This window comes from Solanum dulcamara, chromosome 6 (assembly GCF_947179165.1).
Source record: "Solanum dulcamara chromosome 6, daSolDulc1.2, whole genome shotgun sequence".
Taxonomy (NCBI): Eukaryota; Viridiplantae; Streptophyta; class Magnoliopsida; order Solanales; family Solanaceae; genus Solanum; species Solanum dulcamara.
In genome coordinates, this window is record NC_077242.1 from 45,653,208 (window position 1) to 45,797,386 (window position 144,179).

Below are 144,179 nucleotides of genomic sequence, written 5' to 3' on the forward strand. Positions count from 1 at the left end.
AGAGGAAAAGAGAGTGATACGTGGAAGTATGAGAGAGTGCCACATGGCAGCAAGGGAGAGTGACACATGGAAGCAACTGGAGTAGGGGGTGGACCCCACCTGGCACGTGGTAGGCTATGGTAGGAGGAAGGGGTGTATTGGCCCAATGAGGGCTTGACATGTGTCACCACTTAGGGGTTGACATGTGTCATCCCCTAAAGTAGCCTCTCTCTATATATATATGTTATGACTCATTCTTATCTACAAGAAAGTCATTTATCTTCCTAGTTCAAGAGACTTCTAGAGAAAGAAAGAAGAGAAGAAAAATCTAGAACTAGAAAGAGAGTAGGTTCGGCCAAGGAGAAAGAAAGGTAAGCCCCCGATTTCGTTCTGTGAATTAATTATATAGGATATATCATGATGTTATTAAGATGTTAGTAATGTAAATTTATGGTTGTATCAGCACCAAAATGTTAGCAAGCAGCCACAAAGTTTTAGTCGCGCTAAAGGAACTTCCAAGGCAAGTTTTGGCGAGTTTGGCAGGTTTCGGATAAGGTAAGGTTTTACCTTTCAAATTGGAGTTTATGATGATGTTATAAGGTATATTAAATGTATTAAATAATATTAGAAGTGGAAAAATTGCATAAGGATGCTTGACGTTAGAAATAAACTAAATTGAAGTCGTCATAGCTAAATCGAAGTCGCGTAGGGTGTTGTGATTGTGGGCTGCGGTTATAGCTGGTGTGGTTGTGTGTTGTAGGGATGTAAAGGGTTCTAAAGAGTATGTGGGTGCTGCTGTTTGCATCCACATGACCTCCCGTTTAGTATGGTTAAAGGTTTTATAAAATAAAGGTTAAAAACTCTATTTTGGTATCGTAGTTTTGAGCTATTTGTTTGGAGTTGTATTGGGTAATGTTGAAGTAATTTATTTATATATATGCTGCTGGTTGTTGTTGGTATGGTTTTTGACATTTTGGCCGAGTGAAATCTCGGGGATGTTGAAGTTATAGGGGAGATGTTGCCCAATTTTTGATAATTTTGGAACTAGTAACAAACTAGTCGAGGGTATTGGATAAGAAAATGATTCCTATGGGTACTTGGTTGTAGAGTTGAAAATCGGAAAAAGAAAGGTCATTAACCTCAGTATTACTCTCATGTTATTAGGTTAAGGAGGTAACGAGGCGAACTGGATTACAGTTAATCCACAAAAGGTATGTGAAGCTTATCCTTTCTTTTCTTTTGGCATGTCTTAGCCTTAAGTTATATAAATACAAAATTTGGGAGTCATTCCATTCATAAAGCGTTGAGTAGGAGTCAAGACCCTTGTTCACTTTTGGATGTTAGAACTCCTGCAATAAGTGGAGTCCTCGCCTTTCAAGTCTTCCGTAGTATGATAAGTAGTACATATAAGGCTTGCCTATTTCTCTCTTTGAAAGAGGCTTAAGGTAAGGGAAATGATGTCTGATATGAGTTTAGAGATAATTCCATTTAGAGGTTCCGGACGTAATTCGTGACTCGTAGTCACCTATGAATACTAAGGGTCCTAAAGTAGTTAGATTACTACTCCCAAGCCACCTATATGTTGAATAGTAAGTGGAAATATAAGCTCCTATTCTGAAAGGCTCTGAGAGGATAAATGTCTCTAATTGCATAAGCTGTATCTCTGATTGCATAAGCTATGTGTCTGATTGCATAAATTGTGTCTTTGATTGCATAAACTGTGTGGCATTATCTTGGTACACGCCTGTGGTTCTTGAGGCCCTAATTGATGAAATCCCTAATAACATCTAAAGGGTACCTCGGAGAATTACTTCCCTGGTCTTCAAGTGACGGTTCACTTGACTGTTTCCTTGAGTCTCAAGAGATGACCTAGTTGCATGTGGTTTCTCACTACTCTACTCGTGCATACGGTAACCCTTCTTTCATCGAGTCCCACGATGGGCCGGGAATATTATCGTGCACAGCTTTATTACTCATTCACCGAGTCCCGGATTAGCTATATATATGTATGTATGAAGTATACGATAATAAAATACCGTATATGATGAAGTTGAAGCATACGATGACGCCGTATATGATGAAGTTATTCACCGAGTCTCGGGCCGGATATATATATATATATATATATTATATGATGAAAATGTGGATCGAGCCATACGTTCCTCGGCATTATTTTAAATTATGGATCGGACCGAATGTTCCTTGGTATATTTTACTATGTGATAATGGCACCGAGTTCTATAAAGGGTCCGGGTGCGGTACGTTATGTTCACTACTTTTTCACCGAGTCCCTCACTAAAGGGCCAGATACTTACGTAGGCATGCATATGAAAATATAGGGATACACTTGTGACCCCGAGCCCCATAGTGGATCGGATGTACGATGATGATATATACGATAAGATTATGCCGTATACGATGATATGATGTCGTATATGATGACCTGATGAAATAATATACATGATGAGATGGGATGATGATATGGTGATATGGTAATATGATGAAATAGTTATGATACCGAGTTCCTTAGTGAGCCGGGCACAACGTATGATAATGTATATAACTACGTGTCCTAAGGTGCAGGTACATTAATTTGTTAATTGTTACACTTGTGCCCTGCATCCTTGTTTCAGTTATGGTCTCAGCCATGATGTGTTATGTTTTACATACTCAGTACATATATCATCTGCATAATGTATATAGTTGTTTATTCAGGGGTACGGCAGGGGCCCTGTCCCGCCATATGTCACTGTTAATATTCTTAAAGGTTTGTAGACATATGTAGGTTGGTTGTTTATGAGTTTGATTCAATTGTGCCTATATGGCATATTATAGATGTTATTATGTTAAGGCAGCCTTGCCGGCCCTTGCATGACATGGTGCAAATGAAAGAGGCTATATGCAGACGAATTTGCTATCACCCTTTGGATTCTTGTGTATAGTTCATATCATCGTATACGGCATAATCTTATCGTATATGTCATCATAGTACATCCAATCTACTATGGGGCTCGGGGTCACAAGTGTATCCCTATATTTTCATATGCATGCCTATGTAAGTATCCGGTCCTTTAGTGAGGGACTCGGTGAAAGAGTAGTGTACATAACGTACCGCACCCGGCCCCTTTATGGGATTCGGTGCCATTATCACATAGTAAATTATACCGAGGAACATTTGGCCCGATTCATAATTTAAAACAATGTCGAGGAACGTATGGCTATATATATATATATATATATATATATATATATTCAATCCGGGACTCGGTGAATAACTTCATCACATACGGCGTCATCGTATGCTTCAACTTCATCATATACGGTATATTATTATCGTATACTTCATACATACATATATATAGCTAACTCGGGACTCGGTGAATGAGTAATAAAGCTGTTTACGATAATGTTTCCGGCCCATCATGGGACTCAGTGAAAGGGAGCCCTCCTGTCCCCGAAGAAAGGGAGGTCAGTACGATATATGTACTGAGTATGTAAAACATAACACATCATGGCTGAGACCATAACTGAAACAAGGATGCAGGGGATAGGGGGGAGAAGGGGGGTAGGGGGGCTGCATTTCATGCCCGCAGGTACAAGTACTTACTTTGGAGATCTGCCAGCTTAGGACTCCCACTCAGCTATGTCAGAAGTGCTCCACTATTCTGGGACCTCGCTTTTGGTACCGATCGTATAATGTATATAGTTGTTTATTCAGGGGTACGACAGGGGCCCTGTCCCGCCATATGTCACTGTTAATATTCTTAGAGGTCTGTAGACATATGTAGATGGGTTGTTTATGAGTTTGATTCAGTTGTGCCTATATGACATATTATAGATGTTATTATGGTAAGGCAGCCTTGTCGGCCCTTGCATGACATGGTGCAAATGAAAGAGGCTATATGCAGACGAATTTGCTATCACCCTTTGAATTCTTGTGTATAGTTCTTATAGTTGAGATTTATGTATATGGGGGTCCAGGTCGGACCCCAGTCACAACCTACGGAGTTGGGTCATGATAGAACCATGAATTTAATTCCAATTCAAATTGACGAGACTTTTATTAGAAAACAATCAAATCATAAGAAAATTTATATAAATAAGTTTCAACGATAATCTATAGTAATAAAAATAAAATTTATTTTAATTTTGTGATTTTAAACTTATACATGTTAAAGTACAAATTATGTTAGAAAAAGTGATACATAGATAACATATTGAAATTTATATAGAAACAAATAGCAATATGCATGTATTTCTTTATAAGAAATTCAAAGTAATTATAAGTTTATAACTTTTTACGAGAGGTGTAAATGACATGATTCAAATAGGTATTTATAGAATTTATACCATATCGTTTTTTGGTTATTTAATTTAATAAATTATTTAATGTTTGAATATATTTGAAGGGGAGCCTTGGAGTAACTGGTAAAGTTGCTGTCATGTGACCAGGAGGTCACGGTTCAAGCCTTGGAAACAGCCTCTGGCAGAAGTGCTAAGGCTGCGTACAATAGACCCTTGTGGTCGGGCTCTTTCCCGAATCCTGCGCATAGCGGGAGCTTAAGTGCACTGGGATGCCCTTTAATGTTTGAATATATTTACATGGATAAATATATATTGCACTTTCAAAAAAATTATCAATGTTGACAACAAAAGTTTTTATCTTGATAAATCAGTCAAAGCGACGAAAAAGAACATAAACCAATGATTCATTTGTGAAAAAAAGATCAGGTGAAATACCAAACAATACTATTTTGAGATACAATATTTATTTAAATCATTTAACTAGATATTTAACATCAATAGCTACATTTTAAAATAATTTTGTTCATCGTATATATAGTTATATTGATTGTTGTAGACACACGTGCAAATCACATACACTAAACTAGTAATTGAAAAATGTTTAGGGAAACATTTGAAAAGGTCATACTAAAAACACAGTAATTAATAATAGTTTCAGGTCAAAAGAAGTTCAAAAATGTTTTGCAGATAACATTTTCTTTTACTGATTAAAAAATTTCGTTTATAGTAAAGCAAATAATATTCAAACCTAATATATAAAGGAAGGAATGCGGATTAGAGCATGAAATAGGGTTTGTTAATAGGAAGCCGAGAACGGAACCAAAACTTGAGAATGATTTTTTAAATCAAATAATTCTAATCGTGAATTGATTTCATGATTGAAGGAATAGTTTATGGCCTGATATTCAATCAATACGGCCGACGTCATTCAAAAATTGGATCCCAGAGTCGGCGGCATGGGTATGAATCAAAATTGTTAAAAACTTTAATTTCAAAAGCATATATTTTTCATAGAAGTCTATATGTAAATGCATGCTAAATAAATATCATAATTTTTCCTAATCCTTTGATGGGTGTAATATGAAACTATTAGATATGGGGCACAAGTGTTCAACAAAGTTCATCAATTTATAATGGAAATAGGGTTACATCTGTTAAAAATATCAAATACATTAGTTTTCTTCTTCGTTTATTATTAAAAATTATTTAAATTATTAGAAGGATATTTTAGTAATTTGACTTTTAAGTTTTGTAGTTCTTCATACTTTTAAAGTAGGCGGAATGACTTCGGAGACCCATGTAGTTGGCTTCGTTTGTTAGTTGAGCCATCCTACTTAGCAGTTTGCCAACTGAATCCTTAAACTCATTAGAACACAATATTTCAAACCCCTCTGATCATTGACTGACTTATGTGGCGTTGAGTTGGGTAAACGCATGAAAGCACACGTTTAAAAACAACTACATACACAGTTTTACATTAAAATTATTTTTAAAAATCTCCTACTTAGCAGTTTGCCAACTGAACCTTTAAACTCATTAGTACACAATATTTCAAACTCCTTTGACCATTGACTGATTTATGTGGCGCTGAGTTGGGTAAACGCGTGAAAGCAAACGTTTAAAAGTAAGTACATACATAGTTTTACATTAAAATTATTTTTAAAAATAATAATTAATTTTTTTTTAAAAAAAACATCTTCTTCAACCACCTCCATGCCCAACTTTCTTCTCCTCAAACCCAGCCTCCTCTGCACCCTAATCCCCAAAATTCTTCTCCTCCAGCCCTCTTCTTTTTCGAATTCACCCATCACACCCATTCTCCTCCTCAATTTCTTCTTCTTCCTCAACTCTTTTGCTACAAATCAGCATCCCATCCAACAACTCCTTTGTTGGCCACCCCATTACCTCTCAATTTTTTAGATTTCTAGATTTTAAAAATATTGATACCATTGTTTGTGTTAGTTTCAAAGAAGAGGTGTGTGTATGGATTAACATATAGGGTGATTATGGGTATTGAAAATTTTTAAATTCCATGGATGAATTTGAAAAAATTTAAAGAACAATAAATGAGTTCGGTAAATTAGTGAAATTAATTTTAAAATGTAATTGATGCTCATTGAGTTTGTGTTGGTAAACTTGTAGTTGAATTTTCAAGTCAAACGGAAAAAATTTCACCTATTTGGCATGGATTTTGTGTTCAATTTGTGAATAATATGAAGAAGATGGCTATTTGATTTGTATTTTTCAAAAATTGCAAAAGTGGCCTATTTGATTTTTATTTTTAAAAAAATATAATTTCTTATGTGTAATTAAAAAATGACGTTCAATGAGCTCGAGATAGCTGCCTGATGAGAGGAAGGAATTTTCCAATTCCTTGAATGAATTTCTCTGAGCACAAAATAGAGTCATAACGTGTAGTCGAGTGTATTACACGCACAATGATCGAATGAAAAAAAGATTTGAAATGTTGTTTTTTAATGAGTTTAAGTGTTCAGTTGGCAAACTGTTAAGTAGAAAAATTCAACAGATAAACGGAGCCAAGTACAATAATTTTCGAGATCATTCTGCATTTAAAGTAAAGGGCAGCCCGGTGCACTTAAGCTCCCGCTATGCGCAGGATCCGGGGAAGGGCCCGACCACAAGGGTCTGTTGTACGCAGCCTTACCTTGCATTTCTGCCAGAGGCTGTTTCCAAGGCTTGATAAAGTAATATAGATAATAGGAGTTTTGAGTGTGAAACCAACTTTTCGTTTTCTTTTCCCTGCCTAAATATGGTATAAATATGAGAATAGTACTAAATTTTTTACATTCTCCTATTTGACGGAATAATCAAACAATTAAATCTCCTTTTAATTTCTCATCAAGAAATTGTTGCTCTAGTTGATCCATAAAAGATAACGAATCAGCAAAAATGTAAAACACATGTCTTTTCAGTTGGAACAAAATTTGTTCCAAGGGTGGGGGGTGTACTTCATCTGATCTTCAGCTGCAACATTTAGTGCTTGAGCTTCCAATATACTTGCAAGAATATAGAATGAGGTAAAGGTTCCAGTCATATAATCCCCGGTGTACAAGTGTGAGAGCTTATTTGTCGCGTATTTCTCTTTTGGGAAGTAAATCAGCACGTCTGAATCTGAAACTGAATCTAATTCCTATAAACAAGGAACCAACAAAAACACATACATAAATTTCATCAACAAATATTTCTACTGTAATACTAGAATTACAAGCTCAGCCCTCTTATCAATCAGTCTACATTTCTGCTGTTTTTATATGTACCATCACTAAAAGGAAAGGTAAGTATGATGTTCTTGACATCTCTATGATTATTACAGCCAGCCATAAAAAATGTAGGTTGACTTCTAGACTTAAGATAGGTAGGACAGGGTTCTTCTCAAAATCACTTAAAAAGTTGCCAGTGTTGGACCAAAAAACAAAAATAAAAATTGTAAGTGGAGAGTTAAAGAGTAAATTAGGGATTGGAATTGATAATCCACAACGGAAGTTTTTTGATTCTATAATCATTTAGGGGAACAGATATAATTACCTGAATTTCGAGAGAAGAACTTCAGTATTTCATCAATTAATATCACCTAACAAGAAAAAGTAGCAGCAGTCATGAAAGGTGGAAATCAACTTCATGGTAAATGGGAAGAATATTTATAAAGAAGAACAGATGAACAAAAGCTACTGGCAAACACAATCACCTAAAGCATGAACGGGAAAGGTCAAATAAAATGTCAACATAAACAGTCATAGAAAATAATAATGATCAATTCCTTTTGGCCCCGTATCATTAATTTAAGCTCGAGGAACTTGGCCACAATACACGGTTTTTAAGGATATAATTACATAGAATCAGCTACCGAGATAATATATCTCCAGCATATTCTTTCAGATGCCTGACTTCTACTGTATCTATGACTATAATACCTGGAAGTAAACAGAGAGACCTATCTAGGCAGCAACTGGGCATATACTCTTGCTGCATTCAGGATGGACACGAGCTGTAGAGATCAACTAAAGGTCACACCTTTTTGTTTCCTAGAACATACTTGCTACATGCGGCACCAATCTTAACAATACTTATCCTCATCTTTACTAGAACATATCTCCAGTTATCCAAATCACGCTTTCTTCCAAAAATTATGATCAAAAACTTCTCCAGTAGGATACAGAAAAATGATTTTTGCAGCTCACTAACATAAATAAGAAAGGGAGTCCACAGTTAAGGACTTTGATGGTAAAATCTCTTACAGGAAATGAAAAATATAGCACAATTGTCCACTCTGCCAAGCTTAACGGTGTCACCTGCAATTCACACATCAGGATCATTAACTAACATGTCCCAGCTTAAGGAAGCCATCACACAGCTAAAAGAACTTATGCTGTAAGTCAGAAGAACAAGAGACTACTTACAGAGAATAGAGCGGATAATGGTTGCACATAAAGAATGAGAATGTGAAGGATCATGGTGAAGATAATCGAAGCAACGAGCCATAGATTACTCCATGGAGAGATGACACTAAAGAACAAATTGAATATAGTCAGTCCTGAAAGGACTTACAGTTATTTTGATGTGATTTCAATATACTGTCTTGGTAGAGGGCATTCTGTACAGATATTGCAAGACAACAAGATCTTGGAAACATTATAGAGCTTCAACGACAATGTCTCTAGAAGATTATAAAAGTTGTCAATTCTGGATAGCATATGAGTTATGACAAGATGCAGAATGCAATCCACATCTTGAGAAGGAGAATATCTGCACCTTGTACATACATTACTTATTGAGGCCCAAAAAGAGTAGATTACAAGGTAATTGTTTATCTAAAGAACAAAAACTATATTCATCACTCAGAAAAAAAGGCAGAAAAACCTAGACCCACCTTAAACAAAATCCTAATGTAACATTTTTGTAATAAAATTTTTTTAAGAGGGATTTTGGAATTTGGGATGGGCTTTTGAATCTCTAAAGAAAATCTCTTAATAGTTACTGTATTTTCTACAATGGTCAAAAGGACTACAAAGCTGGTGAGGTAGTCAGGACTGAGTGGCATTTACAAGAACTTTCAGACCCAAGTTGTAAGCATTCAACACTACGAATTTCTGATAAAAATATCAATCAAATAATTACTTTAGGCAAAGTAATTTTGACAAAGAACAGAACTGGAAAGTTGGTAAGAACGGCTAAATATTCAGAAGCAGTAGGACAAATGCCAATAGAACTTCCCATGAGAAGGATCACGAATTTCGAGGTTCAGAAGAAGAAAGACATATGTTAAATCTGAGTGGCTGCAATTCAATTTTACTACAATTCTATCTGACAAAGTCCATTGTATATAAGTTTCTCTAAGCAACAGAGTTCACAATAAGTTGAAGGTGGAGGTATTGCCCTTGAAGCAATTCTTTAAAAGAACAGTTTTCCATTTCCTCAAATAAAAGGATAAAAATGTGTGGGGCTATACTTTTTAACAATGCAAAAGTAACAAATCAGATAAACAGTTTCAGTATCATGCTTACAGTAAAGATTGATTTTCACTGAGATTATTCAATGCATTGAACATCTCAACAACAACAAGCACCGTCATTGAAACAGTAGATGGGTGGCGATCACTGAATATAGTGCACGGATAATTTGTTTCCCTTGTTGAACAACTGTCAAAATTCATCTGAAAATAAACACAAACGAGTTAGTTTTAATCTAAGGCAATTCAAGGACACATACTCTCAAGTTTTCAAAATCGCAAGTCCCTGAATCTGAATATTCCCCCCAAACTACATATTAACACTATAAAACCAATTCTTCAATGCATCCCTCTAGATCCACAAATGGGAAGAGAAAGAAGTGTGACTCACCCATAACTCATAATTTTTCCCTTCTATGCTCACGAGGTGTTGGAGATAGATTCTTATTGACAAAGGTTTGAAGCTGAAGGAGCTTTGGGAGGTTCAGAAAGTACAACCTTTTGTGACCACAGAGGTACTTGTCAACACTCCAACCTAGGGATAGCAAATGGGCGAGTCGAAACTAAGTCAGGTGAAAACGGATAAAATGGGTAAACCACCGGATACTATGGATATATATATATATATATATATATTATCCATTGCTTCTTATTATGTAAAGAAATCCAGATTACAAGCATTTTTTCTCCTTCTTTTCTCTTTTTAGGAAGTCAGGTCTCGGGTGGTGTTGGAACTAGGGTCTTGAGTAGGAAGCAAAAGTCGGATCACAGTTTGAGTTGGGTCAAGGTCAGATCCTAGGTTAGGGTAGGGAGTCGAGGTTGAGAGTGAGGGTTGGGATTCAGGATTTGAATCGGGGTTAGGTTGAGAATTGGGGTCGGAGTCAAGGTCGGGAGTCATACTGGGAGAGAGGAGTCAGGAATCAGGTCACGTGTCGAGGCTGTGGGGTGATTGCAGTCGATATTGGAAGTCGTGTCCCAATCGGGTCAAAGTTGGGTCGGGTTGGGGTCGTAATTGGGAGTAGTTTTGGGTTGGGGCTGGAAGTTGGATCTCGGGTCTTGGATTGGGGTCGAATGTCAAAAGTCGGGTCAGGACCCGTTTTGGGGTGATGAGGTCAAGGAAAATTTTTAAAAATATTTTTCTAATTTAAGGGACAATTTGAATTTTTTTTCCTTGCTTTATGTATGGAAGTCATTTTCCTTAAATTTGAAAATATTTTCCAAAACATTTAAGCCAACCAACCGGAAAAATATTTTTCTTCATTCCAAACACACCCTTAATAAGTGTACATTATAGAGGTTCCTACACCCTTACATACTTTAAGGGAGTACAATTGGTGGATACCCATGTATTATCTATATCTTATGATGGATAATATGGGTTGATCCATATGTGACCCACTTTTAAATGACTTCATACCCAATCCTCGAACTAATAACCATTAATTTTACCCATTTTGCCACCCCTACTCCAAACCCATCAATATAAGGAATATTTTTGGAGTAAACTTACCAATTCAGTGTATGGGAGTTTGGGTCCATTATCATAATAAACAAACCACCATATAAATCCTGCAACAGTGGCAAGTCCAACATATGCTGCAAGAAAGAGAATCACAATCAACAAAGTTAAGGAAAAAAAATATAGGACAGATATCATATATAGAACTAACAACTAAAAGCAAATTTTATCTCCAAATGCCACTGTTTACTGTACACTAATAACATTCAAAATACCCACCCTCATTTCAGCGTGAAAGACGTATTTTTGATATAATATTCGACTAAACAGAGGCATTAAACTTCCAAATACTAGGTATGCAACAAAAGTAAATAAGGAATGTGTCTACCTCCAATAACTAGATAACGGAAAAACAGCCACCCACTAACCACTGCTTCATTGACCTGACATAAACAAGTGAAGGAGGTTTCAGATTTGACTATTTTTCAGTATCTTAGCTTTCTAATTTTTGGAAATGGTTAAAATGTTAACGCATTTGCAAGGCAAGAAACAAAGATAATGAACAAACACTTCATGGAAGATTAAAAACAGAAAGATTACAATCAACTTTAATATAGTAAGGGCACTTGACACTTCACTGTCACAGCCAGTAAAGTTGAACAGTACCAAAAAAAAAAAGAATATTCAATAAGTGCAATTCCACCTTCCATGTCGTGCTGACAAGTGACAAGCATGTGTCCCAAGCATTTAGGATGAACTTAATCAAACAATTTGAAGGTCATTGAATATATATGTGAAAGGAAAAGCTACAAAAACTTGTTTCAGAATGATGGACGCTATTAAAGAGAGAGAAAGAGAAGAAACTAGGAAAAAGCAGAGTGATAATTCTATTCAAACTTGGCAAACATGGATGATTCGTCAGTTCAACCAACGACCATGACTCTGTTCTAGCAAAACAAAGTGTAAGAAACAATTTACATAAGTTTGTTAAGGAAGGTGAAGTAAATAAGCTATCTGTACTATACCCAGTGTTGTCAAAGGCACGCTTAAGCCCTGAAGCGAGACTCAAAACGTGTTGAGCGCTTCACCTTGCTTAATGTGCACTTCGGTTATTAAAAAAGAATCAGATAAACCCATCTTAATTTTGTATCCTTTAATCCTATTAGATAGATTCATTATATAATCATGTAACAACACTCTATCTCTCTGAAGGGATTCTCCAATTATTTTATGTTGGATTGCATTTACATATCACAAAGAAATAAGTTCTCTTTTACACTAAAGATAAAGTTGGAGAAACAATGTCGTGACTCAGGCCTAACTGCCAAGGTTTGTCCACATTAGCCTGACCCCTCCGGCCAGCTCAAGACATTTGGACTTCATGGATATGTCTGTTTTGGCTTTCCCAAAAGAGGCCTCAATGGTTGGATCTTGAACTGACCCTTATATGACCCCTAACTTCCCCTCCCATTCCGATGAGAGATTCACCTAAGGCAAGTTTCACGACGACATTCCTTTTGCATTCAATTGCCAGCTGTTCCATAGGCTGCTACACTTAATCCACACACACACACACACACATTTTTAGGGACTCATTGTACTCGTTAAAATTTACTCACCCTCGTACTAGGGGAAGTACGGATTCTGATATCACCTGCCAAGGCCTAGACCCAATGCCAAGGTATTGTTTGTTTTAGACCCCTGTAGGTCACCTGAAAGCTTTGGCCTAAGGTTTTAGTATGAGCTTTAACGTAAAATGTGACTTAACAATTGAATCCTAAACACACCCTTATATAGACCCCAACTTCCCATCCCACTCCAATGTGAGATTTGTCCAAGGCAAGTCCACAATGAACCCCCTTACTAGTTCAACCACTAGAGATTCATTGGTTATTATACTCACCCTCTCTTATGGACTTAGCGTATTCACTGAGGCATGTCTCACCACCGTGTTAGGGGTGGTACCAACTCTGATACGGCCCAGGCCTAACTGCCAAGGTATTGTCTAATTTGGTGTGTACTCTTTGGGACACCCAAGGCTAGTAGGCCTCATGGTTGAATCGTGAACTCGCCTTGTATAGCCCCTAACCTTTCCCTCCCATTCTGACATGGGATTTTCTAAGACAAGTTTCACTGCAAACTCCCTTTCGAGTTCACCCACCATCGGTTGTGGGCAATATGCTCAATCCCTTCAAAAACTTGACATCCTTGTAGAGATATGCCCTACCACCTTATTAGGAGAGGTGACTCCAATACCAGGCCAAACTGCCAAGGTATTGTACGCTTCAGCCCAATCCACCTAGATCGCCTCAAGGAACCTTTTTGGGTTAAAATATAAGGGAACAAAGCCATGAGGCCCAAAAGCCTTGAGGTGGCCCAAAGAGGTTGTGCCAAAGAAGAAAATACCTTGACATTTGAGACTTAGCCATGAAAGGGCAATTTGTTAAATGTGATCAATCACCCTAAAAAAGAACATGTCATGCTTTATCATTTTTAACCAGAAATTTGACCCCAAGTTTTTCACGTAATATCTTTTCCAAATGTTACAAACCATTTATAATCAAATATGAGTTTGTCCCAGGATAGAATATTACATGAATTATGAACATTCATTATATACAATCAAACCTCGTTATAATTATTTCACTATTAACTGCCTGAGTTATTTCAGAATCGATTTTTCATGTTATATTCTACTTCTCTATAACAACATTCTACCTATAACATTAGTATCATTCATTATAGTTGTACACATATTGTAAAAGTACCCCTCCAAACAACCATACTCAAATATTGTGTAATAATATTTTGCAAGAAAAATATTTTGTATAAAAATAAAATATTAAAATATTTATGGTAATCATCATTAATGTCATGCACATAGTAAATGTTAGAATAAGAATATGTATATACAATCCTACTTAGAATAGTAATAAGAATAGAAATAGTAAATAGTATCCTACTTGGTAAAGGATTGCATTATAGTGTCTATAAATGGAGTCTCTGTGTAATAATGTAGATACACAATTCACTAATATCTTTCTCCAATATTTCTCACATGGTATCAGAGCAATTGTGAGAAAAATATCCCTAGAAATTAGGGTTACTGTGCAGATTCGGCGATTGGACATTTATTTTCCAGATTCCGGCAGCCTATTTCCAATTTATTTATATATTTTTTTCTTTTTTGGGGAGAAATTCTGATTTCACAAGATGTCTTTTGGGGTACACTTTTGACATAAAAAATATGGGAATTGGAAGTTCAAGCTCTATGATCACTTTTGAACCATTAATGGTAAGTTCAAATTATCTCGCTTGGGCTTCCTCAATTGAGTTGTGGTGCAAAAGTCAAGGTGTCCAAGATCACTTAACGAACAAATCATGTGTGGTAGATGAAAAAACAAAATATAGTACTGAAGATGCAACAACCAAAACACAATGGGAGAAGTCTGATACACTCAATTATGTAGTCTCTTGTAGCGCTCTATTGATTCCAAGTTGATGCTCTTGTTTCACCCATTTTAGACATGGTATTCAGTCGGGAAAAAGACTCGTGCTTTATACACTAATGACATATCTCGTTTTTATGATGTAATCTCATCTCAAATGATCTGATATATCTGCTTACTTGGGAAAAATACAAGCAGTCATGGAGGAATTTGAAACGTTGATGCCTGTCACTACGAATGTGGAAAAACAACAAGAGCATAGAAAGACGTTGTTTCTAGTTCTTACACTTGCTGGACTGCTCACTGACCCTGATTCAGTGCGTGATCAAAATTTAGCTAGTCCTACGGTTCCTACAATAGATGTATTATTCTCTAGATTGCTTCGCCTTGCCACGCCTCCCAGTCACAAAGGGGTTTCATCATCCACCGTTGACACCTTTGTTCTCGCATTTTAAGTCATAGAAAAACGAACATATTAGTCTATGGAGAATTGGCGAGGAAGAGATCGTTTTGGGAAACCTCGGCCCAAGTGTAGCTATTGCCATAAGCTTGGACACACTCATGACATATGTTATATTTTGCATGGTCCACCACCAAATTTTGATCCCACTGCTTCAAAGGAATATAATGAGTTTCTTCGAAATCGTGTAAGTATACAGACATTTCCACAAGTAGCCTCGATTGCTCCACCTGATCGACCATCCAATACTGCTCATATTGCTCAGACAGAATATTATGAGTTCCTTCAGTAAAGAGCAAGTAAGCAAACGTCTCCACAAGTAGCCTCAGTTGCTCAGCTTGATGGTTCTGTTGATGGTAATTCTTTTGCTTATGTTTCACAGTTTAGTACTCTTGAATCATGGGTCATGGAATCGGGCGCTTCTGATCATATTACTGGTAACAAATCGCTTTTGTCTAATATTGTTTATTTGCAATCTCTTCTTGCTATTACTTTAGCCAATGAAATCCAAACAAAACCAAAAGGGGTTGGACAAGCCAAACCCCTATCTTTGGTCACTCTAGACTCTGTTCTTTATGTTCCTGGTTCTCCTTTTAATCAAGCATTGGTCGTTTGGCGCGTGCCCTACATTGTGTCATAACATTTTTTGATGATTTTTTCTTATGCAAGACCGCAGTTTGGGACAAATGATTGGCACAGGACAAGAATCACAAGGCCTTTACTATCTTCAAATTCCTTCGCAATATGCTCTATTACAAATCCTCCAGACCTAATTCACAAACGTTTGGGACATCTGAGTCTATCCAAGCTACAGAAGAAGGTGCCTAGTTTGTCTAGTTTATCCATATTAGATTGTGAGTCGTGTCAACTTGGGAAACATACTCTTTCTACATTTTCACGTAGTACTGAGGGGCGTTCAGAGTATTTTTATATTAGTTCATTCTGATATTTGGGGTCCTAGTAAAGTCAGTTCAACCTTAGGATTTCGTTATTTCGTTAGTTTTATTGATGATTATTCAAGATGCACGTGGGTTTTCTTAATGAAAGATCATTTTGAGTTATTTTTTATATTCAAAAGTTTCTTTCCTAAAATACAAAATTAGTTTGGTGTTTCTATTCATTCTTTTGGCAGTGATAATGCCTTAGAATACTTATCCTCCCAATTTTAGGAGCTTATGACACACAAAGGAATTATTCACCAAACATCTTGTCCGTACACCCCTCAACAGAACGACATAGCAGAAAGGAAAATTAGGCATCTAATTGAGACTGCCAACACTTTTCTCATTGAATCCCATGTTCTGCTGCATTTTTGGGGCGATGTGGTACTTGCGTCTTGTTATTTAATTAATAGAATGCCTTCATCTTCTATTTAGAATCAGGTTCCCCATTCCATACTGTTTCCTCAATCACTTTTACTCTATCCCTCCTTGTGTCTTTGGGAGCACATGTTTTGTTCATAACTTAGCCTAGGAAAAGATAAATTAGCCCCCCGTGCTCTCAAAAGTGTCTTCCTTGGTAACTCTCGAGTTCAAAAAGGATATCGTCATTATTCACATGATCTTTGTCGATACCTTATGTCTGCCGATGTCACATTCTTTGAATCTCAACCTTACTATACCTCTTCTGATCATCCTAATGTCTCTGCGACTTACCCATACCTCAAATCTTACCTGTACCGACTTTTGAGGAATCTACGGTTACTTCTACATCTACAGTTGTAGTGCCACCACTCTTGACTTATCATCGTCGACACTAGTCCTAGATGATTCATGTCATGCGCCGGATCCTGCTCCTACTGCGGACTTGTCTCCTCCTAGCCAATCGATAACACTTCAAAAAGGTATACGATCTACTCGAAATGCAAACCCACATTATACTTTTTTGAGTTATCATCGTCTATCATCACCCCATTATGCCTTTGTATCATCTTTGTCCTCTATTTCTACTCCTAACACTACAGGGGAAGCACTTTCCCACTCTGGATAGAGGCAGACTATCATTGATGAGCTGTCTAATTTACATTCGAGTGGTACTTGGAAACTTGTCTCTATTCCTGCAGGTAAATCTACTGTTGGTTGTCGTTGGGTTTATGAGAGTCAAAAATTGGTCCAGAAGGTCAAGTTGATCATCTCAAGGCACATCTTGTTGCCAAAGGGTATACTCAGATATTTGGACTAGATTTTAGTGACACTTTTGCTCCCTTGGCTAAAATAGCATCTGTCTGGCTTTTTCTATCTATGGTTACTGTTCGTCATTGACCTCTTCATAAGTTGGACATTAAGAATGCTTTTCTGCATGGTGATCTTGAGGAAGAAGTTTATATAGAGCAACAACCTAGTTTTGTTGCTCAGGGGTAGTCTAGTAGCCTTGCATGTCGATTGCGTAGATCACTCTACGGTCTGAGACAGTCTCCTCAAGTTTAGTTTGGGAAGTTCAGCACATTAATTCAAGAGTTTGGCATGACTCATAGTGGAGCTGAACACTTTGTGTTTTATAGATATTCTGCACCAAATCTAGGTATTTATTTGGTTGTTTACGTAGATGTTATCGTTATCACTGGCAATGATCAAGATGGTACCGCTAATTTGAAGCAACATCTCTTTTAACATTTCCAGACTAAAGACCTTGACAGACTGTAGTATGTTTGAAGTATTGAGGTTGCTCAGTCTAGATTAGGTATTGTTATTTCTCAACGCAAGTATGCCTTAGACATTCTTGAAAAGACAAGAATGATGGGATGTAAACTCATTGACACTCCTATGGATCCAAATGTTAAACTTCTTAAAGGACAGAGGGAGCCACTCAGTAATCTTGAAAGATATAGACGGCTAGTTGGAAAGTTGAATTATCTCACAGTGACTGGACCTGACATCTCTTTTCCTGTGAGTATTGTAAGTCAGTCTATGACCTATCATTGTGATAGTTATTGGGATGCAGTTGTTCGTATTCTGCGATATATAAAGTCAGCTTTCGATAAAGGACTACACTTCGAGGATCAAGCAGTGTTGTCAAAGGCGCGCTTTAAGCATGCTTAAGCCCTTAAGCAAGGCTCAAAACGTGTTTAGCGCTTCGCCTCGCTTTATGTGTGCTTCAGTGTGGTCATCAAGGTTCTAAGGCAAACTTTTCCTTGCCAATGAGCCTCTTTTAAAGAAGTGACACTAAACAATTGATATTTCACTTTATCACACCTTTTTTTCAATTTCTTTGGTCATATATTTGTCATTCATGTTTGTAATTATTGGTATTTGACTAAACATATATATTTGTATCTTTTTCTCCCTTTGCACCTTTTTTCATTAAAGCCCACACATTCTTTGCGTTCTGCGCTTAAAGCCCCAATGGACCTTAGAGCTTTTTTGCGCTTTTCGCCTTTGATAACACTGCGATCAAGGTCATGAGCATATCATCGGGTATATAGACGCTGATTGGGTAGGATCACCCTATGATAGACGTTCTACATCCAAATATAGTGTTTAGTAGGAGGTAATTTGTTGTCGTGGATAAGTAAGAAACAGAGTGTGGTTCCTTGATCTAGCGCAAAAGCAGAATATGGAGCAATGGTGGTAGCAACTTGTGAGCTAGTTTGGATCAAACAATTGCTGAGAGAACTAAAGTTTGGAGGAACCGGTCATATGGAACTGGTGTGTGATAATCAAGCGGTCATTCATATCGCATCAAATCCAGTGTTCCATGAGAGGAATAAGCACATTGAGATTGATTCTCACTTTGTCAGAGAAAAGAAACTCTCACCAAATTTGTGAAGTCAAGTGACCAACTTGCAGATATCTTCACCAAGTTCCTCACTGATCCTCGTATTAATTATTTTTGTAACAAGCTAGGTACATGTGATTTGTATGCACCAGCTTGAGGGGAGTGTTAGAATAGGAATAGGGATATACAATCCTACTTAGAATACGAATAGGAATAAGAATAGAAATAGTAAATAGTATCCTACTTGGTAAAGAATTATTTAATAATATAGATACACAATTCAATAATATTTTTCTTCAATATTTCTCACAGTAAATTTCAAGTGTGAATATCTCAAAGGAAAAAAATGTATTTAAATGGTGCCCATTTGTTATGGTCATAATTTCACGAGGAAAGGCTACTTATGTTAGCCTTTTTTACATTCATCCTCTTTCTATGTTTTTGGTTAAATTGATTCACACTTACATTTCTTCTTCTTGGTACACAAACTCATTCAACTAATCTTTTGTTTGCTTTTGTTTATAACAAATGTCAATTGTCAGTATACATATATAACACCACCTCATTATAGCAACCAAAATTTTCAGACAAACACTGCCACTATAACAAGGTTTGATTGTATCTGGATGCTCTGCTTCCAACATCTTACTGATATATGATCTGGATCATATTTGGACTAAAGAAATGAAAGTTTTGAATAAGAAACTTGTAAAGCAATAGTACCCGAACTTAACTTCCAGAATTAAATTATTCATTCAAATAGCCTCTGTGAAGAACAGAAAGTTCCTCACCACTTCCCAGGCAGTCTGTCTCTGTTCATCACCTTAAAAATGTTTCACGTTTAGGTTAAATAGTAGACAAATAAGATCACATAACTTCACAAGACTATCATGCAGTACCTAATCAGCACAAACTTATATAAATAACAAGCCTGATTCGTCAGCAAGGTAGCATAGACAACGGAATAAACACATGTGAAGTGGAGCTTGTAAGCTCAAAGCTAGTGTACCATCTAAGCCTTATGGTAAATAACTGGAAACAAACAACAAAAGAGCAGCAGTAAATATAAACAAAAGGGTCATATTATCTCAAACTACGACACGAGTCACCTATGACAGGAGAGAAAATAATACCTTCCGAGGTTTGGACTTCATAACATCTGAGTCTTGTTTATTAAACCCAATAGCTGTGGCAGGCAATCCATCAGTGACCAAATTTACCCATAGCAGTTGGACCTGCATATTAACAAAATTACCTAATAAATCTAAAAAAAGTAAATTCAAGAATAATTAGGGTCTGGAAAGAGTATAATTCAAGAACAAATTCACTACTTCTCTTGTAGAATTTATTATACATGCCCCTACTTTTTTTTACAATATAGCCGCAAAAAAAAAATAGTTTTAAGTTAAAATATAGCCGGAAAAAATTAGTTTTAAATTGTTTTTCTTATTTTTTCCTTTTTTTCCTTTCACACTTCTTTCTTTTCATTTCTCTTAATGAAAGAAAAAAAAAATGAAATAAGAATAAGAAACTCAAATAATGATGACCAAAGAAATCAAAAAATAATTCATGCGCGAAAAAGATTAAATATACCCCTGAATTTGGATAGAAAAAAAATCCATGTAAGGGTATATATATTTTTTATTTTTTTACTTCCTCAGAAAAAAATATCCCTACATGGATTTTTTTAAAACTTAAAATCAAAAACACAAATTTAAAATTAATTTTTTCACTTTCGTTAGATGAAAATGGTATATGTGAGCCAATTTTGTAACGGTAGGGATATTTGTGAGCCACTTTTGTAACGGTAGGAATATATGTGAACAACTTTTGTAACGAGAAGTATATCAGCTCTAAATGGAAAAATTGATGGGTATATCATGACCTTTTCCCTTAAAAAAACCATGAAAAATGTTTATATCACACAAAGTTTAAGAACTAGCAAAAACACCCAACTTGACTAACCTCTCTAAAGCAAACAACTAAATCTGCTCTAAAAAAGTAATATCACATAATGGATAGTTACATAGTATCATAGATTGCATTCACAAAATTACAAAATTAAACCAACAGCTATCATTAAGCATTTGGATCCCATATACATGCTACTCCTTCCTGATCACTTCACTTGTAACATATTTAGTTTGCACGTACCTTAAGAAATTATGTTTTTACTATCATACCCTTATTTATTATCTTTAATCATTCAAAATGTTAATCTCTTCAATAAATATTTTTTCTTTAATCTCCATTCAATAAATAAAAAGAGAGTTAATCTAAGCAATCACAATATCGGAGTATGTGTATGTGCTCTTCACTTAGGTTCTCTGTTTATTACTTCCAAGAATATTTATTACTAAGGGCAAAATGGGAAGAATGTACTCAATTATATCTTGGTTTTCTAAAATGACAACTATTTTGGACGAACTATTTTAAGTAAGGACAACAAGTAAAGTGGTCTGGAAAGAGTATTACACTTCATCAATTTTTAATTACTATACAAAGATCCATTTAAAAAATTGGGGGGGGGGGGGAGTTGAAATAAAGATAGGATTGTTTTTATAAAAAGAATAAATAACTTTGAAAATCAAAAATTTAAATGGTAAACAGTGAGTTGGAAAACTGGGTTAGAGCACTTTATCAAATAAAGAAAAATGGACAATTTCACAACCAAAACACTGACTTTGAAAGTTTTTTGATAAATTATTCAAAAAAGTGATTCTACGGACAAACGAGTCCTAAGTACAGATTTGAACTCCTTAGACCATGGGTATTTCGAAGACGTGGTTCACCTGGATTTGACCCAGTTGACCACGAGTTGACTTTAACGGAAGTCTTATTTTATAAGATGGATCCAATAAGGTAAAAATCCAGTAACTCATAACTTTCATAGATTGGAGAGGTTCCAGTGAGTTTTAACATGGTAAGGAAATCTTGGAGCAGTAAGCTGCTTGGACATAGAGGTATGTAGAGACTTTGACCTCTAGAAGTGAGTTTTCCCTAGAAGATAAGCACGGCTAAATAAAGAATATGCTATGATTTTAGAGGTGGTATCAGGTGTGTATGTGAGGCCTGACAAGCTGAACAATATGTCAGGGCCATTTAACGTAGTTAGCCTGCTACAGTTAGAAAGGAAAGTGAACGTAACTTCAGCAACAAATAGAGACCTTGGAGATCAAATATAGGACAATCAGATCTGTGCCAAAGATACAGATGTCAAAAATCTCAGAAGCTGAAACCGATAGAAGTAACCGTGGTGATAGGAAATAGTTTTTCGGAGATGCAAGAGAAATGCTGACAGTAGTTCATTTAGCCCTAGTATAGAAACCAATGATACCATGGCCAGTACTCATATATACAGTGAAGGAGAATGTTGGTGGGAATTTGAAGAAAACATCATGCTACCGTGGCACGCAGGGACATGAAACAAAATCAGACATGTAGACAAACAGTGCTGCAACATGAGTCCAAAATATTAACTTAAAACTCAGCAAGCAGGTGGGAGTCAGCTCAAGGGCACGAAGATTAGATCCTGTCCCTATTCGTAAAGATTGAAAAGGGTTAGATTGCAAGGAGATATTTGACACCAAGAAGTCCAGGAAAGTAAAATTGAGGGCGATGGGAGTACAGGAAGCAAGAGATCAAGGTATATTATGGAAAAGGCAGCTCAAGGGAAAAGAGGTAAGCTGGCAAAAAAAATTCCAATGAAAAACTAAAATATTATGTTGGGATAGAAGAGGAGTCAAAAATGTTGAACAAGAAGAAAGTCATAAGATGATCTGCGAAAAAGGAGATTACAGACATGGGATAAGTCCACTTCCTGTATGCAGAGGATTTAAGGACATAGGAAAAATGGAGTTACAGACATAGGGTAAAGGAACGATGGATGGCCTACAATGTACAAGGTGAACCTGATATTGTTTTTGCCAAGAAACTGAAGCCATGAATGACAGACCTAAAAGGTGAAATAAAGGGACATTTGGCTGGCTAGAGAAAAGGAAGAAACAAATTTTGAGGACAATACTTATTTTAGATCATTTGGCAGATGAAAGAAGCCTAAAACAAAGGAGAAATAGGATTGCAGATAGTGTCATACGATGAAAAAAATTCTAACGTAGTGTCTACTTTTAATAATCAAAAGGCTGGATGGGCCATAATTTATTCAATAAAAACGGCGCCAAAACTGTCCAACCCGGTCTAATGGGACCTGGCCCAAATAAAGAAACAAAAGAACAATAAAAAGGGAAAGGGCAAAAAGGAAACTAAACAAAGGCATCTAATATAGAAACTACGGTCATCTTCTCAAGACCTCCATAGTACACGACCGGCTGTTCATCAGTTGAGCTTCAGACCACAGTTGACGGAGGGTCTTCATCTTCTACCGCCTTGATGAACTCAGCTCAGGTAACAGTAACCCCAGAAAAGGCAAATCAGCTCAACAGAGTTCGAAGGAAAGCTCCATCTCCAAGTAGTACTTGTGTAAATCTGCTTTCCCTAATGATATGGTTAGTAGTGTATCGCGGACTTCAATTTTTTGGAGCTTCGATAACTAAACTTTTGGGTTGATGCCATTTTCAGCAGCCTCAAAGCTCTCACCAAACGCTGTGGTATCAGATCCCAAAGCGAAGAAATTTCTAATTTAGCTTGTGTCGCTCCATCCACTCCATGATACAGGTACTCTCTAGACTGTAAATAGGGCTCAGTAATTATAATGTAGTTTATGCATCTTAATAATATTTCCCCCAGCCATTACTTTTCACACAACGCATACGAAAGATTGGGAAATAAATTGGACATTGATAAACCTGAAGAGACATCTAGATACAGCTGGTAGGGAAATTAGAAACAAAAAAATGCAGCTGGTCAAGTGGAGCACAATGTAAAAACCAAGAAGATGAGAGGTTGAGACTGAAAAAGTTAAAATTTTAGAATAGAAATCTATTAATGAAATCGCTTTGGAGATTCAGTAGTGGACAGGGAGGTGTATGGAGGTAAGTGATTCTGACCAAATATGGAATGGAAGGCCATGGGAAGACCAAGAAAAATATAGGCTCTTTCGGAGTCTTGTTATGGAAACACAACTACATACGTGAAACAATTCCAAGAAGGGAAAAAGCTTGCAGTTGGAGATAGGGGGAGGCTAGGGCGTTTAGCTGGACCCATGGTTGGAACAAAATCCCCTCAAGTTGAGTTTTCCGGAAAATATTCAGGTTGGTACTCACACAATATCAGCATAATTGAAAGTAGAAAAGGTCAATCACGGAATCTAACCCTTAGAAGGAACTTGGACACACCAAAGCTATGAGAAGATTGGAAAATGTGACACAGCAGAGTGACATACCAAAGACACTATAATCTGGAAAGGAGAAAAAAGATAGTACTTTCAAGGTAAGCTACAGTTGCAGTAGCACGACCAAACTGGAGGGAGAGAACAATGTGTATAGCCTTGGAAATCAATATGAAAGACAAAAGATTCCTTGAGCTGCATGTTTTTGGTGGATAGCAATGCATGAATTGTCTTACTAGAGATGAATTACAAAAAAAGAAGACAGAGACTAGGTATTGGATGCTATCTATGGGAAGCCGAAGCTGAATTATTATCTCCCAAACACTTGTTTTTGCAGTAGCCTTTTGCTTGAGACATTTGAATCATGTTCCGGAATGTATTTGGAGTGCATTGGATAGTCCTTACAATGCAATCCACATACATATGAAAGACTATCCTATATGTATATTTGGGTTCTTATGGAAAGAAAGGAACAGCAGATATTCTGATAACACTTCCATTCTTTTGCATTTCGCGTAATCTAGGGCTATTAACCTGCCCTTTCATGGTGTTACTTGAAGCAGAACACTGATGTACTTCTTTTGTATACATTCTGGATCCCCTTCATATTTAACAGAACTTAAGTCCTTTTTTGTGTACATATTCAGCACTTTCTTGGAGCAAATCAATGAAACTTTGAAAAAAGAAAGTTGTCATCATACATAGATAGAGACCTAAAGTTGGCCTCACCTAGCAACTAAAGACCCCAACTTAGAAAATAAACATCTAGACACCTTAACTTGGTTTAAGTTGGCCCCATAAACACCCCAACTTGGAGAATGCACTCCCTTAAAGGTATCTAGAGGTGCATTTTCAAAGTTAAGGTGTTTGCGAGGCGCACATGTGTCAAGTTGAAGTGTCTAGATGGTCACACTGAAGGGTGTTCAACTGCCCGTGGAGACCAAGTTAAAGTGCATGTATGTATTATGCCAAAAAAGTTTTGTTAGAATAGAAATAGGTAATCCTACTTAAAAGAGAAATAGGAATATGAATAGTAATAGGAATAGAAATAGTAAATTGTATCCTACTTGGTAAAGGATAGTACAGGTCCCGGCTATCCCAAAAACGTAGACTGAAGCGGAAGATCACAAAATGCAACACAACAAGGGGGTGTAGTGTCTATAAATAGGGCCTCTGTGTAATAATGTAGATAAAAAAAATTAAATAATAGTCTTCTCCAATATTTCTCACATGGTATCAGAGCAAAGTAAAAAACGGGCGTGCACCTTGACGGGTTTAGTTCTAGCCGCAACTTTTTTGACAGTAATGAAGATATTTGTTGGAAAAACTTTACAGAGAGGTTCTATGTGTCGTGACATAGATTTGATGGAGAAGATTTCAAAGATGAAGATCAACCTATTGAAGATTATGTGAAAAAGGTAAAACAAATTTATTATGTCAGAAATTCAGGCCAAAAGGGGGTATTGTTGGGTGTTTGCCCCGACTTTCCTAGCATAATCGGGTTTTCCTTTTCCTAAAAGAAAACCAAAGTCTCCATAGAGGCTTGGTAGCATTCACAATGTAGTCCTAGAGGCTTTGAAAGTTCTGTGTAGGGGCAGATTTTGTGAGACACAAGTGTTAAGTTAACACTTGTGCGAACCTCTTCTTATCCTGAGTAAATTGTGTGAGGTTATTTCTCTCGATTTTTTGTGCTTCCATATTTATATAGTGAATTACCCATCTCCTCTTATGGATATAGATCAATTGACCGAATCACGTTAAATGTTTGTCTCTTTTGATATATTTCTCGTTTATCTTCTTTTGCTAGCTCCCACATGACACCTAATTATTTCTGTCCTAACAATCCATATATGACATCCGTCTCGCCAATGGTTATGCTAACAAAAGTAGAGCCAATGATATATGTATGAATCTCATATGCTAGGGAAGAAAACTCAGTTAGACAGGTCATTGTGCGTCAATTTCCGGTGACTGCTTTCTTATATCTATGAATCTCAATAGCACCGTGCATCTTTCTGGTGATAACTTTCTCATATCTTATTAGTGTAGCACCGCGCCATTTTTTCGATGACTACTTTCTTGTTTATGTAGGGTCGTTCCATCATTCCGACCCTACACATATAATTTTTCTTTTTCAGTAGGGTCGTGTCATCAACCCGACCCTACCCATATATTTTCTATTTTTTAGTGGAGTCATGCCATTATTCCGACCTTATCCATATAATTCTCTTTTTCAATAAGGTCGTGCCATCATTCCGATCCTACCCATATAATTTTATTTCTCAGATTGTGATCACTTTCAGCCATCAAATCTAATACTCCGACCCATGAGTATGTTCTAACAAGTTTTTCTGTGACTTTCTTGTTTAATGTCGACTCTTCTATTGAGTCCAAGACAATTGATATATTTTATACCAAAATTTTGAGCACATTCTGAAAACCACTGCACAGTGAAAAAGTCTACATGGAGCAATCACCTAGTTTTGTTGCTCAAGGGGAGTCTAGTAGCCTTATATGTCGATTGTGTAAGTTATTCTATGGGCTGAAACAGTGTTTTCAAGCTTGGTTTGGGAAGTTCAACACTACAATTTAGGAATTTATCACTCTATGTTTTATCGACATTACGCATCAACTGCAGTATTTCATGAGAAGACCAAGCATATTGAGATTAACCAGCATTATGCATCAAATCCAGTATTTCATAAAAAGACCGAATACATTGAGATTGACTTTTAATTTTGTGAAGTCGAGTTATCAACTTGTAGATATCTCACCAAGCCCCTCATCGAACCTAATATTAATTACAATTGTAACAAGCTAGGTACATACGACTTGTATGCACTAGCTTGAGGAGTGTTAAAATAGGAATAGGAATAGGTATATAAAATCCTACTTAGAATAGGAATAGGAATATGAATAGTAATAGGAATAGAAATAGTAAATTGTATCCTACTTGGTAAAAGCTTATATTATATTGTCTACAAATAGGGTCTCTGTGTAATAATGTATATACAAAAAGTTCAATAATATTCTTCTCCAATATTTCTCACAAGTTTAAGGGGGACCATTGCATCACTTGCGTTGAACCTCACGTAAGTGAAACAGAGAGTCTTACCCATCAACTACTTCAAGAAGTAAGCAATGTTTTTTAATATTCTTAGTTTCCAGACCAACTTTCATACACCTCAACCAACTCTGTCCACCAAGGCTTAGGACATATGGAAAGAAATCACCTAGTGTTTTCTTGTCTCTACTAAGATTTGAACCCGAGACCTCATGGTTCTCAACCAACTTCATTGACTACTAGGTCACTTCCTTGGGTGCGAAAGTAAGCAAAATATGACTGCTTAATTCAGATTAGAAAGTAAAAATATGTGTACTTGAGATGCTTAAGAATGGAGATGAACATGTTCAAGAAGTTATAGACTACCAACTCACAGGCACAAGAGTATCAGGAATCCCAAGCATAGCTGCCACAAATATACAGACCACTTCACCAATGTTTGAAGATATCATGTATCTAATAAATTGCTTTGTATTGTTATATATAGCCCTTCCCTCTGCAACTGCCTGCACAGCAAACATAATTCAATTAACCAAAGGAATATAATTTTAAGGACAAAAAAACTTGCAGAATTTAATAAAAAAGAATATCAGCTTACTGCAACAACGGTGGCGAAGTTGTCATCAGCTAAAACCATATCTGAAGCACTCTGCAAGTTGAGACCACATGAAAGGGATTCAAATGTCTGATTAGGGAGTCCAATATAAACAATTATAGAAGAACAGAAAAGCGAAAACAAAGTCCACTTTGTGATCAAACAGTGAAATTCTTGTTAAAGTCATCTGGAACTGCAGAGAAAATAACGAAAAGCTTGTTGCACCAATGTACTGTAGGATACAAATGCTCTTTTGCAAATTCACTAATTTGTTTTGAGCAGTGGCAACATTGTTCCAGTTTGGCAAATTTAATTGTGAAAACAAATTATATGAAGAAAAAATATCACTTCACATGTTTCTAGCCATTCATATCATAAATGATACAAGTCCTGAATAAGAATCTATGACGCACTAGAGCATCCTTGTTGAAGATCATTTACTTCAATATTTAGGGTTCCTTGAATTGAAAGATGTCGATAGAAATTCAATATTTTGCAACTAGAACAACGTAAAACACAGAGTCAAATTTTGGATGAATGGCAACCGCTTATTTTTAGGAGGTAATATATATATATATATATATATATATATATATATATATATATATATATATATATATAATTTAAATATTTAGAAATTACGTCAAAAAGTATTATAAATCATAATAATTATAATAACGACTTAAAATATCAAAAAAAATATTAAATTTCTATATTAATTTTATTTTATTGACTCTCGAAATTCCATCCACATAAATTCAAATAAAGGGAATAACATCTACTATGTGAATTATTTAAGGGCTTGTGTAATCAACTTCAAAGGAAATTGGGATGACCATTTGCCATTGATCGAGATTGCCTATAACAACAGTTATCATTTGAGTATCCAAACGGCTCCATTTGAGGCCTTGTATGGTAGGAAGTGTAGGTCTCCTATTGGATGGTTCAAGGTTGGTGAGGTCACATTGATAGGGCCCGAGTTGGTTCGCGAAGCTATGGAGAAGGTCGACTCATTAGGGAGAGGTTGAAGACTTCCCAAAGCCAACAAAAGTACTATTCGAATGTAAGGAGAAGAGAACTTGAATTTGAGGTTGATGATTGGGTTTACTTGAAAATCTCTCCTATGAAGAGTGTGATGCGTGTTGGTAACAAAGGGAAGCTTAGTCCCTGTTATGTAAGCCCATATCAAATTTGGAGGCGTTTTGACAAGGTGACTTATGAGTTGGATTTGCCTTCGGAGTTGTATCGGTGCATCCGGTGTTTCATGTCTCTTTGTTGAAGAAATGCATTGGTGATCCTACCACTGTTGTTCCATTAGACATCGTTGGTGTAAAAGAAAGTCTATCTTACGCTATGTTGGACTGACTCTTTGTTTTTGCCGCCGAACCCGTCTCGACACGACACTGGTGTGGGCGCGGGTGCAGGGTGCGTCTCAAGTTCGATCAATCCCATCTGGATATTTTGACCAGGGTCAAGAACAATTTTTTCTCCGATGAAGCTGATAAAATAATAGCTAATAGAAGTTGTAGAGACCATAGAGGAGTGAGAGGTTTTTGGGAAGAAGAAAGAGAGGACAAATTTCTTGGAAGAAGAAATAAACAAACAAATTACTTTAATTATAAATTGTCTTGGGAAAAGAAGTAGAGACTAGAGAGAAGTGAAAAAAGTTTCTTAGAAGAAGAAAGAGAGGACAAATTTATTGGAAGAAGAAAGAGACAAATAGATTACGTTAATTACAAATTGCACAGTGTTCACTATATATGACCCTTTTGTTTCATGAGTTGTGACACTGACACGTAAATAATAAAATTTTATTCTAATATCTAGGTTATGGTATTTATAACTATTTTTTTAATAAAATGAGTGATAATTTTTAAATTAATTAGTAGCATGTCAACTTTTTTGATAATTTAGAGTATCTTTAAAACTACATTTTTATAATGTTGAATTTTTTTATCCGAATCCCCGCACCCGTATCCATATTCGGATTCGTACCCTCGAATCTTAAAATTTAGATTTTGCCGAATCCGACTCTTGGATTCGCACTCGTCTCGGATACCTGCACCTGACTTCAAGCAACTTAGATCTTATGAAGAGCTTCCGATTGAGATTTTAGATCGTCCAGTCCAAAAGTTGAAAAATAAAGAAGTTGCATCTGTAAATGTTCTTTGGAGAAATTAATTAGTTGAGGGTGCTACATGGTAGGACGAAGCCGATATGATGTCTCGTTATCCTCATCTCTTTCCCTCTATTCCAGCTTGAGGTATTTAGTCTTCTCATGTGTTTCAGTCACTCTCATGTTTTCATGTGCATGCATGTTCATGAAATGGTTTTGAAGTCATTTTTTAGCTTGGGGTTGATTACTCATTGGTTTTATGCATTTTTAATGTGTCATTGCATTCATATTGGGTTGTTAGATCTTTTTCCCTACTCTATTCATGCTAGCTTGAGTCCTATTCGAGGATGAACATTCCCAAGAGGGAGATATTGTAAGACCGCGGAAGTTGGAAAGACGGAATGAGAGAAAAGATGCAAAAAAGGGTCTGGTGCAACTTTCCACGAGCTGACCTACGGATCGTAGGAAGGCCTCGTAGAAAGGCCCTGAGGTATTGAAAAATTTACCAAGTGTCAAACTCATTTGACGACAGGATCCTACGAAGCTTAGGAAAACCTAGGATCCATAGGGAGGACCCATAGAAGGAGGTCAAAGACTTGAGTTTTGGAAGTTGGCAAGATGGGTGGTGTCTACGATCCGTATACCAACCTACAGCCCGTAGAAGACGGTCGTAGGGCAACTTTAGGAACTTGATTTTTATGATTGGTTTCACAAACCACATGGACCATCCGTATCTATTTCTACGATCCACAGACTTGAATCGTAGGGCCAATGTGCAATTCCAGTAGCTACTGTTTTGATACATATTTCCTACGAACAGGTCCTACAATCTGTAGGATGACCTACGACCCGTAGGACAAGGGTCGTAGGAGTTGGGCTAAGGTTTGGGCATGGGTTCTAAGAGGGAGTTTCTTGAGCTGTGGAAGTACCTACTGACTGTAGGTCACTTCGGTAGTTTTAAGTTGGGGGTATTTTAGACTTTTCCCCTTCGTTTAAATCCTATACTACGTCGTTTTGGGCTATTTTTGGACGTCCCATAACTACACAAACCCTTCAAACTAACTCCATTCCCTCTCATTCTTCTAAAATCCATCTCAGGCATCAAGTTCTCTTTCAAGGTTTTTTCTCCAATTCAAGGCTAGGGTTTCCAAGTTCAAGACCTTCAATCTCCATTGCTTTTAGGGCCTTGACATCCTGGTATGTGGGAATTTACCAATGGATTCCATTCATCCATTGTGTCCCAAAAGATCTCAATTCTCCAAAGTTATTTTCACCCAATTCAATGAGGGTGTCATGTCAATTCTTCATGGGTCTCCTCTTTTGATTCAATTGATATTATTCTATATTAATATGCATCTTTACTACGATACATGATTTTCAGTTGATTTCACATGGACCCATGCATTATGCCTACAATTTTCAATGATGAACTATGAATTATGATCATGAACTTTATGAAGAATTTACGAAAGTTCTGAATGATATTTCAAGTATGTTCTCAAGCATAATGAATTGTGAAAGATTTTCACAATATGAATGAAATCATGATTTTAGATGCTTTGAAAGGTAAGTGTCTATACGAACGATGTTATGAAATTATGATTTAAGGAGCTACTCTTATATAACTTTATGAATGTGGATTGGTATATATTTAATGCCTTTCCTAATGTAAATAGTTTTTTATTCCGTTGGGATTGACTTAGCACCAAGAGGGCTTGAGGTGGAAGCTTGGTAAGGGAGCTTTTAGTAGCAACCTCTACTCCCAAACTATGTTGCCTCCATAGGATGTCTTAAATGACTTAGCTAGTGGATCCACATATAGCTCATAATGTCAATGATACGGAATCTACCTTTGCAAGTAGCCTCTCTTTTTTCGGTGTAGAAATTACACTGGACTCCATGTTAAAGCTCACATGGTGTATTGTCGGTTACGGTCCATATCCCACAAAATGACTATGTTTTCTTACAAGCTCTTTTTTTTGAAACTGTGCTTTCTTACAAGCTCTTAAATGATGTTTTATGATGCATCGACCTTATTACATGCTTTTATGGTTTACTTCACGCTTTTCAAGATATCTTGGTCATGTTTATTATGTCCCCTTTATTCACGTCATGCATGTTTCTCATATACTTAGTACATTTCATATACTAACGCATACTTCTGTTATATTGTCTCAGAATATAGATCACGACGATTCCGTCCATCCACGTGGCTAATTGGACATCTTCTCAGAGTTAGCTATTTTGGTGAGTCCTCATGATTCGAGGCGAACTTGTCTTGTTATTTCTTTACTATTAAGACTTATGCACTTCTTATGGTTTGGGTGAGCTAGGGCTTGTCCAATCCCCCCCCCCTTTGTCTAAAGTTTAGTAGAGCCATTGTCAGACTATAGAAGTATGTTTCATTCATTTTGACCATTATGTTTGAATTATCTTTATTTTGAGATTTCTATATTGACAATATCTTCTGCTTTTATGTCTACACTTGATCTCATTTTGTTTTTCATGCTATGTATGTTAAGAGGCTTGGTTGGAGTCCTTTGGGATTCTAATCGTCGTGTCAGGCCTAGGACCTAGCTTGGGTCATGACATTTATGAGTTTGGTGGTCCGGAAAAAAAGCAAGAAATAGGAACGACGGAATGAAGAACGAAACTGTTGGCTGGTGGGTGGCAAAAATTACAACAACATACCCAGTGAAATCCCACAAAGTAAGGTGGTAGCAAAAATTAAAAGAGCAAATTGAAGGTGGTGAAGAAGAAAAAATTGATATTGATAATGGTGGTGGTAATATTTGTGGTGGGTGACGAAGATGAAGAAGAAGAATTAAAAGTGATATAGCGATGGTGAAGAACAAAAAATCGATGGTAAAGGTGGTCAGACATGTTTTTTCCGGTGAGATGAAAGACGAAGTCGATGGAATTTAATGATGAAGAAGATATAATTATTAAAAAAAATTAATAATTAATTAAGAATTAATTAGTGTAAAATATAGTTAACAAAAGAAAAGTTAATTAATAAAGAAATGAAAACAAAAAGGATATAAAAATTATAATTTCTGACGTGGCGTTGATGTGGCAGCAAGTGTAATACACCACATACTGTAAGAGTGGTGTTACATGTCTCAGGCTGGTATTAAATTCACTTTTAAGTAGTAAAGGTGTGTAATAGGTCGTCATGATAGTTTAAGCATATAACTGACTTTTCAGAACAAGTTTGGGGGTGGGGGGGATATGCCTTTTCCCATATATATATATATATATATATAAAATATGTCACACACCGTATTGGGGCAGGATGGATGAAATGGAGGCTCGCCTCCGGTGTGTTATGTGACAAGAAGGTGCCACCACAACTTAAGGGCAAGTTCTACAAAGTGGTCGTTAGACCAGCTATGTTATATGGGGCGGAGTGTTGGCCAGTTAAGGTCTCCCACGTGCAAAAGATGAAGGTTGCCGAGATGAGAATGTTGAGATGGATGTGTGGGCATACCAGGAGTGACAAGATTAGAAATGAGGCTATTTGAGAAAAGGTAGGAGTGGCCTCGGTGGAAGACAAGATGCAGGAAACGCGACTGAGATGGTTTGAACATGTGAAGAGGAGAGTCTCAGATGCACCAGTGCGGAGATGTTAGAGGTTGGCCATGGATGGTTTCAGAAGAGGTAGGGGTAGGCCGAAGAAATATTGGGGAGAGGTGATCAAACAGGACATGGCGCATTTACGACTTACCGAGGACATGACCCTAGATAGAAGGGTGTGGAGGACACACATTAGGGTAGAAGGCTAGTACATAGTGGTTTTATTCTCCCTTATTCGTAGGCGTATTAACGCACTATGATTTCTTGTACTCTGATGTATGTTATTTATGGTATTTATGTTATTATCCTATAATAATATCTACTGTTTTTTTTGTGCTTTGATTATACTATTGTTTGGACCGTTTTCGTCATTTACTTATTTACTCTAATATTCTTGTCTGACCTTTTTCTATGCTTTTATTGAGCCGAGGGTCTTTCGGAAACAGCCGTCCTACATTGATAGGAGTCAGATCTGCGTACACTCTACCCTCCCCAGACCCCACGATGTGGGATTTCACTAGGTTGTTGTTGTTGTATATATAAAATGTGTATATATAGAGGTCGTCATGATAGTTTAAGCGTATAACTAATTTTTCGAGACAAGTTCGGGGGGCGATATGCCTTTTCTCATATATATAGAGATGTATGTGTATGTATATATCAGCCGTACAAAGACTGCACTGGCCACCAAAATATGGAATGTTTACATAAGTGAAGCTGTAGAAAACTTGCATTCTTCCTTGTTCTTCATACAGAGATGTATGTGTATGTATATATCAGCCGTACAAAGACTGCACTGGCCACCAAAATATGGAATGTTTACATAAGTGAAGCTGTAGAAAACTTGCATTCTTCCTTGTTCTTCATACAAGGAGTCTTAACACTTCGAGAATTAATTGAGAACCCTTATCAAAAAAAAAAAAGAATTGACTGAAAATCATCAATATATTCTGATTTACACCAAAAACTAAAGAGAAGAATACAGTTCATCTTAACATTGCCAAAGAAAATTCCTTCTTGAGGCTTCTAATTTTTTCTCTACACTTGCAGGTCAAAGGGAATAAAGACATCATATGAATGGGGAGAAAATCCAAGACAGAACTAAGAAGAATCAATCTTCCTCCCAAAGATAAATATTGTAATTTTAATCTTGCCAGTTTCTTCTTTCTTCTCACACCACCTAAAACTCCAGACCAAATATATTTGGACTTACTTCTAGCTCCCCGAGGCATCCCCAGGTAAATAGATGGGATACTTCAAATTTCTAATCCCAATATGCCAGCCAATTGTTGCATTCTATGCATCTCATTAATCGGGAAAATCTGACATTTCCTCTCGTTAATGTGAAGCACAGAAAGTGTAAAAAAGGAAGGCTGAGCCTTAGGCACTTCAATTGTCTCTCCTCTGCATCATAAAAATTAAGGTGTTATCTGCATACTGTAAGTGAGTTATTTCGAAACTCTCAGCTTGATTATTTTCCACATTGAGGCCTTTAGTCCAGACACTTATGTGTGCAGTCTTCAACATGTTGTTTAAACCTTCCATAGCTAGTTTGAACAGAAAAGGTGACAGGGGACCACCTTGTCTCAATCCTCTCTGAGAAAGGAAAAAATCTTCAGGACTTTCATTTATCAAAATTGAGAGCCCAGCAGTGCTTATACAAAATCTCATCCATTTGATCAATTGTCTTCCAAACAAATTCTCAGTTGACATTATTGTGTGCTTTCTCAATGTCTAAGTTGCACCCAGTGTTATCAAAAAGTGAAAAGTGCAAACAAGCTCTAAGGTTTGTTGGGGCTTTAATTGCAAAGCGCAAATAAAGCGTGAGCTCTATTGAGAAAAGGCGCAAATGGAGAAAAGATACACACACACACACACACATATATATATATGTTTAGTCCAAAATTAATAAATATAAGCATGAATAACAAATATATGAACAAGGAAATTGATTGTTTTCACGATAAAGTGAAATATCATTGATTTAGCGTCGCCCCTTCAGGAAATGCTCATTCACAAGGAAAAGTATATCTTGAGCCTTGATGACGACACTGAAGCACACGTTAAGCGAGGCAAAGCGCTCAACACATTTTGAGCCTCGCATCAGGGCTTAAACACACTCTAAGTGCGTCTTTGATAACACTGGTTGCACCAAATACTGGTGTTTTTCCTTAGTCTGGAATCTATAAATTCATTATCAAGAATCTATCCATTTATGCATCACCTTTTAAAGCCTTTCAGTGATTAGTTTGGAGATCAACTTATAAATGCTCCCTATCAAGCTGATTGGCTGAAAGTATCTCAACTCCTTAGCTCCATTGTTTTTAGGGATTTAAGTCACATAAGTAGGACTAAAGCTTTTTACTAACATCTCATAGGAATGAAAATTCTGGGTAGTTGCCATTATATTTGTCTTGACTATCTCCCAACAGTTGATGAAAAAACACATGGCATACCAATCGAGTCCAGAAGCTTTGTACACTGCAGATAGAGTTAAGCATTCTAAGACTTCCAATTCCTCGGTAGAAATTGAAGGGTAATTATTCATATTATAGCTAGGCTTCCATTCCTCAATTTCAGAATAATGTTTTTAATAAAAGGTGATAATCTTGAAGGGAACTTTGTTTTCCTATCTCCCTGTTTAAGCCATAATGTCCTGGATCTTTTCTACATGTTATTTCTTCCTTTCTGGCATACTCTTTAAACTCTAGACAAAGATTTGCTTTCAAGAAAGTCTCCTCCTGATTCAGAAATTTTTGTTGTTTGTAGTATCCTATTATGAGCTTAGATTTAGAATAAAAAAATCCTCACTTCCACATTACCATATGATTATTTAAGCTCCATTCTTTCAATTTCCGTTTAAGAATTTTGAGCTTACTTGCAAGAATGTTATCTGGCATTCCTTCTATGACAATGGAGGTCCACTAATTCTTAACTCTGTCATTGAATCCTTGGGTCTCCAACCACCAATTTTCAAACTTGAAATAGGACTTGATCTTATTATATTCCCAGGAGTATGGTTTGAACAAACTGTCTAGGATTTCTTGCTTAATCCTCCAAAAGTTGTCATTCCATTCCCTAGAACAAGGAGCCTATCAATTCTGGAAGATATTTCCTCTTTACTTCCTTTGGTCCATGTGTAATTCCCCCTTCCAGCTAAAGATCAACCAGCTCAGCTCAATATCTTCACCGAAATATGAGAACTACCTGATATTTAAATCCTCTTTTCAGAGGGAAATCTAACTATGTTAAAATCTCCCCCCACCACTCAAGGCCCTGTGAATAAACCCCTTGCAGCCCCAATCTCCACCAAACATCATATCTTCCTTTGTTTGCAATTTGGAGCATAAACCCCTGTCATTTACCAACTAAAATTTTGATATTATGAAGAAAAAAGAAGAAAAAATATTTTTTTATACAATGACCGAAAATTTATGTGTAGAGGAAGACTTAATACCCAAATACTGATCCCCTGAAGATGGAAGAAGTTTTAGAAAATGTTTAACTTGTAAATTCACCTGAAAAATGGTCGGGTCGAAGGAGAGATGATGTCACCGAAATAATCATCAAAAGCTGGCATGGTGTCATCAGAAATAAAACTAATGCCACTAGAATGGTAAGTGAAAAAGTCAACTATATTATGGAAAAAGGAAAAACTTGGGCACTTATGCCTTCTGCCAGTAAGTGGAAGCTACTTAAGTTTACTTTAACATTGTACGAGACTCTGATACCATATAGTGAAAGAGAAAAACTCGTGCTGAATTAATTTTAGACAAAATATACATGAGTATCCATAATATAGGAGTTTAGACTACATAAAATAAGAACAGTTTAAGCTAAGAAAACTTTCCTAATAACTGGATTCCTAATCATGGGCATCCATAAGAATAAACCATGTTACTAAGCTAGAAAACATAACAACCTTAAATCTCTTGACTATCTAAAGGGGAAATTTTAGATTGCATCTGGAAACTCTGAAATTCAATTGGCAATGGAAATATTAATATAATTCATTAAAGATTTCTGGCAAGTTTATTAATTCATCACCAAAAATAAGCCACACAGAAAAAGCAAGTACCTTCGCAACAGCAGTTCCAGATCCCATGGCAATTCCAATGTTCGCTTTCTTCAGTGCAGGTGCATCATTTACTCCATCTCCGGTCATTGCAACCTTTGAATGAAAATATTAAAAAAAATATTTATATGAAAAGAAAAGAGAAAGAACTAAGTTTGTCAACACAGGAATAATTTGGCAGAGAGAGATCTCATAAGCATGGAACTAAAAACACAGGTCGCTTCCTGCAATTTTATAGTGCATTTCAACAGGAAGAATTTAAGCAAGCTTTGGTAATCCAAACACTTAAGGACAAGGCAAAGAGACCCCTGTCCATTTAAATAAGGATGGAAGAAGTTTCACATGCAAAGAATTATAAAGAAGTAATAATAGAGGTAACCACTCAACATGGTTATGGTCTATTTCAATGATAACAATTGTTAAGTAAACTCAGGTTGTGAAAGCCTTGGGAACAAGGCTATAAGATCACAACAGATTTACACAGGACCTGAGAATACTTATATAATAGGTTCAGAATCTTACATCATTAAATACTGAAGATGTAAGCTCAGCCAATTGGACATGAAAAGACGCAACATATCAGAGAAAAGCCAAGGAGCATTAGAGATGCCAAACTACCCCACACCATGGAGATAAATAAGCACACAGTTGACGGGCAGAAGGAGAAGTCTCCCAGCATATAGAAAAAGTGGTACTGGTTTAAAAACAAATGATTGGGTGTACAAGTGCCACTTCACCAGCCTTACTACATGTGCCATCACACTACCAGTTCAAAACAGCTTATCATGATGCATACTTTACGATAGTACTCTTGACGAAGTTATGAGCCACATTTTGATGTGGTTCCTTTCTAGTATAAACAAAAGAATTGTGAAAGCACAAACTAACTTGAGGAAAGATCAAAAGCAACAACCAAAAGAGGGGAAAGGTACCACTTCATTTTGATTCTGTAATGCTTCAACCAGCATCCTTTTGTGGGATGGTTCGACCCTAAGAACATGGAAATTAACCATTATAAATGACAAAAGGATATGTTGGAAACCAGGAGTCAATAAGTTTTATAGACATAAACTAAATAATTTAAGAGGGATCCAGTAACAATAAGAAGCAAAGATATTACCTGGATAAAATTGTCATTCGTTGTAATGCCACTGATTTCTGCAATGCCGGGAGTTCTTCAAACTCAGAGGCAGTATAAGAAAACCCAGTAAAATCTCCCAAGTGATCAAAGGCACCAATTTTTTGGCACAAAGATTCTGCGGTTGTCTAAAATTATGTAGAAATTAAATTGGGTCCAGACCAGATAATTGCAGACTGAGATATTCATTATCACAGGACTATTCATTTTACCTTGTTATCCCCAGTAACAACGATTACACGTATGCCCGCATTCATACATGAAAGGATGGCATTCCTTACTTCATCCCTTGGTGGATCAAGCATCCCAACCTTTAATTACGCAAATATAAGAGTAGGTACATAATCATATGGTCAATATTAAAATGAGAACCACTTAAGTGGATAACATTTAAGTTATTCCATGGACAAGTAAACTATGGGAACAACTTATTTTCCATCAAAGAACTGACTTATATCTGGTCGTGGGAGGTTCGGAGCAACCACTTAGATGTATTAAAAATCATATGCATTATGGTAGGGACATGCATGCACAGTATGAAAAGGCTTCTTGGATGTAAATCTACAGCATCAATGTTTCAGCTGCTAAATATCATCCAAAAAGAGTAATAATAGAAGTACCATGTGTCTATTTCGAATGACTAGGGTTCAACTATATGAATCATCTGCATCAATTCTATTATATTAAGGTGAACTTGTTATCTTCAAAAGTTTGGGTGAGAGTGCTTTTGAATGACCAAAAACAAAGTTTGAAGAAGGACAAAATGGAATGTATTAGTAGTGGCAGAGCATCCACAAATAAGACTAAGCTTCCTAATCTCCGAGTATCTGAAAGAGCTAGTCCTTCAATGATGTTTATTTCCCTGTGAGAGTTAATGCAAGAAAACCTATTTCCTACATAATAGAAGAAAGTTTGCTTCCTTGTCAATCACTACTCCTTATTTCAAAGCATACGCATCAAGCAATACCAAAGAAGTAGACTGCCAAATGATCCTTTTCCTTCCCATATCCAGATTTATGAGATTATACTGGGTTTGTTGTTGTTGTTGTTGTTGTTGTTATCCAGATTTATATTGCAACCTTGAACAACCCTACTAATAAATAACCTGGACAAAAACATAAAACCTGACTAGAGATAAAACAACTCCAGGTGCATGCTCTTAAAGATGCCTTTGAGACACACAGACCTTCACACTATATGTAACAAAGCGTAGGCATTTTGCCTCACTTAGGTGGCACTTTGATGTAGGCACCGAAGTACAAAGACATGTGCCTCAAAACTCACTATAATCATCTCACACCTCCTCAGTGAGACATTTGTCCATCTGCTATTCACAAGTCCAAATCATCTCAGTCCCCCTTCTATCATCTTGTCCATCAAGTAGGTCACTCCCACCTTGTCTCGGATATCCTCATTCCTAATCTTATTGCTCCTAATATGTCCACAAATCCATCTCAGCATCCTTATTTTCCCAATATGCACCTTCTGAATATAGGAGTTCTTGACTAGCCAAGAGTCCACCATATACACCATAACCGGTCTAAACACCACTCTCAACTTACCTTTATATTTTGGTGGTACCTTTTTATCACACAAGACTTTGAAAGCGATTCTCAGTTTCATCCGCGTCATACCAATACGATGTGTGACATCATCGTCAATCTCCCATTTCCTTGGATCAAAGATCCAAGATACCCAAAACTCTCTCTTGGGAACAATGTGTGATCAAGTCTCACTTATGCGCTTGCCTCATGCATTACATCATTGAATTTGCAATCCAAATACTATGTTTTGGTTCCGCTCAACTTGAACTCTTTAGAGTCTACAGTTTGCCTCCACACGTCCAACCTAGCGTTAACTCCGTCATAAGTCTCATCAATCAATATTACGTCATTAGCAAATAACATACATCATGGTACCTGTAACAGGGGGTGATTTTTTTTCTCAAAGTCGCCCTCGCTTGGGCAGTCGGCGTTGCACCCAACTTCAGCCTCACAACACTCTCTCACGTTTGACACTTAGTATAATTTCGTGACAAACACAAACAAAACAACACGTAGCGTTATAGGCAATTGCCCAACCTTTATTAATCTCTCATTCAGATTTTACAAAGGACCTCACGTATTTGGAAAGGCTCACAAAATCTTGCTACTTGCCTTAGCCAACTATGCCTATATATATACAAGCTGCCACGGGCAGTTTACAGCACTACAAGGGGAGGGACGTGCATGGTCATGTGCCAGCATTACATGGGATCATGGGAAAACATGCTAGGAGACGTGCCCTTAATTTTCGGACTCATGGGCGAAGTCTTCAGAAAACTATCAACAGTCGCATGTGCCTCGTGCGTGACTCCTCAGCATGTGTAGTGTGCATGCCTCGCTCACATGCCTCGCCTTATGCCTTTGCGCCAATCACCATGCCTACACCATGACAACGCCTTGCTATGTCCATTTGCCTTGGCCTCGCCAATGCCATGCCAACGCTTGTCATGTCCCTCTGCCTTGGCCTCAGCACGCTCATGCCAACACGCATGTCTGCCGATGCCAACCTCATTGCCTGCACGCATGCCCGCCCGGTGCCATGCATCTGTCCACCTGACGCCATGCGCTTGTCTCGCGCATGTCTGCTTGGTGCCATGCGCCTGTCTCGCGCATGCCCACCTGATGCCATGAGCCTATCTCGCGCATACCATTCGCCAAGCTGCCTGCCATCACCCAAGCACCTTGACTTAGCTGCACACCATGCCATCGACATACAACCCCGCACATTGCTTGCCACAGCCGCATAGGCCCATGCCAAAGGGCAATGTACAAGCCCTTGACACTGCCCTCGCCCACCATATGCCTAAGTCCGAACTTGGGGATCTAACAAACCACCACCACCAGTTGAACTCGACGTCCTCGTCGAGGTTGATTTCAGGTAGTCCTCTAATTGCTTGTTGAACTGCCATAATTGCGCCTCTTTCATTAGTGCTTTCTGCAGATCACCACCTTGAGGTATGACGATTCTCCCCCCCTTGAAATGGAGTAGATTGTCCTCGATCCAGTACCTCCGCACTGTCCCTTCTTTGACTTAACTCATTAACTTAACATATAATGAATCATTGGCAGCACATAGTCTAATTTTATCAACAAAATCAGACTCCAATCAAGAAATTGAATGCAAAGCAGCAAATACCTCTTTTCTAATCAAGGCATCGGCAACTTGGTTGTATCTTCCTGGCTTATGCTCCTACATGAAGTCATACTCTGCCAAGAACTCTTGCCAATGGGCCTGCTTGGGACTCAATTTTCGTTGTGTTTTGAAGTATGCATTTGCAACATTGTCCGTCCTCACCACGAACTTTGTTCCCAGCAGATACACACGCCACGTCTACAGGCAATGCACCACAGCGACCATGTCCTTCTCGTGAGTAGAGTATCGTTGTTCTGCTTCATTCAACTTTCTACTTTCAGAGGCCACGGGGGGACCTTCTTGCACCAACACGCCTCCCACAGCCTTGTCCGAAGCGTTTGTATGAACTTCGAACGACAATTCAAAATCTGGCAGCCTTAGTATGGGTTCTGAAGCAATGGCCTCCTTCAACACTTTGAACGCACTATCACATTTTTTAGACCACGCCCATACTACATCCTTCTTCAACAAATCTGTCAAGGAAACACAGCCTTCTTTGAATATCCAACAATGAATTTGCGGTAGTAGTTTGCTAAACCAAGGAAAGACCTTAAGTCCTTCACACTCCTTGGCGCCTGCCAATGCATAATAGCTTGCACCTTCTTTGGGTCCATCCGCACTTGATTCTGACTCACCAAGTGCCCAAGAAATTTGATTTCTTGTTGAGCACACTTCTCCATTTTTACATAGAGTTGGTACTCCCGCAATCGAAACAATACCTTTCTCAAATGGCCAATGTGTTCATCCAGCGAGCAACTATAAATAACAATGTTGTCTAAGTACACTACTACAAACTCATCAAGGTACTCAAATAAGACATTGTTCATTGAATTGCAGAAAGTAGTCGGGGCATTGGTTAGCCCACACGGCATGACAAGAAACTCGTATGAGGCATATCTAGTGACACAAGTTGTCTAAGACTCATACCCCTCCGCTATCCGAACCTGTCAGTAACTAGACCTAAGATCCAGCTTTGTGAACCAGCTCGCCTTGCACAACCTGTCCATAAGATCCTGCACCAACGGAACAAGGTATTTTTTCTTCACTGTTACCTTGTTCAACGCCCGGTAATCCACGCACATCCTCATCGTCCCATCCTGCTTTCTTTGGAATAAAGCAGGAGCACCATAGGGAGCCTTTGATGGCTGAATCAGAGCTGCATCTAACAATTCATTCAATTGTTTTCGCAACTCAGCCAACTCCTTGGGAGCCATCCAATAAGGAGCTTGTGCTGGAGCAACTGAACTCGGCAGCAACTCGATCTTATGGTCAATGTCCCTTCTAGGTGGCAATGTCTTAAAGGGGTTCTGGAGGCATCACATCTTTGAACTCCCCTAAAACATGTGCCACACACTCAGGCACATCGATCTTCAAATCAGGTTTTACTTCCACCAAAGCAGCAAGGAAGGTATCCTCACCTTTCTTCCAGCCTTTCTCTACCGACATAACAGAAATGATAGGGCTCTTATACTTACCCAATTTCTCAGCCTCGCCATAAGGATGAACAGCTTTGATGAAGCCAGCCATCTTCTCTTGCATAACCATCACTCCGTCCAGGTGAGGCATAGGAACAAAACAGTTCCTTCGCAAGAAATCGATTTCGAGGATCATGTCAAAATCCCCCAATGGAATCACCATCAGACTATGTTTCCCCACCCAAGGTCCAGCACTGATCTTCACATCATACGCCATCCCTTCTATCAATTGGGCCACTTGATTCACAGTCTTCATGTAGTTCGGACTCTTCGTCAATCTTAGTCCAAACTTCGCAGCAAATTTCACATTAACAAAAGTGTGCATAGCTCCGATGTCAACCATTGATACCAACACTTTATCATCCACCTTCATTTCTATGTGCAGTAATGGAGAATGAGGGTTGTTAGAAGACTCCCCCACTGCATTTACTAATGAAATGTTATTATTCAAGAGCAAACCCAGTGGGTTCGCCAAGGCAACAACCACTCCACCTTCCTCATTCGTCTTTGCTCCTCCTGCAATCATCGCGTTCACCTGTTCACGATTCGGGCAGTTTCTGGCCAAATGACTTCCTCCACAAGTCCAGCAACCCTTAGCGTTTGCTGAATTTTTGTTTCTCGAACTTCCAGCATCCGCAACAACCTTCCCTTTGTCAACATTCTCTTTCCGCCCTTCCTTCTTTCAATCCCCCTTCTTTTCAGTCTTCTTCTTTGACTCAGAAGAAGTAGGATTTTCATAAGGAACACGAAGTGAGCAAAAATCGACCAACGAATCAGCCATCGCAATAGCACTAGGGAGGTCCTTCACGTTCTGCCTCCGTAGTTCATTTTGGGCCCATGCTTGCATTCCTGAAATGAAGTTGTGTAACTTGTCTTCATCAGACATGTTCTGAATATCCAGCATCAAAGAAGTGAATTCTTTGATATAGTCCCTTATGGAACCCATTTGCCTTAATCTCTTCAACCGATCTCTAGCAATCCATGACGCATTGCTAGGAAAAAATTGGTCCCTCATCTCCTTCAGTTTGGCCCAAGAATCAATCCTTGGCCATCCAGCACTCACGTCGTCCGCATCTCTTGTCCTCCACCAAAGTTTAGCATCACCCGTCAAATACATCATGGTGATGTTTAACTTGTCAGACTCCAAGATACGGGCAGTAGTGAAATACTACTCCATATCCCAAAGGAAATTCTCCAACTCCTTCGCCGATCTTGAACCTATAAAGGCCTTAGGTTCAGGAATTTTTACCTTGGAACGTTCTAATTTGTGGCCTCCGTTAGGACTAGTAGCCATCGCTCTCCTCAGAACCGTCACTTCCAAGTTTAAGGTTTCGTTAGCCTTTTTCAGATCCTCGATCTGAGCCAAAGTTTCACTACAGAATTCATCATACAACGCAGTTTTTATGGACATAATTTCACGAAACCGAGCAAGTTCTGTGTTTAACGCATGAATACGACTCACCATAGACGTCGCCTCATCGTCATTCTCATCCATTCCCATGAGTTTTTTCGGGCATCCACTCTATCCTTCGCGTTGCCTACGCCAGTCATCGAGTAACGTATGCTCTGATACCAGTTGTAACGGGGGTGATTTTTTTTCTCAAAGTCGCCCTCACTAGGCAGTCGGCGTCGCACCCAACTTCAGCCTCACAACACTCTCTCACGTTTGACACTTCGTATAATTTCATGACAAACACATACAAAACAACACGTAGCGTTATAGGAAATTGCCCAACCTTTATTAATCTCTAACTCAGATTTTACAAAGGACCTCACGTATTTGGAAAGGCTCACAAACTCTTGCTACTTGCCTTAGCCAACTATGCCTATATATATACAAGCTGCCACGGGCAGTTTACATAACTATAAGGTGAGGGACGTGCATGGTCATGTGTCAACATTACATGGGATCATGGGAAAACATGTTAGGAGACGTGCCCTTAATTTTCGGACTCATGGGCGAAGTCTTCAGAAAACTGCCAACGGTCGCATGTGCCTCGCGCATGCTTCAGCCTGATCCTCGCCTCATGCCTTTGCGCCAATGCCATACCATCACCGTGTCAACACCATGCCAACGCCTTGCCATGTCCATCTACCTTGGCCTCACCAATGCCATGCCAACGCTTGCCATGTCTTTCTGCCTTGGCCTCAGCACGCATATGCCAACACGCATGTCTGCCGATGCCAACCCCATTGCCTGCACGCATGCCCGCCCGGTGCCATGTGCCTATCACGCGCATGCCCGTCTGGTGCCATGTGCATGCCCACCTGGTGCCATGCGCTTGTCCGCCTGACGCCATGCGCTTGTCCGCCTGACGCCATGCGCCTGTCTCGCACATGTCTGTCTGGTGCAATGCGCCTGTCTCACGCATGCCGATGCCATGCGCCTGTCTCGCGCATACCTGCGCCTGGTGCCATGCCCCAGTCTCGCGCATGCCATTCGCCAAGCTGCCTGCCATCACCCAAGCGCCTTGACTTAGTTGCACACCATGCCATCGGCATGCAACCCCGCACATTGCTTGCCACAGCCGCATAGGCCCGTGTCAAGGGGCAATGTACAAGCCCTTGACACTGCCCTCGCCCACCATACGCCTAAGTCCGAACTTGGGGGTCTAACAGTACCTCACCTTGAATATATCGTCAATATATCCATCATCAAGGTAAATAGAAACGGGCCAAGTGTTGATCCTTGGTGCAAATCTACCTCAACTTAGAAGTGCTCTGAGCCTTCTCACACTGTCTTTACCTGAGTCTTGAATCCATCATACATGTCTTTCATCACCCTAATATAAGCCGCCAAAAAACCTCTTGCTTCAAGGCATCTCCATAGAACTTCCCTCGAGACTTTGTCATAGGCTTTTTCTAGGTCAATAAACATCATATTTAAGTCCATCTTCTTTTCCTTATACTTCTCTGCCAATCTCCTCAAAAGATGAATGACTTCTGTAGGTTATCACCCCGACATGAATCTGAATTGGTTATCGAAAATGGACACACCCTTCCTTACCCGTATCTTCACCACCCTTTCCCAAACTTTAATAGTATTGCTTAGCAGCTTGATACCCTTGTAATTGTTGCAATTTTGGATATCACCTTGTTCTTTTGTAATGGAATCATTGTACTCCACCTTTAATCTTTGGCCATTTTAGCCGTTTTAAACAATCCAGTCAACCACACAATGCCTTCCCTGCCTATACTCTCCCAAAACTCCACTAAAATATCATCTAATAGGTGGTTTTTACCATTTTCATCATATGAATAGTACCCTTAAATTCTCAACCTTAATACACCTACAATATCCAAAATCCTAACGTCTCTCTTAGTGCTCCAAATCACCCTACATAATGTCTCTGTCTTTTTCTTTGTTCAAAAGTTTATGAATGTATGCTTGTCATCTTCATCTAATGAGTGCCTCTTCCACTAGTACTTTACCTTCCTCGTCTTTGATGTACTTCACACTTGATCCTGGTCTAGAGCTTTCCTCTCTCGTGCCTTGGCGAGCCTGTACAACTTTGACCTTTGTCCCCTAGATTGACATACAAGGACTCAAAAGTTGTCGTTCTTGTCGCCATAACCGTCAACTTTGTCTTCTTTTTTCCCCCTTACCTTTCTTAATTCATCCGACTTTCCACCAACTTTGCATAAACACTCTTCTTTACTTCCACTTTGCCTTGAACTTCTCCATTCCACCATCAATCCTGTTGTTGACCACCAAAGTTACCCCTTGAAACCCCTACTACATCTAGTTGCTTCCCTAATGCATCTAGTCGTCCTATCACATGTTGTTCGCATCCCTATTAATCTCCCAAGCCCCCATCGACGTCAACCTCTCCCCTATCTCCCAAGCTTGGGTAGGGGTAAAGCCACCCGATTTGATCCTCGATTGGTCATACAATGTCTTCTTCTTCCCCTCCCTCAAAATATCCAAGTCCCATCACCAAGAGCTTATGTTGGGTAGTAAAATTCTCACTCAAGATAACCGTGCACTCCTTACAAAGGCCTTTATCATCCTTCATAAGGAGTAAGTAATCTATCTGAGTTTTGGCCACCGCATGGAGAAAGGTAACCAAGTGATTCTCCTTTATCAGAAATCACAAATTATCCATCACCAACTCATTCCAATAATAGGCGTTGGACAAAACTTGGTTGTAATTGGAAAAAAGGAAGTATTTGATGTTGAAAAATGAGTATTTGGTTGAAATCAAACACCTAAAATCGATTCTCCAAATTGCAAATTCTTCATTTCAAGTTTATAGTTGAAATAATGGACTAAAGTAATGAACATTTGCTTGAAAAAATCTCCAATTATCATTTTATTTGATTGATTCTTTTAAGTTAGTATTCCATAAATCATGCAAAAAAGTAAATAAACAAATCAAAAGAGTTGTAATACTTTTAACATACAAAAGTAAGGCATATAGAAGCGAGAGCATACCAACCCAATAAACGTAAGGTCATTTTCATGATCAAAGGAGAGCGATTGTTGACCCGTAGGCATTCTTTTCAAGGCTAGAGCTAAGCATCTAAGAGTTTCTTTTCCTGCAAAACTGGAAGGGAAAACAATTATGCATCACCTAAATATCCTTAAATATGAACTAATGCAGCATATTTTCAAATAGGTACAAAAACCCTTTGACACGTCTAAAAAGCTTAAAGGTAGAAATATGTACAACCATGCATCTAGAGGACCTACCAGATGGTAACACAACAAAAGCAACACAACAAGGCTATAAAAAAAAAATCTCAAGTTTCTCTGAAACATCGATATCACCATCTCTAATATGGATTGGCAGATTCCATCTCAACATATAATATCTGCAACAATCATAGCAATGGCAATACCGAAAGTAATAGAACCTATTGAACCTAATTAAGTCACATTTTTTCCTACACAACAATGTGAAGGAAATAGAGAAATCGATGAGGATGTAAAATACCGTAGGGAGGTGGATGAAATGGATGCTCACATCCTGTGTCCTATATGGTAAAAATGTATCAGCAAGACTTAAAGATAAGTTCTATAGAGTGGCTATTAGACCGACTATGTTATACGAGGTGGAGTTTTGGCCGGTCAATAACTTGCATGTAGACTCGCACATTCAGAAAATGAAGATAGCAAAATGAGGATACTTAGAAGGACATGTGCACATACTAGAAGACACAAGACTAGAATGAAGATATACTGGGCAAGTAGGGAAAAACAGTCATGGTGGAAAAACGTGGAAAGAGAGACTAAGATGGTTCTGCCATGTGCTGAGGAAGAGCACAGACGCCCTAGTGAGGACGTGCGAGAGATTGGTAGTGATAGGTTTGATAAGAGGTGGGGGTAAATCAAGGAAGAACTGGGAAATTAGACTAGACATGACACATCTTTAGCTCACCAAGGAATAACCCTAGAGAGGAGACCATGAAAGACGAGGATTAGGATAGACGATTAGTAGATAGTAGAGTGTTTTCTCTCTCCACAGTTGTGGAGCGGGGTTCTAGAGCATTTATAGGTTCCCTTACCAACATTGTCACAATTATGCTAGCATTATCTTATTTTTCAATTTTATTACTATTGTCGTTTCTTGTATTCTGCCTGTCATAAGTTTGTATTGCCAGTGCTTTCTTTTCTCCAACATTTTCATCGTAGCATTGACCCTTGTTTTCCTTTCAAACCATCTTTCGAAAACGATTTCCTTGAGTCAAGGGTCTTTTGGAAACAATCTCCCTTCTATCCCACAAAAGTATGGGTAAGCTAAGTTGTGTCGACTCTTTACTTTTGATGTTGCACTCGTGTCGGATTCTCCAAAAATACATTACTTTTGGAGAATTCGACACGTACCCATTGACATTTTTGAAGAGTCCGAGCAATGTAGGAGATAAGGCCTGCATACACCCACCCTCCCCAAACCCCACTTATGGGACTATACCGGGTATTTTGTTGTAACAATGAGAAGCTTGCAATCTCAGAGAAGCAGAATTCTGTTAGAACTTATACGAAGTAATTGAAGTAAAAAAACTAGAATACCCCTTAATCAAAGAAATACATGTAAAAGGTTGTTCAATGTCTACACTAAGTAATTACATATTATGAAATCTCGAAGCTCTTGTAACATGTTCTAAAAGAAGCTTAACAATTAACAAGGGCCATAAGGCTCAAATGATCTGTTTATTAGTTGGTGTCTTAGTAGAATTCTATTTAGATATCACTGCCATTTTAGCCAACTAATGTCGACATGAATAATCCACCAAACGCCTACTACCTAACACATGTAATAGATAACATAATCCACCAAGACTTAGGTAGTCTAAGTAGTCTAAAAGAATTCACTTAGAATTGCCTCCGTTTGGATTACAACTTTGGTGCGTTAGTATAAAATTCACATAGAAAGGAAAACATTCATTGGAGTAGAGAATATCTAACATTCCCCATCACAAGACAAAGAAAAATCACTACAAAAGATATGTCCTTCCATCTAAGATCTGTGCCTGCTAAAGTTATTAATTTACCCACCCAAGGCACCACACAAAGCAACCTAACATAATATTTAACTCCTAGATACCTCTCATATCCTATCCTCATAATATTTAACACTTGCAGAGAGGTAAACATATTTTTGAGGCGCTGGTGTGACGGCCAACTTGCACACACCTCAACTATTCCCTTAAGTAACCCGTACCTCTCACCTATATAAGTACCAAGTAATTCTATCCACCAAGGTTTAGGCATATGGGAAGAAATCACTTAGATATACCAACTATATGTTTGTGATGTTGATGGGATCAAGCCGGACTATCTTGGACAAGTGTTAACTTGATTCCAAGTGGTTTCAAGGCTTATATCAACCTTAGTAAATGTGAGATCATACTCGTTGGTGAAGTGGATAATATTGACATGCTTTCCCATGTCTTGTAGTGCAGGGTAGGGGCTCTCCCCACTACCTACCTAGGATTTCCTCTGCCGCGTCGAACAAGGATCTCATCATTTGGAATACGGTAATTCAGAGGGTAGAGAAGACATTGTAGGGTGGCAGAAAGATACTTATCTAAAAGAGGCAAGGAAGTGCTTATAAAGAGCACGTTATCGCGTATCCCTACATATTACATGTCCATATTCAACGCACCTTCCCAAGTTATAGGTAAGATGGAGGCTGCAAAGAGATTTTCTTTGTGATGCGGCGAACGGAGCAAAGAAGTTTCACTTAGTTCGATGGTAATATGTGACATCCCCTAAATGGTGGGGAGGACTTGGGGTTAAAAACTTGAAGACTTTCAATAAAGCTCTTTTGGGTAAAAGATTGTAGAGATTTGGGGTTAAGGGAGAAGCTTTATGGAGAGGGATGATAGTGGGAAAACATGTTGAAATGGAAGGGGGATAGAGAACAAAAGTGATCACTAAGCCTTTCGGGTGTGGTGTGTGAAGGAATATAATGAAGGGTGGGATGTTTTCAATGATAACATTACTTTTAGGGTTGAAAGGGGAGCAAAGTTGGGTTTTTTCATGGTAAAAGTGGTAAGTTGGTTTTTTCAGGGTAAAAGTGGTGTGGAATTTTGGTGCTTAAGGATAAATTCCCCGTATTGTATATGATTTCATGCCAAAGGGAATTATCAGTTCAGCAAGTTAGGAGGACACAAGGGGATGGAACTTTTTGAGATTTGAGGTTCAAGAGGAGTTTCCTGGACTAGGAGGTGACCGAGCATCAGAGATTGCTAAATTTACTCCAAAAGCAATGAGAGCAGTTGACAAACCCGAAGATTTGAGTAGACAGGAGTTAGGGAATAACAAAGTGTTTTCATTCAAGTCCTTCTATGAGAAGCTTCTGGTAAGGGTGGAGGATATTTTTCCATATGGTGAGGTATGGATACCTATGGTGTCGATAGAGGTGTGCTTCTTCACGTGGCTAGCTGCTGGAGAGGGTAAGTTTTACATCAAAGAACCTTGGGAAGCAAAAGGTTGTCTAAATGAGTTGGTGTTTCCTATGTAAGGAGACTGGCAAGTCGAACTATGGTTAGAGACCTTATGTGTCTTAAACTTATATTGAATGTGGTTAATATATATTTTGCAACATTTTCTGATTTTCTTTTTATAATCATCAATTAAATGGAGACATTTTCTCAATTTTTGTTATAGCTATTGCAGCCGCTGAACAACCATTGGACTAGCTATTGTTTCATAAATTTACCGTAATGGAATTTCAACTCGTATCAAACAATCAAATTTGTTGAATAATTTATATTAATCATCTAGATTCCAATATTGAGAAATCAATTTTAATTAATATGCTTACTACGTAAGGTATGATCTTGTTTGCAAAACACAAGAAATCAAAGTATTTTGGCCTCTCTCATATCTAATAAACCAATCCAGAAAGGGGTTGATTAGAAAATTATGATAATTCATTGATTCATTTGGTATATAAATATATAATTTGTTTCTAAGTTTACTAGATCGAAAAATTATAACATTCAAAAACATATAGACCCAATGTCACTTTCAGTAAAGATTTATGATATGTGTATAGGATGTACTCAATGTGTCTAAGCCTGCCCCACCAATGTATTAGAAATGATACCTTGGGACGGTTGTAAGGCTAAACAGAGGAGTGTGTTCGTTGTAAGCGATGTGAGGATGCGAATCATATTTTATTATATTGCAAATTAGCCATGAGGTTATGGGAGGGGATATGTTTACGTGGCTTGGCGTCACTCGGTAATGCCAAGATCAGTGAAGGAGTTGATGATTAGTTGGAAGAGTAGAGCTAGGTGAAAAAAGCACAAGGCATGGAATGTTACTCCTCTAGCTCTAATATGGATCATTTGGAAAGAGAGAAATAGGAAAGCTTTTGAAGGGCTGGAGGTGAACTTTGCTCAATTGAGGAGTATTTTTCGATCTCTTATTTTCTTTTGGTGCACCCATGTAGTTCTTGTTTGTATAGAGGATTGGGTGTCGTTTGGAGAGAACCATATTTTGTGGGTCTCCTTTTTGGCATATCTCTTATAGTATATGGACAAGTTGGCCTTGTTATATTATCAATGAAAACCTTACTTGATCAAAAAAAATTGTCCATATATATCAAGCCCCCAAGCTTTGGTCTAAGTGGTAAGAATGTTGTGTGTGATGTGAGATTACGCGCATCACGTGACAAAAGTATGGTATTTAAGTGGAGAAGGGTGAAGAGGTGGGCTCATTATCCACTGAGTTTTGAACAGTGCGCCACTGGACCTTGAAGATTTCTCGATTATCAAAAAGAATACCCTCCACAACTATCATACCTTTTTTAGATGAGTAAAATCCAAAACTTCACAAAGTATATGTAATAATAAAGGTTGTATGTGGCTGTTCACTCATGACGCATGCCTCACTCACTGCAACCTACGGAGAAGGAGAATGATGTTATGCAGCAGGTGCTTTATATGTGATAGCAAGGTGGAAAGCTCAATCACCTCTCTTTGCATTGCGCAATTGCCAACCAGATTTGGTCATTTTACTCCGGCTTATTCAGGATGATATTTCTCATGCCATACACAGTTAAAGAGTTAACTGCTGGGCTTACAAGGACATCAGAAAACCATTGAGGAAGATATGGAACATGGTGCCTGCTTGTGTCTGTACAGTAATATGGAAGGAAAAGAATGCCAGATGTTTCGAAGGGAAGGCAGATACTGTACAAAAACTGAAGGACAGATGTTTATGGCTGTTGGCTTTTTAATGTAATCTACAGGATGTAAAGGATGAAAATAGCATGCTAGCAGGAGTCCATCCTTTTTGTTTTTTGCAATGCGGAACCCATCGGCAACCCCTTAAAGTAGGCATCAACATTCACTTATACACCTCAGTAGGCCTTCATTTTAAACCCTTGTAGTAGGGTCTCATTGTGTCATTTTTGACACTTTTTTGACAATCAACTAAAATTACCCAAGTTTGTGTAATACACTAGCGGATGACATGGCATGATGACTAATTAAAAGAGGACATGTGGCATTTGAGAGTAAAGTAATAATTTAAAAAATAAATTATAAGGAAGAAAAAAAAAAAGAAAAAACTAATTTTCAACAAAAATAACCTATTTTCTACACCCCACCTCAACTTACCTCACCCCACCCCTTTTTTTTCCCGACATTCTCCCTTTGTTCTTCTTCCACTTTTTTTTTTGGTTTCATTAGATTTTATTTCTTTTTTCTTTTTTCTTTTTTCTTTTTCTTTTCCGCTTTAGATTTGGTTTGGAGGACTGTTTTACCGATAGTGATTTTCCAGCGAGGTTCCGACAAAAATGATATCTTTTATTTTTCTTTCAATTTTTTGTATTTTGGTCTTTCATGTTCTTATAAAGTTTTTCATTAGTGTGAGTTTTTTTTGTTTTGTATTTCCATGTTTTGTAAGGTTTTCCATTAAGATTTTTAGGGTGGAAGATGGAGTAAGTAGTAGGGATAAAAAGTGAAGAAGCAGAAGAATGCAAAGAAATTACCGGAAAAAAACACACTTCTCACGTGCTACGAATGGATGCAGCATACACAATTTGCCAAGTCAACAGGAAGTGTATTTTCTCTTCAAAAGCTGCCGTGCATTTCTTTTTTATAGGTATACTTGGGCATTCACTGACCATGTGAGGACTTTTTAGGAAAAAGATGTCCGGCCTACAAAAAGAACTAAAGACTATCTGATGAAAAGCTTTCTCGTGTCAAAACGACACAGTGGAGCACTATTTGAGGTGTTTAAAATGAAAAAGGTCTACTTGAGGTGTCTAAAGTGAAAGTTGGTGCCAACTTTAAGGGGCAGCCAATGGGTTCCGTCTTTTTGTAATGAAGGATCCCTAACAGATGTTATGCCTTGGACCATTTGAGTGTTAGGTTGCTCTATTTTTAATATAATTTTAACTTACCTATTCAAAAAAAGAAGAAGAAAATACAGGTTTCCAATCTGAACTATCTGGATTAAAATATCCCATTCACGCACGTGGAAGACTTGTAGAAAAAATACAACCATCACAAGAAAAGAACAGCCCTAACCTATTATATTTTGCTTCCAACTGAGCTCTAATATGTGCAGAAAGAGGGACCGTAGAACCATCATCATTACACAGTATATTGGTACATCTTGAAAGTATGCTTTCTGGAGCTCCTTTTGAGAACATTATCTCCATCTGCTTCCGGCTACAAAGCACACTCATCATTTTGCGATCACGTGAAAATTCCAATAAAGAAACCTGCAAGTTATGGAATAAGTAAAGATGAATATAATGACATGCATAGCAGTAAATCTGGTGTTTAAATTCTTTTTCTTTTTTTTTTGAGAAGGAAATGTTTTTCATTTGTCAAAGCATATAATCAAACAAATTAATAAAGCAACTTGATTTCCAGGAGAAGGAAATTGAAAAGTATTGATTCTAAACACTCTAAAATTAGCCTTTCATGGTTTCTTCAAGTGCAGATAAACAATGCAATCATCAGGACTGTAGAGCAGCAAGTGTTTGGAGCCAAGAGAAAGGGGAAAAGGGTGAGAAATTCAAGAAAATCTAAAGATAAATAGTTTATAGGACCCTGGCATGCTTCTATAAACAGCAAAGATCGCACAGTAGCCAAGCCCAAAAAGGGACAAGTTCTGTATTCATGTAACAGTTGCAATTCTTGCTTGGCAGAATTATGTTCAATACTGAACGAAGAGGGTGTTTCTTTTTTAAAATAACTAATAAGCTAGTAAAAGCTAAAAGTCATAAGTTGGGAATACCCAACTTTTAGCTTTTAGCTTATTTTTGTACTTTTTTGGCCTAAAAGTAAGTGCTTAAAAGCACGTTTATCTTTCCCAAACACCACAAAAAGTAGAAAAAGATCTTAAAGCCAAAAGCACTTAAAATGAGCCAATCCATACAGCCTCTAACTGATTAAAGGAAACAAACTTACAATCTATACGGAATCAGCTAACAAATCTAAGGGTGGCCCGCGTAGGTTGTTCAAGATCTTTCACGTTTTGGGGCCCTAATATTATGGACTACTTGGAATTTGCAAAAATTGCAATAACTGTTTTACTCTATAGGTCGTCCAGCTTTTCTCCAGACCCGTGCATAGCAGAAGCTTCGTGCACCGTAATGCTCTTTTAGATTGTTTTACTTGTAACAATCTTTACCTAGAATTCCTCTTAGCCTTTTGTTTTCATTAAAAATTCCTAAGGCGTCTAAAACAAGAAAAAACAGTTGATGCATGATGTCTTTAACGAATGTGAGGATCCAAATGGTGAAAATAATTACATTCACCGTATTTTTCACCAAAAAATATTGCAAACATTTGACTGTGTTGTCAGCATTTCATAAAAGGGAGTTACTATCATCTCAATGGGAAGCAACATTTTACTACAAACCAATTGGGGAAATCATCTGGAACACTTGAGTAAGACAAACATGATTCCAAATGTGTTCAGCAACATGAAAAACACTCCTATATTGATAGCTCAAACATGATATTTTTTCATGTTTCAGCAAAAGCAAGTTAGTTTGAAAATCCATAAGAATGTGAAAGCAAGTCTTAGATTTTGATTATCCCCAGCACAAAATAAATAAATTGGAAACATACCTCACCTTTTTAAATTGGCTTTCCCAATAGCGATTACAATAAGAGGCCCGCTCATGCTTGCTTAACATATTTAAAGCAGAGGGCATTGTATCAAAACCAGGAAGACCAATCTGACAATAATAGATAAGAGAATAAGCATAGAGTTACATCGATTATCAGTCACATAATCAACTTACGTGCATGTAATATGTACATATACTAAACAAATGCTTCCTCTGCTGTCCCTTTTTCATAGACCAATCAGAATTTGACGTGTTAATTTGACTTATTATACAAGTAATTGTGAAGCATAGCTAGATTGATAGGAATAATCAAATTATTTTAAGTTTGAAGAATTAGATAAATTATAAAGCTTAAGAATTGTATGGCCTTATGAAATAATGTTATCAGTAGAACAATGTTAAACACTTGGGACTTCTACAAAATAAAAAGAAAAATCATACAAATTGGATAGGAGGAATAAATAAAGAAGCTACACACAATCCAAAGTCCAGACTAACTTTTTCTGCCAGCAAACGGAGGGCAACTTCAGTTGATTCACCAATCTTCTCATAAATCCTCTTATCTGGGTTGTATTGTATAACAGACTCATTGCAAAGAGCTGAGCACATTGCTATATGAAGAAGACAAGGATACTGAGCAGGAATATCTAGCTGCACATAAAACACCAAAATTAAATAAACTACTAAATGAATATACTATGGAGAATAGAAGCAACAACAACAACAACAACAACAACCCAGTGAAATCCCACAACATGGGGTCTGGGGAGGGTAGAATGTACGCAGACCTTACTCCTACCAAGGTAGGACGGCTGTTTCCTGGAGACCCTCGGCTCAGTAAAAGCATAAATGCATAAAAAATGTTAGATAAGAATAGAAAATTAAAAGCTTTATGAGAAAAACAACAAACAAATAACGAATAGATAACAAATAAATACAAATAAATAAAGACTAATAACAAATAACGATTAAATAAATAATGAAAGCGTCACAGGTAAAATTGAGTAATCAAAGCATAGAAAGTAATAAATAATAACAGAAATAACAGAAATCAGAAGTCAAAGCGCATTAATACTATGGAGAATAGAAGCAAGTCAAACAAATAATTCTATCCTATAACGCTAGTTAGAGTATTAATGCTAGTGCCCTACAAGGAAAAGGATTATAATGTACTTTGTATTAATAGGGCTTAGTGTAATAATGTAGTTAACACATCTTAATATTATTTCTCGTGTTTTTATTTTTAACATGGTATTAGAGCGACCGTAAGAAACCTCAGGAATAGGAAAGTCAATCACCATGCATTCCTTCCTGTGACTTTTAAATCTTCCCTGTGCCATATCCTTCTCTGCCAGTAGTCAAGGTCCAGCAAGATCTGGTGACCAAACCCCAGAAAACTGCTCCAGTAGAACCCCCAACGATGTAACCTCATGTGCTTGGCAAAGTTCAGATGCCACTGGCGCGTCTAACACACGCTTCAGCACGGGAGGCAGTTTCCAGCAACTTTTTGGAGAAGTTCTATTTTTGGTTGGGATTGTCCCATGATTTCGAGCCCAGCATACCATTTTCTTCAAGTTTCAATCACTATTCATTTTTCCGGAAAATTTTCTGATCTGTTTGTGCAGTGTTCCAGCCTTTCAATAATTTTTTTAGCGAAGTATGTTATTCTCTGCATGGGTAGATTGTCCAAGAATGCTCATGTTGCTTATACTGACACCGGATGTAATTCGGGGTTTTGTTTAGAGAAAATTACAGCCCAATACCTTAGGGCCATCCAGTTTACAAAATATGTACACAGTGTATAATTAGTGTATACTTTATACTTATATACATATAATTACGTACATATGCATATAATATACATACCTATACATATAATATATATTTATACATACCTATACATATAAATACATACGTGTACACACAATATACAACTGAGTGTATATGTAGTGTATACTTCAGCTATGTTTGGTAAACTAGATGGCCGAATGATTTAAGGAAGAATAAAATCAATTCCTTCCGTATTGAGCAATTAAGAAGACATCTCCACAAGTAGCCTTAGTTGCTCAGACTCAGACTTTTGTTCCTGGTAACTCTTTTGCTTGGGTTTAACAGTCTTATACCCTTAGACTGTGTGTCATGGACTCCAACGCGTTTGATCATATTTCTGGTAATAAATTCTTTTGCTAATGTTTCACAATCTCCACAAGAACATTTTTCTCCACAATCACATTGAGGATGAAGTTTATATGGAGTAATCACCTAATTTTGTTTCTCAGAGGGAGTCTAGTAGCTTCGTATGTCGATAGCACCAATCTAATAATAATTCAAGAGTTTGGCATGAACTCGTAGTAAAACTGATCACTCTATGTTTTATCAACATTCTACGCCAAATCTGTCTATTTATATGGTGGTTATTGTTGACAATTTCATTATACCGGCAATAATCAGGATGGTAAAACATCTCTTTCAACACTTTCGGACTAAAGATCCCAATAGACTAAAGTACTTTTTAGGTATGGAGGTTGCTCAGACTAGATCAAGCATTGTTATTTCGTAACAAAAGTATGCCTCAGACATTCTATTGAAAGGAAATGTACACGATCTCATCAAGAAGTCACCCACTTCCAAGCTTTTGCATGTGCAAAGGCTGTGCAAATCATCTAGGATTCATACATAGGAAAAATGTATTTCATTTCCAAAAATCCCAGAGAGTGGAGCAAACTCATCATAGAGGGTCCTTAGCAGTGTTGTCAAAGTCGCGCTTAAGCCCTAAAGCGAGGCTAAAAACATGTTGAGCGCTTCACCTCGCTTAATGTTAGCTTCAGTGTCGTCATCAAGATTCTAAGGCATGCTTTTCCTTGCCAATGATCTCTTCTTAAAAGGCGACACTAAACAATTGATATTTCAAGTTCTTTGTTCTGTGTTCAGATTGTAACATGGGTGAAGAAAGGATTTTCTTCCAAGCTGAATTTAAATCTTTTGACATCTCTAAGTCCAGTTCCAGGTCAGAAACATGGTTTGAACGGACTGAGCGCAGCAAGAATTTAAAGAGGAAAGTAACTTTAAGTCTTAAAGTCATAAGATGGCTAGTCAAGTTTTTATGGAAACCTCAAAGGAGCAAAGAATGACAGTTAGGAGATGGAAAACGAAGGACCTCATTACTGAACTCTTTTGCACTCATAAATACAATGAGCATGGTAGGTATATCAGTTTCATTGCATTACGGGGGGGAACAGATCAGTTATTATTACACCTGAGACTACATTGAAGGCTGGATGGTTGGCAATAGCTCAGAAAATTACAAAGTTCATTGGGGTCCAGAAAGGGGTGAGAAAACAGCAGTTATTAGAAAACATCAGGTCAAATCTTCTTTTGCTGAAGCCATCAGAAGCAATAAAAGCTTTGACACCGGAGATCACCAACTGCAAAATCAACTTCCCTGGAAACTCTACAGTTTCAGAAGAGGATGTGCTTGGCAGATGTATTGTGGGGAAATTTCTGGACCTTAGCCAAGAAACGCCAACTCTGAATGAAGTACGGAGATGGGTTAGCAGTATGTGGAAGTCATCTCATGGAATCAATGTATATGTTATGAATGACTCCCAGTTTCTGTTCGAGCTTCCATCTAGAAAGGAAGCAGAGCATGTCACCAATGGTGAGTGGAGATGGAAGAAATCCATATTATCGCTGGAATGGTGGTCCCCCACTGTTGGATGCTGGCCGGAAGAGGTGACAAGAAGCTGGGTATGGATCCGTATTTACGCTTCGCCTCTACACTTGTGGTCGCAAACCACTTTCAAGCAGATCGGAGAGATGTATGGGGGCTGGATTGAAACAGAGGAAACAACTCTCAAATATCACCTGCGGTGGGCCAGAATCAAAGTTAGGGGTGACGGAGCAGAAGTTCCAAGAAAGGTAGAGATAGAAAGTAACGGTTATATTTTCAAAATACCGATTTGGTGTGAGATTCCGACAGCCGTGAGAAGGAGAAAGATGATCAGAAAAGAGGACACCTTCAGACCAATGGGTAATAGAGGTCATATACCTATATCTGAGAAACCTAGCAATATTTCGACTGATTTCACGCCAACACAGGCTTTTGGGCACGTGGGCACTTCAACAGCTGGAGCAGAATCTAATAAAAGAACACGTGTCAGTCACGTGGGAGGCTCAGGTTTGTTTAAATAAATAAAAAAAACCTGAATGAAGAAATGGGCCACAGAAGTACCGACTCGGCTTCTTAGATTTAAGGTGATTTGTGTATCGACCCCAACGATACTATTGTTCCGTAAGTGGGCTTTCGGTCTGAAAAAAATAAATCTTATGGGCCTGACCCAGCAACTCTTTTGATTTATAACAAAGTGCAAGGGAAAGGGGACCTTGATACACGTGTGGTAGCACGTGCAGACAGATTAAATGAGAAGAGGGGAAATTTGGGCTGGGGAAATTTGGGCCATGATCCAGTGACCCATTTCGGCTCTAAAAAAGGGGAGGGGAAAAATGCAAAAGGCCCAGCAGACCCTTTTGTCGATGAAATACTAGCAAATCAGTAGAAAGAAGCGCAGACCTCTCAACACATCAGTGGAGAAAATATTTTTGAAATCGTACCAAGGGATTTACAAAGTGAGGGAGCAGGGCTGGGTCAAGAGCTTCAGGACGAGAATCACAGGGATGATGATGCTATGTCAATCATTCAACTGGACAGTGGATTAGAACTTGAAAATCATGCAGAACAAGTAAACAAAGAAGTGGGAGTTTTGAATGTTGAGGAAGCCATTCCTTTAAACGCCGCCGAATTACCAGAAAACTTTGAAACAACATATGATCCTACAATCCCTCTATGGGTTCGAGAGAACATCATTAACCTGGGAAAGGAATTTGGGATTCACTTTAATGGATGTGAAGAACTCGCGGAGGAATTACTTATGAAGATAGATGGGAAAAGGCAAAGCTCAAATGAAGCAACAAAGGCTCTAATGCTGATGACACCAAAATCGAAAGTCTCAAAGGAATTAAACAATCTGGAAGTGGGAACAAAATTTTATAGCTTTGGCACAAGAAGTAGGGGGGGATGTAACATCGAGCCATCTCATGAAGGTTAACATAGTCTCATGGAATGTGAGGGGACTAAATGATGTCAGGAAAAGGCTGGTGATTAAATGCCTCATACAAAATTGGACGGCTGATGTATTTTGTTTCCAGGAAACTAAATTGCAAGGGGATATTAACAACATGTGAGAGATTTATGGGCCAAGATGGGTAAAATATGCTCAATTAGAAGCAAGTGGTACAAGAGGGGGAATCATACTTATGTGGGACAGCAGGGTTTAGGAGGGGGAAGTATGTGACACAGGTGCATATTGTGTTACTTGCAAATTCACAGGTAAATTACTGGACTTCAGCTGGCACATGTCTGGAGTCTATGCCCCAAACAACAGAGAGGAGAGAGAGGAGGTATGGTGGGAATTGTCCTCGGTGAGAGGTCTTTTTTCAGGACATTGGGTGGTTGGGGGGGATTTCAATACAGTCAGATTCCCCTCAGAGAAACGAAATAGCACCAGATTTAATAAGGTCATGATGGACTTCTCAGATTTTATTGAAGATGCAGAGCTAGTTGATCTACAACTAGCAGGAGATGGTTTCACATGGAAGAAAGGAGAAGGTCATGATTCTGCAACTAGATTGGATAGATTTTTGATTTCTGAGGAATGGGAGAATGCTTTCAGGAACATTAAACAGTCAACATTACAAAGGGTCACCTCAGATCACTGCCCTCTGATATTGGAATGTGGTAACTGGGAGAGGTCAAACTCCTATTTCAAGTTTGAGAATTGGTGGCTTCAAACAGAAAATTTTAAGGAGATGGTGAAGATTTGGTGGGACTCCAACACTTTAAGGGGGAAACCTGATTTTATCTTAGCAAGTAAATTAAAATACTGGAAAGGTAAACTCAAAGAGTGGAGCAGAAGAAGACAGGGGAACCTAGGATTACAGAAACAGAGCATCCTCAATCAACTGGCTGACTTAGAGAGGATACAAGACCAAAGGCAACTCACAGATGATGAGTCCTATTTAAGAGCAGTTCTCATAGTTGAATTTGAAGACAATGCAAAGAGAGAGGAAGAAGCTTGGAGACAAAGATCCAGAGCTTTGTGGTTAAACGAGGGGGACAGGAACACTAAGTTCTTTCATAGGATTGCAAAAAGCCACAGGAGATACAACAACATTGATAAGATTTATGTTAATGGAGTGTGCACAGAAGAACCAGCAATAATCAAAGAAGAAATCATAAATTTCTACCAGAATCTTTACTCTGAGACAGAAAGATGGAGGCCTTAGTTCATTGCTAGAAATGGGAAGAGGATTAGTGAAGTTGACAATATCATGCTGCAGAGTCAATTTAGTGAGAATGAAATAAAGGATTGTGTTATGGCATGTGCTAGGGAGAAAGATCCAGGCCCTGATGGGTTCACCATGGCTTTTTTCATTACATGTTGGGATGTAGTTAGAAAAGATGTAGTTGTAGCTGTCCAAAACTTCCATGACCATGGTTTTTTTGAAAGAAGTTTCAATGCTACCTTCATAGCATTGATTCCAAAAAAGATAGGGGCTAAGGAGTAGAAGGATTTCAGACCTATTAGTTTTAGTTTAATAGGGAGCATTTATAAGATCATTTCAAAAGTTTTGACTGAGAGACTCAAGAAAGTGGTCTATAATCTGGTGGATACCCAACAAATGGCCATCATAAAAGGTAGGCAGATTATGGATACAATTCTGATTGCAAATGAATGTGTGGAGGAGAGAAAGATCAGTAAGGTGTCAGGCATTTTATGCAAATTGGATAGTGAAAAAGCCTACGGCCACCTAAATTGGGGCTTTCTCTGGAAGTTCCTGGAAAACATGGGTTTTGGAGAGAAATGGTTAAACTGGATCAAATTATGCACTACAACTGTGAAGTTCTCCGTTTTGGTAAATGGCTCCCCATCTGGTTTCTTCTCATCAGAGAGAGGACTGAGACAAGGAGACCCTTTATCCCCTTTCCTCTTTATCTTGGCTATGGAGGGCCTAAATGACATGCTCAGAACAGCTCAAACAAGAGGATGGATAAGAGGTTTCAATGCTAACATGAATGACAGACAGGGTTTGGCCATCTCCCACTTACAATATGCTGATGACACATTGATATTTTGTGATGCAGATAGCTCTCAACTAGAGTATCTGAGAGTAATCCCGACCCTTTTTGAAGCCATCTCAGGCCTACACATCAACTGGGGAAAGAGTTTCATCTACCCTATCAATGAAGTGCCTAGGATTAGCCTATTAGCAAATATACTAGGGGGAAAGGTAGGGGAGCTTCCCACAACATATCTTGGCATGCCCTTGGGTGACAAGAGCAGGTCAAAAGGTATTTGGAACAGCCTCCTAGAGAAGTGTGAGAAGAAGTTGGTGAACTGAAAAAGTCAATATTTGTCTTTGGGAGGTAGAGTCGCACTCATCAACAGTGTGCTAGATGCTCTACCTACATATATGATGTCTGTTTTCCCTATGCCTGCAAATGTGATTGACAGAATGGATGCGATTAGGAGGAATTTTTTGTGGCAAGGAAATTGTGATCCTAATAATCACAAATTCCATCAGGTAAAGTGGGACCAAGTTATTCTCAGCAAAAAGGAAGGAGGTTTGGGGATTAGGAATCTGAAAATCCAGAATCAAAGCTTACTTATGAAGTGGCTATGGAGATTTTCCTCACAAGAACAAGTTCTCTGGAAGGAAACAATAAAGGCTAGGTTTGGAATGGAGAATTTGTGGATCACCAGTATGCCCACACAACCTTATGGCTCTGGAGTATGGAGATCCATCAGAAATCTATGGGCAAAATTTTTTAACAAATGCAAAATCAAGGTAGGGAATGGTGGAAGGACAATATTCTGGGAAGACAGATGGGTGGCTCAGGTGACTTTGAGAAATAGGTTCCCTAGAATGTTCAATCTGAGCCTTCAAATAGAGGCTACAATCAGAGAAGTGAGAGATAATCAGCGCTGGGATCTCAGGTTTAGAAGACATTTAAATGATTGGGAGGTCAATGGAGTAGTTGAGCTGCTCAACATTCTTGGGCAGTGCAAAGATCTAAGCGCAAATGAGGACAATCTATTTTGGTATTCAGATAAGCAAGGCAGATTTTCAGTGGGCTCAGCCTATAGAAGCTCACAAAGACCAGGTACTCATAGGTGGATGGCCTTGGAAGATGATTTGGAAAGTCAAGATACCATTCAAGATAGCATGTTTCACTTGGCTGCTAGCCAAACAGGCTGCACTCACTCAACACAACCTCATAAAAAGAGGTTTGCAAATCTGCTCCAGGTGTTGGTTTTGTGAATGTGAGGTCGAGACAATAAACCATCTCTTCCTACATTGTAGAGAGACTGTGAAGTTGTGGCAGATTTTCATCAATTTAAGGGGCATCAGTTGGACTATGCCAAGGAACATCAAAGAAGCTCTAGCTTGCTGGAACAGAGATGGGAATTAGTCAGGACATAAGGAGAGATGGAAGATTGTCCCTACCTGCATTTGGTAGACTATATGGATGGAGAGGAACCAGAGATGTTTTAAAAACAACAGCTGCTCTATGCAGAAGTTGAAGCTAAATTGTATGGTTCTTTTCTTTTTTTGGTGTAAACATGAATATCCTCAAGATGTAGAGGGATATTCCCAGTATTTTAGATTACTTATGACCTACATAGGAGTTTTTTCTTTCTTTTGCAACTTTTGGATGTAAGTATTACTAGAACATCCTTTGGGTATTCTTTTGTTCATAATACAAGTTACCTTTATCAAAAAAAAAATATTAGTCTTGGACTAAACATATATATTTGGGCTTTTTTCTTATTACCTTGGAGCCTTTTTTCATTAAAGCTCACGCCTTATTTGCGCTTCGCATTATTTGAGCTTCGCACTTTAAGGCCCCCAACAAACCTTAGAGCTTTTTTGCACTTTTTGCTTTTGATAACATTGGTCCTTAGACCAATAAGGTTAGGTCATCAAATGTCATTAGGAGCTTCCTGTGTTGACCCATTTCTACTTCAATGATACAAAAATTCACTTTGTTAGCGTCTATTATTGGTGAACTAGCTTTTTGGGATAGAGTTAGGTCCAAGGTTTATTTTCATAGTATGGTATCACAATCAAATTCATCCCTGATGTTAGACTACCCTATGTTCACCTACTACATGCTCCAGATGCCCAGCTCTAGTGTGCATCAAATCTTAGAATCCCACATAGGTTAAATGCATGGGTCCTACCGTCCTAGTCTCTGTATATTGTTTTCCACAATCATTATCTCTTAAACTTTAAATTTTTTTTAAAAAAATCATCTATTAAACTTGTTTTTGGGATAGAGTTAACTCCATTTTCTTTACAAGACTCATTTCTTTGAGGAGCTGAGTTGATAGGAAGAATATTTAGGAGGGACAAATGACAAGATTGAGGGGGCTTTTAACAATTCTCAATGCAAAAGGAAACTTCACAACTTTTAAGGGTCCAATAGCCTCCTCTATCAGCATGCCAGTACAAGGCCACACATTGTCTTTAAGAGACCATCCACTTTCTCTTGCATGTTGCATATCCAAATGACATCAGAAGAAAAAAATTGGAAAAAAAAAATTGTGATTTTTTATTTTTTTGGGCAAAAGCCTTCACTTATGATGATAATAAATACTCATTGAGAGAGATGCAAGGAAATACTATTCAGGTCTTAAAATGTCTAAGAGATAGGCTCCTATCATTGCCTTGCTAACATAAGAGCAGTATTGCTTGCAATCAAAACAAACGAAGTACTTTTGCTTCAAAATTAAACTCTGGAAGACTACAGGAACAACAATAACAAAGAATACCTGGGCTCCCAAGCTGTCAAATATAAAACCTTCTGGTGCGTAAGTTGTTCCACTAACAACGTATTCAGAGGCCACTGGACCATTATTTAATGAATGAAGCACACAAATCTGAACAGAAAAAAATATAACAAAAATTCATTAGCCAGTGAACAGGGTTTTTTTGTTTTTGACAAAGGTAACTGGTTTTGTATATATTTCATCAGCAATAAGACTGGAATCCAAAAATTTACATCAAAGAAACTACATCCAAAGGAGTAAGATCAGAAACTATCTCTAGGTCCTATTTCCTCTTATAAGGATTCTAAGATGTCTATAATAGAGACTGGATCATCTAACTACACCAATAACAAAAAGTAATAATGCACTAATGTAACTAAGCATGGGGCTGTTGTTTCCCTCAAAACATCTATAATTTCTCTACTTCCCTATGGCCCACCATATCACTGCTGAGACAATTCTCCATCTGTCTTTGTTTGTGCTGCCACTACCCTTATTATTCCAGCTAACTAGAGCCTGACCTGTTCTTTCAGGCATAGTCCACCCTATACCCCTGAAGTAAACAGATTCCATAACTGACCTATCACAGTACAATGAAGAAACAGATGGCTGATTGTCTATGCATATTGTTCACAAAAATAGCATCTTGGATACATATGTATAACCCTCTTCATCAGATTCTCCGGAGTTAGAACAGCCTCTTTCACCACCAACCAAGTGAACAGTATTTTTCAAATAAACTTACAGACTATAGAACAATCCCTAACATTGCAGGTATCAAAAGTTGGAAAAGAATATTGTGTGCACTTCAAATCTAGAGTTCATAATTTTTCTTGTGCTGATAATTTTTTTAAAGCATTGACAAAACATCTTGCATTATATTCATTTCACTCCTTTAAACCTATTGCATTCTAATATTTAATAATTTGGATTCTCTAACATTATAATTTCATTACATTTTCGACTGACATACAAAGGACATATGATCAGAAAGAATCCTAGCAGAGGTTGCACCCAAAATAAGCTTATCAACATGACTAAGCATGAATTTCAACTACTTAGTTACACTAATATGGATCTTCTTCTTCAATTGCCTTCTATTTGTCGCTAAATTAGTATGTATCGAAGAGATTGTAGATTTTTTGAGATAACCTCCTATGACTTTACAATCTCACCCCTTTAACACCTTCAATGATCATCTTCAAACATGAACCATGACATCTCGGGTCTATGTCAAACATGTCCAAACCATCGCAAGCGACATTTTCACAACCTATCCTCTAAGTATGCTACTTGTACTTACTGTCAATAGTGTAATTATTTCTGTTATCCTCAAATCTTGTATAAATGCACTTCCATCTTAACAATCGTATTCCTGCAACACTCATCTTGGATTATTTGATCTTAGAGGCTCATACCTCAATCCTATATCTTATCCCTGCTCTTCTAACAGTTTTACATAATTATTCTACAGAACTTGCAATTTAACTTTGACAGGTATCCTCCTAATGCATAACATTTCAATAGACATCTCAATTTGAACCATCTTATCTAATTGTATGTGTTACATCTTCATCTAAGTCATACCATTCTCATGGAACTTTGAGCCAAAATATATGAATTGTCTGCATTTACACACCGCAACCCCTTCTAATGTCACATCACCTTCACCTTCTTATGGTTGCTTAAATCACAGTGCATATATTCTGTTGCACTTCTACTTATGCAGCCATCCTCACTCTCTAGATCGCTACTGCCTAGCCTTTTCAAGTGCTTACAGTAACCCTTTCCCCCCAAAATAAACATTTCTGTAGGATAGGCCATTTGGGAAGAAAGGGAATGCGGAAAAGGTTCAACGTACAGAAAGTAGTGTATATAGTTTGCAACATACCTTTGACACAGACATCATATTTGTTGTGAGAGTGCCAGTCTTGTCACTGCAGATTACTGTCGTGCAGCCCAAGGTTTCTACAGACGGCAAGGATCTCACAATAGCATTTAAACGAGCCATTCGCTTTGTCCCAAGGGCCAAACACCTGCCATAATCAGATAAAAGTACATAGAACTCTCTACCTTTCTTTTCTTTTTCTCATTTTTTTGAGGGGGCGAGGGGATAGAGGAGATTGAAAAAAGAGCACAAAATTAACGTAAAATCAGAAATGTATCTTTGAGCAACATACCTAAACAATAACAAATCATGATAAAATATAAGTGAAAGTATGTTAGGAAGTCTTACACATCACAGTGGAAGATAACTCGTGTATAATATTTTTCTTCAATTTTGACCAAAAATCGAGCATGAGAAGCATATTATTCAGTGAATATCTCTGTTTTTATCATAATAGGGTTTTTTTAGATCGAACTTGGTTTATTGACTGCCACAAGTACTACTTAGGAGAGTACAAATGTTCTTCTACCCATGCCACTAGCAATAAGAGCAGAGACTCATGCACTAGATACATGAAACAGGAGAGAAGATGTGAGCACTATATGGGATACAAGTCACACTTCATCGGTTTCCTGACATACAACCCATTTGTCCAGAAGTATTTGATGGAACAGCACTACATCTATATATCTCTATACTACTTATAAAAGTTTCAATCTGTGTTAGTTCTTTAGCATGTGTTTTTTATAGTTTTTCCACTACCATAATGCAGCTATACTTGATCAATTGTTTCAAACATACAGAAGGAAGGATAGTCTTTTCATTTTAGCCAAACTTGAACAGATTTCATGATTGTATTTTACAATAAGTTCTCATCAAAACTAACATATGTTTGTCTTAAGTTATACTTTGAAGTGAAGATACCACTGCATCTAACACAGACAAAAAAGAGAATTAAACATAAAAAATCAGTAAATAAATGGAGAATTAATTATTTATTTTTGGATAAAGTAAAAAATTCTATTAGCAGCATGGGCATAATGAGACGTCCATATACAAGAAGTATACAAGAAAAGTAAGAAACCTACAAAAAGATATGATTTTCTACGAACACCCAATCATCAATATATAAAGGGACCTCACGGGTATAAATTGAGAGCTAACTAAAACAACTATAGTGCTACTATTACAAAAACAAATGAACTATGAAAACAATTTTTTTAGCTTTACTTAATAAACAAAGCTAAAAAGAATAGTGTTTCATCAAATATTCAAATAGATACATATTCTCGGTGCATACATTACCAGGTAACAGCTAAGAGGGCTTGGGTTTCCTCTGAACCTCTTAATTTATCATATAAACATACAGGCAGGGGTATTATCATCTTCCACTTCTCATTTATCATGTATAAGAAATTAGTTATTAGTACTGCTTTCCGTTTTCAAAAATAATAACATCAGAAACCAGTGTTGAAGGAAATAAACTCAATATTTTGTAACAAACCCAATAATTAAAGAAAATAAAAAGGACTCCTTTTCCTATAATTTTTAAGTACTACATTTCAGTTTAAAATGTTGTAAGAATATTTTAAATGATATTGTGCTTCAATTAAGATAAGTCAGAATTAAATAGATTGATTATGTAATTGTAGAATATTTTCCTCCCTATCTCAGCACTTGTGTATTCATTATTTACTACTAAGTAGATTGAGGGAATAATCAAACTCAATTTCTCACAATTGACTCTTGTTTTCTCACATTGTATCAATGCAGGCAATAGGTCCTGGGTTCAAATCTGATCACCACCCAAAACAGTAAAAAGTTATTCCACGTGTTCGACCCATGAAAAAGAATCATATCCACATGAGGGGACATGTTGAGACATAATACAGTTAATCAATTAAAAGTGTGCTCACCGCAACAGCTTAAGTTTTTAGATGAGATGACTACACAATTCAACATAGTTTCAGAACTTAACTGCTCAGTAACATTTTTCAATGATTTTGTCCTCATATAGGACCGCAGTACGATACGGATCACTGGTACCATACGTGAATCACATGGACTTTATTACATTAGCCTTGCTAAATCACTCACACCCAGTCCTCATTCCATAGTTTGGTGTTGTCACCGATACACCCTATTTATTACATAGAAGGTTGGGACATTCTAGTTTATAAAAACTTTATCAGTGAAAAGAACATCTCAAACATTGTTAAAAAATTGTAAAATCAAAGACTAACTTGAAGATATTTGTACCAAGTCACTCACTAATTCTTATATCAACTACATTTACAACAAGCTTGGTACACGACTTGTAAGCACCAACTTGAGGAGTGTTAAGAATGTTGTAAAAATGATATTGTGTATCAATTAGGATAGTTAGAAGTAACTAAATTGATTATGTAACTATGTAGAACCATCGTATCTTAGCATGTGTATATTCACTATTTGAGACCCAATAGCTTGAGGGCTTCTTTTGTCTTACTTTATCACTATTATATTTAACATTTATAGGTAAAAATAACCTTCTAACTAAATTGTAGAAATACTGTTTGCCATCTTCCACTACTATCACAGGCAATGCATGTGTGTCCAAGAGGAAGAGAACTGAGAGGAGAAAGTATTGCAGTCTTTTCCCCATCAGCATCTACCTAAAATCAAAATATAGCCTTAAAGCTAACTGTCCTTTTTATTTAAAATGGGGCTTCCTTGCGTGTTGGAAAGATGAGAACACCTTATTAGCACATAATATGTTTTAAAGCGACAACTTTCTGGCAGCATATCAGAATGGACAGAGAACTTACACAAAGAGCATAATGGCTACATGTAACATGCAAAGCACTAACTCAACATATAAACAAAGATACTTTGAACAAGCATGGATTATCATTGAAGCCGACCACAAGAAATACACAGTTCAATTGACAAAACTCATTTTATTGGCATACTAATCAGAATATAAATCTTAAGCCATGAGACACCTGTTAAAAAAAAAAAATTCAACGTTTATTCTCAGCACAGAAGACCAACTGTGAAGTCACTCTTTTTGCTGAAACCCACAATGACTTTTACATTTGGCTCCAGCAGTAACATTTTGGTGGCATATTTCTGGGTTCTTCTACCCTGTTAAGTTTGTTTTTTTGTTTGAAAGCATTATAATGACATCCATGCAAGTATCCCAACTGGAAAATACCCAGATATCTTATACCAGACACCAATTAAAAATTCAAAGAACATGGTTACACACACTCACATTGTAACAACAGCAGGAAGCCCTTCAGGGATTGCTGCAACAGCCAGGGCAACTGCAATCTAAACAAGGAAGAGAGAAGTATGTGCCATCAGTTGTATAGTCAAAACCAAAATCAGCCCATGTAAAGAATTCGAATGAAGCAAGGACAAAAAAGGACTAACCAGAAAGAAGGATAACAAACATAATATGCTCATTAATTAAACAAACAAATAATCCCACGAAAATATCACTCGTGATGAAAGTATCTGTTCAAACTCACTGATCTTGTAATCTAAGCATCATCTGTTACTGTAGAGTTTCCGGTGAATTGTTTAATAGCTTTGTACTAGTATGTAAATGAAAGGATCGGCTTGTGAACTGCTGGCTCGACTTGGTTTTGGCTTGGTCAAACTTCTCCGTACAAACTTAAACCAGCTTATGCATTAAATACAGATTTCATCTCAATAAGAAGGGTATTTAACTTTTGAGTCACTGTGAAGGGTAACTGAAAGAAATCAGTCAAGAAAGCTGGAACTGATTGATAATTGAAAATAATGAAAGTCAGAGAAAAAGGAGCATCCAGTCCCTTGAGAAAACAACAATCACAGAAACTTTTTAAAGACATTCCCACCAAGGCATCTCTGGAATCCCAAGCTTCAGAATTGGACTATTGGAGTTCCTCAGGGACTACTGTTTCTTTCACGTTATAAAAGAAAAAAATTCAACTTGATGTATAATGCAAAAGATTTAGTGATGACAAGATGGCTGCAATAGAGAAAGGAAGAGAAATTCAAGAAGCAAAAGTGGTCCAGTCTCTCTGCAAATTGAAATTGGATAGACCACAAAACACATGCCCTAAAATAGAGAGAGAATGAGAAACAACATCTGAGAAAAATTCTGTAAACCCCAATATAAACTTCACAAGCATGAGATTTAAGCTACTGCTCCGTAGGGAGTATTAAGTTATGTGTAACAGAGTCATTGCAGTTTCATTTGATAATATTAAAAATGGAAGGTTCTTAGAACCTCATGGTGACTGATATTACTTTTGTTCAACTTACAACCGCTACCTAGTAAGTATGAAGTAGCAATATGCAGGCAAGCTTCACTATGTTTAAGTCTGCAAACACATTAGTAGGTACTTGAAGAAGAAGAAGAATCCAGTTAAAACTAAAAGGGAAGGGCTGAAGAAGGTGATGGAGGCAGCAGCATAGCAGAATATTAACGCTGAAACACAATAAGTAATGCCAGGCACAAATGTGTGATGTTAGCAACTAAACCATAAAAGGCCTAAAAGAAACCTTGCATCATAAAATTCAAATAAATACCAAGAATTGAAGTTAATGTAGTTCCAGCAGCCAAATATTATCGGTTCTTTCAGAATCTTAGCACTGAATCCCTTTCTTTGAGTGGAAAATTTTGAGTTCAAGAAAACACCCTTCATCTGCTGCTAACAAATATTTAGTTTGCCTATTCTTAAACTTCAGGCAATCACCAACTGCACATTGCACAGTTAGCTACTTTTACAGGGTCCTAAAGCAGTGTTTTAAAAGGTGCCAATGTGAGCAAGGCATAAGCCTAGATGCCTTTGGCATAAGCCCCGTGGATGTGTAGATTTTTATTATTCTATAAATTAATAGAATAACCATACAAAACATAATAAAAGGTTAAAATTACATGGAAAATTCAAGAAAATTCAAGAAAGTAATAAAATTAATGAGAAAATGAATGTAAGTATACAAACATGCTAACATGTTCGCAAACATTACTTTTTCACACTTAAAAAGTGAGACATTCATTACACCTACAGCATGGATGTGATGGAACATACCTAGAATTGTAAAAGTAATAGTTCCAAACAATTCAAGAACGAAAATTAGAATAATATAAACATATTGTTTCAAAACATAAAACCAGAAAACAAGATCATAAATACTTATGATAATACAAATAAAACATTTTTTAAAATAAAGTCTCTAGAACAGCTTCTAAACAAGAGCAATACCAAACGGAGCTCCAAAACCAAAAACTAACTTGAAAAGAATAATAAGACAGAAAGAACTTGAAGAAAATAAAGCATTGAAGAAAGAGCCCCCTCAAATGAGAAGCGTGGAAGCAATGCAAACACTAAAGTACAAGACACCTGCTTTGCAATTGACAAACAAAGAGCTAAATAGTGTTCCGTTACTACATAAACGACAAAGAGAATGGATTCTGAAATTAGGGCTAACGATTAAAAAGATTTTTGAGAGTTTTTTAACTTTGAAAATTTGCAATGAGGTGACTTCGTGTCATTAATAAGCAATTTTGACTCTAATCTTGGAAAGTTCTCCAAGCATATGTCCGAAATGAACGCTCAAAAGGTTGGGGACTTAACCCCCATGATACTTGTCCTCTCCCCCCCTCCCCCCCCCCAAGCCAAGTCCACTTTGATTCATTTTTAGCCCGCCGTAATGCCTTTGGATACACTGCTCCTTAGCAGGAGCAGTGTTTGGTTTTTTAAAAAGATGGGGCAGCAAAGGAAAGATTGAAAATGTATCTCGATAATTATATTAATCACAAGAGGGCTTTAAATAGCCAACTTTAAACACAAAATCTGCATAATTTAAACTTCAAAAAACTAAAATAGACCCCTTACTTACTTCTGGCTTTGAGCTCTCTCTATACCTTAATTGAACTGCCCTCAACAAACTAAAACAACCTGATAACAATTTAAAATTCAAATCATCCTAAACTTAAGCAACTTAATTAGACTAAAAATTACTACACTAACTAAAGTAAAATTTTTTGAGAAGAGTAGCAGTTAGTCTGTATATATCCACAGGTATACTACCTCAAAAGTGTAGCTCCCCTCCAAAAGTATTATAATTACATTGGATCCTAATACTACCTAGTTACAACCAGTCTATAGTTGTGTTAATCAGTGTAGTCAAAGGCACACTTTAAGCGCGCTTAAGCCCTAAAGTGAGGCTCAAAACGTGTTGAGCACTTCACCTAGCTTTATGTGCGCTTCAATGTTGTCATCAAGGTTCTACGGAAAACTTTTTCTTTTCAATGAGCCTCTTCTTAAGAAGTGACACTAAAACAATTGATATTTTACTTTATCATAATTTGTTTTTAATTACTTTGGTCATATATTTGTCATTCATGTTTATAATTATTAGCCTTGGACTTAACATATATATTTGTATTTTTTTCTCCCTTTGCGCCTTTTTTCATTAAAGCCCACGTTTTATTTGCGCTTTGTGCTTAAAGCCCCAACGGACCTTAGAGCTTTTTTTGCACTTTTCGCCTATGATAACACTGGTGTTAATTGCTTCTGAGCTATCTAAGACTACTTGTTTACACCAAAAAATAATACAGAGCTAAACAATTTAACTTAAATCTTTGCATGTTGCTCTGCTTTCCTTCAAAACATCTCTGGTTCCTCTCTAGCTATACTGACCACCATATACAAGATGCGACAATCTTCCATCTCTCCTCCTTTCTTTCTGCATTTCCATTCCTATTCCAGCACTTCAAAACCTCTTTGATCCTTCTTGGTTTCACCCAGCTAATCCTTCTCATGTTGGTGAACATTTGCCACAGCTGGTTTGTCCACTTGCAGTGTAAGAAGAGATGGTTGACTGTCTCTCCTTGCTCTTCACACAAAAAACACCTGGAACACAGGTGAAAACCTCTTTTGTTCAGATTTTCATGTGTCAAAACTGCCTTCTTAGCTAGCAACCAAGTATAACAGTTTACTTTATAGGGTATCTTAGTTTTCCATATCATCTTCCAAGGCCTTTTGAAATCTTGATCTTTCCGGGACAGAGCATGAAACAGTGTATGCCCCAACACTACACAGTTCCCCTTCCCAGATTCTCTTGTCCCATTCGATCACTACTCCCTCCCTTGTTCCACTATCCTCCAAGTGTACATAGTCTGCCCATCTATTGCCCCGTATCTCCTTTACTATGTTGGAAATATCCCCCTCCACTATTGTCTCTTGTAAGCAAACAACATCAGCTTTCCACTTTAGTAGCATGTTCATTATCAAACCTCTCCTCCTTCCACAGTTTACCCCCTCACATTCCATGAAACTATGTTTAATTTCATTGATCTTTAATAGACAAAAATCCCCCTTTACTTCTTGTGTCATAACTCATGAAGTTAGTGTCCAGTTCTAAGCTCTTCAACTCAGTCAACCCTTTTCTTTTCGGAATTTTTTGATCATTCTGGATGACTTTATTTTCCAACTTGTTGCAGTCAATTTTTAGAAATAGTTCTGTCGCATTCTCCTCACAGCCTTTGAAATCAATCCCAAACTCTCTACTCAGGCAGATGATGTGTTGTTACAAGAAACTGTTGCAAGTATTTTCTTCCATCACAACATCCCACAAAACATAGGTTTCAAAATATGGTTTCATTCTCACAGACCAAATTTGATAGTTTATCTCGGTGAAAATTTGTGGGGAATTAAAAGAGAGACGGTTGCTTGTCATGGTTGAAAATCGGGTTGAAAAAAGCATTGTTAAAGATGATTGAAAGTAGCCCTTGCGGGATAAAAAATGGGTTGAAAATAGTTCTTTAGAAGAACTCATAGACCCCGTAAGATCAATGAGGCTCTTGACACCATTGTTGGTTTTTTTAGATGGGGCAGCAAAAAAAAGATTGAAAATGTCTCGAGACAATTTTATTAATCACGGGGGCTAACCAACTTTAAACACAAAATCTGCATAATTTAAAATTCAAAAAACTAAAATATCTCAACAAACTAAAACAACCTGATAACAATTTAAAATTCAAATCATCCTAACCCTAAGGAATTTAATTAGACTAAAAACTATTGCAATAACTAAAGTAAATTTCGACATGTAGTACCGTTAATTAGAGATATCATATCTCTCCCACATATGATTCATCCTAACAACTATCGATTAGGTTAAAAAGGTGCCTCTACAAATGAAAAAAACTAATTAAAAGGGAAAAAGAGATGAAGGCTTCCTACATAGATTAAATATGCCAAGATTCTGGTATATGTACATTAACTAATAAAAATAAAATCTGCCAGGTAATATGTAGCATTTTTTTTATTTTTTTTAGAAGGTAACAACTCAGGTAATACCTAGCATTGAAACAAAATCAGTCATATACTAAAACATAACATCATTAAACTGCTCAGTAATAATAAATAAGCAAGGAAAAGGTCTATTATCAGATCAGACACTTAAAACTTCAGTGTGGCAGTACTTTAACATTTAAACCCACATGTGAACTTGCATAATCCAGGCAATACCTTAAAGTAATGAATTGCACCTCGCAAGAAGCCACCATGGGCAGGATCACTAAAATGCCCAATGTTTACCACCCAAACTAGCACACATATTCCTGCAATGATCTAAAAGAAGGAAAGAATAGCTTCAGAAGTAAATAACATATCGAAGATTGATGAGAAATGTGGATGAACAAATAAGTTTCTAGGTAGCATTAGGTGGTCAATGAAATCTCAAGAACTATACGACAGATGATAAGTATCAGTTCCTAATTATATGTTTCACTTTACCCCATTTAGCAATACAGCATCCCCATGTTTCTTGGACAACATATTATGAAATAAGACAAATAGGGCACATTCACTTCCTTACAGAACTTATGTAGCTTCCCTTCATTATCCCCCCCCCCCCCCGGTCATCTCTCTTCTTCTCAAGCAGCTTAAGTTTTTTTAGATTTTGTTTAGTAGCTTAAGTTGAGTATTACTTGGAATAAACAGCTTTTAGAATCATCATAATATTAAATGAAATAAAAACACTGTAGTAGAAGTTAAGCTTTTGCATGTCTTCTAACAATAGTCTGTATAGAAAAGGTAAGTCCTTTTGACATCATTTGAGGCACAGTTCAAACGATTCTTTCCTAGAAATAACATCTTGCAACAAGGACTTAGCATGAAAATATCTGCAGCCATTACCCATAAAGTCTGATTGAACATGGATACCTACGAATACCTTAACCTCATCAACTTCTGCAATTTCTCTCCCACTGTAGTTGAGATACAGAAAAAATGCATAAACTAGATAACTATAATGGATACCTATGAATACCTTTACCTCATCAACTTCTGCAATTTCTCTCCCACTGTAGTTGAGATACAGAAAAAATGCATAAACTAGATGACTATACTAAAGGGTTCATTTCAGCAGTGTGATTTTACGCCCTCTATACAATTCCTTCAATCTGCTCAACATTCGTGCAAACTTCTGAACTACAGGTTGCCAAAATTCTATATCTCTAATCTTGCACTCAAGTAGCATTCAAAATATCTTGTGGGTAACCAGTCAAACATGCACCCGAAAAAATCTGCCAACTCTAGAGGTCATTTATCTCCAACTAGTAAATTCTATGGCTCTTTCGGACGTTAATGTGCAGCTTCCTACTGCCTTGGACAAACAAATGTTCTACAATGGTGCCATATTTATCTAACCTATGACAAGGACGTTTAATCTAGTGGTAAAACACCTCTATATACAACAAAGAAATCAGGGATTAAAGTTACAAAGGGAAAGACAAGTGAGGAACCAAAATCCTCTTGGAGGGAGGGGGAGTAGGTGGTTTAGGAGTGGAGAGATGGATTGTGGGTGGGAGGAGAGGGTAGTGAAAAGAACTATCTCGCTTGTGGCTCATGTAATTTTAATGCGCCACCTACAAACCATAGGTGTGATAGACGTGGACTCTCACAAATTTTCATGGAATTATATGCACCGAATCTAGAAGCTTAAACTATTAGAAAAGAGAAATTTATTTATTTATGTGTACAACAAATTTCCTCATGTGCTATTCTGATTCTTTTTTCTTGGGTCAAGTAATAAGAAAATTTTTGTTGATAGTTGGTGGTGAAACTTGAATTCAGTACCTCTACCTGCTCTTATACTATATTAAATTAGATAAAAGCTTAAGTTATTCGAATGAAGAGGAAAACATATTAAATTAGATAAAAGCTTAAGTTGTTTGAATGAAGAGGAATAAAGACTTAAACTAAGTAAATATCAAGTGTTGAGGAAGGAAGGAGAATGATAATTGGGTTTATCAAAATTTCTAAGCCTTAATAATCTTTGGGAGTCTCTTAAAAGGAAAATGAAAATAGAATCATAGAGTTATTGATAAACATAGAACAGTGTGTATGCGAGGAGATATGTGATGAAGGAAAGGGGATGAAAAACAGTGTGTACGTGAGGAGATATGTGATGAAGGAAAGGGGATGAAAAACAGTGTGTATGCGAGGATATATGTGATGAAGGAAAGGGAGGAATGCAGGGACGAACGGAATGATTGGAATGCAGGGACAAGACGAATGCTGTGTTATCTAGTATGCTTTGTAACATAATATAAATTTTATTAAAAGAAAGTTTTGAATACATAATTATATGTGAAAGATCAAAGTACAAGTTTTTATGAAGTATCAGGATTATCGGTGATTGGTTTGTCGATGTCAAGTTGATTATATATTGTTTGAACCTATGAAGTTGAACAATCAAACATATAAAAGAATAGGCAAAACAAAGAGTGAAAAAACTTGAACCCAATCAAATTTTAACAATACTTATAAAGTATAACCATTTCACATAATATATTTCAGTTTAATAATACATTATTAAAGTGAAACTCATGAGTTATAAGCCTCATAATGTCCCTATATTTTGATGGGGGTGGGGGATGGATGACATAATAAACGAGCACAATATGGCCATATTTTAAAGAACACTGAATAGCAGGAGAAGGGTCCTAGAATAGTTTATCCAATACAATATAATTAAAAGCAAAATATCTTCCTTTATTACACTTACATTCTACTCTTGATATATAAATATATTAACCAAGCCCTCTAAATTTTATTGTTATGTGCAAGCATGTCCTCATTGTTGCTATAAGTACCAGGGGCATATGTAGAGGCTTAAATATGGGTTCACGGGAGGTTGTGCGTATACATACATATACTAGGAATTAGGAAATCTACTAAATATCTATAATACTTGAGGTGACAAAGTTATTATTGTACTATTAACTTGAAATCAATATAGGAACTCATAATTTTCAAATTTTGTATCTGTCGACAATTAAGTAGTACAGAATAGTTTTATTATATTGTAAGATCTTTTACTTCCTTTATCTCAAATGATGGCATAAAACATCAAATTTATATGTAGAACAATTATAAAATATTAAGTGAATTGATTAGTTAATTAAAAAGAATGATTTGGAAAAGATATCGACACTGTAAGAACAATCAAACTATTGATAAATTTTTTTTTGATGACCATGGTGTCCGGGGCTTTCGCGCACCACAACTAATTCCACAGGATACATGTCACCTCACACCATATATATCACATATTCCTTTTGAGTATGTTTGATGAATTGCTTTAAACTTGAAAAATATTATTAGTTTGACATGATTATAAGCATTAACTTTGATTCTTCTCCCCCCCCCCCACCCCCACCCCACCCCTAGCATGCAGAGATGAACACTAGAGACACCAAACTAACTCATGGATATTTTACTTCTTATTTTCACCCGTACTCCCCACTATCCAATATCCTCATAATTTATTCTTCCAAATCTATTTATAACCATTAATAATTTAATATATTTAGACTATCCAGACACACACATATATACTATGGCCTTTAGTTCAAACTTGAAGCATGAAATATTCAATGAATGGCTATAGAGTGTGCAAATAAGGAAGATGTGGGAACTTGATTCAAAAAGATTAGAATAACACGACTCACCCTATGTATTTATCTTTTATTTTTTTTATTTATTTGAAAAAGTATCTTTTTTTCTGTTCTAACTCGACATCTGTCATTTATGCACAGTGCGCACATGAGCACTTCTATTTGAAACTTCCCAAAAGTACATAAGAATCAAACAAGGAGGAGTTGGGTGAAGGTGAAATCTAGGAATAACAAAAAAAAATCTCAGAAATTGTAACAGGAAAAGGAAATAAAAGTACATACCTTTGCCAAAAAAGTACCAAATTCATCCAACTTTTTCTTCAATGGTGTCAATTCCTGCACCAACAAGACAGCAAATCATTGTCACATCAAAATAAAGGGTGTTGTTAGATTGGGTTAACATTTAAAGCTCACATCTTCAGTCATTAACATAGAATCACGTATACTGCCCATTGCAGTATTAGATCCAACCCCAATGACAACAGCTCTTGCCCTTCCAGCGACCACTGTAGTGCCCTGGCCAGCGAAACAGAAATTTGACTTATTGCCATTGTGTGAAGACTGTTGTATGCAGCAATGAAAAAATAACAAACTCAAAACAACTTTCTGATGAAAACAAGAAGTATACATATAATCAAAGAAATTTCTTTGAAACTATAACCAGAAGATAGTTTAGCCATCTTTATTCAGTTCTGCAGGTACTAAAAGCTGACACGTACTATTGGTTAACAATATTTTATACCAAATAGTAGTTCTTTACGAGGGACTAAGGAAGTGAGGGTTAATTGTTCAATTCTCAATGTATCATCCAGATCTTTTTTTTATGTAACAGTCTACAACAACAACATACCCAGTGTCTCACAAGTGGGGTCTAGACAAGGTGATGTGTACACAGACCTTTATTCCTATCTTGTTAGGGTAGAGACGATGTTTCCAATATACCCTCGTAAAACATTTTGAAGCATGTATGAAAAGGGAACACATTAGTCCAAAAGCCACTATGGAAATAACAACAACAACAACCCAGTGAAATCCCACAACGTGAGGTCTGGGGAGGGTAGAGTGTACGCAGACCTTACTCCTACTAAGGTAGGACGGCTGTTTCCGAGAGACTCTCGGCTCAAAAAAGGCATAAAAAGGGGGTCAGATAAGGTTAAGAAATTCAAAGCGCTATAGGAAAATAAATAACGAAGGCATCACAGATAAAATAGAGTAATCACAAGTACTGAAAGTAATAAATAGTAACAGAAATAGCAGAAATGAGAGCACAAGGAATTGTAATGTGCTAATGCGCCTACGAATAGGGAAGAATAACGAGACTATGTACTAACCTTCTACCCTAATGTGGGTCCTCCACACCCTCCTATCTAAGGTCATGTCCTCGGTAAGCTGTAACTGAGCCATGTCCTGTCTAATCACCTCTCCCCAATATTTCTTCGGCCTACCCCTACCTCTTCTGTAACCATCCATGGCCAACCTCTCACACCTCCTCACTGGGTCATCTGTGTCTCTCCTCTTCACATGCCCAAACCATCTCAGTCGCATTTCCCGCATTTGTCTTCCACCGAGGCCACTCCTACCTTGTCCCGAATAGCCTCATTTCTAATCCTGTCGCTCCTGGTGTGACCACACATCCATCTCAACATTCTCATCTCGGCAACTTTCATCTTTTGAATGTGAGAGATCTTAACTGGCCAACACTCTGCCCCATACAACATAGCCGGTCTAACCACCACTTTGTAGAACTTGCCCTTAAGTTGTGGTGGCACCTTCTTGTCGCATAGCACTCCGGAAGCGAGCCTCCATTTCATCCACCCTGCCCCAATACGATGTGTGACATTATCGTCAATCTCCCCGCTGTCTTGCATGATAGACCCAAGATACTTGAAACTACTTCTCTTTTGAATGGCTTGGGCACCAAGCTTAACTTCCACGCCAACCTCCTGAGGTGTCTCACTGAACTTGCACTCTAAGTACTCTGTCTTGGTCCTACTCAGCTTAAACCCTTTAGACTCCAAGGTATGTCTCCAATCCTCCAGCTTAGCATTAACTCCACTACGAGTCTCATCAATCAGGACTATGTCATCCGCGAAAAGCATACACCATGGCACCTCACCTTGAATTTATCGCGTCAATGCATCCATCACCAATGCAAATAAAAATGGACTAAGAGTTGATCCTTGATGCAACCCCATCCCAACTGGGAAATGCTCTGAGTCCCCTCCTACTGTCCTTACCCTGGTTTTGGCTCCCTCATACATGTCCTTGATCACCCTAATGTATGCCACAGGTACATCTTTAGCCTCCAAACATTTCCATAGTATCTCTCTTGGACTTTATCGCAGGCCTTTTCTAAGTCGATGAATACCATATGCAAGTCCCTCTTCCTCTCCCTATATTGCTCCACCAGTCTCCTCATAAGATGGATGACTTCTGTAGTTGAGCGTCCCGATATAAATCCGAACTGGTTCTCTGAAATAGACACGCCTCTCCTCACCCTCATCTCCACCACTCTTTCCCACACTTTCATAGTGTGGCTTAGTAACTTGATACCTCTATAGTTGTTGCAACTCTGGATATCCCCTTTGTTTTTGTATAGAGGGATCATTACGCTCGACCTCCATTCTTCGGGCATCGTTGCCGTTTTAAAGATGACATTAAATAACCTAGTCAGCCACTCCAAACCTACCGAGCTGGCGCTCTTCAAAAATTCCCCAGGAATCTCGTCAGGTCCGGTTGCTCTTCCCCAGCGCATCCTACGAACAGCACCCTTAACCTCTTCGACCTTAATACTCCTGCAATATCCAAAATTGCGACGCCTCTGTGTATGTTCCAAATCTCCCAACACAAAGTCTCTGTCCCCTACGTCATTCAAGAGTTTATGGAAGTATGACTGCCACCTCTATTTAATGAGAGTCTCTTCTACCAATACTTTTCCATGCTCGTCCTTAATGCACTTCACTTGATCCACATCGCGTTCCCTACTCTCCCGCGCCCTGGCTAGCTTGAACAATTTCCTATCCCCACCTTTTTCTTCTAGTTTAGCATAAAGGCGTTCAAAAGCTACCGTTTTTGCCGTCGAAACAGCCGACTTCGCCTCCTTCTTCGCTATCTTATAAAGTTCCTTATTCGTCCACTTCTCCACCTCATCCGTGCTTTCTATCAACTTCGCGTACGTCATTTTCTTTGCTTCCACCTTCCCTTGCACTTCTCCATTCCACCACAAGTCCCCTTGATGTCGACTACGACTACCTGTCGAGACTTCCAACACTTCCCTTGCTACAACCCTAATACAACTAGTCATCCTATCCAACATACTGTTTGCATCCCCACTACTATCCCAGGCCCCCATGTCCTTCAATTTCTCTCCCATCTCCAGGGCACTAGCCGTGGTCAAACTCCCCCATCTGATCCTAGGTCGATCATTCCCGACCCTCTTCTTCCTCATCATCTTGATCCCTAAATCCATTACCAAGAACTTATGTCGGGTTGTAAGGTTGTCTATCAGAATGACCTTGCAGTCTTTGCACAGACCTTTATCATCCTTCCCAAGGAGTAAAAAGTCTATCTGAGTCTTAGCCACCGAACTACTGAAGGTTACCAAGTGGTCCTCCTTTTTTGGGAAATTCGAATTAGCTATCACCAACCCAAAAGCTCTTGCGAACTCCAAAAGTGAAACTCCTCCTCCATTTCTGTCCCCGAAGCCAAAGCCTCCATGCACATCGTCATACCCTCCCGAAATAGACCCGATGTGCCCATTGAAGTCCCCTCCCACGAAAAGCTTCTCAGTAGGCGGTATGCTTCCCACTAACTCGTCCAAATCCTCCCAAAAGCGCCTCTTCTCCTCCTTTGCTAAGCCCGCTTGCGGCGCATAAGCACTAATAATGTTCAAAGTGGTCCCTTCAACGACCACCTTAATCGACATCATCCTATCAGTGATTCTCCTAACCTCCACCACCTGATCCCTTAGATCACTGTCTACTAAAATGCCTACCCCATTCCTATACTTTGATCTACCAGAGAACCAAAGCTTATACCCGTCTACCTCCTTAGCTTTAGTACCTACCCATTTGGTCTCTTGGATACAAGCTATATTAATCTTCCTTTTCTTAAGAATCTTAACTAGCTCTATTGACTTTCCCGTTAACGTCCCAATGTTCCAAGAACCTACTCTTAGTCTAGACTCTCCTTTAACCCATTTACCCCTCCTTACCCTCGTCCCCGACCCTGAATGAGAACATGACCCTAATCTACCATCACTATCCAAAGCCACGAAAACGCGTATGAACTACTAAAGTATTCAATGGTCTAAAGTCAGCAAAATGTAACGACAAGTGTATGAACAAAGAATATTTGGAAACCGGAGGTACCAACTCCAGTTGAAAAGAACCTGGTTCACGCCGGAAATATTGTTCACGCGCTGAAAATACTGTTCACCTCGAAACACTGTTTATGCACCGGAAACACTGTTCATGCGCCGGAAACACTATTCACTCGCCGGAAATACTGTTCACCGCCAGAAACTACCGAAATACCTGTGCAAAAACTACCCAAAAATCTACTGGTGGGCGATTTCCAATCGCAGTCAAAGAGGAGAAAAGAAAAGAAAAAAAAACACAAAGAAGAAGGAAAGAAGAGATGAAGAGAGAGAACAGAGGGGAGAGAGATCTGGCCGGAAATAGTCTTCGCCAGTGGCCGCTTGGGGAGGTGGTGGCCTGGGTGTAGGTGGGATGGAGGTGGGGGGTCGGGGGGGTCGGGGGTGGGGGTGGGGGTGGGGGAGTCACTTACCGTTGTGGAAGATGATAAAGGAGAAAAAACACTAGTAACAGCAAATAGTACAATAATCGAAGAAAAAACAATAGCTAGTAATAAAAAGAGAAAATTACAGCCCAATACCTTTGGGCCACTTTACAAATATGTACACAGTGTATAGGTAGTATATATTTAATACTAATATATGTATAATATACATACATATACATACAATATACATATAATATACATACCTACACATAAAACATACACATTTATACATTCCTATACATATAATATACATGTGTATACACAGCATATGCACACCATATACAACCGACTATATATGCAGTGTATACTTCAATTGTGTTTGGTAAACTAGATGGTCGAATGGTATATATTGATAACTATCCCTAATAAAAACCGAATAATAAGATAACAGGAGAGTAATAATAAAAATATTGATAAGAAAAACTAGACAGTGCTCGCCTATCTACTAGCGTTCTACCCTAATTCTCGACCTCTATTTCCTCCTATCTTGGTTCATGACCTTGACAAGCTAGAGGAGTGTCATGTCTTGTCTATTAACATCTTCCCAACACTTCTTCGGCCTATCTCTACCTCTTCTCAGAGCCACCATGGTCAACCTCCCACACCTCCTCGTTGGGCATCTAAGCATCTTCTCTCCGTATATCCGAACCATCTTAGCCTCACTTCCCTATTTTGTCCACCATGGAGGTCACTCCCACCATGCCTTGAATATCTTCATTGTTAATCATATCTCTCCTACTAGTATGCCCACACATTCATCTCAACATCCTCACCTCTGGTACTTTCATCTTTTGGACGTGCAAGTTCTTGCCTAAGCAACACTCCATCCCATACAACAAAGTAGATCTAACAACCGCAACATAAGACATACGTTTAAGTCTTGATGACACATTCTTATCACACAAGAAACTGGATGCAAGCCACCATTTCATCCATCTCGCTCCAATACAATATATAACATCATTTTTAATCTTCCTAATACATTGGATTATTGACCCAAGGTACTTGAAGCTTTCTATCTTAGAGATGACTTTTGTATAGAATTCCACCTCCACACTACCTCTGGAGTCACGTCATTGAACTTGCACTCTATGTGCTCTGTCTTAGTTCGTCTCAACCCGAACCCTTTAGACTCTAGGATCTATCTCCAAACCTCCACCTTATCATTAACTCTACCATGTGTCTCATCAATTAATACTATGCTATCTACAAATAACATACACCATGGCACCTCCCCTTAAATAAGTTGTCTCAGTCATCTATCACCAAGGAAAATAAAAATGGGCTAAGAGCCCTTGTGCAACCCCATCACAATTTGGAAGTGTTATGCGTCCCCCCCCCCATGTCCTTACCTGAATCTTGACTCTATCAAACATGTCCATATTTGCCCTAATGTATGCTACAAGTACACCTCTAGCCTCCAAACATCTCCATAGAAACCCCCCCCCTCGAGACTTTGTTGTATTCTTTTTCTAGGTCAATGGACACCATATGTAAAAGTCCCTCTTCCCTACCTTTTTTTTGAACTTAGCAACAATGTACTGAAACCTTTTTCTTTATTTTGAAATGGGTAACTTTTTTTATTCCTCAACATTAAGGGCTATGTTGGCCATCTCCAAAAACTGTTACAAGAAAGGGAAAAACTGGAAAAAAAATACTTACAAAGAGCCTATGAAGTCCACTAATTGGAACTCCTCTTCTATATCCTGTTCTTTACACCAAAAGCCTAGAGTAGTAATTACTCTCCATTTGATCTTTTGTAGTGTACACTTGTTGGAACTGTACATATAATCCATATAATCCACCAGATACATGTTGGAACTGTTCTCCACCATCTTTTCTGACTCTTGTTGCCTACCTTTTTGGTAGCTTAGGAGGTTAGAAGTGTGTTCTAGCATAGTCTAATACTCATTGGCTATGCTTGTAAACGGAGCCCACACCTGAGCAGTTACCTTACAATGCATGAATAGATGTTTGCTAGTCTCCAAGGCCTCTTTACAGAGGAGGCATCTGGATGCTATGTTGATGCCACTCTTCTGCATTGCCTCATGGGTCAGACAACTTTTCCTAGCGACCAACCAAGTGAAGCACTTCACCTTGGCAGGAGCCACACTTTTCCATATTGTGTTCCAAGGTCTAGTGGATCCTCCCCCAATTGTATAGTCTATAAACAAAATATACCCCATCATTGTGATGTCCCCATGCTAATTTGTCTAGCTCTAAGTAGTACCAGGGAATCCACCAATCAAGCTCAAGAGCTCTACCACTTTATCAATTTCCCTGTCATTAAGCAGCCTTCTAAATACTAGCTTCCAACGTTGTTGTGACCAGATCTCATCTATCCTGCTATCAGTAATTGTGCATATTGAGAAAAGACCAGGGAACATATCCCTTAGAATCGCATTTCCACACCAATCATTTGACCAAAACTTTTTTTTGTCCCCTCTGCCCAGCAATATCTGAGTTGTTCTTGAGACTCACCCAAAAGTTTTTGATGGTCCTCCACACCCCAACCCCATAAGCTTCAGTGACTTCACTAGTGCACCAGAAATCATGTTGCCCAAATTTGTGATGTATTATCTCTTTTCATAGAGCCTGCTCCTCCTGATTGTATCTCCACAACCACTTTGAAAGAAGGCTCTTGTTATAAACCTTTAAATTCCTCACTCCCAGTCCCCCATTTCTCATGCTTTGTGGTATTATAGGCCATTTAACCGGATTGAATCCATTTTCTATCTTATTCCCTTGCTATAGGAAATTTCCTCTAAGTGCATCCAAAACCTTCACTACCCTACTAGGGATAGCAAAGATGGACATCACATAAGTGGGTAAAGAATCCAAAATTGAGTCAATTAATGTAACTATACCTCCCAGAGATAGGTATTGGGATTTCCATATAGCCAATTTATTCTCTATTTTCTCAATAATGTCATCCCAAATTTTTTCAGCTTTGTGCTTCGAGCCCAAAGGCACGATTAGGTAAACTGTTGGGATCTTCTCTACCTTGCATTGCAAAATACTTGCAAGAGCCTCAATCTGTTGCACCTACTTAATTGGAAAAATACTTCTCTTTCTCCAATTTACTTTGAGTCCTGAGCATGCCTCAAAAACCGCTAGGATCACTCTTAAATAGCAAACTTGTTCATGCTCAGCTTCTCAGGCCTCTTTCTAGTGGAAAAAAAACCAATTGGTTCTCCATTCTAGTGGTTTTAATGCAGAAATTTATCCAGCTGAGCCATCTCCACCCAAACCCAATCTGCCTTGGGATGTTTATTAGAAACTCCAGTTCAAATGATCATATGCCTTCTCAATATCTAGCTAGCACATCAGTCCAAGGATTCCTCCTCTAATTCTAGAATTAATTCACTCACTAGCTAGAAGTGCAGCATCCATGATTTGTCTTCCTTTGATGAAGGCCAATTAGTGCTTATATACAAACTTGTTGATCACCTTCTTCAACCTGTGCCAACACCTTAATTATGATCTTGTATACCCCTGTGATCAGGCTGATAGGTCTAAAATCCCTTGGCTCATTTACCCCAACCTTCTTTGGGATTAAAGCTACAAATGTGGCATTAAAGCTCTTCTCGAACTTTTGATGAGCATGGAATTTGTGGAAGGTTTGCACCACATCATCTTTGATAGTTTCCCAAAAAACACTGAAGAAGGTCATTGTGTAGCCATCTGGTCCAGGTGCTTTATCAACAACGCACTATTTTATTCCTTCCGAAACTTCTTCCTCCTCAAAATCTACAGACAACCAAATTTGTTCTTCTGTGATTATTTGAACATCCAAGATGTTCAAAGATGGTCTCCAACTTTCTGTCTCTTTGTACAAAATCTGATAAAAAATCCACAATTGCATTTCTGGTTACTACAGGATCTGAAGACAATTCTCCATTAATCCTAAAGATTCTATAGTGTTGTTTCTTCTCTGGGTAGTAGCCATTCTATGGAAGAACTTTGTGTTCTTGACCCCATTCTTTATCCACTGAATTATAGATCTCTATCTCCAGTGAATTTTCTCATTCCTAGCTACTTCCTCATACTCCATTTCTATATGAGCTTTCAAAAGCTGCTCATCAACTGTTAATGATCTGTGCACCTGAATGTCTTCAAAGCTCCCAATCTGACCCTCCCGTTGCCTCCATTCTCTTTGCTCCACTCCTAAAGCTTCTTTTTTTTAACAGGCTCAATTCCGAGGCTAGTATGAAGTCAGGACTGCCTGTCACATTAAAGGAACCCCACCACTCCTTAACGCTGTCTCTAAACCCACCACATTTAACCACCACTTTTCAAACTTGAAGTATGATTTTTTGAAAGCCTCATCCCCGCAAATTAGTACTATAGAGTTATGATCAAACCCCAAGCTGGGCAAAGCACTTTGTCTAATTTGATTGAACATCTCATCCCAAGGAAAAGAGTACATGAATCTATCAATTCTTGAAGCATTTCTCTGATTTGCCCCTCCTCTCCATGTGTAGGATCCCCCAAATTAAGGAGGATCCACAAGTTCCAATGAACTGGAGAAGTCAGACATAGCCCCTGTAATTCTACTACAATTGGTCGTTTCTAATGGAAACCTTGAAGTATTAAAATCCCCACATGCCACCCAAGGCCCTTCATAGAAGCTCCTCATTGCTCCCAACTCCTCCCATAATTCCTTTCTCTCACTGTTATCACATGATGCATATACTGCAGTGATAAACCAGATGGAGTCTTGATTTAAACCACTGAACTTGAAACTGGTTGCCACTTTCTACCGGTTCCCCTTCCCAATTTCTCTTGTCCCACATTATCTAAAAAAAACCTTACTATCTAAAGATTCCATCCACATTCCTCCTATCCATCTGTTTCCCCCTAATTGTTGCAGATACTCCCCTACCTCCCCACTAAGTTTTGTCTCCACTAGTACTATTATGTCTACCCCCTCTTGTTGTATTCTACTCCTTACTAAATTCCTCTTAGTATCCATGTTGAGCCCCCTCATATTCCATGAAAATATTTTTAGCTTCATGATAAATGCAAGGCTGCATTTCTCCCGCTACTCCTTGTTTCACTACTAGCATCCTTATCTTTGTAATTAACATCACAGATAAGATTTCTTACTTCTTTTGGGACCACCTGCTTATCACCTAATCCAAGTTTCCTTAACCTCAAAGACTACGACTGTACATTCTGTAGTTGACTTCGACCATTCAAGCTGGAATTTGTAATTCTTCCATCTCCACTGGCCTTGTCTGGATTGTTCTGGCATGAATCTGTTTGAGAATTCGAACAAGAATATCTCGCTGCTCAACTCATATATGTTGGCTCCAAAAGCCTTCGTCCAGTTTGAAGATGGCCACCTTCTAATATCAGCTAGAGTTGGTCTTTCCTTGGTCTCCTCTATGCAAAAACCAACTAAGCATCTCTTGAGCAGCTCATTATCTTGTAGTTGTATTTAATCAGATATCTCAATCTTTCCTTCCTTTTAATTGATTTCAGCATCACGTAGGTTCCTTGACTGCCATTTACTCTCTTGTAGAGCTCTCGCATAGGGGTAGTCAACAGACGTCACCCTTAAGAGTGGGATTTCCTTCTTCTTGCATTTAATGAACCAATTAATCTTAAAAGCAATATCCAACCACCTAGCATTTAGTACTTGTTCCGGGATGATTAGGCATGTACGACCTCCTCCATTTAGTAAGATGATGCTTATAAATCTCCCATACACATTGCTTTCCTCATGCAAAAGAGCTCAGCATTGTGTTCTGCCAGCTTCCATCTTCTACTTTTCTTCTTATTGTCCTTTGATGCTTCCTTTAGACAGAAACAGAGCCACACATTGTCTTCCTACTCAATGATGACCTACGCATCAACTTCCTAATTTTTTCTACCCATTCGTACCACTCCGACTTGCCAGTATCCCATCTAGTGATGTCAAAAGACTTGAAACCAGCATTAAAGTAAAATCTATTTTCCTCCATCTTAGAATTCCAAGGGTGTTTGAACAATAACCACAGTGGGTGGCTATTGGTGGCTTAAAAGAGAAGTGCTAACTCCGGCTAAGGTTGTCGGATAGGAGGGCTTCTACTCTCCTAGGAAGCAGTAGAGAGAAAGGTCATTGGGAATCGTGCTTGGGAGAAATTAATGTTGGATAATTGAAATAACATGGCTAGCTTATGCTTGGCACCTATTCCTCTTTTTCACCTCATACTGCTCCACCAATCTCCTTACGAAATGAATGGCTTCCATAGTTAATCGCTCTGACATGAAACTGAATTGGTTCTCGATTAGACACATCCCTCATCATCCTTATCTCCACCACCCTCTTCCAAACTTTCATAGTGAGGCTTAGCAGCTTGATACCCCTATAATTGAAGCAATTCTAGAATCACCATTGCTCTTGTATAACGGGATCACTACACTTAACTTTGGTCTTCGGGCATTTTCGTTGTCCTAAAAATGACATTAAAGAACCTAGTTACTCACTCCATACCTGCATTCTAAAATTCCACTTCTTACTTGCCTGCGATCTTCAAAAATTCCACTAGGATTTCGTCCGGCTTGGTTGCCCTCCCCCTTCTCATCTTACAAATAGCGTCCTTAACCACCTCAAACTTTAAAGCTCTATGGTATCCAAAATCTCGACGACTCTCAAAGTTCTCAAGATCACCCAGCACAAAATTTTGTTCCCCTCTTCATTCAAAAGTTTATGTAAGTATGTCTGCCATCTTCGTATAGCGTATGCCTTTTCCACCAATATTTTTCCTTCATCATCTTTGATGCACTTCACTTGGTTATCCAGTCTATCATCCAGACTTGAACTTTTATTTTTTTTAAATAAATATTACAGATTTTAGAATTTACTCCATTTGAAATTAACAATGATTCAGGAAAAATAATAATTATTACAAATACTTCAGGAAAAATAAGAAAGTCACAAGTGGGAAGAAGAGAGTAGTTAATACCACAACACCTACAAATGGTGAGAAGTAGAAGAGCTTGTGACTAGAGAAGAAGATACAAAAATACGATGCACAAGCAAGTCATCAATTATACCCATTACTTTCAAGAAAAAGACGTCACCAGAATGCTAAAGTCATCTTATATAAGCAAGCTTTTTAGGGTCTGGAAACTAGTCCAGAATGATATCATCAACTGCACGATAGACCATGAGTAAGAACTTCGACAAGAGTTTTCGTCCTTTTAACATGTCTCTTGAGTAAAAAGGAAAATCTCGGTACCATTTCAGCATCCCACAAACTCAAGGATGTACTTCAACCTAGAGAAAGTTCAGTCTCAAATGCCCATTTTTTAATTTTTAAACAAAACATTAATAGGTTAACATTCATCAAGGCTACTGAATAAACCAAGCGACAATATTATCATCTCCCATATTACATTGTCAAACACATCAGCATAATGGACCTTTTAAAAAATTCCATGCTCCAAGCTCCATTTATATAGTATTCTCCACAGAACTGGTTTTAATAACTTACAGAAAAGAGGATGCTTGTCTTGTCCTGGTATACTGCATTTGTAGCGGTCGTTGCATCAAGCTCTTTTTCCACAGAGCAGCTCTCACCTGCCATCAGAACAAAAAGAAGATGGCATAAAAAGAACAAAAGGCAGGGAAAGCAACTAAAGAGCCTACAATGAATTCTATATACATAATCAAAAGCAGCAAACGAAAAAAAGGTTGATGAATTGGCAGAACTGATTCAATTTTACTTCCCACACAATCTCATTGCATCAGTGAAACATTGTACTTAGAGAACATAAAACTTGAAGCACCATATAATAGGCAGATGCAAGTATAACACCTGCTAAGAACTCCGCATATTTCAAGAAAACGTTTGCATATTGGCATTATAATAGTTTCTGTTTTAGTAATTAATATCCCAAAGTTAGTAACCCATCCATCATTTGTAAAGTATCGCAAATCTAATTTCATGTCCCATAATTAGTATTTCTATTTTTCTAAAACCTAATAATTGATAACTTATCAAACTGATAACTTACAAGAAAAATTGCATATAGCTTTCATTCTTTAGTTATAATTCCCTTTAATCTGATATTAACAGCTATTTACTTAAGATTTAAGATTGTTATTGTCAATAACATCAAATGATTACTTATTTTGATCACTTCAATGTCAAATTTAGTAGCATAAGGCCTTCGAAACGTACTACTACTATAAAATATAAGTTGTTTTGTAATGAAAATATCATTGATCATCTTCTTTTATTTAAGCTGGTACATTTGGATACATTATAATAGACAATTAAACATAATTCTAACCTCCCAAGATTATTATTGTTAAAGAGTTCACTGCATTCACATTATTTATTAATTCTTTTAACTCATGCCTTTTCGTGCATTCTCGACAAAACAAATGGCAATGGAAGGTCAAATTTCATAATCTGTTAGGCAATTAAAGGACATTATCATCTGTAAGGCCAAGTGTACCTGTTAAAATTGCTTGATCAACACGTAAGTGATCGCTCAATATCTCGATCATTCTCATATCAGCTGGGATTTTACATCCAACTTCACATTTCATGGAAAGGTCATAAAGAAAAGATTAGTGCAGAATAAAAAGAGGATGAGTATGAAATCTTATACAATTTCTAGTTGATAAAGCTAAAAGACACAACATACCACACACTTCTACAATATCTCCAGGGACAAGGTCTGCTGCAGGTGATATCGAGAAACAACCTGATAGATCAATTTCACATGATAGTTGAGCACGATGTGTTGAAAATGCAAATCAACCAAGGACGTGAAAAGGAAATGACTGAAAGTGATATGTAAAAGCTCTCAAGGTTTTGTTTAGCAGCAGGGAAAGGTATTTCACAATTCCATGCCTCAATGCACTGGATCGAAGGATGATCTGCAGATTTCATATGGAGATCAGAAGTCCAGCTAATGACAGACCAAGTCTGGCTAGTCCAGCATGGAGTCGCAAAGCAAGGCTTCAGTGTAGTCATAATGACATAGAGCTGGTGTTGATGTTTCATTTTTCTTTTTTCTTTTCTTTTTGACAATGACCTCATTTTCCCTTAGGACCTTCTGTTCTATGTTATAATCTACTTTGACTCCGAACGCCCACCAATGACAGGCTGTTTATCTACAATTCTCTTTTCCAATTCTCCAAAAAAGAACAGTTATTTGAGCTTGCAGCCTCGTCCTTGACATACATACTAAAGAGACTGTAAAGAGCTTTGGATAGCCTACATAAGTCATGCATTAGCACATCTATATAAAGTTACCCACAATAAGGTCAAAATGTGGATTTTCTTTTTTTTGAGAAAGGTAACATTAATTCTTTATATCCACAGGTATACTACACCAAGAAGTGCAGTTCCCCTACAAAAGTATTACAACTTACATCTTGTGGTTCGATTTGTCCTTACAAAAAGTCTAAAACATCAAAAATGTCTTCTGTTTGAGCTAATATTTTTTGCTCACACCAAAAATAACATAGGCCTAAGCAATTCATCTTAAGATTCTGTAAGCTGCTTTGTACTTCTTCAAAACACCTCTTATTCCTCTCAGACCAAACTAACCACCAAATACAAGCCGGGACAATCTTCCATCTCTCCTTCTTACTTGCCCCATCCTTGTTACAGCATCTTAGGACACCTGCTATGTTTCTGATCCCTTGAGGCATACAAACATCCTCCATAGTTGGTTTGTCCATTTGCAATGCAAACAAAGATGGTTGATTGACTCAATTTGTTCCCACATAGAAGACACCTAGAGGCTAATTGATGACCCCTTTTACTTAGGTTTTCCTGTGTCAAGACTGCCTCTTTAGCCAACAGCCAGGTGAAACAGTTAACTTTGTAAGGAATCTTTGTCTTCCATATCATCTTCCAAGGCCGATCTCTTTCCTTCACAACTGCTGAATTCAGCTCCTTGTGTGGCATGTTGTTGTTGACTTAATGCGAAGACTTCTGGATGTTGTTGTTTCACAGCTCCTTGCTCTGCCCATTTGTCATGCCAAAAGAATGTCCACTGTCCATTCACAATCTTCACCTTTGTTCTGATCTTCATCAATGGCCATAGGTTCTTGATAGCTCTCCAGACTGAGCACCCATAGGGTGTTGTTATAGTCTTAGTCATCCATTTGTCCTCCATTCAATATTTTGCAACAATGGCTTCTTTCCACAACATTCCTTCATCGGTAGCAAACTTCCACAACCATTTCATCATCAAACTCTGGTTCTACTTCTTCATGTTTCTGATACTTAGACCCCTTGCCTTCTTGTCTACTAATAGCTCCTCCCATTTGACTAGGTGGTATATTTTCTTATCTTCATTTCCTTGCCAAAAGAAGATTCTTCTCAGTGCATCTATTCTTTTACTTACTCTGGCAGGTATAGGAAAAATAGGCATCAAATAAGAAGGTAAAGTGTCCAGAACACTATTGACTAGCGTCACACTGCCACCCCTAGAGAGATATTGACTCTTCCAATTTGTTAATCTCCTAGTGCATTTCTCCACTACACCATTCCAAATCCCTACTGACTTACTCTTTGCACCCAATGGCATGCCAAGATAAGTTGTTGGCATCTCTCCCACATTACCCCCAAGTCTACTAGCAAGGTTCTCTATCTCACCAACTGTGTTGATGGGATATATGAAACTTTTCCCACAATGTATGTGCAACCCAGAGACCGCTTCAAAAATGACGAAAATGACCCTCAAAATCAACACTTGTTCATCTACTGATGAGCAAAATATCAAGGTATCATTAGCATACTGTAGGTATGTTACCTCCACACTGTTTTCCTCTCTCATCTGGAAGCCTCTAATTCATCCTTTCCCCCTTGCCTTATTCAATAGGTTGCTCATTCCTACCATAGCTAGTATGAAAAGAAATGGAGACAAGGGATCACCTTGTCTCAGGCCTCTCTGAGATGGAAAGAAACCATTTGGTATCTTGTTGATTATCACTGAGAATCTGACTGTGCTTATACATTGTGATATCCATTTGATCCATATATTCCCAAACCCCGTCTTCTCCAAAAGTAGTAATAGGAAATTTCGATTCAAATGGTCATAGGCCTTCTGAATGTCCAGCTTGCAAACAATACCGTGGTCTTACTACCCAGTCGAGTCTACACATTCATTTGCAATTACCACTACATCCATTATCTGACTTCCTTTGATGAAGGCCATTTGTTGCATGTCTACCAAACCATGAATTACCTTCTTCAACCTTTCTGCCAGAAGCTTAGCTATGATCTTATACACACACACCCAAATTAGGCTTATAGGTCGGTGATCATTTAGTTCTTTTGCCTCTGCTTTCTTTGGGATCAAAGCTACAAAGGTAGCATTCATACTTTTTTCAATCATACTTTTTTCAAAAGTACCTTTCTCATGAAAATTTTGTACTACTGCTACAAGATCCACTCTGAGCATTGCTTGAAGAACTCTTTTTTTTAAGAAAAAAGGTAACTTGTATTATGAACAAAGGAATACTCCAAAAGTATTCCTGTAATACTCACAGCAAAATTACAGAGGGAGAGGTGACCCTACGAATGCTTCATATATAATCTAGAATACTAGGAATATCATCCTTTTCTTGAGGATATTCTTGTTTACACCAAAAAACGAAAAGGACTAGATAGTTCATCTTCAGTTTCTGCAGAGAGCATCTCTTATTTTCGAAGCACCTTTGGTTCCTTTCCATCCATATAGTCCACCAAATGCAATCTAGGACAATCTTCCATCTCTCCCTGTGTCCTGACTGATTCCCATCTCTATTCGAGCAAGCTAGAGCCTCTTTGATGCTCCTTGGCATAGTCCAACTTATGCCTCTTAAATTAATGAAAATCTACCATAACTTCAGTCTCTCTACCATGTAAAGAGAGATGGTTTATTGTCTTAATCTCACATTCACAAAAAGAGCACCTAGAGAAAATTTGAAAACCTCTTTTCATAAGATTGTCCTGGGTGAGTGTGGCATGTTTGGTTATTAGCCAAGTGAATATTTGCTAACACATATATGTTCGGCACCTTATTAACTGGGTAAATGAAGCTTTCCCCCAGTTAATGTGTAATCCTGAAATGGCTTCAAACAATATCAAGACAATTCTTAAATACTTTAGTCGACAGCTCTCTGCATCACAAAAAATCAGGGTGTCGTCATCATATTGTAAATGTGATATGGCCAAGCCCTGTCTATCATTCATGTTGGCATTTAATCTTCTTATCCATCCTTTCATTTGAGCTTTTCCCCCGGTTAATGAAGCATTGCTTGAAGAACTGCATAGAGTAGCCATCAGGTTCAAGTGCCTTGTCCCCTGCACAAGCTTATTGCCATCCAAAATCTCATGGGGTTCAAAAGGTGCCATCAACAACAAGTTTTCCTCATCACTGATTCTGGGACAATTCTCCATTTGTAGGTGTGGTCTCCATCCCTCTGTTTTTGTTTATAGTCTCTCATAATATGAGACTATCTCTTTCTTCACCTCTCCTGGATCCTCCACCTTCAACTTATCAATTGTATGTATTGAATCTCCTGTGGACATTTGCAGTTTTATGGAAAAGACTTGTGTTTCTATCTCCGTGTCTTAGCCATGTTGCTCTAGATCTCTATCTCCAAGCAATCTCCTCCTTTCTTGCTATCTCTTCAAATTCCATTCTGAGAGATAATCTGAAGGCAATTTCCTCCTCCTACAAAGCTCCATTTTCCTGTATCTTCTCTATTACCTCTACCTTTGCCAAAACATTTTGTTTCTGAGACCCTAAATTCCCCTATCTTGTCTTACTCCACTCCTTTAATTTAATTTTTAGAGCCCTCAATTTTTCCATTAGAATAAAGTTGGTACTACCTTCATAATTGAGTGAGTCCCACCATTCCTTTACCCTCTCCTTGAAGCCTTCTGATTGCAACCCCAATTCTCAAACTTGATGTAAGATTTTGATTTTTCCAATCCTCCACACTATAGTGTAATGGGAGTATGATCTGAAGTAACTCTTTGTATTATAGACTGCTTAATGTGTCTGAAGTTGTCATCCATTTCATCTCATATGAGAAATTTGTCCAATCTTGTTACTCTTTCATGTCTATCACCCTTCTTCTATGTATACTTGACCCCCTTTAGATCCAAGTCTACTGATTCCATGTCAATGAACTCTAAGAAGTCTGACATGGCTTCGTTTATTCTCCTGCAGTTCTTCTTTTCGGTGGGTGCCTTCCATTTTCTATTTTGATTTGTAGAAAACTCGTGTGCTTGGGAGTTCATGATGATAAAATAAACCAAGATTTTACCATGACTACAATTTTAGAGAGACGCGAAAGCAAAAGCCTATGGGGTCGCTTATGTAAATGGATAATAGCACTGAAAATTTTCACCTAATAAAGAGATACAGAATCATGAATATTTGTACTCAACAAAAAAAAGGACTTTGTGCCACATGCTTCAATAAAACAAAGATCGTAACACCAAAATATGAAGCACATTAAGGATACAGGTAATCAAGCACCACTTGAATTGTTTTAAACAATACAATCTTTTCTTTAGATAAATGCGGTTTACACCAATTAGGACTAAAAAATATATAAGCCAGAAGAAAGAGACACAATGAACATGATTAGAATCATATTAGACGCTCAAAAGACTATCCATAAGCACTAATGGAAAAAAAACAACTTTCAACAACTGAAAGGGGGATTCAAAAGTAGAAAGAGCTCAAATTACCATTGCGCAGGACAGTAGCAATGTCAGCTTGGTATGCACGTAACTCCTGCAATTAAGAAACAACTCTGTGAGTCAAAATTTTCAAGAGTAGGTGATGGACAAGACAGATCATAACTACAAAAAATTGATGCAGCTTATGAATATCAACATTTTCCTCCATGTAACATACATAGTCACAATGCCAAATACTAATGGAGAAAGATATACCATGGCAATAGAGGTGGCAAAAATTAACCTGTTAGTGTGTAACCCGCCCAACCCATCAAAACTAAAATGGGTTGGCTATTAATAAAAGATCTGGTAGATCAGAATGGGTTTACCCAAAATGACCCGTCAAATAGATTGGATCAAGATTGGGTTCAGACCATGTAACCTGGTAGATTGAAATTCAACCTAACCCATGGGTCATTTTCTATTATGGCATCCCTCTTCCAGATTTCTCAACCAGACTCTTCTGTTTTGCTCTACCTATTTATTTCTGCTGCTGCAGGAAACTTGTGCATTTTGTTCTATCTTTATCTATCCTTTTTTAAAACTTTATATCTGTTGTTCCATTTTCTTGTTCTAATTTTTGTCCTACCCAATCTTTTTATATTTGAAAATATTTCATCTATCATAAAAAAGAATAGTGTTTGATATTATGACTTAACAGAGTGTTGTGGAAGGGAATCGCCTCGTCACCAATGGCGAGAGGCGAGGTGAGGCGACCCTTCATCACCTAAAAGCTTTGTGGCAAGGCGATCTTCAAAAGGCGACGCCATCGCGACAATGGTGACAAAGGCGAGAGGCGACAAAGGCGAGAAAGGCGTTGCCTTTTGTATTTTCTTAAAAAAAAGGCGGCCAATTTAGCGTTTTCTTTCTTGCACAGTCGCACTCTTAGACTACGACTGCGACTCCAACCAGTCAACTGGACTAGACTTCTCCAGCGACCAACCAAACTTTTCCAACAACTCCAAAGTCCAACCAATACGTATTTCTTCGATTTTTTTACTCTTTTCTTCTTCAGATTTCTTCTTCCTCTATTTCTTTTTCCTTCTTCTTCTTCTTCTTCAGACTTCAAAGTAACTTCTACCTCTGTTTTTTTCCTCAGTGTTATGACTTTTGTTCTGTTTTTTTCTCATTCAAGTTCTAGACTTATAGAATCTATATCTATTTTCAATTTTTGAATTGAAATACTTGCTAATATGTTATTGCTATTGAGATTTTGATTATTTATATATGCAATTAAATATTTTAACTTTTTGGTATTAATTGGCACCACACCTCAAAAAGGAGAGCGCCTAGCCGCTCGCCTTGCCAGACCCTTGTCGCCTTTCGCCGTCATTCCAATCAACAAATTAAATTATCAAGAATATTCAGGTGAACCTAATCTAATATCATCGTTTTGATTCAAATTATCTGCTATTGTAAATATGGCTCATTCTTCTTTGCTATGAAATACACATTTTTGGTCTAACTTCATCATATGAGATCAAGCCACCATCAATGGAATAATCATAAATTCCAACAACATAATTTACGAACTGAATGACCCTAGGATTATCTTACCAGCTCTTACAAATATGAAACTTAACCTGGTTGACCAAGAAATTGCAAAGAATTTGACTTCTGAAGCCTGGGTAGCCTAAGAATGGCAGAGCGATAATAGTGTAAAAGAACAGGAAAGAAAAAGTTGTGGTCATGTTGGGCGGGCTGGGTTAAACCCGATATTTTATACATTTTGACCCAAGTAAATTTTGGGTTTTGTTTATGAAACACTTATTAGCTTGACACGTTTAGACCCGCCCAAAATTGACCCATCCCGTTCATTTGCACATCAACGTGACAGCATAAGAAATTACTATATCTTAGTTTGCACCTTTTTTCTTTTTTCTTGTTTAAATTAGGTGATCTCTAGTTTGTATGTTTCAGCAATATCATAGCATATTAATGTAGCTCAATCAAAATAACAATGAGCTTAACCAAAAACCATTTAGGATACGATTTATCAATGTAGAAAGGAATCCTAGCAACACAATGAACCATGGATTATTCGCTTAAGGGAAAGAGGTTGTTACTGCCCGGAGATAATGAAGAGAAAACCGAAGTTACTAACAATTTAGAAAAGGTATTAAAACAGGTAAACACTTAAATGTTGTTTAATTGTTGGTTAGGAAGTAAATTATTCATGTATTAAAACCAGCATAACCTAGTATCATGATTGGTAGCATTTTGTTTCTATGGATAAAACTCAGCGCACCAACTACAATATTTGGTTGCCAGTTTACAATCCCGCATAATAAGTACATGTATAAGTTATGAGGAAATCTATGTATTATTTATGCAGGGTACAAGATGAAATAATTAATACATAAATAATTAAACCTTATATAACTAATCTCTGCATCACTAATACTTGCAGAACTCTAACTAGCAACCAAACGACCCCTTAGAGATTACAACATCAAACACGATATTAACAGGTAAACACCAATCTAAAAGTTTGTCATCAGCAAAACAATAACCAAATGAATAGTGTTACTATAACTATTAGAAAATCTAACAAAAAGAAGGTGAAAGTCAAACAGCAGCACTTTATCAAAAAATCAAACAGCAGCAGAAATTTTGATAAGATCTAGACAAGAGAATAAGGATCAAGGATGAGATTGCAAGCTCAAATTACTGTTCATTCACCAGAATGTGCCAAACATATAATATCGCATAAACGCAAAGTTAACACTGTGAACAGTTTTTAACAAGAAAAAGCCTCCCAAACCACTTGGGGGTCATTTGGTTGATTGTATTTGCATAATGTATCTCTGCGTACAATGTTTGGTTGGCCAAATACGAAAACATAATCGAAACATAACTGATACAGAATTTAGCAGGTAGCATGAAAAAACTAATTGGCACTATGTAATGCAACGTTTGGTTGGCGGGCATTAAACACCACTCGAATTAAGATTTGCGGGATGCGTAGGGCCAGTTAGGAACACCAGTTGACTGCATGAGAAAAACTATTTGTCGTGTACGTAATGCAACGTTTGGTTGGCAGTATTAAACAATACTCGCATTAAGATTTGCGGGATATATAGGACCTGTTCGGAACACTACCTTGTAATTGGATTTGCATGTTAATTAGGTGTAATTACACTGTTTGGCAGTTTATTTGGCAAAGTAACTACTTGATCAATATGAAACAAGGTGTAACTAAGGGGAAGTAATTGCTCTCTCCAATTCTCATAGGACGGGTTAAGAATTGGTGGCCATTTAACTACCAAAAACTTCAAATTCTTTCCTTTTTTCCATTTCAAATATTATTCCTTTTATCAAAAAGGAAGATTCCTTCTCTTCTATTTTCTTTCCTTCTCAAACTTCTATTTAAATGTGAAGCCACTTGGTTGCTCCATTACAGGTAGTAGTACATTGTATCTCCTGATATATATTTTTTTTAATTTTGTTTTCTCATTACATATGCACTCTTATTACACTAGTGTTAGTAATACCATTCCACTAATACTAGTAGTAGTACTTTGTGGGTTGATGTCTTAGTGATGGTAATTTACTTAATAACTTGCTATTTAGTCATTAGCTTTTTTAATGGGTTTCCATATTTAAATGTTACTAGGTATGTTATTGTCTATATTTTACAAATATTTTATTTCTTTCCTTTTTCTAATCTTTGTTTGAATATCGGATGAATTTTGACGGATGATTATCAAAGCTTGAAGATAATTATATTCTTTATTATTAGATTTATAATAATGAGTTTCTATATAAATTTTATAGTAACTAGATTTATAAGTAACATTTCTATCTTGTTTAGGCGATAGTATTATTTTATGTTGCCACCTATACACTGAAGAACCAGCTTCTTCAGCAACCACGCAAGAAGTAAAAGTGGAATAAGATAATCAACACTAGGATTTTACGTAGAAAAACTCCTCTTCCAAAAGTCAAAAAACACGACCTACCTCATAAGCTTTTCCTCTCAAATTACCAATAAAATTGAGCCATTGTTTTAGGTTACAACTCTATAACCAAACGACTACCTCATACTACCGTTCCCATCTACAATTCTCCCTAATTGTAGCTACTTTTCCAAGACTCAATCCAGTCAAGGAAGACTAACAACAAAACACCAAATACAAATTCACTAAGATCGTGAAGGTTACAATTTGAACTCAAAAGAATCAAACTAGACAACAAGCATTGTTTTGATAAAACTTGATAGGAATGGGTTCTTTAGTGATTGTCATTTGACAATTGACTCTCTCTCAACCCAAAGAAACTCTAGATAAGATCTCTCTTATTCTCTCTTTGTAGCTAAGTCACTTCTCTTCAACAGCATCAATTGTGATGCTTTATATAGGAGTAGGATGGTCATTTCTTGTTCTCCCAGGTCAACACGGATTAGTTCAAGATCCAAGAACCAAATTCAAGTTTGACTTGGTTCTCCAGACTTCACACGTCTGCCTCCTTTTGCTTCTCCTATTTCCACAGCTCTTTCCATGTGAGCAAATAAAGTAATGATTCCACATTGCTTTCTTGTTCCTTGCCCCATTGAATTAACCGTAATCCTAATTCCTCGAGGAATCCTTCAATGCACTTAAAATCTGCTTTGCACTTGATCAACAGTCTTCTTCCCATCTATCGTTAAAGACATGATCCCTTCACTTCTCGCATATACTCTTGTAAGCAACTCTTATAATAGACATGTTAAGGAACTGGTTCATCAGTAGTTCTTTGTCATAAACACTACCCGTCCTTATTTAAGACATGTTTAAATATTTGGTTCTTCCATATATTTGTTAATCATCAAAACTTCATATTATTAGCGTAGCTCATGGCTCTTGGCCCTATCAAAAAAAGATCTCCTTCCCTTTCTTTATAACAAAAAGCAATTAAATAAACCGGTGTTGGACCTATAAGATTATGAATAAGTTGTACAATTTCATCCTTTTGAATAAAAATCGAATAATTATTAACTCCAAAAACATCAAAACCTTCTTCATTTTTCCCACCAATCTTACTATCTCTCTAATTCCCTCACGCTTCCTCTAAACCTGTTATTCAATTGTTATTAAATTGCTATCAATTATTTGGGATAAAGTTGCCAACTAGCTAGAGCAAGTTTCAACTTTCAACTTCAATTTATGGTTATACTTTCGAAAAAGATCAGATTTGCCCATGCATTCTCAAAAAGAAGTGACACTTGCCCTTAGCTATACTTTTTCAGCATATGTTCCCACTACCATCCAACTTTCAGGCCATATTTACCCCTCGTTCATTAACTCTCATGTCCCACCAAATTTTTCCTGTGGCACCTGTGTGGCATTTAATTCCAATTAAATTTGGTCACACATTTAAGAGAATTTAACCCATCCACGCAATAAAACCCACCCACATCAATATGGCCTAAAAGATGTATGGCAAAGCCAAATATGTTGAAAAAGTTATTAGAGAGTAAAGAGGCAAATCTAACCTTTTTCATAAATTTTTCATGTTTTTACGCAGATGTTTGGTACACTCGTTCCGCTTAAATTTAATTTTATTATTATATTTGAATTATAAAATATTGTTATTTTAATTTGCATAAATCATAGGGGCTCCTAAAATGTTTTTAAAACAGAATAATAGTTGGGGTAAATAAAAAGTTGGTAGTTCTAGTAATCTTAAATTCTTAATCCATCATGTTGATGAAATATCTATCCCTTATGATATTAATTCTATTGAGCAACTAAATCATGAAGCACTAGAAACACGATACGGAGATTATGGTAATATGAATAAAGAAAATGATTAATTTAGATGAAACATCTGCAAGTCAAGCAGCTCCAACTCAGAGTCAGTCTTAGTTTGGAGCTCCATTGGGGTTTTTTTGGTGGTTTAACAGCGGAATTTCGCCAGCAAGTGGGAGTGATAATAATGGCCCATTGGTAATGTTTAAATGAAGAAGAGACTGTGGTGCATTGAAATGAAGAAGAAAGAGATTTAAAAAATGAATAACAGAAGAAACAAAAAATAAGAAAAGAAAAAGTAGAAAGGTAAACAATAAAAGAATGTATTATGGCATTATGTGTAATTAGCGTCTGATTCCAATCTGAAAGTGACAACTGCTAAGTAAATTTATTTTAAGCATTTTTTTGCCCTCACGAGCTTCCAAAAAATAAATAGACTTGCTCTTCCATGTCGTCGCACATAAAGTTAAGGTGTGTAAATGACTTGCGCGACAAGTTTAATGGGAAACTTGTGTATTTTTTCCATTATAATAAGATGTTAAGCACATGGAATAAGAGTTTCTAATTTCATTTTATACATCCTCTTGTGGGAAATAACCCGAAGAGAAAATAAAGCCAGGATATACAAGAAAGAGGACACATGTGATCAAGATAAGAACTCAACCTACTAAATGGAGACAGAAATCAAAAGAATAACCTGGAAATTAGAATGCTAGCACAGCAATGTCACTATTTCTACATTAAACTGAATATCATACCTCAAGAGCCTTTTCAGCATTTGTTTCTGTGATCACTCCGACCGCTGCATTTGCAGCCAATATCATCAAGATAACCTGTAAACATAACTTGTGATTATGGTAAAACAAGGAGGAATACATTAAAAATGATATGAATTTTGTTCTTCTGAGTACCACCAGAAGACTTTTTTTGGCACTCTGTAGCATACTTTCTTTCAATAAATGTGGAGATCATATTCACTGTATTATAATGAATTATTACTTTAGAACTATTTTTTCCAAGCCAGCTCTTCCTATTCATATTTTTCCGTGCTGCTATTATACAATCAAAACATGACCAATTCATACTATAAGCAAAAAAGTACATCAAGCGCTACAATCACGAAGGAACTATGAGAAATATAGGAGAAAAATATTATTGAATTGTGTATCTACATTATTACAGAGAGACCTTATTTGTAGACACTACAATATAATCCTTTACCAAGTAGGATACTATTTACTATTTCTATTTCTATTCTTATTCTACGTAGGATTGTATATACATATTCCTATTCTAACATGACACGATGCTACGCAAATCGGATATGAAAAATAGTCACCGAAAAAATGAAGGTGCTACACAAATCGGATATGAGAAAGTAGTCACCGAAAAGATGGCACGGTGCTACACAAATAAGATATGAAAAAGTAGTCACTGGAATGATTCACGGTGCTACATAAATTAGCTATGAGAAAGTAGTCCGAAAAAATGCAGGGTACTACGCAAATTAAATATGAAAAAGTAGTCACCGAAAAGAAGCACGGTGCTACGCAAATTAGATATGAGAAAATAGTCATCGAAAAGAAGCACGGTGCTACGCAAATTAGATATGAGAAAATAGTCACCGAAAAGATACACGGTGACCCTGACTTTTGCTAACATAATCATTGGTCAGACAGACAGCATATATGGGTAATAGCCGTCTGCCGGCAGCGGAAGCTCTTGATTCGCTACCAAGATCGTAGACGCTCTGATACCATGTGAGAAATATAGGAGAAAAATACTATTGAATTGTATATCTACATTATTATACAAAGACCTTATTTATAGACACTACAATATAATCATTTACCAAATAGGATACTATTTACTATTTCTATTCCTATTAATATTTCTATTTATATTCCTACTTTAAGTAGGATTGTATATACATAGTCCTATTCTAACAGAAACAATGACGAAAAAGTTTAGATTACAATGTTCACAAGTAGCTTGAGTTTTATAATATAGAGTAAGGGGTCAAAAATACCCCTCTAACCAACCCTCATTAGATACCTTCTCTGGCACTATAATTATTGTTCTGGATTGCCCTGTGACGGCAATAACTAAAATAAAGCAACCAAAGTTGTTGAATTTCATGGAATAGAAAAAAGATGTAGCCTTGTCTCTGCTTTTCCATGTCTGGTAGACTCTCCCCTCAACAATGGAAGCCTCTTTGATTCTCCGAGATAGCCAGAAAAGAGCCTCAATGTGCAACCTTGAGCTCTCAACCCATTCATACCATATTTCTCTTTTGGACGACGTCTCTGTGATGTCAACCCCCCCCCCCCGATCTAAAATAAATACGATTACGATCATCCATGGTAGATAAAAGGCTTTAAAGAACAAAATAAAAAATGAAAATGGATGCTCCGGCAGTCAAATACCACCAGAGAGGGGTAACTAGAAGTTTGTACTCCGTAAGGGACCCTAGCCTATCTCCTCGAGAAAACAAGCCTGAGAACGGAATGGGAAGAGTTCTATAGTAAGAGAGATATATGGGTCATATTGTTATTTATTCATTAGACATTTATGTTTGGTAAAAGAAAAATTCCCCTGAATTATACTCCCACTCTAACCCCTAATGGCAGTAAGAAAGAGAAATCAAGTTTGCTTACCGAAGGTTCAATGAAGGCTGATAATACTGTCTCTCCATTAGCAAGTGCCAAAAAAAAGGAAATAAAAGCAGCTGCAATTAGAATCTTAACCAGCAAATCGTTAAATTGCTTCAGCACCAACTTCCAGAAAGGAGTGCCTGCAATAGATAATAATATGTAGACAGAACTAAGCAACAATGTACTAATTATTACGTATCAAAAGAAAATTGCCCCAATTAATAAGCCCAACGCTTAAAATTTATTCAATTGAATTGAATTGTTGAAACCTGCAATAGCTTGGTCCAGTCAATAAGTTATACTGTGGATCATAAAACACCAGGATTCGATTGAGACTATATCATAGGTACACACTCGAGGAATAAAAATTCATATTTTAGAACACTGCAAAGTCCCCTATTACTGGAAGCACTGGAAATAATGTTAGAAGATATAGGAATCAGTAATATCATAAAGGAGGATAGAGTATTGGAATGTCACTTTTGTGAAGAAGAGGCAGAGAAAGCAATGCAATCTAGATGAAGCCGCTGGACCTAATAGATTCAGATAGGTGTTCGTATTTTACATAAATGCTGGAACAGGGAGACATGTTTGGCAACAATATAAGGAGAGGAAGTTTCAAGAAGTGTGTAATACCCTGGAAGTTGGAAAGTCGAAATGGAAAGAAGCAATTCAGAAATGTTGCTGGTGCACTCGTTCCATGAGCCCGTGTACGGACCGTAGAAGGTTGAACAGGCCGTAGGAAACAGTCGTGGAAATAAGGTTTAAGACTTGGGAAAAAATTTTGGGCACTGATGCTTTACACGAGACCATCTACGGACAGTATAAGGTTCTACGATCCGTAGATGGGTACTGGAGGTTGAAAATTTTCAGAGTTTCAGGAGTTTCTGTACGAGCCTAACTACGGACTGTATAAGGTCCTACGGTCCGTAGGAATGCCTGTAGAAGGAGATTTAGAGAGTTGAGTATTTGAGTTGAACAGGATGAGAGGGTTGCATGGTTCGTAGAACATTTTACGGACCGTAGAAATGGGTCGTAACTTAGGGATTTCAATACTTTGGATCTACGGACTTTTTATATGGGTCGTGTAGAAGTTTACGGGCCGTAGAAAGGTCCCATAGAACTTGGATCAGGAAACTCAGAAGTTCAAAGTGATTTCTACAGACAACATGTACAAGCCGTATAAATTTCTACGGTCCGTAGAAGCCCCCGTAGTCCGGCCCGTCAGTTTAATTTTCAGGTATATTTTAGACATTTCCTATTCTTTTAATGCCTAAGCTATGTTGTTTTGGACTATTTCCTAAGACCTATATCTACCTAAACCCTTCAAAATCCACCCATGCCCTCTCATTCTCTCAAAACCCCAAACTCTCTCAAGGTCATCTTCTCCTCCAAGCTAGGGTTCAAGGATTCAAGTCTCCTTTTCAATTCCATAGCTAAGGATTTTCAAGGTATGTAGGAATTCATTCATGGATCCTCTTCATCCTTGGAACCCCAAAAGATTCTTCCTATTTCTTCCATGATTATCAAGCTAGAAACCTAGGGTTTTGATGATCTTGCATTGGATTCAACCAATTATGATTTGTTTCACTTATATTGATCTTATTATACATGAATTTATCTTAATTACATGTTTTTGATGAATTTATCATGAACCCATGCATTATGCCTATTTTATGATTATGAACTATGTTTAGAATTATACATGCATCATGAATTTATGAAACTATGATTGGAAGGATATTTTAAACAAAGTATCATATGATTTTATAAAGACAAAAGTTGCTTCAAAAGGGAAGTATTCTCATCATGAAGGATTTTCATGATTTTTCTATGACCAAGCTTATCATGATTTAGATGCTTGATAAGTGTCTCTATGTATATGTTATGAAATCATGAATTGATACAGGAGCTATTCTTATGATTTTCAAGTATGCTATGATGAATTTGGTCTTACAAGATTATTACAATATTCAAAGACTAAGCTTGACTATGGCAATTCTTGTTGAGAGTTTACCTAGCACCGAACGGATATTGGGGTGGAGGCTCTCCCGTTAGTAGAGGCCAGGTCTCTAATAGCAATCCCTTTCTCCCATAACTACGTGCCCTCGTAGGACTTAGTCTTAATTGACTATAGGTAGTGGATCCACAAGTAGGGGTTGCGACTTACAAGAGGGACGGATTGTGATCTGATGTTTAGATTTTGGACACTTGTCACTCAAGAGAGATTTCTAGATCTATACAGATTTGCAGAGAATCCTCAGGCCATGATGGCTCAGAATTATAAAAACAGCCGAGCTCAATGTAGCAATGTTAAGTTCAGAGGAAAATGAAATTATTAGGACTGGACCAGAAAAATAAATGCATATGCATATGAAATAATATAAAAGAGAAAGGCATATGCATTGTATCATCAAAAAACAAAAATAATTTTGTTATTTATTGTCTTTCTTCAATATTGGGGGTGAATACGATATGTAAAATAATTGTGTAGACAGTAGAGTAATAACGAATATGGCTAATTAGGAATGTTTTTCTTATCTTGTGTACCATATGCTCCTCTAGAAAAAGCTCTCTTGTAATACCATTTCAATTGATTAAGAGCTTTCAGTGGTTTCCCTATCTTTTTCACAAATGCTAATAAAACATGACTTCATCAAAAAGTCCAGGCTTTCTACTACAGCAATAAAATAAAACACAAGAATAAAATCTCCTTAACTAAAGCAAAGTTAGCTTACTGATTATGCATGTCTACTTCTACACTATTTTAGACGCAACTTAATTATATGTGTCTGATTGAGAGGGGGAGAGGGGAAGGAAAGAGAACTTACTTTTTTCTTGAGGCAACACTGAGAAAATTCATGAAACATGCAACCAAAGAGAAAATTGATATCAGACAAGACAAAATCAGTGAAATGACAAGCATATAGAGTAACACATAACAAAACACATGCATAATTATTTAAAAATTATGACATATTAAACTGATTCCAGTACTACTTTGTGTTGAAGAGAAATCTTACCACCACATATACCAATTAGAAAGAAAAACATTTTATTAGTAAAAACAATTTTTTTATTGAGTCAGAGACAAAAAGAATAAAATTGAGTGATTGTTTAGGAATATCACAGTGGCATCTCCTCAAATAAACAATGCATCATCCTGTCCATTAGAACATTATTTTGTTCATGACATCCCATCCAGAATCATAAAGCAGTGCGAAAGATACTCTCAGTCTCAAAGAATGCTGTTTAGTGGTCAATGAAGTAGACAAAACGCATGGAACACCAATGTTCAATTCCAGTACAGACAAAAACACTAGGCGATTTCTTCCAATCTACCTTAACTTTGATAGCAGAATTACCCATATGATTGCAGGTAGGATTGCAGGCACCAGGTGGAATAGTTGAGATGTAAGTTGATGCAGACACCATTGTTATCATACCAATTACAGTTGAGATGCAATCTAACAGTATAACTATAACATTCTGTAGCCTCATAACTCTTGGGTCCATAAACTTGATTATATTCTCCACAACCATACCAATTATGACAACCAACATTTACTAGATGCTCAATCAACTCATCAACTTCTATCCATCGTTAGCTAAACTTACAACACAATTGGAAAATAGAGCCATCTAAGAATCATAACTACATTTGGAACTGAAATCTCTTGGACGTGGGATGTCTTATAATCTTGCACGAATTTTGGTAAAATTTACTAAACTAGAAGATCCTAACTCTATGAATCTTTTGTTCTTCTCAAAATAACCTGGCCACAAGAAACCTCACCAACCTTAGGGACCAAAGATAGGAATGTCAACTCCCACTAGCCCAATGTACACTGAAATTAAATTGTGTGCATGCCTAAAATGTTCCCCTTACTGAATTTAAGGGCCAAACGAGTCAGCTTGCATGCATTCTTTTCCTGGATTTGTTCCTGTAACCTCATACCTTCCAAAATTCGAAAACAAATAGAGATACAAGATGGAAATATAGCATGGAGCCTAGGCAATTAAGTTTGTGATACTATAGGTACTGCAACTTATATTTGTTTATAGTAAAATAAACAAATAGTTTCAAGATGCAGAAATAGCACATGAGCTATGTTGTTCAGACACTAGAAAATGCCACCGTTCCTCCAAGAGGAGTACATATTTGGAGAGTCATAACACGTGAGAAGTAAAGGAAATTACCATTTTTGCCATATGAGCGTGCATGTTGGGTAACCTGGGAAAGAAAATAAAAAAAGAATTAGGATTACAACCCAGAAACACAATATAGGTGTATGCTGTTGTTGAAATGCATGTTTTACTGGTATTGAATTGTATTGGATCCTTGCTAACTAGTTTGGGATTATGGAATAGTTGCTGTTGGTTATTCTACTGAAATTGCACCTGTAAATCTGTAAGACCTTTAGTTGGATCCACGCCAAAGAATTCAAGAACCTGGAAATGGAATTGCAGCATTGTCATACAAGGTATTTTCTTGTCTCATATCGAGTTTAAGGACAAATTAGGATACCTCTGAAACAGATCGGGCGTAAGCCTCCTCCATTGAAGGAGGTCAGGGTCAGGGTCAGGTCGGTGAGTTTCTTCTGAAATTGAACAGTGTCTTTGACTCTCAGTGATGATCTTGTGCAACTGGTGCCTGGTGGGATGATCTTGTGCAACTCTAGTAAAGGGAGATCTGATAAAAGTTACTTCTTTCTTCACCCACACAAAACCTTATTATTATTACGACAGGTTTTACTCACCACTTATCTAGTCTAGGGTTTAGATGGGTGCGCTTCATAAATGTTTTTATTTTATTTTATTTTTGGCGTTTCCGTTTTGCTATGATTCATAAAACTAGTTATTTATGGCACGTGCCTAATAATAATGTTTTACAACTTTCTTTTTATGATTTTACTGAGTCGAGTGTCTTTTGGAGACAGATGTTCTATTCTGATAGGAGTCAGGTCTGCGTACACTTTACCCTCTCCAGATCCCACGTTGTGAGATTTCACTGAATTGTTATTGTTGTTGTTTCTTTTCAATAATAATAAAATAATAAAGAAATAATTAATTATGGTTCCCCATTCAAAGTCTTAATTTATTTTAAATATTTTTATTTGATTTGATTATGGAGTTGGAGTTGGAGTTGTGCTTGGTTATACGTTTTATAATATGTTGAATAATAATCATATTTGAATGTTGTACTATTTTGAAAATAAATTAGAAAATAAGTTTTAAGTTGTTTTAAAACACAATAAGTTTTAAGTTGTTTTAAAACACAACTTCAAATTAAATTTTTAAATTTTCACGATCAAATACTAATTTTTAAATAAAATAAATCTATAATGAAAAAACATGATTCGCAATTTTTAAAACCGAACGACTAACTGAAATATACAACTTCAACCACCCGGCCAACTTGCTTAGCTACGAGGGAAGCACGCATTTTGACCTCTAGCTATGTGCTTATTCCCTTTTCTTAGTAAGCAATACCACAATCTGGAGAGATGCTCGCATTTCCTTCTCGTCGAGGCTATACTAAACCAAAGATTGTAGCTAGACAGCCAATATTTGTAAATAAATTGATTAGGCTAGAATATTCAAAGGTCTTCCTAAGAAAGTGTAACATCCCCTAAAAACGTTATATACGATGTTTCAATTCTCGCCTAAAAATGATACAGCCATTGTATTTTGGGCATAACTTTTTATAGGAATTGTCCAAATTGGGTGATTCAAATTTCTGCGTAACCACAAGATCATTACCTACAACTTTTGTGAAGACCATAATTTAAGTTTTGGAGGTTAAGTAGGTCAAATAAATTAATTATTGTAAGACAGTGTGCTGTGACGAAATAGAGTATTTGTAGAAGAAAATTCATATCTCACTGTAGGATGCTCCAAATTGGTTGATTCTTAAATGACATGAAACTAGACTTTTATATCTACAATTCCTATGAAAACATCAAATCCTAATAAGGAATTTATCTTGTTCAAAAGCAGCTCCGAAAAGGAATATTCTGTCAAAGATAACTCATTTTACCTACCATGGAAAGATCTAGATACATTTGACATCACTCATTACAGAAATTGTCCTCCAATTAACATCATCCATGACATCATAATTTTCTACTAAATTTTCAAATTTTTTTTATAATTATTTTATTTATTGTTAGGTCCCTCTTTCACACCTATAAATACCACCTTATTTTCTCATTTTATTCATCAAGCTTTCTCAAGCAAGTCTTCTCTCTATACACTTCTTTACACATTCTCAAATATAGTTTTAGTTCTTAGTAGTGAAGAAATACTATTCCGGTGATTCATATACTCCGGATAGTACACAAAACGTTCCGACGAGGAAAAAAGTTAGGACTCAAGAGTGTTCATTAAGTCTTTCGATTCCGACTAAAGTTTTGGATTCTAGGTATGTAAGGTTTCAATGAGAGTATTCCTTCAACTCTCATGTCTAAATTATTTTGACCTTATGATAAATTATGTTTATTTTCTTTAAATTTTACTCTAAGTCATGTGGTGTTAATCCATGGGTTCTTCCACCCATGTAGTCCAAAAACTCTTTCAATTAAGTCTCTTGATTTCAAGTAATATTTTCTTATGGGTAATTCTTATATTTTTTTTACTTAATAGCATGAATCATGGTTAAACTAATGATTATTGGTCTATTTTGATGCAACATAATTTCATATGTATGAATTGATTGTTTGCAAGTAATTTCTCTATTTATCTTTTTAAAGGTTCTTGAAATTCATGGTGGGTTATTTAAAGCATGATTTTTAATTAATGGCTTTTAAAGTATTTATGTATATTTATTTACATACATGTTTGCAAGTTAAAGTGATGTGAACCCACCTAGTTTTACTATATTTTCAATAAAGTTTGACTTGAAAGCTTTGACTCCAAATTAATATTTATGAAAGAAATATCTATGATAAAAAAGGGAGTCTTATGAAAAAAAAGAATGATGAAATGATTTGAATAATGTATTCTTTATGCAATAAGGACAATTCTTGCATATTTGAATTACCAAATTTTTTAATGAGCTATTCTACCGAATATGATGTTTTGAATTCTCAAGCTATATGATATGACTATTTTGAAGTATTAAACTATTCCGTGGGATTGACTTAGCACCAAATGGGTCATTGAGGTGATATTCGGTAAGGGAATCCTAGTAGCAACCCCTTGTCTCATTAATTATGTACCAACATAAGAGCCCTTGTAGGCTCAGGCCCATAAATAGCTCTTAAAGTTAAACTTAAAGAAATGAATGAAGTTGACGGAGTTCTACCTGACAAGTAGTCTCCCCGACCAACATAGGGGGTTATGTTAGATTCCATGTAATAGCTCGCATGGCCTTAAATATCGGTTATAGTTATTTTTCCACAAAATAAATGTTTTAAAAGATATCTATATGATTTATTATGCATGCATTACATTATGTTCCCTGTTACATAAATGTTTTAATGTTTCCTCAATGTTCATGCATCCTTACATACTTAGTACATTCAAAGTACTAATGCATACTCTTTTGCCTACATGATATTACCATGTAGGGACAAGTGCTCCTCCTCGTTCTCCTCCATGTGGCTCGTTGAGATTCCGTTGAAGACTACTTTTGGTGAGTTCCCATATTCCAAGAACAATACTCCTTTATCTTTCTAGCTTATGATATGTTGAGATATTTTACTATGACATTCCTTCTATTATGATTGAGGGTGAGCTAGGGACTTGTCTTAGCCCCGTTAAATCTAAAAGTTAGAGGTATTGTTGGACATATGTAAGTTGAAAAGTTACTATTATAATTTCCGCTTGTTTATTTATCGTCATTACCTATGAAAGGCTAAAAGAATGCTAAGAGGCTTGTTCGAGGTACTTTTGGGTTCCTCATTTACCATGTCACGTCTAGGCCCTAGGCTTGGGTCATGACAAAAAGTCTTCTAGATAGTTTATAAGAATCTAGAATCTTTCCAAAAAAACTCTTCATTGTTCTAGAATCTTCGCACTAGTGTTAACCTCCTTCTTATGTAAGTTTTCCACACAAAATAAATTTGTGCCAAGTAACACCTAAATGGCATGATGACATAGTGAGTCATCACACTGTCACCCATCTAATGTTGCGGTGATCTTGGCGCATTACTGTTTTGTGAACTTTTTGATCTTGTCTTTGTATTACCACAAGTCTTAATTTCGCTCTCATATAGCCTTCTCTAGTGATTACTCTTCTAGTGGATGAGGAATATGGTGATGGCCGGGAAGAACATCTTGGTGGTTAATGCTTTTTAGAATAAAAAACCCATAAACCTAGACTCTATCGCTGGCCATCATAAATCAAAACTACTCCTAAAAATATGGATACAAACCAATCTAAATCGATCACCCCCTCAATATGCAAATCTTCTTAAACCTAAATCTATTTCCATAACTATACCTAAATTTCCACCCAAGTCAGTCATTATGTTGCATGGATGTAACACCCCAAAACATTTTAAGCTAATACCCGAGCCATTCTTCATATGTATATAGGCACGAACTCAATGGCTTCTAGTTGTATGTATGTGTCTAAGTATTTAAAATATATTTGATATGGTTTAGGGTCATAAGGGATCTCTAACACCAAGCTAATTCTAAAGAATTTCTATCGGCTAAGGTTTCAAATGAGTCTATATAAGGATCAAATTCAAAAGACCATATCTCTCAATATATAAAGAGTTAGGTGTCCCATGAACTATCAAATTAAAGTTTTATGAGTCCATATAAGGATCAAATTCAAAAGACCATATCTCTCAATATATAAAGAGTTAGGTGTCCCATGAACTATCAAATTAAAGTTCTACGAGTTTTCTTTCCAATGCCACCAAGATTGCATCAATCGGAGTTTGGACTAAAATGTTATGACTATTTTACCAAAGATGCCAAAACCTAGCAGAGGTCCATGATTGCTCCATAACGCGGAGAGGACACATACTTCATTGCTAAGCTGAACGACATCTCCATTATTTTTTTGAGGGTATTTTTTTCCTATAAACCTTTGGGGAGTTATTAATGTCCTTCAAACGAAAATCAATTTTCATAATTAAAAACCATCTCATTCACTCCAAAACTTTACAAGAATTTTCCAGAAGACATCAAGTTAGGGTTCTCTTTCAAGGTTTTTCATCAAAGTAAGTTCTTCTCTATAGATTATAAGCCTTCCAACCGAAATTTCTTCGTCTATTCATGAATCGCTAAGAGAAATCTTAAATCTTAACATAGGGTTTCCAAAAAATGAATCCCAGAATTTCAAGAAAGGATCTCTTGATTAGTTCTTCTTCAAGTTAGGATTCTTCATCAAGATTTGTGGAGTGTTTAAGGTATGTAAGACTATTCATTGCGTTGGATTGAGTTCGTCCACGTGCCCTACATCTAAATTTAATCGTTAAATTTATAGAGTTGAGTTTTAGCCCTAATTTCATCGAGTTTCAAATGAATTAATTTCCTTCATTGAGTTCCATGTAAATGTTTTCAGATTAGAATTATTTCTATATAATTCAAGTGTCTACTTATTGTTCACGCTTACATTCACATGAACCCTTATTGAATTGATGTTCATTGCTTTCAATATCCATTATTTTTAGTTAAAGATGATGAATTTAATGCATCGAGTAAAAGATGAGTTTTTAGGGAACATGAGTGTCCCAAATGTATATATTATAATTAAGTCATAAATATTGATACTTCTGAGTTTAAGCATGATTTTACTAAACTTGTTGAGCTGGTATTTTTATGAATAATCATATTTGAGAAAGGAGTTTTGAGCATGATTTATCACTTGAGTTTCGAGGTCTCTTACTACAAAATTTGAACATGAGTTTTACCAAGTCTACACGAGACTACGAGTTTATGCATTTATGTATTTTGAGACTGAGTTGAGAAATCAAGAGCTATATTTTATATATTTACTGAGTTTAGAGGTATAAGTATTTTAAAAAGCATGTAATGATGTTTGAGACGAGTGGTTATTAAATTGATGTAAAGTCCAATGAGACTAGATGAGATATATTTTGAGTATTTTACTGACTTGATGTATATGGAAATAATAAGTATTTTGAGAATAGCATTGAGCACCGATTTGGGTAAGAGTTTAGATAACTCAAACTCCATAAACTAAGACCATGTATACATATGTGGGAGATAACCGTAACCGACATTAAGACCATGCGAGTTATAACATGGAATCCTGATGTATTGCCCCATTAAAAAGGGCCCAATATATCTTGCCAGGACATAAAGGCATTATCATCATTAGACTGGGGTACTCGCCTCTAGTCCTTGAGATTGGGTACTCGCCTGTAATCCCTTGATATTGGGTACTCGCCTCTAATCTCCTTTCCTACGGTGGCACATAGTTATGGGACATGGGTAATCGTCACTAGTCCACTCGATGCTAAGTACAACTCCCAATGGAATATCATTCATAATATACATATATTATAGAGAAAATAGTCAAATGCCCATAATCTATTACCAAATTTTCAACTACACACTTATACTTAATGGAAGTCCTATAACACCCCTAATCTATTTTAAGGTGGAATAAATTACCCCTTAAATGTTGAGTTGGCACAAAGAGTGCATTTCACTCTCTTTGAGAGAGTGAGAAGCAAAAAGCCATGTAAAAAATAATTTTATTACATTTTGTTATAGTTAAATAATTTATATTTTATTTTTCTATTTATTTATTTTTTTAAAACAAAATGACCTCCACTTTAATGGAGGTAAATGGTAATTACTTCTCCTCACCCACTACCAAGGTAAAGAAGAAACAACAACCAAAATACTTCTATCTTTGATGGATTGACTATGCCGGTGATGGCGAAGAAATAATCGACGCAGAAGAGGAAGCCAAAAAACTAAGATGAATTTGCCGTCAAATTTTTTCGGCAATTTTTTCATCTTAGTTTACCTCACTTTTCATCTTTTTTCATATATTTATAAATAAATATTTCAAATTGCCCAAAAACAAATATTAGATCTGTAACTTTATTTGCACCCAATTTACTATCAAAAAAAAAATAAAGAAACCCAATTTATTGTTCATCCTTTGCAAAAAGATTGATTTTTTTGTTTAACCCATTTGATGAATTTGTATTTTCAGCAATACTTGTTTGTTCAAATTCATTATTAGAAGAAGAATCTTGATAAGATTTTTTCAAAAAATTGACCCTTCTTTTTGTATTTTAGCTATCTTTAGAAGAATCTTTAATATTATTTTAATTGTGAAAAGATAGTGAAATATGATTAAAAGAAAAAGAATGAGGAAGAAAGTAAATAAAAAATAAAAATAAACAGAAAATACACATGTTAAATATGGGTTGGTGCGTGTGTTTCACCGCACACAACAAATTTGGGTAATGCCTTTTTAAGGTGAAGTTAATTTCATTTTGAAATAGTTTAGAGGGGTAATAGGACTCCCGTGAAGTATAGATGTGTAGTTAAGAATCTGATAATAGGTAAGGGGGCATTTGACTATTTTCTCTATATTATAAGAATAGCTCATTCGTCATTATTCATTACTTTTCATGAGTCATCCATAGACCTTGATAATCATTCATAAAACTTGTTCATAAGAGTAACTCGTTATCGCACAATTCATTTAATGTAGGTGTAGAAATTCCATAATTACGAATTCTTTTCATAAAATCATCGTTAAGATCTTAAGTCACCCTCTTCATAGAACTTGCTTGAAACATCATTCAAGACCTTGCATGAGTCGTTCACCATCACTTATTAGAAATCCTTTGAAATTCGTGATCAAGACTTATACTTGAATATAAGATAAAAACATAAATATATGATCAATTGACTTGGAAATCATAAAATTGTATTGAAAACATGCATGATCATAGACATTATAACAACCCATACATAATTCATGAAAAATAATATCAATTGGAAGCATAATTGAAAATACCCATAATCCATATCATTAACCCTAAAGATCAATGTAGGAAAATTCATAGAAAAACTCTTCAATTTCATGCAATAACCATCAATATATATTGAAATAGATTCATAAACACAATTTGAATCGTAATTCATGTAATTGAAATAAAGATCATAAAACCCATAAAAATACAACTTGAATTTATCAAAAAGATGAGAATTTGTTGGACTCAATGGGTGAAAGGTACCCTTGGATGAATTACCCACATACATTGAGAAGACCAAAGAAGCTTGAAGAAATTTGGACCTTTGATGGAGAACTTGAGAGAATTTCTTGAATATCTTCAATGGAGTTTTTGAGAGATTTTGTAGAGAGAGAATTATATAGATGAATTATAATAGAATGAAGAAGAATAAGGTTTTTCAGTTAGTTTATAGAGTCGAATTAGATTCTAAAAAAACCAGGTTCATTAACTGACAGTTAGAGAAATGTCCAAAGTGTCCCTACTTAAAAACTGGGGACAAAAAACTAAACCTAAGTCCGCGACACAAGCTTGTTTCTCGATAGGCCAATTTTGAGCGAATGAGGATTTTGCCAGATTTTGACTTGGAGAAAATTTGCACTATGGGGGAGAAGGTTCGCAACACTAACCTGACGCTCACCCTTTTGGAAATGCAATTTCTGAAAAAATTTATCTTCTAGGATACTTGACCTAAAAATCCTCTAAGGTTATTTTTGCAATGCTTAAAATTATAATAACATATTCCAATCTTCAAAAAATCTGAGATATTACACGATTATAAAAAGACTTCTATGAAGCAGGATGAAGTTATGAGAGACATCTTAGGAAGAAGCCCTTGAAGGAATCTTAGTACCTGCCCTTAGAGAGTCCAGTAGACATGAGATTAGCATTTTTCGAGTATTAGAGTAAAGCGAATATAGTCCATTTTAGAGAATGTGGAATATATCCATGGCCATATAGAATCGGTTCGTAGACTTAGGGCGGTGACCTTCACGCTAAGGGGGAGATGATGAGGTGATGAACTAAAATAGGTTTTTTTAGATTTAGGTAGTGATGAGTTGACCAGGATAAGACATCAATTCTTTTCCGTCTCAAATATATTCCTTACATTCTAGTTGAAGTGATACCCTACCCTTGTCTTGTGTATCAGCACTATACCTTTGGCCTAGACCCATGGACTTCATGTTGATTAATGTTAGTGGTCAGTTCCTAGAATGAGAAGTGGTAACTTAATTCAACAATCCCATTCTTATTCCATGAATCTAAGAAAATCAGTCCAATGTTATATGAATAATGTTACATCATGTCTATTCTCTTATCAAATTTCTTGAATGAATCGTGCGTATGACCTTTTGCGGTAAGCCTTTCCAATGATCCTTTCTTTTAAGTCTTGATAGTGATGCTGATGGTAGTAGTTTAGTTATAGTAGATGAGATATAGTGGGTGTGTCTTATTGTGATAATTGTGGTGTGCTTATTCCTTTAAGGTTATAAGTGTGGAGGAGGAGCGAGATGAGGTTTTTTTATATGTAATAGGTAGGTAAAAATATTTGGTGTACGTTTTAGTAAAAGTAAATGAAATTACGGGTATAGAAATGCTAAGGTAGACATAAAAATTCTTAAGTGATGTTGACTTCAAGAAATCCATAAATTGATTAAAATAATAGGCTTGAATGTCTGGTTATTTTTATGTGAATGATTGCAGTAGGCCATTGAAGAATTCTTGTTAAAAGTTTCAAGTAAGTGTATTAGTGTAGTAAAAAGGAGTAGTATTCCCTACAGGAAAGTCCCTGCAGAGGTATAGAACATGAATCCCCGTAGTTCAGATTAGTATGATCATCTTATGGGTAGCACCTTGTGACTTTCAGTTAGACTTGAACTTCGTGAGAACATGCAGTTAGATTTAGGCTTTGGTGTGAGCTATAAGTTTCAGCAAATGAGGTATAATATTCAAAAAGAAAAGCATAGTAGAGAAGAGTTGCGAAGCTTGAAAGCTATCAGGCATATCGCATAATACATTATAGTCTTATTCGTATATCATGCCCGTAATTCTATTCCCAAAATTTATGAGAAATTTTGATGAAAGTGTTTTAGGAAATACTCCTTTTCATGTTTCAAATTGAGTATCTATTTGTGCGTGAATGTTTCAGTTTCTGCATTGCATTCGCGCCTTATGTATTTTCCTAGCTTAGTCATCATTTGAGGATGAATGATCCCAAGGGGTAGATATTGTAACTCCCCAAAATATTTTAAGCTAAGACCGAGCCATTCTTCAGATGCATATAGGCTAAAACTCAATGGCTTCTAGTTGTATGTATTTGTTTGGATCAATTCCTAAGTATTTAAAGTGTATTATTACATGTGGTTTAGAATCATATGGGATCTCTAACACCAAGTATAGTCCAAAACACTTCTATCGGCTAAGTGTTCGCATGAGTCCATATAAGGGTCAAATTCAAACAACCATATCTCTCAATACATAAAGAGTTAGGTGGTCATGACCTATCAAATTATATTTCTACAAGTCTTGTTTCAAAGCCACCAAGATTGCATCAATTGGAGTTCGGAGTAAAATGTTATGGCTATTCTACCAGAGACGCTCCAACCTGGTAGAGGTCCGCGATGTAGAGAGGGTACAGACTTCATTGCCTATGCTGAACAACGTCTTCTTTATTTTTTGAGGGTATTTTTGTCCTATTAACCTTTGGGGAGTTATTTAATGTCCCTAAATGTATAGAAAATAAGTTTTTATAGTTAAAAATCCTCTCGTTCACTTCTATCTTGAATGTTCAAGAATTTTTAAGAACACATTAAGTTAGGGTTCTTTTTCAAGGTTCTTCATCAATATAAGTTCTTCTCCCTGGATTTCAAGCCTTTCAACAAAAAATTATTCGTCTATTCATGAATTACTAAGAGAAATCTTAAATCTTAATATAGGGTTTTCGAGAAAATAAATCCCAAAATTTCAAGAGAGGATCTTTTGATTGTTCTTATTCAAGTTACAATTCTTTATCAAAGTTTGTGGAGCGTTTAAGGTATTACCGTAAGGCTATTTATAGTGTTGGATTGAGTTCGTCCATGCGCCCTACATTTAAATTCCATCGTTAGAGTTTCAGAGTTGAGTTCTAGCCCTAATTCTATTTGGTTTTGAATGAATTAATTCTTCCTTCGTTAAGTTCCATGTAAATATTTTGATTTTAAAATTGTTTCTATATAATTCAACTATCGAATTTATCGTTCATGCTTACATTCACATGAACTTTTATTGAATTGATGTCTATTGCTTTCAATATGTATTATTTTGCCTTAAAGATGGCGAATTTTATGCGTTGAGTAAAATATGAGTTTTTAGGGAACATGAGCGTCCCAAATATATATAATATAATTGAGTCATAAATATTGATATTTCTGAGTTTAAGCATGATTTTACTAATCTTGACGAGTTAGTATTTTTACTAATAATTATATTTGAGAAAGGAATTTTGAGCATGATGTATCACTTGAGTTTCGAAGTCTCTTACTATAAATTTTGAACGTGAGTTTTACCAAGTGTGCACGAGACTAAGAGTTTATGAATTTATGTATTTTGAGACTGAGTTGATAAATTAAGAGCTATATTTTATATATTTACTAAGTTGAGAGGTATAACTATTTTAAAGAGGATGTAATGATGTTTGAGAAGAGTTGACGTTAAATTGATGTTGCCACAACTCGATTTCTCAGGTAATGATGGCACCTACTATAACTACCTGTAGGTAAGCCAACCATAACCCGGAATGATTAGTAAAGGATTTAAGGGCAGAAACTAATCATGAATAGGGAATTCTAATATAGAAAAAAAATAAGTGGAAGCAAAGCCAAAACCTGATATATACAACTAAGTATCCCTCCAACAACCTAAAGGTCACAAGTATAGAGCTGCTACAACAGAAAAGTCGAGTATAAGTCACAAAAGTGGACCAAAAATAAATACATCAACTGACTAGTCTCAGAAATGTAAAAGACAAGTCATCCAAGCTGAAGGAGACAAAAATGATCTCAAAATAGCAAGTGCTCACCCTCTTCATAAAACTTGCTTGAAACATCATTCAAGACCTTGCATGAGTCATTCATAATCATTCATTGGAAATTCTTTGAAATTCGTAATCAAGACTTATACTTGAATATAAGGTAAAAAGATAAATATATGATCAATTGACTTGCAAATCATGAAATTGGATTGAAAGCATGCATGATCATAGACATTAGAAGCATAATTGAAAATACCCATAATCCTTATCATGAACCCTAAAGATCAATGTAGGAAAATTCATAGAAAAACTCTTCAATTCCATACAATAACCATCAATATATATTGAAATAGATTCATATACACAATTTGAATCGTAATTCATGTAATTGAAATAAAGATCATAAAATCCATAAAAATACAACTTGAATTTATCAAAAAGATGAGAATTTGTTGGACTCAATGGGTGAAAAGTACCCTTGGATGAATCACCCACATACCTTGAATGAGAAGACCAAAGAAGCTTGAAGGAATTTGGACCTTTGATGGAGAACTTGAGAGAATTCCTTGAATGTCTTCAATGGAGTTTTTGAAAGTTTTGTAGAGAGAATTATTTGAATAGATGAATTATGGTAGAATGAGATGACTAGGGGTTTCAGTTAGTTTATATAGTCAAATAAGGTTCTAAAGACATCCAGGTTCATTAACTAACAGTTAGGGAAATGTCTAAATTGTCCCTACTTAACTGAATTTGGACGAAAAAGTAAACCCAAGTCTGCGACACAGGCTTGTTCCTCGATATGACAATTTTGAGCGAATGAAAATTTCGCCAAATTTTAACTTGGGGAAAAATTGTCACTGTGGGGGAGAAGGTCCATAATGCGGACATGTCTTGCACCCTTCTAGAAATGCAGTTTCTGGAAAAATTAATCTTCCAGGATACTTGACCTAAAAATCCTCTGAGGTCATTTACCCAATGCTTAAGCTTATAATAACATATTCCAACCTTCAAAAAAATCTTAGATATTACACAATTATAGAAAGACTTCTATAGAAGTAGGATGAAGTTAAGAGAGACATCTTAGAAAGAAGCACTAGAAGGAATCTTAATACCTGCCCTTAGAGAGTCCAGTAAACATGAGATGAGTATTAGAGTTAAGCGAATATAGTCCATTTTAGAGAATATGGAATATGTCCATAGCCATATAGAATCATTCCGTAGACTTAGGGCGGTAACCTTCAAGCTAAGGGGGAGATAATGATGTGATGAACTAAAGTATGTTTTTTTAGATTTAGGTAGTGATGAGTTGACCAGGATAAGACATCAATTCTTTTCTGTCTCAAATATATTTCTTATATTCTAGTCGAAGTGATACCTTACTCTTGTCTTGTGTATCAGCACTATACTTTTGGCCTAGACCCATGTACCTCATGTTGATTCATGTTCATGCTCGGTTCCTAGAATGAGAAGTGGTAACTTAATTCAACAATCCCATTCTTATTCCATGAATCTAAGAAAATCCAGTCCAATGTTATATGAATAATGTTACGTCATGTCTATTCTCTTATCAAATTTCTTGAATGAATCATACATATGATCTTTTGTCATAAGCCTTTCTAGTGATCCTTTCTTTTAAGTCTTGATAGTGACGCTGATGGTAGTAGTTGAGTTATGGTAGATGGGATATAGTGGGTGTGTCTTATTGTGATAATTGTGGTGTGCTTATTCCTTTAAGGTTATAAATGTGGAGGAGGAGCGAGATGAGGTTTTTTTTATATGTAATAGGTAGGTAAAAATATTTGGTGTACCTTTTAGTAGAAGTAAATGAAATTACGGGTATAGAAATGCTAAAGTAGACATAAACATTCTTAAGTGATGTTGATTTCAAGATATTCATAAATTGATTAAAATAATAGGCTTGAGTGTCTGGTTGTTTTTATGTGAATGATTGCAGTAGGCCATTGAAGAATTCTTGTTAAAAGTTTCAAGTAAGTGTATTAGTGTAGTAAAAAGGAGTAGTATTCCCTACAGGAAAGTCCCTGCAGAGGTATAGAACATAAATTCCGTAGTTCAGATTAGTATGATCATCTTATGGGTAGCACCTTGTGACTTTCAGTTAGGCTTGAACTTCGTGAGAACATGCAGTTAGAGTTAGGCTTTGGTGTGAGCTATAAGTTTCAGTAAATAAGGTGTAGTATTCAGAAAGAAGAGCATAGTAGAGAAGAGTTGCGATGCTTGAAAGCTATTAGGAGTATCACATAATACATAATAGTCTTATTCTAATATCATGCCCATAATTCTCCTCCCAAAAGTTATGAGAAATTATGATGAAAGTGTTTTAGGTAATACTCCTTTTCATGTTTCAAATCGAGTATCTATTTGTGTGTGAATGTTTCAGTTTCTGCATTGCATTCGGGCCTTATGTATTTTCCTAGCTTAGTCATCATTCGAGGATGAATGATCCCAATGGGTAGATATTGTAACTCCCCAAAATATTTTAAGCTAAGACCCGAGCCATTCTTCATATGCATATAGGCCCATACTCGATGACTTCTAGTTGTATGTGTTTTTTTGAATCATTTCCTAAGTATTTATAGTGTATTATTACATGTGGTTTAGAATCATATGGGATCTCTAACACCAAGTCTAGTTCAAAGAATTTCTATCGGCTAGTTTTCGCATGAGTCCATATAAGGATCAAATTTAAATAGCCATATCTCTCAATCCATAAAGAGTTAGGTGGCCCATGACCTATCAAATTATATTTCTATGAGTCTTGTTTTCAAAGCCACCAAGATTGCATCAATTGGAGTTTGGAGTAAAACGTTATGGCTATTTTACCAGAGATTCTCCAACCTGGTAGAGGTCCGCGAAGCACAGAAATTATAGACTTCATTGCCTATGCTGAACGACGTCTCTTTTATTTTTTGAGGGTATTTTTGTCCTATGAACCTTTGGGGAGTTATTTAATGTCCCTAAATGTGTAGAAAATAAGTTTTTTAGTTAAAAATCCTCTCATTCACTTCTAACTTGAACGCTCAAGAATTTTCAAGAACACATCAAGTTAGGGTTCTCTTTCAAGGTTCTTCATCAAGGTTAGTTCTTCTCCATAGATTTCAAGCCTTTCAACAAAAAATTATTAGTATATTCATGAATTACTAAGAGAAATCTTAAATCTTAACATAGGGTTTCCGAGAAAATGAATCCCAAAATTTCAAGAGAGGGTCTTTTGATTGTTCTTCTTCAAGTTAGGATTGTTCATCAAAGTTTGTGGAGCGTTTAAGGTATGTAAGGCTATTTATAGTATTTGATTGAGTTTTTCCATGCGCCCAACGTTTAAATTTCATCGTTAGACTTTCAGAGTTGTGTTTTAGCCCTAATTCTATTTAGTTTTGAATGAATTAATTCTTCCTTCGTTGAGTTCCATGTAAATGTTTTGAGATTAGAATTGTTTCTATATAATTCAACTATCGAATTTATTGTTCATGCTTACATTCACATGAACTCTTATTGAATTGATGTTTATTACTTTCAATATGCATTATTTTGCATTAAAGATGGCGAATTTTATGCATTGAGTAAAAGAATTGTTTTTAGGGAAAATGAGCATCCTAATGTATATATTATAATCTGAGTTTAAGAATGATTTTACTAAACTTGATGAGTTACTATTTTTACTAATAATCATATTTGAGAAAGGAATTTTGAGCATGATTTATCACTTGAGTTTCGAAGTCTCTAACTACAAATTTTGACCATGAGTGTTACCAAGTCTACATGAGACTAAGAGTATATTAATTTATATATTTTGATACTGAGTTGATAATTAAGAGCTATATTTTATATATTTCCTGAGTTGAGAGGTATAACTATTTTAAAGAGGGTGTAATGATGTTTGAGAAGTGTTGACGTTAAATTGATGTTGTCATGACCCGATTTCTCAGGTCATGATGACATCTACTATAACCCACCAGTAGGTAAGCTAACCATAACCCGGAACGACAAGTATTTGATGTGAGGGTAGAAACTAATCATGAATAGGGAATTCTAACATAGAAAAAAAATAAGCAGAATCAACGCCAAAACCTGATATATACAACTAAGAATCCCTCCCACAATCTGTAGGTCACAAGTGTAGAGCTGCTATAACATAAAAGTCGAGTACAAGTTCCAAAAGTAGATCAAAAATAAATACATCAACTGGCTAGTCTCAGGAATGCAAAAGACAAGCCATCAATGTCGAAGGAGACAAAAATGATCTCAAAATGGCAAGTGCTTACCCTAGTCTCCGGAGCTGACCGCAATAGGCTTGATCTATCTACGATGGTAGCTGGTGCTCGATCCTGCAGCAAGAAAGTAGATGCAGAGTGTAGTGTGAGTACCAAGACAACAGGTACCCAATAGGCATCATAGGCCGATTGAGCAAAAAAGGTAAAAATAATATCTAAAAGAGGAATAAGCCTAAATAGGAAGCGTAATAAACATCTAAGGTGGAAAAATTACTAGCTAAGAGAACTACAACTAACTACACCCAACTAGGCCCCCATATGCCAAGCCAGGACACTCGTGCGTAAGTTAAGATTAAAATACAAACGAACCCCCATAAGCCCACTGAGTGCAAAAAATAGCTAATACTACCGAGGCTAGGAACCAAGAATCTGTGATGCCAAGAACCAAAGAACCATGTCATTTCTAGACCAAGAATCGATGAACTAGAAATGGTTTAGGGTTCGAGGTTGGGACTGAGACCTAGATTCTCGCCCGTGTATTTAAGGTGGTCGAGGCCGGGGCTAGATACCCGGATGCTTTCCATAACACATCAATACGATCGAGGCTGGGGCTGGGTACCTAGATGCTCGCCATACTAGCAAGTCGGCAAAGGCTAGGGCTGGGTATCCGGATGCTCCCTAATGGAAATAGAGAACAGAGGCTGGAGTTGGGTACCCGGATGCTTATAGATAATTATCCCAAGGTACAGAATAATCTCGTTTCTAACTGGATGATAATAGTTTCGAGAATCTCTTTCCCAATAAGCCAACTAATATGCCGCTAAGGCTTGAACCGGAGCCGAAATCGAACGCTCACAAAATCTAGTTTCGCCAACACATCTCGAAGGTCAAAGTAATGCCGAGTTATAGATGAGGGTGTTCTTAAGAGCTAGGTTACCACCTAGCTAAGGCCAAACTACCAGGCACTAGCTTACTACGTTATTCTACAAGGATCTAATTCCGCCAGAGCGATGCTGGTGCAACTAAGGCAAGTATACAACCTATACTAAGGCTAACATGCTCCACAATATGAACTACATAAGCATTTAACTCTTCTTACAATACCAACAAATAACGAAAAGGAATATATGCTTCTAATTACCCAAAAAACCCCGATAAAAGTCTAAAACATGATTTCTAAAACCTAAGATGTACAAATAAGTTACCCAACCCAAATTCCATCTATTTCAACATGCTTTCACACAATCCTGCTCAATCTAAAGAAAGAAAAGTCGTAGCCTACCTGTAGGTCTATCAGGTGCGCTCTAAATCACTATGCTGGAGATTTTCCTTTCCGATCAGCCTCGAACACTGCCACGCTATCAAAAACATCATTACAACATCGTTAAATTTATATTTTTTGGAGATGGAGCTATTTCAGGGTCTAAAATGAGAAATATGGAACTCATGTCGGAATTCACCCTAAAAATAGATTCTAAATAATGCCCCAAGCTCAAAGATCAAATTACAACATAATTCGGGGTGTAAAAATCAACGCGAAATGATAATGCAATAAAATGCTCATAATTTGGAGTAAAAAGGTGAAAATGGCAGCATCTTTGATCAATGATTTCTCAAAATCGAAACTCTTGAGTCCAAAAATATTATACCATGATATTCCTTGCAAAACCCCTATAACTTAGACTCAATATTTACTAAAAATGGAGCTCATATGATCAATATACAATCTCCTAAAGTTTTAACAAAAATTCATTTCAAAATTGACCAAAACAGTAGCTAATTTTGTAAATTTACCTCACACAACGCCTCCTCTTAAGATTCTGTGTTCACCACCGAATTCCCCACAAAATTCTCTTGAGTTTAGACTTTTAAATTGTCAAATTCGGGCTTTTATTGAAGGAGAAATCGAGGTTTGAAATGAAGAAGTGAAGCTGAAATTCGTTCTCGGTCTTTTATTAAAAGGCCATGATTTGGCCTTTGCAAACGGGGCCTAAGTAGCTCGCGAATGCGGAGGTCAGGAAACTTGGCCTTCACGAATGCGGAGGAAAAAGCCCTACACCTCCGCGAATGCAGAGAATAAGAACTTGGGTCTCCACGAATGTGGCCAGGGGCCCACATTTGCGGAGAACAAAAACTCCTGCACCAGATATCAGCTAAACATTCCAATGGGGTGCTCAGAATTCTTTTGGTATCCTATGTATAAAAATGAGCTATGCTATCCCACAAAATTTGATATTCTGGAATAAATGAAATAATTAAAATTTCCATATGAGGTCATTACAACTGAAAGTGGGTAGCACAATCTAGTGCCATTTTGAGCCAAATCCCATAACAGGCCTCAAGATTAGACCGAAAGCCTCGGAAAACAAATTAAAGGCTATTCTAGACCAAACTCGACATTGCGCACTGTCAGAATTTTCATCCAAGCACATTTTTCAAGAATATTGACCAAAGTCAACCATGAGCCAAATTTTGAAGACAAAAGTGCCAAATGGTCTCAAACTCGTATCGAGTTCCTTTGTACTCATGTTGACCATGATACTAGCCTTATTTGACCATTCCAAAGCTGATAGAACCGTTAGAATTCTATTGTGAGATTTTTTTCCTAAAGTTATGACCAAAGTCAATTTTCTAAGTTATAAAATCTTCAAAATAAGGAAGTAGGTTTAAAACCCAAACAAACGACCAGGTGATTGCGCTACCAGTGCAAGTAGGTCATAAATGACCTGTGGTCACTATAGGTGTTACACCCCATACTTTTAAACTCGAAATGTCTCTTAAGTTCCTTAGATATTATAATATGAGCCGGATACGCTATGACACAATCAAACAACTCTAAGAAGGGGAGAATGTGATACCCCATAGTAGAGAAGGTTGGAAATAGAGTCATAAGAATCCGGAAGGAATTGGAGGCCAAGTGATGAGGCGTAGGACTCGATTTACCCACATAAGCTACTAACTTGGAAGACCTACATACCAAAGCTACTTGAGTATGTACCAAGTTTATGTAGCATGGATTACATAGGCTTTTAAAATAAGATGAGATTATGAACCCACGAGGGGGAGGAGAAGATGACACATGATAGCCAATGAAAGTGTGACACGTGGTAGTACCTCAAGCAAGCAGATGACCCACCTTCTTGGGGTCAAGTAGGTGATCCACCTGCTTGGGGTAGGTGGGCTCCACTACCACATGGGAGCCCCACCTTGCTTGCATGGACACGGTGACCTAATAGGGGCTGGACACGTATCCCCCTTAGGGGATGACATGTGTTACCTCTTGGGACCACCCATATATGTATATATGTAACTTATACAGCAGTTCCTACACTTAAACATCAGCCAAAGATCAAGAAAACAAACCCTAATCCTAGAGAGAAAAACATGACGACTTAGTGTAGCCCAAAACGGAAAGCAAGCAGCCACGGTGTATGGAGGTATTAATACTATAAAATCATGGCTTATTGTAGCCCAAAACGGACAGCAAGCAGCCACGGTGTTTAAAGCATGCTAAAGAAGTTCCGAGGCATAATTTTGGCGAGTTTTGACCAATTTCGGGTAAGGTAAGGCTTCTCCTTTAAATTTGGACTTTATGGGGTCATTATGAAGTGTATTATACACCTTGTATATTTTGGAAGTGTAAGAAAGTCGTGGAAATGCCCAACGTTCGAAATAAACTAAATTGGATTCATTATAGTTAAATTATAGTCGAAATGAGGCATTGTGCGTGTGGGGGATGCTGCTGGTTGTGTGGTGGTGTGTTGCAGGGCCTAAAAGTGTTCAAAAGGAGGTGGGTGAGCTTCTGGTTTCAGCCACACAACCCCCCCACTTTGTACGGTTAAAGGTTTTGCAAAACGGAAACTAGAAACCTTATTTTGGTATCGTAGTTTCGAGTGAGTCGTTTCGAGTTTATATTGTGTAATGTTGCCATGTTATATATATATATATATATATATATATATATATGAGCTGCTGGTTATGTTGTTGGTTGGATTTAGGTATTAAGGATGTAATTGAAAATTCAGATAGGGCACATTATAGAGGAGGTGCTGCCCGATTTCTGTTAACTCGTTAACTAATTAAAAAACTAATCGAGAAGACGAATAAGGAAATAAATTTCATGAATACTAAGGTGCAACTTAAGATATTCAAAAGTCAAGAGTGGTAGATATTCGTATTACTTTCTTGTTAAATAGGTTTAAAGGACGACGAGGCGAACGGGATAAATAGTAATTCATAAGAGGTATGTAAAGCTTTCTCTTGGCATTTTTTGGTATAAGTACGTACAACTATCTTTCTTTTCTTTTGGAAAGTCTTAGCCTTAAGTGAATTGTATGTGAAATGAGGGGATAATTCCTATTATGACCCAACCCCGTGGGCCGCGACTGGGTCCGACCTGGACCCCCATTTATGTAACTGTCGACTACAGTCAAATTGGACTATGTATAATGTGATACTGCTCACAAAAACCTTAATGGGTTAAAAAATTTTCATGTTCATATAGCCTCCAAGATATAGGAACCAAACACATAAACCCAGTGGGTGATAAGATATTTATACACGTGTGGCCTCTTTCATTTGCATCATGTCATGAAAGGGCATGCAATCCGATAAGGCTGCCATGTCATAAAAACATTTACAACTGAAAAAACTCACAACAACCCACATACATATATGTCTACAGACCTTTAAGAATAGGAACGACAACATATGGCGGGACAGGGCCCCCGCCGTACCCCTGCATAAACAAATATATACATCGCAGGACCAGTACTCAAAAGCTAGGCTCCGAAACAGTGAATCACTTCCAACATAGCTGAGCAGAAATCCTAAGCTGTCGGATCTCGAAATGAACATCTGTACCTGCGGGCATGAAACGCAGCCCCCCGAAGAAAGGGGGGTCAGTACGAAAAATGTACCGAGTATATAAAGCATGGACTGTAATAAGCAAAGTCGTTACCAGAGCAGAATGTGCAAAAATGAGCAAAATATCCAGAATATCAAAATGCTTTTCATAACCACCGATAATGTATGCAGAAAAACATATGCCATATCCGGTCTCATATAAAACGTGGTCGCCGCCCCTTCACTGGCGCCATAGCACATCATAACACCAGAGTAGAAAATATCTCCGTAACAGATCATATCATATCAGATGGTCATATCATATCATATCATACCATATGTGTACATGACACATCATAACTTCATAAAACCCATGTACAGGTCGTACCTGCCCCCTCATGTCGGGGCACGGTGAACAATGCAGAGAAGTACGCATGATAACAAAACCTGGCCCGGGCCCGGTGAAGGAAATATTGAGGCATCCACGAGTGGAGTAGTAAGAAACTATATGCAATTTAAATCATATTTGAAATTCGACGGAATAATCAAAATGAGCTTTCCTTCAAAATTGAGACAAAAGTCATGTTAAGTACCTTTTGAAAGTCACTATGGACTATATCAAAATAGAACTTCTAGGAATCATATATATGTATCAAGGCATAACAAAATATCTTTTGGAAGTCGAAAAATTGGCCATCCTAGTGGCTTTAAGAATAGGACTTCTTGGGAATCATATGGAAATCATATACTTGTTTCGTAAAACCATGCCAAAAAGGGAGATTAACTTTATATACTTATGTCAAATCATCCTAAGAGAAGGAATAAGATTTACATACTTATGCCAAATAAATACTAAAATAAAGTATAAGCCTTACATACGTATGCCAAAACATGCCAAAAGAAGGAAATCTTAGCTTTACATACCTGTTACGGATTACTTCTTATCCCTTTGTCTCGTAGTCTTTTCAACCTAAGTAACATGGAAGCAATACAAGTATCAACAACCTTAGTCTTTTCAGCACCTTAGGTTACAAACGAATATTTATAGAACTCATCTCCTTGCTCGCCTTCTGGACTAGTTCCTTAGTTAGTTAAAGAGTTAACAAAAATCGAGCAGCATCTTCCCTATAATGTGCCCTATCCGAATTTCCAATTATACTCCTAATAGCTACAGCCAACCAACAACAATAACCTGCAACTCATATATACATAAAACATGGCAACATTACACAACATAGGCTCCAAACAACTTACTTAACATTACGATATCAAAATAGGGTCTTTAGCCTTTATTTCGTAAAACCTTTAATCGTGCGGAATGGAGAGTCGTGTGGCTGCAAACAGCATCTCCCACACCTCTTATAGAATGCCTTTAGGACCTTCAACACACCATCACACACCTGCAACATCCCCCACACGCACAACACCTCATTTCGACTACAATTTAACTATAGCGATTCCAATTTAGTTTATTTCGGACGTCAAGCATATTTATCATATTTTCATATTTCTAGCCACTTACACAATATATAATACCCTCTATAACAACACCATAAACTCCAATTTAAAAGAAAAGGCCTTACCTTATGTTAAACTTGTCAAACTCTCTGAAACTATCAAAACGCGAAATCTGGACAGCTCACTGTCTTATATTGTCGCTTAGTTTCGGAGGGGTAATTGAGGGAAACAGGATTTGTGGCCTCAATTAAAGTTATAGACATGTGTATCAAGGTCGCAAAAAATTTTGAATTACCCCTACAATAATTTTGTACGAAAATTTATGCCCAAAATACTCATAGCTGTCCGTGTAGGATTTCTAAAACAAAATCTGGGCAGCACCTCCCCCATACTTCATCACCCTTTTTCGAGCAGAGAATAGCAAAACTGGGTTTTAGAGGCTAAATTAAAGTTGCAGACCTATGAAATATATTTCCAAAACATCTTGAATCACTCAAAAAGAAGCCTTATACAAGGAGTTATACTCGTATTACCAACTTAGTGTTTCTCCAAACCATGGCTGCCTTTGCTTTCTTCTCCACGTTTTTCTCTCTATTTTTGTTCAAGTTTTTGGCTAAAAATGACTTAATAGTCATCCATACATAGATATATATCTTTTTGGAGAGTGACACATGTCATCCCCTAAGGGTGACATGTGTCACACCCTTAGGCAGCCACCTCAATTATGCAACCAATCCATGGTTGCCACGTGGCAGGTGGGGGTCCACCCCATGGTGTGTCACCTGCTTCCACGTGTCACTTTCATGTGATGCCATATGTACCTATCACGTGCTGCCATGTGTCAAGTAGGTGAGTCACTTACTTGCTTCAAGAGGTGCGTCGTTTCCTTATTTCTCTTCCGTGGTTAGTAATTTCATCGCACTTTAAGAGCCTATATATTTCTTGCTACTTAGTTTCAACACGCACTCGAGTAGCTTAAGTATGTAAGACCTCCAAGTTGGTAGTTTATGCGAGTCAATCGATTCCTACGACTTATTTCTCGGCCTCCAACTCCTTTCGAATTTTTATAACCTTATTTCCAATCTTCCTTATTATAAAGCATTTCGTTCTCCTTTCCTTGGAGTTATTTGATAGAATTATAAACTATCCGACTCACATAATGATTTTTAAGAAACTTAAGAGCCTTCCCAAAAACTTGAGAAGCTTAAGAAGCATTCTAAGGTACCAAAGTACGGGGTGTAACATCCTTCCCCCCTTTAGAACATTCGTCCCCGAATGTTAACTAGCCTCATAAGGTCTTACGCGTGCTTCAGGATTCTTCTGTACTGGCTGGCGTTCATAGGCCTTGTATCAACTTATATGGTCTATTTAAGAAGGTAGATTACCTGTAGGCATAGGGAACAAGTGATATTTCTTTTCCATTACTTCTTTCCAGTTTCTTTACCACACATCATATTGCACCCTTTACACGAACATGTGTAGGAGCTTAAAATAGCCCGAAAGATGCTTTAGCATCACCATACTAGTCTGTATGTAAACCTGTATCATTTCTTACTTCCTTCCTCTACTTACCCTTGAGTTTCCTCATATTCCAGTATAGGAGAGATCTCTCATCCTTTCCTTGTTTTGCTGCTTGTACACCACAATATTAGTAGTCAATAACTTTGCTACCAACATCTTACCTTCAGTCGAGTATAGCCTGGCTATTTCTTATAGTATGTTTAGGTTCTCATCATAATTCTCTTGTTGTATTCATCTCCTTTGTATGCACCTATTTTTTGATGTTATACTATTCAAGTCCTTACTATTAATTCTCTGCACTGTCTCCGGTATCATGGCTTCTATCCGTTTATTGCTGGCCTTTAGATCTTATTAACTCTCGCCAGTATGGGATCTCACTTGAAGCCACTTCCCCCCTTTAGGGTGTACCCATGTCACTATCTGTTGTGTTCTACCTTACGCCCTTATTTCCAATTTTCCAATACGTATGATTCTTTTCCAACACATTCGGTATACTGCACCATATCTATGCCTTCCTTTATATCTTCCATACCTTTGGTTGCCTAGGTACGACAACTTAACACAATTATGAGGTGCTAATCCAGTCTAATTATGGGTACTTGAGTCACGTAGCAATTTATTCAAAGCCACTTTCTATTTATTTTGATCAATAACTAGCTAGGGCTTATAGTCGTTTCCAATTCTCAAATAGGCAGTACTTACCTTCCGACGCTCGGTGTCCTAAGCTTTGTCATAGTCCTAGCCTTATCCTAGTGGGTACCATTTGTCCCTTTAATGAATTCACAATGGGCTAGTTGTTTTGCAAAGCTACATCCCCTATCTCAAAGGGTCTTATCATCTTTCACGGTGGAGTTACGTATCCACAATACTTCTTTATATCAATAATGCCACGCACGACCAACATGTATATATATATGCAATTATCTCATATCACAGCCACACAGGCTTCCCAAGGGGTCACCCATCCCAATATTACTCTTGCCCAAGCACGCTTAACTTCAGAGTTCTGATGGGATCCGGTACGTTAGTACTGGTATGATCGCACCCTCCCCCGTGGGGCGCATATCTATCAAAGAAGACGATGACCCAGCAGGTGATCCAGTAGGCCAAGCTGCACCGCCCAAGTTACCCTTATATTCTTATTACACGGACCACATCCTATCTTTAGCCACTTCCTCACAAGGCTTTACTTATTTTCATAACTATCCTCATTATATTCACATCATATCCTGTTCGCATTCTACCCTATAGTATAACACTTTTTAACCTTTTCCACGATTCTTACTGTGGGTTACTTACCCTTCTTAGTTAGTCTTATCCTTAATATATCGTTCTATCCAGAACTACCAGTCTTTCCTAAATTATTTTCCTTTTATTTCAAGGAAAATTTGGGAAAAGTTTCCTTTGTATTTCTTACTATCTCAACACCTGCACGCAGAAAATGCCAACAATGCCTCGCAGGGGCAATACGCATAAAAATACATATATACATATCATATCACGTCATATCGCAGCCTTACAGGGCGCCCAATATCACCAATAGTATAAACTGATGGACTTACCTCGTATGTCCAACTTGAACTGCACCTGTTTAGACTTTCCGTCTACTTTTCCTTTCAATTTTCAACTTTACATATCAACTGTAATTCAATACCTTACCTAGCACCTATCATTCGTGCCTTGCTTACCTGCATGCTGTGTAACTTCCAATATTGTCAGTAACCTTCTTCTATTGATGTTGTCCTTTTGCTGAAATCATAAGTTAGTATGAGAAATTTCATTCCCTATGACTTGGCTCTATCGCACGATCGTAGATATGAAAGAAAGGTAATATCCTAAATGTCCTGTAGCCTCTTGTCTATAGATATGGTGCACAACACACCGATAAATAAGACTCTACTAGACACGGTCTGTAGATACTCCAAGGACGAATTGCTCTGATACCACTTCTGTCACGACCCAACCCCATGGGCCGCGACTGGGGTCCTACCTGGACCCCCGTTTACGTAACTGTTGACTACAGCCAAATTGGACTATGTATAATGTGATACTGCTCACAAAAACCTCAATGGGTTAAAACTTTTTCATGTTCATATAGCCTCCTAGATATAGGAACCAAACACATGAACCCAGTGGGTGATAAAATATTCATACATGTGTGGCCTCTTTCATTTGCATCATGTCATGAAAGGGCACGCAAGCCGATAAGGCTGCCATGTCATAAGAACATTTACAACAGAACAAACTCACAACAACCCACATACACATATGTCTACAAACATCTAAGAATAGGAACGACAACATATGGCGGGACATGGCCCCCGTCGTACCCCTGCATAAAAAAATATATACATCGCAGGACCAGTACTCAAAAGCTAGGCTCCGAAATAGTGAAGCACTTCCAACATAGCTGAGCAGAAATCCTAAGCTGGCGGATCTCCGAAATGAACATCTGTACCTGCAGGCATGAAATGCAGCCTCCCGAAGAAAGGGGGGTTAGTACAAAAAATGTACCGTGTATATAAAGCATGGACTGTAATACGTAAAGTCGTTACCCGAGCAGAATGTGCAAAAATGAGCAAAATATTCAGAATATCAAAATGCTTTTCATAACCACCGATAATGTATGCAGAAAAATATATGCCATATCCGGTCCTATTAAGGGACTCGGTGAACAAATATAAAACATGGTCGCCGCCCCTTCACTGGCGCCATAGCACATCATAACACCAGAGTAGGAAATATCTCCGTAACAGATCATATCATATCATATGGTCATATCAGATCATATCATACCATATGTGTACATGGCACATCATAACTCCACAAAACCCATGTACAGGTCGTACCTGCCCCCTCACGTCGGGGCACGACGAACAATGCAGAGAAGTACGCATGATAACAAAACCTAGCCCGAGCTCGGTAAAGGAAATATTGAGGCATCCACGAGTGGAGTAGTAAGAAACTATATGCAATTTAAATCATATTTGAGACTCGACGGAATAATCAAAATGAGCTTTCCTTCAAAATTGAGACAAAAGTCATATCAAGTACCTTTTGAAAGTCACTATGGACTATATCAAAATAGAACTTCTGGGAATCATATATATGTATCAAGACATAACAAAATATCTTTTGGAAGTCGAAAAATTGGCCATCCTAGTGGCTTTAAGAATAGGACTTCTTGGGAATCATATGGAAATCATATACTTGTTTCGTAAAACCATGCCAAAAAGGGAGATTAACTTTATATACTTATGTCAAATCATCCTAAGAGAAGGAATAAGATTTACATACTTATGCCAAATAAATACTAAAATAAAGTATAAGCCTTACATACGTATGCCAAAACATGCCAAAAGAAGGAAATCTTAGCTTTACATACTGGTTATGGGTTACTTTTTATCCCGTTTGTCTCGTCGTCCTTTAAACCTAAGTAATATGGAAGCAATACAAGTATCAACAACCTTAGTCTTTTCAGCACCTTAGGTTACACACGAATATTTATAGAACTCATCTCCTTGCTCGCCTTCTGGACTAGTTCCTTAGTTAGTTAAAGAGTTAACAAAAATCGGGCAGTATCTCCCCTATAATGTGCCCTATCCGAATTTCCAATTATACTCCTAATAGCTACAGCCAACCAACAATAATAACCTTCAACTCATATACACATAAAACATGGCAACATTACACAACATAGGCTCCAAACAACTTACTTAACATTACGATATCAAAATAGGGTCTTTAGCCCTTATTTCGTAAAACCTTTAATCGTGCAGAACGGAGGGCCGTGTGGCTGCAACCAATAGCTCCCACACCTCTTTTAGAAAGCCTTTAGGACCTGCAACACACCATCACACACCTGCAACATCCCCCACACGCACAACGCCTCATTTCGACTACAATTTAACTATAGCGATTCCAATTTAGTTTATTTTGGACGTCAAGCATATTTATCATATTTTCACATTTCCAGCCACTTAAACAATGTATAATACCCTCTATAAAAACACCATAAACTCCAATTTAAAATGAAAGGCCTTACCTTACGTTAAACTTGTCAAACTCGCCGAAACTATCAAAACGCAAAATCTGGACAACCCACTGTCTTATATTGTCGCTTAGTTTCAGAGGGGTAATTGAGGGAAACATGATTTGTGGCCTCAATGAAAGTTATAGACATGTGTATCAAGGTCGCAATTTTTTTTGAATTACCACTATAATAATTTTGTACGAAAATTTATGCCCAAAATACTCATAGCTGTCCGTGTAGGATTTCTAAAACAAAATCTGGGCAGCACCTCCCCCATACTTCATCACCCTTTTTCGAGCAGAGAATAGCAAAACTGGGTTTTAGAGGCTAAATTAAAGTTGCAGACCTATGAAATATATTTCCAAAACATCTTGAATCACTCAAAAAGAAGCCTTACACAAGGATTTATACTCGTATTACCAACTTAGTGTTTCTCCAAACCATGGCTGCCTTTGCTTTCTTCTCCACGTTTTTCTCTCTATTTTTGTTCAAGTTTTTGGATAAAAATGACTTAATAGTCATCCATACATAGATATATATATTTTTGGAGAGTGACATATGTCAGCCCCTAAGGGTGACACGTGTCACACCCTTAGGCAGCCACCTCAATTATGCAACCAATCCATGGTTGCCACGTGGTAGGTGGGGGTCCAACCCATGGTGTGTCACCTTCTTCCATGTGTCACTTTCATGTGATGCCATGTGTACCTATCACGTGCTGCCATGTGTCAAGTAGGTGAGTCACCTACTTGCTTCAAGTAGGTGCGTCGTTTCCTTATTTCTCTTCCGTGGGTTCGTAATTTCATCGCACTTTAAGAGCCTATGTATTCCTTGCTACTTAGTTTCAACACGCACTCGAGTAGCTTAAGTACGTAAGACCTCCAAGTTGGTAGTTTACGCGAGTCAATCGAGTCCTACGACTCATTTCTCGGCCTCCAACTCCTTTCGAATTTTTATAACCTTATTTCCAATCTTCCTTGTTATGAAGCATTTCGTTCTCCTTTCCTTGGAGTTATTTGATAGAATTATAAGCTATCCGACTCACATAACGATTTTTAAGAAACTTAAGAGCCTTCCCAGAAACTTGAGAAGCTTAAGAAACATTCTAAGGTACCAAAGTACGGGGTGTAACAATTCCATTCCTAGAACTCCAAGTATGCCTTATAACCCCTTTCCACTACTTAGTATTGGAACTTTTGTAAGGATTGAGTATTGCCTATTAAGTCTTCTATGTGTCAAAAAGTAGTGCGTGGAAAGCTATCTCTCCTTTGTTTTGATATGTACTTGGTATGAAAGTGAGTTTATGATGCCATAATTGTTCACCGAGCCTAAGGATGGGCCGAATATGAAATATGTACATGATGATCACATGAATAGAAGTACAAACTATATAGAGCTTACTCTCTTTCTTTTCTGGCATGTCTTAGTAGTAAGTGAACTATGATACGAGCTCCGGGGTAACTCCATTCTTGAATATCTCCTATTTATTTTTGAATATCAAACTCTTGTAATAGTTGAACTAGTTCCCTGGAAACTTTTATGTATTAAGGAGATAATGAATGTACAGTCTCCAAGTCTTAAAGACTATATGATACTAAGTGTTTTTGATTCCATAAATGATTTGGCCCTATGTTAACACATGTCTAGAGATCCCGAGATTACAATTTATATAGCCTATAATGGCATTTGGAAGACACTCGCGATGACTACACTACTACTCGACTCCTGAGGCAAAAGCTTAACTTTCTTATTCTGTCGAGTCTCTGATAATGATTTAAATTGCATATGGTTACTCACTACTCTACTCTAGTATACTGTAACACTTCTTCTCTGAGTCCCAGGCCGGTTATCAGATTCGTGCTCAATTCCACTACATTGTCCATCGCCCCTCCCTAGAGGGCCGGATTACGTATGTATATATATGATAATGTGTTGTAACAAGGTAGTGATGGCACGGGGCCTATGATAGTTTTACAGGTGTGATTCACCAGACCCTTGAAAGGGCCGGCTATATGGTATAATTTGAGCATGCATGCTTTTATAAATCATAGAGTACATGTACAGGTTCCTTGTGTGACATTTTATGCCCTGTTTTTCTATTTCAGAGATACTTCCAGTTGTGTTATGTTATGTTTTACATACTTAGTACATATGTCGTACTGACTCCCTTTTCTCGGAGGGCTGCGTTTCATGCCCGCAGATACAGATATAGGTTTTGGGAGTCCGTCAGCTTAGGATTCCGCTCAGCTAAATTGGAAGAGGCCCTATTGTATTGGAGCCTAGTTTTTGGTACTGACTAGTGATGTATAAAACTATTTTATCTATTTAGGGGTACGACGGGGGCCCTGTCCCGCCATATGTTATCGTTCATATTTTTAGAGGTCTACAGACATGTATAGGTATGTTGTGTATGTCAATTCGATTTAGTTGGGTCTACATGATGTATGATATATATTATCATATTATGGAAGCCTTGTCGGCTTGCATGCCCTTTTTGTCATGATACAAATGAAAGAGGCTATAGGTTTATGAAAATGTTATCGCCAATAGGGTTCTGATGCATGGAGTTTTGTTATTTGTAGTTCGGTTTGACTACTCTTGATTTATATGCATTGCATGTTTATAATTCGATGTGACCACAACTGATAGATATGTATACGGGGGATCCAGGTCGGACTCTAGTTGCGGCCTACGGGGTTGGGTCGTGACAGAAGTGGTATCAAAGCAGTTTGTTCTTGAATTGTCTGCAGACCGTATCTAGTATAGTCTTGATTGTTGATGTGTTGCGCGCTATATCTATAAACATAAAGCTATAGGACATTTAGGATGTTATCTTTCCTTCATATATGAGATTGTGCTGTAGATCCGAGTCATAGGACAATTCTTTATACTAACCGTGAATCTTAACAGAGGGACGATATCAACAGAAGGAAGTAATTGACGACATGGGGAGTTATGGAGCACGCAGGTAAGTAAAGTAAAGGCACGGAAGATATCTGCTAGGTAAGGTATTGAAGTAAAATTGAAATGTAAAGTCGAAAACTGAAGGAAAAAGTAGACAGGAAAGTGCAACAAATGCAGTTCGAAGTTGGACATACGAGGTAAGTCCATTATTTTTTTTTTTTATTTATATTGAAAGCCTTATGTTGCTGCGATATGAGATGATATGTGAAGCCCTGTGCGGTTGTAATATGAAGCGTGATAAACGTATGTATATATTGGCCTTGAGGCATTTTTGAGCAGCGATATGATATGATATAGATGTTTATATATGTTGGCCCTGTGAGGCATTGTTGATATTTTCTGCGTTCAGGTTTTGGAATAGTAAGGAATATAGAGGAAGCTCTGCCGAAATTTTCCCAGAACAAGAAAAGAAAATGAAACATAGACTTTTAGTATGCCTTAAAAGTTGATCCCAAGTACCCCTACTATGTTTAAATAAAGCTGTAAGAGGTACCCTTCATGTCGTCAATAAGGGGTACCCTTTTTACTTGGGGAAGTTTATTTTGGAAAAACAAAAGTCTGTCTGAGCAGTACAGTTTAGAGCGCAGTATCTCCAGCCGTAATTGTGCTGTAGAAAAAAAGGAGAATCTCAGGTTGAAGGGTAAGATGTCTAGTAATTGAGCTTCACTCTTTTTGAAAGTACCAAGCCCCCATCTCCTATTGTAAATTAGATGAGTTGTTCATAACTCGAGGATAAACTCAGAAGGAGACCAGGTAGGTCAAGTATTAAAAGAAGTACTATGATGTTTAAGAGATTCTAGCTTCTTCCAATAATGGTGGGAAAATGGTTTATGTAACAGTTTATAGTTCTCCACCGACTAATTAGGGAAAGAACTTCTAATAGAAGCACCTCAAAGAGATGTTAGGAACTGAATATGAGTACGAACTAAAAGGGGGATATATAAGTATGAATTGAACGGTGTGATACAATTATACAGAAATAAAGTAGGACCACTAGTAAGGCGTACTTGGTATACTTTAACTAAGTTAAAAGCCTGTGTTGGATACACAGTAAGGGCAAGGGGCATAAGGTATAAAGGAATGACGCGTGTACACAACGTCGCCCCAAAAATAATAGAATCCTTACAAGACAAAGAGGGTAGACTTAGGGAATAAATGGTGCAACTTACGTTCTCCCCAAGAAACAAAGGATATAGGTTGGGATAGAGCTACTACTTCAAGAAAACCTTGAACAGTTGTCATCAAAATACTAGAACCGCCTAATTGAAATTGGAACGACTACAAGTACTAATTAAATTTTCATGAAGATAAGTAGAATGTGGCCTCGGACGAGTTGTTCCATGTGTCCCATTACTCAAGTACAGATTAATAGATGAGGTGTTGCACTATGTATGGAAAGGTTCTTATTGCTTCGTAATTTAACCAAGGTTCTGTACGTGGATAATCAGGTTATGAAATATATAGAAAGACGGAGACATTATGCAGTACCAAGTAGATTGGGGAAAGAGATTGGATAAAATGAAGACTGGCCATAAAAACATAGACCAAGGTACAAGCAGATAAAAGTACATGTACCCTCTAAAGGGGGGAAGTCAATGAGAAACTTGCAAAGGTAAGGTGAAGGCAATTGATAGGATAACATATTTGAGAGGGATGTTCAAGTTTCAATAAGAACTCGGATTGAACTAAGTCAGGAAGGTCTAGAAGTCACCGATAATGGAATGGAAGTCATAATGCAATGTAAGGCAGTGTTAAGAAGATTTCAACAAGACCTTGAATGACATAACGCTAGAAGGTGGGTGCGTATAAAAAAAGGGCATAACAATGAAAGGATATCGAATAACTTATCGGACACTACGAAGGATAATGACCACATGCTAGACCAAAAGCCAAAATGTTGGCTATAGAGTTGGTCGCAAATGATGTTGCGATAGATAAATAACCAAGGAAAAAGGAATAGAAAGCCTCCTGTGGTAGAAGATGAGAAGAACACAAAGTGAATAGGGGAAAAGAAAGAAGTGCGACAAGGTGGGATGAGCAGGACGGCGCTAAGGTAAATCTTGGGCTAAGTTGAGTGCCACGTACATTATTGCAAGGATTACAATGAAACGCGACACGAAGACTTCCTAGAGAGGTCACCCATCCCAGTATTACTCTCGCCCAAGCACGCCTAACTTCAAAATTCTAATGGAATTTAGTGCATTAGTGGTAGTATAATCGCGCGAGATGGAAGGATCTGAACTAACGGCGGAGAAATGACATGGGATTATGTACCTAGGGGTACTATAAGTTACGTTGAGGGAATTGTAAAAAGGGCTTAAGGGAAACCAGCATGATTAGCTAATTACTAACTGATGACGTACTTGAATGCCACAATTCTTCAACATGGTATCGGTTAATGATAGGCAAACCACAGAATGGCTATATGGGCCAGTGGGTGAGGGAATTTCGACACCACTTGGCAGCCAACTCTAAGGATTGAAAAGCAAACCCCAAAAGATAGAGTGTCAGTTAAAGTTCTGAAAAGGGTTGAGAAGGACTATACGAGGCTAAGGATTCCCAAATTATCAACGTCATTACGCACCTATTCTATACTCTTTGAGAGTAGGGTTCTATACGGGTTATTACAAGTAGGCTAACGAATCTGCCCATTTGCTTTCAA

At 37.2% G+C, this 144,179-nt stretch overlaps 1 protein-coding gene, 1 long non-coding RNA gene and 2 pseudogenes across 3 annotated transcripts; 1 reads left to right on the top strand and 3 right to left on the bottom strand.

Annotated features, from left to right (window-relative positions):
• Window positions 1–7,027: 7,027 nt before the first annotated feature.
• LOC129891112 (calcium-transporting ATPase 3, endoplasmic reticulum-type) lies at window positions 7,028–111,260 on the bottom strand. Of its 2 annotated transcripts, none has more exons than XM_055966370.1 (34): window positions 111,024–111,260; window positions 110,897–110,947; window positions 110,696–110,729; window positions 109,327–109,344; window positions 106,499–106,635; window positions 104,600–104,674; window positions 98,122–98,167; window positions 93,062–93,121; window positions 92,870–92,950; window positions 91,900–91,985; window positions 80,027–80,128; window positions 79,895–79,948; window positions 76,179–76,280; window positions 70,922–70,980; window positions 67,669–67,813; window positions 65,781–65,888; window positions 56,386–56,538; window positions 55,891–55,995; window positions 54,329–54,525; window positions 47,772–47,883; window positions 38,897–38,995; window positions 38,667–38,812; window positions 38,479–38,536; window positions 37,550–37,642; window positions 27,783–27,833; window positions 27,559–27,690; window positions 19,967–20,068; window positions 11,599–11,653; window positions 11,262–11,347; window positions 9,807–9,955; window positions 8,703–8,808; window positions 8,541–8,594; window positions 7,831–7,876; window positions 7,028–7,435 (listed from the first exon to the last, which is right to left on the bottom strand). In XM_055966370.1, exons 1-34 carry the CDS (start codon window positions 111,054–111,056, stop codon window positions 7,368–7,370), a joined length of 3,003 nt encoding a protein of 1,000 aa, XP_055822345.1. In that variant the 5' UTR covers window positions 111,057–111,260; the 3' UTR covers window positions 7,028–7,367. The 2 variants fall into 2 exon arrangements, with proteins under 2 accessions (XP_055822345.1, XP_055822344.1); XM_055966369.1 differs by having other exon boundaries at window positions 80,027–80,173.
• LOC129891113 (uncharacterized) lies at window positions 23,083–36,223 on the top strand. Its single transcript, XR_008767104.1, has 4 exons — window positions 23,083–23,312; window positions 23,412–23,507; window positions 32,074–32,142; window positions 34,522–36,223. It is a non-coding gene; the product is annotated as an uncharacterized LOC129891113 (long non-coding RNA).
• A 24,187-nt stretch (window positions 111,261–135,447) lies between the features above and the next one.
• On the bottom strand, window positions 135,448–135,567 carry LOC129893572 (5S ribosomal RNA; annotated as a pseudogene).
• An 8,055-nt stretch (window positions 135,568–143,622) lies between these two features.
• LOC129893544 (5S ribosomal RNA) lies at window positions 143,623–143,742 on the bottom strand (annotated as a pseudogene).
• Window positions 143,743–144,179: the final 437 nt, after the last annotated feature.

Excerpts from the sequence above, each read along its gene's own strand:
- LOC129891112 (XM_055966369.1), bottom strand. The coding sequence starts at position 111,056 with ATGGAGGAGGCTTACGCCCGATCTGTTTCAGAG. Across the intron at positions 27,691-27,782 it reads ACTTCGCCACCGTTGTTGCA|GCAGTTGCAGAGGGAAGGGC; the intron begins GTAAGCTGATAT and ends TTTGCTGTGCAG. Across the intron at positions 11,654-19,966 it reads TGAAGTCCAAACCTCGGAAG|GTCAATGAAGCAGTGGTTAG; the intron begins GTATTATTTTCT and ends TGTTTATGTCAG.